The 144,179-nt window shown below is 41.1% G+C and overlaps 3 protein-coding genes across 4 annotated transcripts in view; 2 read left to right on the forward strand and 1 right to left on the reverse strand.

Moving 5' to 3' along the window:
- The first annotated feature begins 7,156 nt into the window (after positions 1 to 7,156).
- TRIM71 (tripartite motif containing 71) lies at positions 7,157 to 60,754 on the forward strand. The gene is made up of 4 exons (XM_061997308.1): positions 7,157 to 8,029; positions 47,141 to 47,308; positions 56,634 to 56,768; positions 59,303 to 60,754. The coding sequence occupies exons 1-4, from the start codon at positions 7,157 to 7,159 to the stop codon at positions 60,752 to 60,754; spliced, it is 2,628 nt and encodes an 875-aa protein (XP_061853292.1).
- Positions 60,755 to 70,736: 9,982 nt separating this feature from the next.
- Positions 70,737 to 104,175, reverse strand: CNOT10 (CCR4-NOT transcription complex subunit 10). 2 transcript variants are annotated; one of them, XM_061996732.1, is made up of 20 exons: positions 103,957 to 104,175; positions 102,691 to 102,744; positions 97,144 to 97,235; positions 94,909 to 95,070; positions 94,258 to 94,408; positions 93,170 to 93,315; positions 92,239 to 92,325; positions 91,642 to 91,725; positions 90,539 to 90,656; positions 88,718 to 88,867; positions 87,544 to 87,746; positions 84,532 to 84,653; positions 83,739 to 83,915; positions 81,032 to 81,112; positions 76,325 to 76,438; positions 74,511 to 74,641; positions 73,698 to 73,733; positions 73,469 to 73,596; positions 72,323 to 72,398; positions 70,737 to 71,018 (listed from the first exon to the last, which is right to left on the reverse strand). In XM_061996732.1, exons 1-20 carry the CDS (start codon positions 103,976 to 103,978, stop codon positions 70,864 to 70,866), a joined length of 2,289 nt encoding a protein of 762 aa, XP_061852716.1. In that variant the 5' UTR covers positions 103,979 to 104,175; the 3' UTR covers positions 70,737 to 70,863. The 2 variants fall into 2 exon arrangements, with proteins under 2 accessions (XP_061852716.1, XP_061852717.1); XM_061996733.1 differs by lacking the exon at positions 102,691 to 102,744.
- A 23,694-nt stretch (positions 104,176 to 127,869) lies between these two features.
- Positions 127,870 to 144,179, forward strand: part of DYNC1LI1 (dynein cytoplasmic 1 light intermediate chain 1) — a 26,280-nt gene continuing 9,970 nt past the window's right edge. The window contains exons 1-5 of the mRNA XM_061997004.1: positions 127,870 to 128,096; positions 128,407 to 128,480; positions 138,914 to 139,030; positions 140,614 to 140,844; positions 144,079 to 144,179. The exon at positions 144,079 to 144,179 is cut by the window's right edge and continues 69 nt beyond it. Of these exons, the coding sequence (XP_061852988.1) occupies positions 127,936 to 128,096; positions 128,407 to 128,480; positions 138,914 to 139,030; positions 140,614 to 140,844; positions 144,079 to 144,179 (684 nt within the window). The 5' untranslated portion in view covers positions 127,870 to 127,935. The remainder of the gene's footprint in view (positions 128,097 to 128,406; positions 128,481 to 138,913; positions 139,031 to 140,613; positions 140,845 to 144,078) is intronic.

Here is a 144,179-nt window from a genome sequence, read left to right on the forward strand (position 1 = left end):
ACATGTCTATCCTGACAAGCTTTTCCTGAAGGGCAAAGTGTCCTGATGGGACATTTAGTTGAAGGTGAGTTCGAGAGTACTACTCCAGCATCGGTTTTTGCATAAGTCCAACACCCAGACGGTGAAGGTGCTCCCTATGGGCCAAAGTCTGGATTTAGACCATTCCTAATGTTAGGCATCACATTTGAAAGCTGTGACAGGATAAGGGGGGGAAGAACAGACATTTGCATCTTCTGGCCTTGAGCCCATCCTGGAGGGCAATAGCCTCACTGTCACCATTGGAGATTAAAGCTAACACGGGTCCTCAGTCTAACAAGAAATCTGATTGAAGAGATGGTGACTGGAGAAAGGTTTGAGAAGTCTGGAAGAGGAAATTGGGTTTAGAGATGCAGTCATTTTGAGGCAAAGGTACTAGAAGTCCTTGTGATGCTACAACCCACTATGTGGTTAGAAATAGATAATTTTCAGCCCCAGTTTCTGAAAGGAAGAAGGAAGGAATCGGAATGCACAAGGAAAAAAATGAAAGAAAGGTCATTTAGTTTTTTCTCAGATGCATGCCAAGTAGTGGGAGAGCTTCAATAAGGCTTAAGCATAAAGGTGCTCTGGAATACTACCAACAGAAATGAAAAAGCCTTTCTTTAGCACGTCTGAAAATGACGCCTCTACATCAGTTGCATTCAGGGCTAAGTACTGTTAAGGCAAGACAGTAGGGGTTTACTTCTCTCTGGGAATGGAGAGTGGAGGATTGATCCCTAAATCTGATAATGTCTCTGGGTTAAGAGCAACATCAGCAGTTTGAATGCAAGACCCAGCTTCACAAAGCCAGTCCCTGAAGGCTGTAGAGACATGAAGGTGCACACTAACACAATCTATAGGTTTCACTTGCTCATGTGTATAGGGGAGGCTGTCTGTCTTCCCCCCTGGATCCCATCACATCCTAAAAAGCACATCTTTAAACTCAAGGTGACCCTGCAGTAGTGGAGACAGATGGGTGGAGGAAGGGGTGTCAAAAGCTGGAATTAATATGCTGAGCAAGCCATTTCCCAATGATTTATACCATGGGGACCACACTTACTGCTTTGCTCCTCAACCCTCTACCCTGCTCTAGATCCAGCGTACCATATGGGAAGCTCAGCAACACATGCAGAAAGTTGAACTTAACTACTGTACTTACTAATGGATCCAATGACAGATATACGGTTGAGCAGGAGTCAGTATGCAGGAGTAGGCATGGCAAATTTGGAATCTGAGGCAAATTTAGAAGTTTGTGTTCACAGGAGGAAAAATGAGCAAAGAGGAGGAAAGAATTAAAAAAAAAAGGAGGCACAAATCAGGGCTAAAGTGGTTGGGCTTAAGTGGCACAGTTGTCCATGGAGAGCAGTTGTGGTGAAAGCCAAAATAAAGATGGCTATTCCTCTGAGTGTAACGAATAATTTGCTAACAGTGAGCTGAAAAACAACAGTAAAACCTTCCTCTTTCATTTGCCTGGCACTGTTTGACAAATGTGATATCTGCAATGATACACCGGCATCCCAGGTCCTGCTGAAGCTTTTTCCTGTGGACGGACCCGTTGGAAGTGCTCCCTTCATGCATTGATTTACTAGTTGAATTCTGGAGTGTGGGAGGCAGAGATCCAAGCAGGGTGCAGTGCTGTATCTCTCGCCTCTGTTCACAAATAGAGAAGGAAGGCGATTCTCAGGTGCATCAGAGCAAAGGGAGAATTTTAGGTCTTTATAATCCCCCAGAAAATAGCCTGCAGAACTTGAAGTGACGAACCATCGAACCATCGTCTTGGCTTTTTATGTCTGTGGACCTCTTTGGTACAGCACCACTTGGGACAGAAATGTTTTCTGGGTCTCTAGGTGCAAAACAGTAGCAATGACAGGAGAAGGTCAGTCCTACATGTTTATTATTACCTGTGCATGTTCAAGCACTTGCAGCAGCTACTCAGCAACTTCCGTTCACAAGCCCCGCCAGGCTTTGAGCTTGCACACTGCCTCAGTGCTCAACGTAGGAGGGCAAACAGCATCTCACTGCTGGATGATTTCACACAGGTGGTATAGGGGAGAGCTCCTTATGTGAATGTTTGCCTCTAAAATTACAGTAAAATATCCCCAAACCCACAATTACTGTACCTGGTTCTATTTAACAAAGCTTTTAACCTTGAGACCCCTGGCTTTTCCAGCTGTATTGCTTTTGGCAGGAACACCGTTGTGTTTGTCCTGTAGTGCTGCTGGCAGAAAGCAGATGCTTTCCTTCAAGCAAACGAAATTCCCAAGTACGGACAGTGGAAAGCACATCCCAACATTGGAAGCAGATGCTAGAGAAAGACTCAGGTGCAGTCTTCTGCACCAATGTCCTATTTTCCACTGAAATATAAGGGGAAAATGGGGGGGGGGGGGGGAAAGGGAGAAGTATTTTTAATGCACACTTTAGCTGCAGTGGCTGGGCAGTTAGTCAAGGGCAGACTAATGTTGCCAAATAGAGATTTTCCAACTAGGTAGAAGTTGGCCCATATCTTCAAAGCTATTTTGATGCCTGTTAGGTGTCTCTGAAGAGCTGGTGGGTCATGCCCAGATTGTAGCATTGTTAGAATGTTTTAACGGTTAACATTTTAACACGCGGTTCGGATGTGATCTTGACACAGTGATGACTTCAACACAGTTTAAATGCTGGGTTTGCCTTTAGTGCAAAATACACTGTTTCAAATTCAGACCAGCAACAGCATATGAATGGAGGTCAAAAGAAAGATGAGAGAAACGGGTGTGAAAAACACCTGGGGAGAAGGGGATAAATGCGAGAAACCTCGGCAGAGTGACACAAAGGAGAACCAGCAGAATGCAGAGAAATGCCTCAGACACTCACGTAAGCAAGTGAGATTTCATTTATTTGGCACAGGGAGACAATAGCTCCGCTAACCAGGATAGCTATTGTTCTTTTGTTTTTAAGAAACAAAAAGGGTAAATGCTAAGCACTAGCTTCCCGGGGAAAAATCATAAAAATAAGTTCTCATCCTGCTGTCTACCAAAGAACCAGAAGCCTTTCGTACTTCACCTATCGCCCTCATGCTGTTATTCACCCACATCTCTGTCAGCTTAGAAAACAAATGAAATATATTGAGGCCATGCTCTATCTGAAGAGAGCTGAGGGTTGGGGTGTTTTTAATAGCAGAATAAGTTAATTGGATCGAAACCCACCAAGTCCACGTACCAAGCAGAAAAACACACTGTGTTGTCTGCTGTGTAGAGGAGCACACAAGTGCTCCAGCAGCTAATGTTTCAGAATGGAGTATAATATTCAGCTTTATTTCAGCATTCTTCACAACAAAGATGGAAAGCCATCCATAATCAGAGGAAGCCTCAAAATGCTGCATTCCTTCGACAGTGGTGGAGGGAGAAGAAAAAGAGGACTTTGACTCAGAACGACAGAGGAGTTCAAATACGAGGATGACAGCTGGGGAATAAGGACCCACTGTTCAGGGACAGGGAATTGCTTATAGCCTTTTACAAGCTCGGGGAGGGTGTAAGTCGTAAACGAGGTTTGGGAGCTTTGGCACTAGCACAGTGGATCCTGTCAGCGAAAAGGACCTTCAGTAGCATATAGGTAGCCTTGGGAACCCATTAGAACCATTTGAAGCATGGCCGCGTAGAATTTCCCTCTTCAGCTGGTTAGCTGGAGAGCAACCAGCTGTCACCGAGGAAGGCAGGGGTGTCAGATATGCCTGGAGACACGCATCTGGGAATTTCTGCTCAATTAAAATATTTCTGAACGCAAAAGATGACGGTTCCTACAGAAGGAGCTAGTGGAAAGTGTTAGCTGGGAGACCTAAACAGATCAACGGCGCGTTTGTTGTTCGGAGAGTTACCGTTCTTCACAACTGGCTTCATCGGGAAAAGGACAAGCTCTGCAGCATCATAACCCTCTGCGGTACCACGGGACAAGCAAACGGAGCTGACGAGCAAAGCTCAATGCTTTTTTTAACCTTTGCTAGTCAAAGTTGTGGTGGGTTTCACCTGCGTGCTCAAATGTGAACATATGGATACGTAATATAAAGAACGCAGCCCCCGAGCCAAATCCTTTAGTGATACATAAGGCAAGTTCCCAGATGAATATACTACTCAGGGGCATAATAAATATTCATGCTTGTTTACAACTTAATGCGTGTTAGCTTCCCCGTGGACTTCATCAGCAATTCTCACTGCTTGGTCTTCAATGAGGACATTAGTGTGCCCAAGTTCTCCGTTCTCTGAAGGGCTTTGGGTGAGAGATCTTCACAGGCATGGCTCCTTGCTGCATTTAGTACTTGTCAGCAAAAGACAAAAGACATTTGAATTTTGAAGTAGACAAACTAGGTTAGCGTTATTTGTGTTTAGTCTAAGGCCTAAATAGTTATTCACATCTAAGGCCTAAAGAAAGGAGGAACACCATACAATCTACTGCAATAGCCAGTTTTCCTTTTCCCTGGTGTTTTCGAAAATGTATTATCATTACTTAACACTAATTTGGTTTGAGCTTATTTTGCCTATTTATAGATCCTTTCGTTCACAAATCTGTCTCCAAATTTTATTCCTTTTCCTAATTTTTTTTTTTTTGGCTTTCCCCTCTTGAAGGCAGCTTCACGTTTTGAAACTTTTCATCGTTTCCAGTCTCCTTGGTAAGGGTGAAATGCCATGTGTCCTCCCTCGCTAATACCAACCCCATTGAAACAGGAGGGCGGTCGCTGCCCGCCGAAAATTGCCTTTCGGCAGTTGCTGGTTGCGAGGCGCTTCTTTGAAACAAAGTAATGTTTGCGGTCTTATTGAGTCTCGCAGCAGCACAAATAGCATCGCCGTTCGTTTTTTGCTAACTTCATCGCGGCAGTTTAAAGGGGAGGAAACGTCTGCCTGCCCTAGGCAAGATGCAAACCTCGGGCTAGCCCTGCCGGGCACGACAGACCCGGCAGCAACCGCCACGGCGCGGAAAGGGGCCGGAGATCACCCCTGAAAACAATTAATCGAGCGACTTAATGTTTAAAGCTGCATTAACGCCCCGACGCTTTCAAAGAACGGCCTCGAAGCCCCGCTCGCATCTCAAACCGAAAAAGGGCGAGGAGGGCTGAGCCGCGGCCGAAGGGCATCAAACCAAAAAGGGGTGTGTGTGGAGCGTCCTCGGCGCCAAAAACAGCGATATTAAAAAATCGCGGGGGTTGGGGGGGCGGTGGGGCTGGATGTGGGCGGATGGGGGCAGGTCGGGCAGGAGGAGGGCGAATGTTTCCTGCCCGCCGCCACCGCCCCCCGGCCGCCCCCCGCAGCCGGGCGGAAGTCAGCCCGCGCCGTCGGAGCTTAAAAGGCTCCCGCACGCCGCGCCGCCCCAGTGCCGGCGGCCGCAGCGGGGCCGGAGCCGGAGCCGCCGCCAGCCCTGCGGGCCACGCCGAGGCGGGCCATGCGCTGCCCCGTTCGTTGAGCTTCTTCCACCCTTCCCCGAGGGCCAGGCCGTCCGGCTTTGCCCCTCCATCCCCCGCCCCCCCGCCAAGCAGGGGAGGAAAGGCGCCCGGCGCGATGGCTCTCCCCGGATCCCACACCGCCCGGGACGGTGCTGCAGCATCAGTGAGTAATTCCTGCTAATTGACCCCCCGGGGCCGGTGGGCTCCGGCTCGGCAGATCGCGGGGGAGGCGGGCGTTTTGCATTTGGTTGCTTTTTTGCCCTCCTCCCTTCCCCTCTTCGGGTTTTATATTATTTTTGTTTTCTCAATAAAACACCACGCGAAGAGGCGAGATGACAAAGGAAATGTGATCCTAGGCGCTGCAGGGGCTCAGAGCGAGCGAGAACCGGAGAGAAGGAGGAGGGGGCGAGCGCAGGGCTCTCGGATAGCATTGCACAGCGGCTCCAATTTGTGCAAGCGAATATAATACACCCCCCATGAATAATTCAGGGCGGCCGGCGGGGACCTGCCGCTGCTCCGCTGCCCGGCCGCTGCAGCGTGTGCGAGCCGCGCCGAGCCCGTGGCGCTGAGCGGCACCGGCGCCCTCCGGGAAAGCCGCCTGGGCCGCCGGCCACCGCGTGTGGCGGGGGGGCGGGCCGCTGCGGGAAGCCCCGCTGAAAGGAAGGCGTCCGGCGGGACCCGGGACTCTGGAGAGGGGTCTGCCCTTGGCCGTTCCCGGAGCCTGTTTCTCCTTCCCACCTCCTTCTTCTCCCCTGTGTCCCGCCAGTGTGAGTCTTTGCCGGTGGGGTGGGCACCAACGCCGCCTTCCATCCCCCCCCCCCCCGTCATGCGGTGGTGGAGCAGGCGTCGGCGGGGGAGGACTAGAGCCGGAGAAGTCTGCCTGGCCACTGTGTTTCAGTGCCTCTCTCTCTCCTAGAGCTGCTCTGGATTGCAAAAGTGGAGGGGGGAACTGAAACGAAATTTCCCCTTCCCCCCCGACAAGCACAGGTTTAAAGGAAAAGAGGAAAAACCCCAACGCCCCAAGAAAGAGCGAAACTGGAGTTAAACCCCTGCTGCCCCTCACCCGCGTCCTCCCCGCCCGGCTAAGAGGGACTTGCACTGCCGCCTCGGCGCCCCGACCCTATCCTGCGGCCGTGGGAACCGGAGCCGAGCCCGGGCAGAGAGAGGTCCGGTCCCTGCTGGATGCAGCGGGGAGCGGGCGATTGGCGCCCATGCACTTTCTGTTTAGGGAGACGACAAGTAACTAAACCACGTTGTCAAACTGCTGACCCAAAGGGGAAATGAGAAGACTGTGTGAGGTATTGACCAATCTGGGAATCGATACAATTTGTCTAATGCAACGGAGGATCGCGGGTTAAGTACATGTGAGGGAAGAGAGAGGATCCATTTGCTGAGAGAGAACGGGACAGCTACACCTTAATACCAAAAATATCCCCCGCAGCAGCAAGCCCGGTAGCGGCAGCAAGTGAGGTACGAGGCGAGGATCCAGCTCCCTGCAAACCGCCGGATCGATGACACCGTATTTGCAAAACCGGCCAATCGATCTCACTTGGCAAAACGACTGATCGATGCCAGCTTGCTCATAAGCCGCTTGCAGAACTACCTTCTCCCCACGCCTCTCTCCAAGCACCCCCCGCCTCCTTTTTTTTTTCTTGGCCACTTTTGTGTGTGTGTGTGAGAGGAAGGGGAAGATTCGTTTTTACCCCCCCCATCGGGGAGCCAGGCCCGTCGCAAATGGCTTCGTTTCCCGAGTCCGACTTCCAGATCTGCCCGCTGTGCAAGGAGATGTGCGGCTCGCCGGCTCCCCTCTCCTCCAACTCCTCCACCTCCTCGTCCTCCTCGCAGACCTCCAGCTCCTCCGGGGGCGGCGGCGGCTCCTCCTGCGGGGGCCCGCCGCGGCGGCTCCACGTCCTGCCCTGCCTGCACGCCTTCTGCCGCCAGTGCCTGGAGGCGCAGCGGCACCCCGGCGCGGGGGACTCGCTCAAACTGCGCTGCCCCATCTGCGACCAGAAGGTGGTGATCTCGGAGCCCTCGGGCATGGACGCGCTGCCCTCCTCCAACTTCCTCCTCAGCAACCTGCTGGACGTCGTCGTCGTGGCCGCCGCCGCCGACGAGCAGAAGAACGGCCGCGCAGCCGGGGCCGGCCCCGCCGCGGGCTCGGGAGGGGGCGGCGGCGGCAGCAACAACCGCCACCACGGCCGCCCGCCGCCGCCGCACCGCGCCGCCGGCAACTCGCCCGCCGCCGCCGCCTCGGCTGCGCCCTCCTCGACGTCCTCCTCCTCCTCGGGCGGCGGCTCGGCGGCGCTCCTGCTGCGGCGGCCCCACAGCCGGCAGGGCGAGCCCCGCTGCAGCTCCTGCGACGAGGGCAACGCCGCCAGCTCTCGCTGCCTCGACTGCCAGGAGCACCTGTGCGACAACTGCGTGCGGGCGCACCAGCGCGTCCGCCTCACCAAGGACCACTTCATCGAACGCTTCGCCGCCGCTACCGGCCCCGCCGCTGGCCCCACCGCGCCGCTCGCCCTCAGCCCGCCCTACCCTGCCTCGCCCTACAACATCCTCTCCGTCTTTCCCGACCGGGCCAGCTACTGCCAGCACCACGACGACGAGGTGAGCGGGTGCGCGGCGCGGGAGGGAGGGATGGAGGGGGCGGCCGTGCTCCCGCCCCTCGCCGGCGCCAGAGGGCTCTCGGCACCCTCGTGGCGGCCGGGCCGGCCCTCGGGGGCGGGCGGTGTCGGGCATCGGCCGCGGCTACTCCGCCCGCTGGGGCGCGCGGGTCTTGCCGGGCGGCCGGGGGTGGGCTCGGGCGGCCGCCCTGCCAGCGACTGGTGCGGGACAGGAGCCGCTAACAGGCCGGGGGAAGGGAGGGAGTGCGGGAGGCGACCCCGGGCACCTTACTCCGGCCGGGCGCTCCGCTCCGACGCCCGGGAGGAGGCAGTGGGAGCCGAAGGGGCCCGTCGCGAGGCGTGGGAGCTACTGTCCCGGGACGTGGGTGGCGGGAAACCGCGGCCGGGGCACCGGGCTACTGCGGGCGCTGCTGCCTTTCTGAGGGAGCTTATCAGCGCAGCAAAAGCGCAGAGATGCCAGCGCGAAAAGTGCGGTCTCCCCCAAGCCCCGATGTTCCTAGTGCAAAGTTAAAGTTCCTTCGTGGAGTCAGCTCTGTGTCGTGTTTAGCGTATGACCCAGCCAAGAAAGGAAACAAACCAAATACATAGGGAGGGAAGATAACTGTAACAAAGAAAAGACGCTAGTTGGTTGTTTGGTAGTTTTTTTTCTTTTATTTCAATGTAGTCAGCAAAGTTTTTCACCCTTTGCTATGGCAGATACATATCTTGCTCTTGGATAATATTTTAGCCTTCTCTTTAGTGCAAACGAAAACACTACTGATAGGAAAATGAGAACTTGCTTTACCTGCTCTTAATTTGAAGTGCTTTGCTCACAAATTTTGTTTGACAGTCCAAAGTATTGTTTCATAGCTTGAGAAGAGGCTGCAGCTTCAAAATGTACTGAAAGTGTCGTAAGTTTCATTGAGCATAGTTTCTTGCTGTGATAGTTTGAAACTTAGATTTTTCATCTGCAATGGGAAAATGGACGTTTGCTGTCGCCCTGCCACTCCCAACCCGTTCTGCTCTGGGGGTCAATGGGAGGGATTTTACTGGAATTTTCCAGTAACTTGAGTGTTGGAGGTAGTTCCCTCCCAGTATTAAACTGGACAGCACAACAAGCTGCTTCAGGGGACAAACCTGCCTTGAGGACAGGGTTCTACAAGAGTTTTCTGTGATGCTTAGTGCTGTGATGCCTTTGTCTTTTGTGATGCCTTTTTTGTTTGAAAGGACACTTTTCCTATCAACTTTAATGCCACTATATCTCTGAAACAGCTTTATAGAATGCTCTTCCGGAGCTTTTCTTGTTTCTTAAAGTTACTAGTGTCAGAGAATAAGGTACAAATTTTGGTGGAAAAAGAAAAACCTTTGAGTGGTGTTGGTGGGGTGTGCTTGAGGGGCAAGGAAATAGAAAATAAACAAAAAACACAAAACAGCTGCCTGGTGGCATTGGACTTCTTACAGCTTTTTGTTGTATCTAAGTATCTCCTTGTAGTGGGCTTCCTGAAGAACATGAGTAATACTGAATGTCAGAATGAAATTGTGGTGGTTGTTATTAATAAGCTGATAAAGAAGTATTTCTGCATTTGTTTCAGAGTATAACTTTGGACTTGAGATGTGGACTAAAAGGCTTCTAGTTTTTGTGTTCTCAGTGTGACAAAACCTCTTGTTCAAGTATGTAAAACTAAATGATGGGCTGTTGGCTGTAGTGTAGCATATCCAGCTTCTAAAGTGGTTATATTCTCTGCTGCTTGATGAAGAGTAGCTGGGACAGGAGCTCCAAGGTATTCTGTGGACTTTAAAGCTTAAATTGCAAAGAAAAAAATATATTTTAGCTTTGCTTTAAACTCTACAGCTTTTCTACAAGTATCTTCTAAAATAACGTTAGTTCATTTGATGTAACTAATTTTGTTTTAAACAGTACACTTTGAAAAGACTGTCTCTTAAGGACTGATTTTGGGTGTCCTTGTGTCCTGTAGACCTAAAAATTGTTTTAAAACAAGTGAGTGTTTTCAAGCCCTTAGCTCCTGTTGAGAAAGTCTTATTTTGGGAATTAATGATCTACTACTGGTCTTGATTAGTGAGGTGTGGTGGTTCCTTAATGTGGCTGTGCCTGATGAGTATTTGCAAGTATTTATTATTCACTCTAGGGGAAACTTTTGGGAGAGACTAAACTGTTTTGCCCTAGTCACACCCTGTAAATCTTTGTCACTTTCACTAAAAATGTGGGTGAAGTGTACTCTTTTTGAGAAAGGGTGACTGCAAAACTGTGAGGGTTATTGCTTGGTTAATTCTAAGAATGCTATTTAGAGCCTCATAAAAGGAACAATAATAGAAAGGAAGCTTTCCAAGAGAGTACTTAAGTGATGCCCTAAATACTTTGTTTGGCTGTCTAATAGTGAAAAATAATCCTAAAATGCAAGACTGGAATGGAAGCTTGAAACCTTAATATTAGTAGTTGTAAACTCTGATTAAGTATATAAGTGGGAAAAGCTGATGACAGAGCAGGATATTCCCTCAGGCTGGTGTCATCTGGGTAAGTTTGAGCACAGAAAGATCTCATCTGCAAGCTGTTAGAAGGTAGTTCTCTTGAATGTGAAGTTCTCCTTCCCTGGGATGTATCTTCCTTGTCCTGTTTGAGATTGGTTATGAGGCATTTGACTATGACCCTGTCTCTGAGGCTTTTCTGAGCCAAAGCAGCCGACTACCTTATTTTCTACCTCCTTGCCTAGAATATACTCTAATCCTTCCAACATTTTTGCTTGTTACCTTTAGTTCTGTTCTTACCTTTCCTCTTCTGGGAAGTACTGACTCTTCTCCTTAATTTTTCCTCCTTGCCCCCATTTTGAGACTCCCTCAAGTGAGGAGGGAAATGGCACTATGGGTGTTTTCTTGCTGGATGTCCCAGGTCTCAAAACAAGACTACATATATAAATTTGCAAGATAAGATCAAGGTAGTTGTTCTTTCAATGCAGAGAAATGGAGGCTTCCCCTCTTTACTGGGATGTGTGGAGCAGTCTCTCTTTAGTTGAGTTGGTTCTAGTCTCAATTGAGCTGTTGACTCATGCAAACTATAGTAATCTGTGTGCCACCAGTACATAAAGTCACTGACAGCAGAAAACGTTTACTGTTATTGTAGTGGCAAACATTAAAAGTAAACTTCTGAACAGTTTTCAGGGTGGCTAGTGCCTGGAAGTACTGCAACAGTGCATGGAAGGAAAGTAAACTTTCTGTGGGCATGGGGGTGGGGGAAGGCAAAAGCTATTCTTTTGTTGCTGTTGAAACTCATTCGAGTTGCTTGCCATTTGGAATATTGCTGTCTTGAGGTAAAATGCTGTCAGGCTAGCAAGGGAAGTGCTTAATCTTAAGTCAAATGCTTCCAAGCATTTACAAATGTAGTAATATGTCCAACACCGTTTGTTGAGTTTTTTTCCTGTGTGACTGTGTGTGTTGTATGGATAAACTTACCAATGTTACACTAGTAAGTAGATGTTTTCATCATAGACCTGGACTTCAGGTGTGGAAAAGGTTTTACTTTTGGTCTTATCCATAATGAATTCAGATATGCTAACTAGTGTGTTAAAGTGTACTTGATTGTCTCACCTCTGACTGAAGGAGCACCTTTTTTTTCCATAGAATTCTCAATAACAGGTTGCAAACTAAGCCAGATGCTAAGAAAATGTTAGAACAGCTGTAGGATACTTGGCTTGCATAGATAAACTACCTAGATTCAAGTGGGTCTATTGCAGAAAGTGAAAAGGGCTATAAGTCTGAAGTTAAATAATGTGGGGTTTCCTCTATGCCAGCTCCCAGCTTTAGTATCACTTGGTGATTCAATAGCAGACTTCTAACACTTTCTGGGGAAAGTGTGGAGTTGCTAGATTCAGTCAACTTAATGGTCTGTGACCCCCTAGTTCTCATATTGCTTTACAGATTCCATTTTAGAAATGACTCACAGATTACAAGGCAAAACCCTGTAGCACTACAGTTCCCACCCTCCCCCCAGGGCAAGAAAGGACATTAAAGTTCTTTCTCCCTTTGCCCTTAGCCACACTGTTCCTTCCTTTTGTTTGCATCAGTTCTGGCTTTGGTCAGGTTCTTTAGTGATTAATTCACAAACTCAAAAGTTTGTTGCTGCATCAGTGAGTCGAAATGTCTCATGGGAATGTTGGTGCATGTGGACAAGACTGGCTAAAATTAAGTTGCTACATTGAATTCTGGAGTTGCATATATCCCTGAATTTATGATCTTTTCAGACTGAAAAAAATTATACTCCTCTGTCTTGTCGTACAGTATAGAAGTATACTGTATACATTATAAAAGATGCAACTTTTGAAGGCTTGTGTCTGTATTGGGGAGGGCATTCAAACTGTCAGCTGAACTGGGAGCTACTTACCTGGTACTTTGGCTAAATTTGCTGATTGAATTTATACCTAAGCTCCTCTAATGAAAGGTGAAGCCCTCATTTCACAGTAGGAAGCAAGCTGTCTCAGACTACTCAAATAATGGTATCTCCCTTTTTCCTCTGTTCTGACTGGGCTTGGTTATGTGAACTTGGGAGGTACTTCTGTGAACTAATCTAACTTGTTTAATGTGACAGCTTCCTTAATTTATTTTAAAATGGGTGTAAATTTGCTCAGATTGCAGAGGAATGTGACCCAAACCAAACTGATATGAGGGAAAAGGGGGAATAGCGTGACTAGGAAGGAAGAGTAGGTTAGATATAGTCCCTTTTGTGTAATGGCTTGCCATCACTGCCAAATGCTTGAGCTTTACTCCATGGTGCTTTTAATGCTGTCCATCCCTGTGTCCTAAAACAGCTGGCTGATACAAAGGGAATATGCCCATGTCCCCACTTCTGTGTCTCTTGCTCAAGGGCTATTTATGTGAAACTGCAGTATGTGATACAAATGTGATGCAGGCACTTGCTGTTCCTCTTACTAAATGTTTTTTCTAATGGTTAGGGGTTTTAATAATTTCATTTAGAGGCCAAAACTTCTAGGAGTGCATGTTTTGCCTTATTGTGTTTGGCTTGCTGTTGTGGCTGTTGTAGTTTCAGCTTTAGAGGAGAATGTGTGTATGAACTCTTATGTATATACTGGAAGTATTAATTTATCTGTAAGAAACTGCATCTACTTGTTTATACTAATTCTTCCTTATCATACTGTCTTTTGTCATCTGATACCAAATGCACATGCAGGTGCCCAATCTGAAGGTAATACTTAAATTATGACACTTTTGGGACTTTAATTGGCGAAGAAAGCAGGATGGTGAATTTTGTCTGTATGTGGACTGAACATCTTTAGAATGAAGGGGTTTAATATCTAATTTCACACTTAAAGTACTAACATTCAGGTATCTGGTGCTAAATAGGGGACCTCTTAGATTATTCTGCCTTACTTTCCTTTTATCTGCCCCTTCCCCAGCATGGCTTTAGCTCCTGGTTCTTCCATGTATATAAAAATATTTTGTTCAACTGCTTCTCTTGTGAGAGAAAGCTTTGGGTTTAAAACATACTGGACAGAATCAACATCACCTACTCTCTCCTGCTTTGCTGTGGCTAATGATAAAAAGCTCTTAACATTTTAGAATACATACAACAATTGTGTTGCTTTTTTTCTTCCTGGTGATAATGTGATGTCATTACACTACTGGCCTAATTAAATGTGACTTCAGATAGTTTCCAGTGGGTAAAATTGGAAGAAACAGAAATGCCATGTCTGTTCAGGCAACTTTTACGGACTGTGTTTCACTTTAAAGACCATCTTTTGAAAAAGCACCAGTATCAATACAGTAGAAACTTGCCGGCTGCAGCATAGACCTGCGAGATCTCTGAAAACTGGGCTGGAGATACATATACAATAAGTAGACATGAAACTAGTCTACTGTTACCAAGAACTTTCTTTAACTTCAGTTTGCAAGAACTATTGTCATGAAGCACCTCTCGTAACTTGAATAGAAGATCTGACTGAATCTTTGCTTCAATGTAGTGATGAAATCTTGCATCGTGAAGGGAGTTTCTCCCTTCAGCTATATCTCCAGAGCATGTAAACATGCTTACTAGACCATGCTTCCTTAGAGGAAAACTACCTAGTTCCTCTCTTTTTAAAGTTAAGAAGGTATCATTCCTCTTTCAATACTGTCTTGACCCCATCTCTTCCTAGTTCTCCTCCCATACTCCCTTCCTTCCTGCAAAGTTGCTGGTGTCTTTGCATCAGACAAAGAATTGTGATGTGTTGAGAGCACAGATCTTGAGCTGCATGAACAATGCTCTGAATGCAAGACTGACTTACCACAGATAAGATTTCATCAGAGGGGTTTTTATTGTCTCTTGCTATAAATCCACTTTCAATAGAGCAGTTACAAATATAATCTTGGATCATAACTATGTAGTACATAATTTTTAATAATGCTTTTACCCTGTCATTCTGAGTCTTAATTGAAGTGCAGAAATACTGGATGGGAAGGGGACGACTACGTGGCAATGCAAGTATTGGTTAATATAATGAATGGATGTCCCTCATCCTAAAAATATATTAGCCATATGTCCATGTTGTAACTGGCTCAGTTGCAGTTCCTTCCATGAGTTGTTTTCTGTTTTCCCTGCTTGTGCTTGTTGAAGGACTATGTGGGTGGCATGGGTTTGGTATTCTGACAAATTGTGCTTATGCATTCAAATCGGTTTTGAAAGTCACGGGAATAGAACAAAACCATGTTAAAGAATGGGAGCTATGCTACCTGCTGTTTTCTGACTTGGTTCAAAAGCTTCTTTAATATGTGATATCACTTTAGATAACTTCCTCTCTTCCTCTTTCACACCTTAAAGAGGAGAAACAGTATGTGGCAAATCATAGAATGGTAGGGCTTGGAAGGGACTTTTTAGAGATCATCTAGTCCAACTCCCCTGCTAAAACCAGGTCCACCTAGATCAAGTCACACAGAAATACAGAAGTAGAACTTAAATCCTGAAGTTCTTTTGACTCTTGGGCTATTCTTCCTCTTTATCAGCCTTCAACAAAGTAGCATTTTCAACTACGGAGTCCATACATAGTAACATTACTTAAAGACTAAAAATGCTCACCAGCTTTGAATGCTCTAGCTATTCATTATGAAAAGGAGTAAAAAAATCTTTACCCACATATGAGGATCATGAATCACAGAATCTTAAAGGTTGGAAGGGACCTGTGCTGTCCTACTCTGCTGTGCTGTGGATGTGTGCCATACTGATGCTCCAAAAGAATTCAGTTACATGTTCAGCTGTAAGAAATAAGACCTCCATACCTGTTATTTCACTTGAGTGTATAACATGCATTTCTAAAGCCTCAGATGGTGAGTTTGTTGGATAGGATGATGTTTAGTCAGCATTTTTCCTACATACATAGGTGAAATACTTTTTTTCAAGTGACTAAGACTTGAACTGGAAGCTTAAAATGAGAAGCATATTGTTTTATGATTCTGCATACTTTGTCCTAAATGCTTCTGCGCTGGTGCTGACTTGGAGAAAACGATTCACCTTCCAGCAGTGGGTAAGGAATTTGAGGTAATCTCTAAACTTGTCTTGCCTAGCCTTGGGTGGAAGTAATTTTTCAGAGTTGACTGTTCAAAATTGAGGACCAAGAGGTAGGTCTCCAGCACTATAGTGGAAATGTGAAAGATTTTTAAACTTGCTTCTGGAATGTACAGATTAATCCAACCAAAGGCTACTGTTGTCCTGTTGTTACTTCAGTAGTTCTAGAGCTCACTCTTGTTTGTGACTCTGATATCTTTAAAAATATCACACAAGTAATCACTAAGGGATGCTCTCGGTACCAGTACTTTCCAGGACTACCTGCCCTTGAATCTTGGTTTTTCGGGGCAGGGGATGGAAGGGTTCTTTGAGCTGAAGGTAATAAGCTAAACTTGTGTTGCATCATTTTCCCTTAATGTAGGTCTCTGCATAACCAAAATATTTGAAGGTATTTTGTCCAGTTTGCTAAACCTTATATTTTCTAGAAGTTTGTATTATGGGCCCATTCCGTGCATTTTGTGGATAGCCAATGTTTTTTATAAACTGCCAGCTACTGTAAATGTTGCCTTTCCCTAGCTAAGCTATTGTAGAGGACCCCCAAATGCTGTTTGGCTAGATTAAATAGCTGCTAGGGATCTGACATTCAGAAATTGAGCTTCAAGGGGATTCTCAAATGATAACATTAGAGCTTGTTGCTTTCTTTGCCATGTCCTGTTGTGTTTTGGTTTTTGTGGGTTTTATTTGAATGTTTAGGTACTTGCTGTCTAGAGTGGCAGACTATGCTAGAACACTAATTTTTATACAGCCTTTTGTTCAGTTGCTCTTGGTTAACAAAAGACAAACTACTATTTAGAGGGAAATGTCAGCTATCAAACTTCAAATCCTCCCCTTTTCCCTCCCCCTTGACTTCAGTGGTTCTTATTATTCATGCCATTCATACTGTCAAGCCAGTTAAGTGCACAGTATAAAAATCTTTAGCCTTAAATCTTTGGTGCAAGCAAAGCTTGAAAACTGTCTACATTATGAATGCCTTGAAGCTTTGTAATCCAACCTAGTGCTACATCAAGGTCCTAGAGAACACCTCTGTGTCTGTGAAGGTTTGGTGGTGTGGTCTGTGAATTGCTGGTCCCTGTTCCGTTTCAGGTGTAAGAGATCAGGTAGCTTTGAGGGGCTTGCTGTTGCTATGTCTTTCTGTGGTTTAGAAGTCACCTACATAATTCTACAGTGTTTTAGTAAGTTCAAGTGTGAGGCAAATTAAGTTTATTACTTGGAAGAAAAACTCAAGACAATGGCAAGAATCATCATGCCTCCAAGCCTTCTTTTTTTCCCTTTAAAAGCAATGCTGGCAAAGAGTTAAATTTCACCCCCTGCAGCACACCCCGCCTCCACAGCTATATATGGTGTGCCCAAAGGCACTGGAGACTTAATACATTGAAGTTGGAGCGTGAAGGGGGTCTGCAGGCTGCTAGACAAAGTCACTCAAATTTCAAGAATACTTGATCCATACAAGGATGTTACTTGAGAAAGGCATGACTTCTCTGTAAGAAACTAGTTGCCAAATGAGCCAGCTGAATGTGTCCTAGGCACATATTTTTGTGACTGGATGAGCAAACTGGAAACCATTTTTCTTTAATTGATGGCAGATAAGCAAGCCAGCTCAAGTTTTTGAGAGCCACCTCCTTTCAGAGAACAATGCTAATTTATAGGGAAAACGAAAAGTGTGATTTTTCCCACTGAAATGCTTCCAAGTTCTAGAAACTATTGTACAGATAACTAAATTATCTATTGTATCATATTGACTTGACTGAACATTAGACAGAATGAGTGAAAAACTTAATTTTTCCACTATGTAGTTACTGTAGAACTAGCTGTAATGTCACAACAGTGTTCCAACAGAATGTATTTGGTGTCAACTTCTGTTAAAGGCATTAAAATGGATGGGCAAATATTTTGGGAGGAGGAGGGATAGGTTATGAAAAAAATAACAGCAACAACAAAACTTATATTCAGAACTGGAAATGTCAGGCAGTGCTCTGAAGCAAATTCTACCCTGAAAGAAATGAAACCAAACTAAAGAACAACAAAACTTTAGGGAATTAAAAAGATGAAATACAAGAGAATTACAGGAACAATGAGGTCTCAGTTTTCCCACTGCAGCTCTTATACTTGATAAAATGCTAACAGTGGGAAGATGTAATGCTCTTCCTGCTTCTTTCCCTTTTGTACTTAGTACAGTTAAGTGAGGAGGTTGATGTAAACCCTCCTCACACACCCTCCGATATCATGGAAGCATTGATAAGGTTAGAATTAGGAATTGTTAGGTTGTTATTAAAATGAAGGTGTGGTCTGCTTTTCCCCATTCTAGACATGTATTTCATCTGACAGTGTTGTTTCATTTTAGCTCTTGCTGCCTTCTAACATTGCTTATTTTTTTCAAGGACTCAGATAGATTGCATACAAATGCATACAATTTTGCCATACTTGATAGGATAAGTTTTAGATAACTGTGACTTGTCAAAACAAACATGATTTTATCTTTGTGTAACTGCCTTTCTGGCAAAGGTGATGTTATTCCATCTTTGCAGCTTGTCAAAAAGTAGTTCAGTAAGTACCTCTGAATCTGAACTGTTACTCTCTAAACAGTAGCAGCCTAACTTCTTTGTACCAAAGACAAGTGGAAAACTTTGAAGGCAATATTCACATGAGCCTGAAGGAGTAGTGAGGGCTTCCACTCAGAGTGACTTACTGTCAAAGTAATATTTTTCAGAGAGCAAATGTATGTGGTGGCTGCATGTGATGCTGCTAGCTACAACTAAAACTTCTTCATGATCTCGGAAGATGAGCCTTCCAGAGAACTACTTAGAGGTTCTGCTGGAAGTTCTGAAGCAGTGCAATTAAAATAAACATAGTGTGTATATTCATCTCCCTTTGCACAAGCCTTTGGTGTTGACTGGATATAGGTAAGGTCTGCATCTCTTTACAAAGCCTGGAATAGTTGGGTCCTCTGGCCGCTTAAGCTTGTAGTGGCATACACTTGGACTTGGATTACATCCAAAGGCTCTACTATTGCCTGAATGCTTCCTTGTCAGTTCTTTTATTACTTTTCCTATGCTTCTTAGTCAGTAAAGTGAGTTCAAGTAGTATGTGATTACTGAGAGTATTTACTAGTGTTTCTATTGTGGTCTCTTGGCCACAGTGCCAACAAACTTTCTACATTGAGAGTAGAAATGGAGAACCTTAATTTAAAAGTATTGGTTTTAATGTTAAGTCTACAGACTGGAATAAAGAAAAATCGCCTTGAACCATTCTTTCGGTTGTTTTAATTTTGCATCTCAGTACTTAAGTACTGCAAGCAATTGAGTTTATCTAAGAAAGGACCACAAACACCCTAAATGACTTCTATAATGACTCACTAGCTTTACTTTAATTGGTTTCCAATTTGCTTGACTATCCACAAAAACTTTGTGTGGAGGACTTACTCAGCTGGCTCATTTGGCCACCAGTTTTTTACCAAGAAGTCATGACAGCATTTTCAAGTAACATCCTTGTACATACAATTCAAGGTTGGCATTTTCATTCTGTCTGATGTCACTTCTGAAGTCTATTCTTAATGCCAGTCTACAGTGTTCAGCAGAGAACAGGGCTGCTAAGGAGCTCAAGCTGATGAGAAACCTCAATGGTGTGGACTCCAAGCAGTGTCCAGGTACAGAAAGTAGCATTTATTATGAGAGTAGTGGCATAGTGTTTGATACACTGGCAAAGCAAGGTGGCATACACAGTTCAGCTGTTTAGTTCACTAGACTTGGCACAGGTATCTGGCAGTCATCTGAATTTGCACGTCCTTTCTGCTTTAACCACCTTCAGACAGTCTGTTCTGTATCTTCTCCTTTCATGCATTGATTATCAACAAATGACAGGATGAAATAGCTCAAATCTAAGATGAAGGAAGTCAATACAAGTCTGATTAGACAATGGAGGCAGCAAAAGATATTGTAGAGAAAGTACTGAAGTTCCCTTTCTCCCATATAAACCTATTCTTCTTCCCCGATCTACCTTTAACAGCCCAAACTTTGAAAGAGAATAGCTTGGATGCTTTGAATTTTAAAGCTGTCGTTCTACTTTTCCTTATGAAGTGTTCTTGTGACTAAAAATGTCATTTGTAAATTAAATCTTCTTAGTTGTTCAGTAATATGTTTTCTGTTGTTGTTTGTCTTCATTATTGCCAGATTTTATATAGCATTTATGAGGGTTTGACTAGCATAGTAAGATTTTTTTTTTCCTAAATGAAAGAGAAATCTTGACAGTGAATCAATCTAGGAATAATGTAGTGAACAAGTATCCTGTCAGAATGGTTGTTTTGTCTTTGCCAATGTTCAATACAACAGTTTCAGAAAAAATATAGAAAGAGTATATAGTTTTAGAATAATTGGTCTACAAGGTGTCCTTCCATTTCAATTATCACAGGAGAACCTTGAAGGTGTCTTGTCTTCTACTCTTTAACATTAGTTTTCTACTGTGAGCAACAGAAAAAAAAATCTCAACTGAAAATACCATATAATATGTGAAACTTAATATCATCTTTACTAGAGGAGAAGATAGTGTTTTTATGATTTGACATGTAAACTTATTTTAATGCTATCCAAGGAGGAGATGTAAAAGAAAACACTTCTCATAAGCTAGGAGATAGATGGGAAGGGAAAAGTGTTGCATGTTAAATGGAACACCGAAATAGAAAAATAGCACAGTGATAGCTCCTAGCTGAGATTACTGTGTGGTATCCAAATGTGCTGTCAGCAGGTGAGAGTCTCTCTGAAATGACATGCTCTCTTGGAAATATTATCTTTCCAAGTATTCTTCAGCTTATGAGAATGATGTTATCTTCTTACAGGATTCAAGGGCACTTGTATGATGGCTTACCTTGGGATGGAAATCTGACATGCTCACAATATTGAGTATATTCTCATAACTATTCTAGTTGTGTGTTCTTGAACTGACAGAATTTGTTTTATGTCTTGCTTTGGAAACAATTATCTGATTCCATGTTGTGATTTTACTACAAAGCTTGCTTGGTATGAATTTTTTAAGGGATGTATGTGTAAAGAAGTAGTTGCCACCTGTATTAGTGGAGCCTTATTTTGGAAATAGCTTGGCAGTTTTCCATTTGGCTACTGTAGCAGAGATAGTTGACAGCTAAACAGTCTCTTGTCATAAGGAGGGAAATAAGGGGAAATAATCAAGGCAACTTCCACAGCTGTAAATCTTGTAATTTGTTTTGGATGCATATAGACTAATGAAGTATTTTTGAAGCAGCATAATGTGAAAAGATATAAAATACTAGTGATCCAAGAAAAACTCAGAAGAGACCCCTGTCTGACCCAGGCAAGCTGCTGCCAGCAGTTTACTGGAAGCAAATGGCTGTTTGTGAAAGATACTCTCCTAAATCAGTGAGAGTCAGAATATCGTGGTGTGTGGGTTGTTTTTCCCCATTTCATGTATCTGTTTTTCTCCAAGCAGGGGAGACATTCTTGCCAAATGCATATGCCATGATACTTTATTTTTTTGCTACAATTAGGTAGTAATGCTTTCAGAATGAAATACCTTGATAAATTGAAGTTTAAACAAACAAAAAGAAACAAAACCAGCCAAACAAATTCTCAAAACATTGAGCTCTCATGTGGTCAAAGAAGCCACTTCTTGGAGTAAGCTGACTTGTTTTATGTTTGATCCCATATGGAGTTACGGAGAGAAACCATTCCTTGAGTGCTTTTGTTAAATAAAGCTGTTGCCATGAATTAAGCAACACTGCCCTGGAATGTTTCTGATCATGGTCTTGCAGAGCTTGTGACCTTTGCACTGAACATGTGAACTGAAACTTCATCTTCCAGTGTTCAATAACCATGTTAAAAATTCAGAGGTGAGGCAGTCTTGGGATTTCCTTAGGCTAGCTTAAATGCCAAGTGAAATTTAAGTGCTGATTTATACAGTTAGATTTATTTAAAAAAAAGTAAGTTGAATTGAAAAAGCTGAAATCTTTATTCTGAGGCTGAGAATTCTTTTTCAAGTTAAAAACAGCTGCATAGACAACCTCTTGTAATGCCTTCTTTTATCGGAGCCTACTAAACTAAAATATCACCACCTTCTTGTCTAGAAGCATCCAATTACTATTAATCTGCATATTAGAAGTTGTATACTACTACTGCTACTTAAAACAATTGCTTTAACCAAGAACTGGTTGTAGTGCCTGAAGAGGTTATTCAGTTTAACTGGGCTACAGCTGAAAGGAGGAGAGGAGCAGTTTAAAAATCTGTGCCTCTCAGAATGTCTCTGATGCCACCATACTTCTTACCCTACTAGAGTGCTGTAAACAATTTGTTTTTCTTGTTTACAGGATAGAAACACTGCCACCTCTTGGCTATTCATCACCCTCACCTCTTTAAAGAAACGGTTTCTAGTTTCTTGATGTTTCCTGGGGCTGTTTCTGAGTAGTTGGGTGGTTGTATGGTGAAAGTCTTACTATTCTGTGCTGTAGACTGAGATTCTGTATGCAAATCTTAGTGATTCTAATCACTAATAAGGGGTACTACTTCAGTGACTGTCAGCTCTTTCTGACCTATCTCAGTGTATTACCTCCCTTAAATGTACTAGGCTAAGGTGGGCTTCTGTCATTGCTACATTAGCTGACCAGAAAACTTGGTAACAGGATTGGAATCTGAAAGTAACATCTGGCATAAGGAGATTCAGCCTTTATGCCCTAAAAAGGGATTTACTAAGTATTTCCTACTCATCTTAGTTTTGAGCAAATTAAATAGTGTTGATCAGTTATTGAATTCTGCCTAGTTGGGGAAAGTTTTGACTATGTTTTAGGTAGTAGTTTTATTGAAGCTGCCTTGGAGCTGTTTAAAATATTACAGCATCAGTATTGCCTATGTGTGGGGTTAATTTAACCCTTAATTCTAGAAGACTTGCCAATTGTGAGGGAAGCTATGCTTCTCCCAAAATACCTCTTCTTAACTGTAAGCATTCTTGTCTCTGTATAATTACCCAGCACTGTGCTGGCCAGGTGCTTATCTGGTCACTCAGTGAACTTTATTCCTGAGAATGTAGAGAGAAGGATGACTTCTTCAGCCCAGTCAATCTGCCTTGAGGAACACCCCTGATGCTGACTCTTATTCTAACAAGTCAATCCAAGGGGGCTGCTGGGAAGACACCCTGTTTAAAACCTACCCAAAGAGAAAAGTCTCACTTTCCACCTCTCAGAGGACTTTTCCCATAGAACAACTTTGGTGCAAAGCAGTAATGCCTGTATCCCAAAGGGCTTGTAATACCAGTTAGTGCAATCTCCACCCCAAGCATCAAGCTTTAGTGGAATGCAGAAACTTGAGACAGCAACAAGGTGCCTGTATTACATGAGAGGACTTCAGTGGTTGAGTGGGATTGTCAGGATGCTAACAATATCCTGACTTCTATATTATCAAATGGAATTAATTTCTTGATGTGTAACTTGATCTCTGGGATGAGGATAGAGGATCTGGGTTTCCAGCATCTGTTCATAAGTTGCAGCTCAAAACCCTTTCCCCAAGGTGGTCTCCTTCTCCCTTTAAGGGTGAAGGTGGGAGGTCATGGTGGGGAAGTGACTTTCCTCTGTATCCCTATTGTATGCACCTCTCAAAGATGAGGCAGGTACAAATCCAATTTCCTGTGAACTAACTTTTAAAAATCTTCTGGAATGGTGGTTTAGAGTCTCTTGTGGGTACCATTCAACTTCATAAAGCAAAACCTGAGTGACTGGCCCAAGAGAGAGCAAGGATGAGCCTGGCTTCCTTCTCAGCAGGAGAGGATGGATGAGGGGTTTGCAGTACCAATCTGTGTTCCACTGGCTTATACTTAATATCACTGAATTCTTTACCCAGAATATAAATGAATGAGTCAAGCCCTTGTATTACTGCAGTACAAACTAGGAAATAAACTGAAGTTGCTTAAAGATGTACTGTAGCCTTAGCAAATAAGGTTTCAGTGGGCAAGCTATATGCCTTTTTGCAGGTTAGAGAATAAGGCAATAAAAAAGGGTGAAAGATCATGTCTTGATACTTTTTTTTGTATAAGTGCCATTAGTTGTCTAGCTTTGAGGAGCTTTTCTTAGATGTAAATGACAAGAAATATGACAGTCTGAGGTTCCTAAAATAATTTTATTTAACAGCAAAAAACACCCTGTGTTGTGTTTAATTTTGACATACAGATTAAAGGTATATTGTGTGGATGCTGTCATTAATAAACCCCCTATTTAGCATTTATTTTCTGTCATTCTTACCACAGTCAATCATACTGCATAAACAGTAGTGACTGGTTTTTAAAATGGAGGCTTGCTGGGGGGAGGAAGGACTGGAAAATGCAGTGCCTCTGGAAACTACAGAAGTGTTTTTGTAGTGGCAGATTCATCAGGATAAAATAATTCTGGTTAATTCACAATAAAAGTGAACAGATAATGGGTATTTCAGAATTGCTTGCAGCTATTAATGATGGCTAAGTATTTTGAATGGAAGAACAAAAACCTACTTTAAGGTTTTTTTCAGGCTTTTCGAGAAAGCTTAAGAGTTTTTAACATCTCAAAACATGTTTGACCTCCCCACCCTTAAGCCATTTTGACACTCTTTACCATTGCATTTCAACAGGAAAGAAAGATCCTTTTTATAGCCAAATGGCTTCCTCCTTCTCTTCTCCCTCTTTTCCCTTCCATCCCCCACCCCAGAGTGCCTTTCTAGTGCTCAGGCTTCAGCTGCTGCCTGGATACCGGCTACATCTGTCTTGTTTAGATGGTCCTAAGGAAAAACAGCACAGAATGTGACCGGAGGGCCAACAACAAGATATGTTTCTTTTCAAATTTGAAAGGAAGCCCTGCACTTGCTTCTGCCTGTTTTCCTAAACTGGTTTTAAATCAATCATGGGCTGGTAAATGCCTTCTCTTTCCCTCCTCTCCCTGAAATGGTCAAAATCCAAAACATTCAAAAAGTCTTAACGAGTTAAATATGGTGGTGTTCACAGAACTGTTTCCCCTAGTACAACTTCCAGTTTGAAATAAACTCTTTTTATGGGCTCTTGCTTTGAGATGGCCACTGGGAAAAGTTTCAAAGAGGATAGTGTTGCTCTGTGTGGAATTTGGAGGTTTGCAACTCCATAAAATGCTTGCACTGACAGCAGACTGGGCTTTTGTACTGGCATTAAAAGGGACAGCATTAAAAACTGATCTTGGGTCTGAGCAGTGCTTGATGTTTTGTGGGGATTGTGATGTAAAAGATGGTGACTGTCAGGAAAGAGTAATTATGTAGGGTGGATAGAGGACATTGTAGTCTCTATTTTGGGGGGAATTTTCTGTGGGTGTTTTAAGTGCTGGATGGTGACTGGAACAATGACAATCTGTGCAAGTCGAGAATGGTGTTACAAACTTGTGGGATGGTGGTGGCTGCATATTAACAGTTAATCAGCTTGCAGGGGTGGGGGGGGGGGGGGGAATGACTGATAGGACTTGATCCTGCTCATAAAGCTCAGCTCTAGTTGAAATGGATTTGCTCTTGTCACAGTATCTTGTTACACACAGAATAGGAGGAGACTCTTAAAACATCAGCATGTTCTCATGTATTTACATCACAACCTGTGTGTGTCTGACTGTTCTGAGGTGCTAGCTTTTGATTAGCTGTCCCTTTACCACTCTCTCCACCCTGGATGTGTATTATAATGAACTACAGGGAATTGAGGAAAAACAATTATCTGGAGGAGAAATAGCTCTTGTAAGAACCAGTGTTACTTTTTGGTTTAATAATAATTACTACTACTTTTATGTGTTCAAGAACTTATTGGCCTTTTCACTTACTTTAAATAGGCTTATACTGCAGTAAATGGCTTTAGATGTATGAGCTCTGTTGTTCATTATTATGTTCTTAAGTCATCATGGAATAAGGATAAAATAAGTATGTGGGCTTAGGAGATGCGGTCTAAATAGTTCACATGTTAGTGATGTGATAGAAGTGTCCAAGAACTTGGTCCTTTTGTGGAAACATTGCTAGAGTTGAGACTGACTTTCATTGTGGTTTCCTCTGTATTAACAGTGCTTGAACTTTGGAATCTACTTTCCTGGCTTTTGTGTGGGAAGGCAGAGCAAAATGGATGTTTGCACTGAACTCAGCACGTACAGTAAGCCGCAGATAACAATTATTTGGCTTTTTAACATCACTGTATGTGATGTTGAACCAGCCACACAGGGTTGCCCTATATATTCACATAGGAAGTGCATAAAGTAACTTGGTCAGCTTGCAGGAGCTTTGGCTTTTATTAACCATGTGTTGCTGAAAAGTGGCTTGTGATTCTACGTGGAGATGTACAACCTAACCCAGCTCTGAGGGTGCTTCAGCTTGTGTTGGGGAACAAAGATTCTGAAGCATGTTTCCAGGACGTGTTATGAGGACAGTCTCAACTTCAAGGCAGTCTCTCTTAATAAACGTTGCAGAATTTGTTGTAGAATGTGGGTAGCTCAGGCCTAAAACTGAAGGAATGCTTTCAAAGAGTTTCCCCTGTGAAAAATGTGGACTAAATAGAATGAGATAGTTATTAATTTTTTTGCAAATCTAACTTCTGCTGGACTTGAAGGTATATATTTCAATCTCACTCACAGATTTAGTGAAAATGAGTGACCTAATATCTGTTGATTCTCAGCAGACCTGAAAGGGGTCACAAACTGGAATAACTTGTGCCTGCTTAGCTCTGCCTATCCTGGTGGGATTTAAGTGCTGGCATAAACTAACGTGAACACTAGCTGGACTTTTGTCTTAACCAGAAGAGCTGTGGAGTCTGCGGAGTTCAAAGGAACGTGTAAATAAACTTGTCTTTGGACTGCTCTTCTGAGGTGTGGATTTCCCTGGCTGAAGTGACCTGCTAATGCCAAAGACCCTCCCTATTTTGCAACCTGTGTATTGTTTTACAGTGCCATTCCCTTGCAGAAAAGTGGAGTATGGAGGAGAGGAATGCAGATTACCAGAGTAAAATGATTAGGCTTTCTTTCATTTGAATTTAGTGGGAGCTGAGATATTGAGTTTGATGCTGTGAGGATTGGACTAGCTGTTAAAATCCTGCACTTGGCCCACAGCACAGCATATGTGCAGTCCTCTTCTCTTCGTCTTCTAGCATGTGGTAGGAGAGGACTCCATGCCTAGGTTACAGGGAAGGTGGTCTGGAGGGTAAATATTCACTATACGCAGAAGTAGCTTATGACAAGAGTAACAGTACAAGCTTTAATGATAGCTGTGTTGGAAAGTTAGGAGGAGCCTGCCATTTTTATTTCCAGTTGTTGGAAGCTGATATTTGGCCTCTGTGGACTGCCCTGAATGCTTCCAGTTGCTCAAAATGGAGGCAGTTTGCTACAGAGGCACTGGGCAGTGCTGGCAGAGGGCATTCCCTCCACACGGCCTGGCTCCTGGTTCTGTGGTGACCTCAGCCAGCCAAGGGCATGCTGCTGCTGGGAGGAGGGGTAGGATGGCCCTGCTGACACTTAGGCTGCCTCTTCCCAACACCTGAACATTGGCATTGGCTTGTACACCTGTAGTGGCTTCCCTGACATCAGAACAAGCAGCTGTATTAAGGACCTAAGCTGACTTGTGGGCAACTTTGTTCGTGATAGACAATGGACAAATTAAGGGTAGTCTTGATCTAAATCCATTCTCTGATGGCACTACAAAGTGTTAATGCTTGCATGTGGGAGTTGACTGAACTGGGGGGGATGCTGCTTGGGTCACACTTGGGGCAGTTGTATGCCTCCCCCGCTCATATCTACAAATGCAAATCTGTGAGGTCATATTGAATGCTGCATCATGGAACTGAGAAAAGCTTTTTAAGCGGAAGCCTTGTTGGAAGGAGAACTGATTTCTCCTGTCTCCTTCCATGGTGCAGCCCCCTGGGGTTGTGTATTGTTGACTTCAACACTTATTTTGCCCCTTTAGTTTGATTTGAATAATTATATGAAGCTAAGAATCTCAGAATTGCATTGCTTCTTTCTGCCACCATGAAACTACAATACTAAACAACTCTCTCACAGTAAACCTTGAGCCACACGTGCTTCAAGTCCAAAGTGTTGCCTGTGGTGAGTTAGCTTGCTCTTTTTGCTTCAGCGTGTTAAACCACACTGCTGACTGAAGAGCAGTCTTTAACAAGAAGAGGCATTGGTCTACAGCATGAGATGAACACAGAGTTACAACTGGCATCTGTAATAGTGGGCTCTGCCCTCCTTCCTTGATTTATCGAAGCCTTCTGCAACATCGTCTTAGAATGGGAGCTCTTAACGCTTTCAGAGTTGTTATCCCTCATTTCCCAGATTTGCTGCTTGTCTGGCACCACAACTTTTCACCTGTCTTCCAATTCAACGCTTCTTTTTTCTTTTAAATCTGGCTTTAATGAACAAATGTAACTTTGGGTTAAGGGAAGAATATTAATGTACAGTGTAACTGAGGGTTCTGTTCACTGTAAGGGTCTTTTGACCTGTGTGTTAGTGAGGGCATTGTTCTGGTAAGCCGTTCCAGGACCCATCCTGCCAGTCTTCTGTACAGGATTAATCATTTCCTCTTGACCTCCTGCTCTCTTTTCCTAACATGTTGCATTGATCAGAATCCTTAACTTGCAAGTTCGCTCCTGTTTTTTAAAAATGGGAGGAAAAGGAGGGGGGAAGGAATGCAAAGAAATTATATCTAATGTCTGCTGTTAACATTCTTAGTGGGCTTTTTCCCCGTTTTTTCCTTCTTGGCTCCTCCCTTCTCCCAAGAAAAGAAATCCTTTCCTGGTATGTATTAGCTCCAGATCTCAAGCATCTTGATTGCTTCTGTTTCACTGGAATTACTTTTTTGAGCATGCAACTTCCTGCAAGATCAGTTTTGCTTGTAAAGCTTTACCTAGCTGGGGCTTTCAGCTACTGATCTACCAGCTTAGACCACTATATTAATCTTCTATCTGCAGTATTTTCATGTTAGGTAATGCATTGTCAACAGTACTGCATGTGACTCTCAACTTCCCTCTTTTTTTAATGCCAGCAGAGGAAGGTATTTGAGATCACACAGGGTAACTACCTAATAGAGAGCTTCATGTTTGTCTTTACTGACATCATCTTTGTTATGCCTTTAAGGGAGCTGTTGATTTTTAAGGTACAAGGCTCTGCTGCCACCCAGTCCCAGATTGTATCAGTAGCAGAAAGGAATACTTGTTCTGTTCAAATCACCCACCAGTTCTTGTATTCACCTACTTGACTGAGGCTGGAAGCTAAACCAAACTTCCCAGGAGCAGATCTCTAGACTTCAAATTTCACTTCTGCCTGAGGTAGTTGTTTTTGACTCAATGCATTCAAGCATGATCTGGCTTTTGGGGAGGCTGTTGCAGCTTGTGCTTCCTCTTCTAAGGTGTTAATGGCAGCTCCAAGGGAGATAGTCAAGATGAAGAAAGTCAATAGGATAAAAGCAAAGGCCTGTTTCCTCATAGAATATCTTTCTGGTGAAGCTGCATGTCAGAGGTAGTCTTCCACTCTTGGCCCTTGCTTTTCTCCCAACTGGAAAATTAAAACTGGATGTGACTCTCCTATCAAAAGCAAACAGATTGGAAGCTCTGCCTCTACTGAAACTTGTAGTCCCATGAAGTGAGAGCAGACTAGAAAGGCCATCCACTCAGCTTGTGGAGTGAGATTGCGTTGTAGTAGCCCTTTGTTCTTGACACTGGGGGGTTTATTGGCTTTTGTTAACTGCTAGTTTCGGAGGAATTTGTTTCCCTGCCCTGAAAAAGGGTTACTATGGGTAAGTAAGGAACTTACATGGCTAATGTCTTTTTACTTCCCAGAGCAGCACATTGGGGCCAAGGAAAAAAAAGCAGCACCACACAAAAAAATCTTGGTGTTTTTTTTTTTGTGTGTGTGTGTGTGCATCACAAAGGATTTGGTAGCAGGAAGGCCCTACACAAGAATACCTCTGGAGAGGGAAGTGGACTTGTTGCCTTGTGAACCAGTCTTCACTGAAGGAAGGTTCAGGATGATGGTTTTGGCACTATGCATGGGAGGTCTGGGGCAAGACAAAGTGAGATATATGGGTTTCCTGGTTCTCCTCTCAAAATACCTGAGGGGTGGAGGTGCTTTCAGTCATGCCTGGGGCTTTGCATTAAGTAGTTATTTTTTAGCTACTGTTGGCCACCACACCCACACATCCAGGCTCTTGTCCCTGCCTTCTGCTGCTGGCTGTTGTGCTCTCCACCAGCTCCCCTCCCATGTGGCTCTAGTGATAAGAGGCACAGAAGCAAAGATGAGAGGAAACATGCAGTCACAGAATGGGGGGCCTCTTGGTTGCCACCAGCCAAACTCCTGAAGGTCTGTCTTCTCTCTAACCTTCATTGTAGAAGGCTACAAAATCCCATCTCCTAATAGGTGCTATCAAATGGGCTGCTTCAGTCTGAGTGTGGAGGAGGTGGATAGTTGCACAACACGCTGCCCTTTTATCTTGGACTATTGGCAGTTGTTGACCTATTCAATAAAAAAATGGCCTATTGACTTAATTCTAAAAACTCTGGCTGTGTGGGCATATGTAGGATAGTTTTCATCATTGAGACTGGAAGCTTGCAAAAACCATTGCAGTAGTGGTTCTTTAGGGGTTTCTTGTGAATTTCAACTTTGAGAGTGTTTTTCTTCTACTGTAAAGTCCTGTCTCTAAATTCATTTATAGACATGAGAATAGAAATTTAATGGGATTTTTTTTCTAATGTTAAGCAGAGAAGATATTTTTCAGTTTCACATGGCAGCTAGGATAAGGTTGAGGCACAGAGGGCTAGTCAAGTCACTTGGATGATTCTCATCTTGTTTTCTCCCATGCTGTGTTCTGTTGAAGAGCAAATTACTACATATAATGCTAGTTCAGCATTTTGCTGCTCTTGATGGTTCAGAGAGCATGCTTGAAGCCCTGAAGAACTCTAGGGTGTAGTCTTGTCCTAGTTCTAGTTCAACAAATAATCAGCACCATCTTTTGGGGAAAGAAAATATCAAAGTAGCAGGATGTCATAATTAATTTTTGTCAGTATAGGATCCAATTCCAGAGTATCAATTCCAGAAATGGCCTTTTTCTCCAATCTGAAACCAAAGTCAATTAGTGACTGGCCTGCCTATGAACTTTTTTAAAACTAGAAATGTGAGGAATAGCTATTTTTAGCAAGACCTCTGGTTTTAGCTTTGTACATTTTAAACCTCTCTCAGGAACCTGGAAGATAGTGCAGCAACAGCCATTAAGAGTTAAACTGTAGCTCACAGACCTTATGTGAGCTTTGATCTTTTTCTCTTGGAAGGATATTTGCAGTGATAGAACCTCTCTATCTAGGAAACTATGTGCACATTCGGGATGCATAAAGTGGGAAACACTGTCTCAATACGGAATTTGTGCTTGTTTTAATGTGTGTAAACCAGAATTCTAAGCAAGAAAAAAAAACAGTTGTGTTTTGACGGAAAGATCTTGGAGCATGTATCTTTCAAGTGTCTGTAATTAGAAAGCTTCTAAGTTACTTGTTTTACTTCTTCAATACTACCTGAATTGGATACCTGCAGGGAATATCAGCTTCCCACCTGTACCTCTGAATTTGCCAACTAGATGAACTTTGAAGTTGCTTCTAAGAAGTTGCTGGTGCAGTTTGTTAATGTTCTGGTTTGGTGGTACTAGTTGTTAAAACAGACTTAAATCTTTCATTGGTTGGAATATTGCAACATTAGACTCTTTGGAGAGAGAAGTCTTATTTCCTGTGGTTAGCTCTGACCTGTATCTAACAGTGTGTATGTTCAAAATGTGCTACTTGTTGTCTGGGTGAACCTTTCCTGGGAAGAAAGGGTGTGGGAAGAGAGGTTGATCTGCTCATCCTTATTCACTTAAGATATTTGTTAAGGGTGGTGTGCCTTTTCACCTCGCCAGTGAAAATACTGGTTATGTTTTAAACAACCCCTGACACATCTGGGTGGCTTGCAGCACAGAGATGTATTTTTGCTCAAGTAATTAATGCCTAACTTTCGGTTTTCTGAAAATCTTCCTCCTTCCCTTCCACCCCCCATTAGGGGTTGTGAATGTGACTCAGTCCATACCTAAAGTCACTGCTGTGACTTTCACATATGAAGAACTAGTACTGGCTAATCCTGGAATACTGGTGCATAGAATGGGGGGGAGGGTTTTGTATTGTTTGGACAAATTGCTGCTCTCTAAAACACAAAAAGTAATAGCTTTTATTTTAACTGTCCTTACAGTAAAGTGTGGGCTTAGTGACCCTTTTAGACTAAGGAAGTGGCTTGAAATTGCTTTAAAAATATGCACAGAAGTATCTTTAAATGCACACAGAAATCTTTTTAACAGCAGATTGCATGCAGACTGTTTCAGCATGTGTGTGCATGTGCTTGGCAGCTAATGGAGGATCAAACATGCTCTTTGAATGTACCTTGGTCATGTTGGCAACTGTTTTGATCCCTGTGTTGCTCTTTGCCAAGCAGTAGTAAAACCAACCCCTTTCTAGGAACTCTGAAACAGCCAGACCAGAATGTGGCACGTACAACATGTCATTCAGCAGGGCATTTTATAAGGAGTGGTTGGGAACTATTACAGAGGACAGGGGCAGATGAAATTCAAGGTTGTGGAGGCTAGAGAAAGGGAAAATAAGAAACTGGCCTTTGACTTCTGTCTTTGCAGCCTCAACTATGTTTTTCAAAAAAAGTGATAGTTATTTAGTTATTTGGGATAGAAATATTCTAGATGCAGGGTTCTGGTCCTTCTCAGTTGGGAGAAGCAAGATCTCAATCTTAGATGTATTGTTTTAAAACATGCAACTAGGTAAAACTGCATTCAACTGTAATTTCTGAACACTTAAATAATTCCAGGAGAGGCATACAATACTCTAGGAAAATGCATTCATTGTATTCTTAATTCTACTTGCTCTCCCTGCTAGATAAATAAATGCTACTTGAATGATTCAAATGCTTGAGTGTGTTTGTTTCAAAGTTTGAGGATTCTGTATTCATTGTTTGCATTTACAGCTTCACAGTGCAAATTTGGTCTGGAGAGATTAAAGAGTTAGTTTAAGGTCTTGCAGGCAAAGACTAAACTCCTCCTTCCTTCCCACCCACCCCTTTCAAGGATAATATTCCACTGTGCCAGATTGCCCATATTGCCACCAGAAAATTGCTTGGACCACTTCTTACAAAATCAAAGGTCAACTCCATGCCTTCGTGGCAGCTGGGAAACTAATGATTTAATGCTGCTTTGACCTTTGGCTTCCTAGTCCGTTTGAGTCTGACCCAATGTTTTAATTTTCCAATACTGCTGGGCAGTTGGCTTTTGTCTGTTTCCAGATGTAACTTGCATATTGAGGCCTGTTACTGAAGTGAGAACAAAACAACAAAACATCTCAGCCTGCAAGGGGAAGGAAAAATAACAGCACCTAATGTTTTTTATGCTACAAAAGCTAGAAAATACATCTGTCCAGTGAAACTGACTCATCCACAGCTAATAAGGTTAGGTTCGAAACAACAAAACGTGAATATTTGTCAAGTGTTTACATTTAGTTTTCAAGTATTTTAATGGCAGTCTTGCTTTTCAGCTTTTTTTTTTTTACAGGTTTATGTAGAAATGGCAGAATAAAACCAGTAGCTTTTTTCCCCCTTCTGCCTGCAATCTTTCCAAAAGAAAAGTCAACGTTTGACCCAATTGGAAAACATCACAAAAAATAACCAGTTGGTTTTTGAAAATGCATGTGCTGGCTATGGGAATGGAAGTGTAAAGTGAGATGGAAAGCAGTGGTGGCTTACACTGAAGTGTGATTAGGAAGTTACACGTTTAAAGCTGCAACATTTAATCAGTACTTTGTAGGGGGTTTTCCTGTGTATGTACTAGGTGAATATTACATTAGGTTTTTGCCATACCGGTAATTTTGCAACCATTGCCAGTACAGTTTGAATATGCTATTAATGGTGTGTTAATGGGTGAGGAAAGCACCCTGAGGTGGCTAGCATTTTCTTAATGAAAGGCTACTGATTGTTTGGAAAGATCCCCCTGGAGTACTGATGCATATGTAAATTCCCCTTGGAGTACTGATGCATATGGAAACTCCTCTTCCCCTGAAGGTGCAAATCTCCTGGCTTTATCTGGTCTATCTGCCCATCACAAGTACCGATAGGACTTGATTCCTGCCTAAACTACTCTGTAGCTCTAAAAGGTCAGCTCATACCCAGGCTTGTGTGTGAGAGGTTAGTTTTGCAGAGCAGATGGGCTCCTAAAACTTTTATGGTCTCAAGTCAAATCACCTCAAGCTGTAATCTCATTAAATCTTAAGTGAATCAGTGGGTCTGGTTATTACTTGAAAGCAGTGTTACAGGAAGCGATGTTCCTTATGCAGTAGGTCTGTCTTGGTAGTAAGCTACCAGAGGTACTTGCCTGTGTGTGTGGCTCTTGAAGCTGCTCCCTTATTTTGATAGCAAAGGTGGTATGTGGGGTGCAGCAAGTTAACCTTTCAGTAGAGGACAAAGGTCCTGAAATCCACCTTATGTTAACTAAAGGAGTTATAATTTTCCCTTGCACTGTTGATCACACACACCCATTACACTGTCCCATCATTTGTGCCTTTAGAATAAATTAACCTAATGACTTACTTGGAAAACCAAGCAGGGTGCTGAAAAGTGGGTGACAACACTGTCCAAAAGTCTGGCCTGCCTTTGTAAATTCAAAATCATTGTCTCTGTAACTTCCTGTGCTGGAAAGCCGTATATACAAGAATATTCTAAAGGTAGGCAGGTAGCTTCCTTTGAAAGGCTTTTACCAAGCAGCCCTGACTCAATAGGTTAATTGTCTTGTTCTTGGAAATCTGGTTAAGCATGTTTTGTTCTTTTACCTGGATTGCAGAGTTTTGGTTTGCTTTTTGAGAGAAACTAAATCTAATCTATGACCTCCTCAAACTTTCTTCTTAGCACTTAAGGGACATGTAGGACTAGTTTGGCAATACATAAAAATTAATGATCACAGCTTAACGTGCAGGATGTGTGTACACAAGAGTGTTCATAAAACTTCCCGCTGATTATGTAGAGATAATAAAATTTCTTCTGCTTTGTGTGCCTGCTTCCTTCCATGGATGGGTGGAAACCAGACCCTGCAAAAACCCAGCATTTTGGTGAACTGGTGTACCTAAGCTGTAAACTCCTGCCGGTGCTGGTCAGAAATCGCATGTTTCTAGTTAAGGTGCACCATAAATATCTACACCTGCTTCCATAGTAAGAATAATATCTGTTAAAATTTCTTATATGTAACAAGACAGCATGTGTTTTAGCATAAAATAGCTTTTTTTGGTAATAAGACTAGTACTTTGTTTTTCTTCAAGAACTGGGCAAGGAACTAACTAACTTTTGTAACCACCCTCTGTCTCTCCTCTTTCTTTGGTTGAGTTGCATTTAACTCCTCTTCCCCTCTAGTTCAGCCTGAATAGTTTTTCTTCCCTTCACTGATAATTGAGCAAGCCTTCTATATTAAGCGTTTGTCCTGACTTTAAATGTGGCCTTGCTTGAGCTTTAAATTTAGGATAAGGCTAACTTACCTGCACCATACAAAACAATCTAAAGTGAGTACTACGTAGAAGAGTTGATGCCTTCACTGAAGGATTCTAAGTATTTGAATTAAAACTGTTTTCATATTCATAAAAGGTCCTGAAAATATGTCTCTGAGCCAGATAGGATGGCACCAAATCTCTGTAGTTTAGTTAGACCAAAGTTGTAATGCTGTTCAACAGAACATACTTGGTGGCTGTACACAGTCACACAGTGTATTTGACCAATGGGATGGAGCCCCTGTAGTAGTGTGTGTATCAATTATAACTTAAGTCTTGGCTGAGCGGGAATAGTGTCCTTGGTCTCCCAAAACAACCTACTGCTCAATGATGTCTGTGGCATAATGGCAAAGTGCTGTCATTGCTGTTTCTTACCCTTGTCTGTAAGCACTTCAGATCTGCCCTATGGTTTGAAGGAGAGGTATTTCTACTCCAGGGTTGTTTTTTTTCCCCCACTCAAGCATTCCAGGATGAATATTCACTTATCTCCCCACCTATCCCAAATTCAAAAGGAAAGCAATCTTTCTTTATGAAAGAAGGTAGGACACTGCAGCACGTAAATCTAGGCAGAAAATATGGGAGAGGCCACAACAATAACAACCAAACAAAAAAACCCCAACACAAAATGTCCCAAAAAAGAACACTTTTAGTGTGTGTAGGACATCTGGGACATAGTTTGCTTGTACCTGTATTTCACTCATTTTGAAATAAGTGTGAGGTTTAAGTGGTTTATTTTAAGTTTTGAAGCTTAGGAGATCTTGCTGCTTTCTGTTGCCAGAGGGGCAAGCAGGTAGAGGTATATGAAGATATATTGTCTCTCAGAGCCTGTCTTAAATGTTCAGATTTAATGTCTCTCATTTAGTATTAATGGTTTGTAAACAGACTTATCTGTTGTTCTTACTGTTCTATAGAGATGGAGAAAAAAATTTTTCTGAGTAAACACTTCTGACCTCCTGGAACAGATCTTCTTATTCTTAGATGTTTTTCTTTCATGGTTTACAGTACTTTTTTGGCAGTAACTGCAGAGCTGTGTCATTATATGATAGATGGACAAGAATTTACTCATTCACTCGCAAGGGATTAAAGAGTAACCTGCAGTGGTGTTTGTTATATGATTATTGAAATGCCCTGTGGCTGTTAAGACAGCTAGGTCTTCCAAGACAAACAAAAAATACTAGAGTTCATTTGGCAGTAGTACACAAGCACTCACAGGATAACACTTTCATGAAGAGTCTTCTGTAATCCTCCATAAAATGAAGAGGAATTGTAACAAGTATATTAGTCTGACAAATTTAGTCTGGCATTCTGCTAGAAGCAGCAAAGATTTGATCCTCAAGGACAGTGTTGTTTCTCTGAGTAAGATTCTCTGGTATATGTCCTATGCTGAGAGCAGATAGTCATTGTTTTCAACATAGATGGTATAATTTGATCAGGTTAGCTGAGGAACAGTGGCACAGTATGTATATAGTGTGCTTTTAGAAAGTACTGCCTGGATCTGGAGCAAACAATTTTTTTTTCTCCCCTTTCAATGCAGTCCAAATTTGGTTTTGCTTAATTAAGATTCCTGATTTATGAGGAATCCCAACCAAAACCTCAACATGTCATAATTTTTCTTTCTGCTCCAAAACATGTGTACTTAAGCTAGTAAAAATTTTACACTTGCATATTTTTATTGTGTGAGCATTTGAGTGGATGATGGTATGGAGGGAAAGCTTGAATGCCTTTTGAGGATACCTTCCAAATGTTCATGTTAGCTGTTTTTGTGTTTCACTGAAGTTGCTTCAAAGGCCTTATAGAAGAAGGACTTGGTATGTTCATGTGTAGTGTTTGTAAAAACAGTGCTTGGGACAGCGTAAGGCAAGGGAAGCAGGGAAGGCAAAAGAACAGTGGGGGCCAGTTCAGTGCTGCCTTTGTCCTTTCCACAAAACCTGTTCCACATAAGCATTAACTGAAAACATTGCAGTATAAAACACTTGGAATGGCTTTATATGTCAGTTTTCCCAGACGACAGTCTTGCCTGTATTTCCTAATAAAAGGCTATAGTTGGTCATATTCACTTTGACTGCAGTTTGATGTGCATATGGCACTGGTGGTAACCGGACTTGTTTAATAGGCATGGATTGTTTCACAATTAAAGGAGGAAAAAAAAGTTAACAACTCCTGCTGTGGGGGTTCAGTATCGCAGTTGTTCTCGTTATAGCTTTTCTCTGAGGACATGAGGTGCAAGGCAGAAGTGGGAGGAGTGGCAAGACTGGGCTGTTCCCATAAGACACCCAGGCTGCAATAGTAGCCAATGCTCAATGTTGGGGTGGTGGGGGAAGGAGGACAGAAGAGAAGGATGACATTTCCTTCCCTCTCCCCTGGCTGTATTAATGCTTGGCTAACTGGGCACTTCTCACTGAGAAAATGAGGGAGGAATTCTTTCCTATAGTATTCCAGGTGAATATTCAGCTTATGCCCTAAGGCATACATTTCTGTTACTGTTATTTATCTTTACTCCACATGAACTGCCATAGGATCAGTATGGTTCTATTAAAAAAAAACCCAAACCACCCTAATTTTTAAGTATCTTATGCCTTACCACAAGGAGTCATTGCAAGCAGCACAATTCTCAAGTAATTGCTCTCTCTATAGTGATATTAGCCTGTTTAGGTAATATTCTCTGTTCAAGAGCTACCTAGTACTAGAAGTAGACTGAGGGACAGTGTCTTGTATGAGTGTGTGGACTGATCTTGCCTACCAGGCTGTTACTCAGACTGGAATTACCAGAGTCTAGTAGTAGTGGTGTTAGGTATCTCAATTGCTTCACATATGTTAACCACCCTCTTTGTTAAAAGGCCTTTGAGATGCGCTAGTCTAAGTTTATATTTTTCCCTTCATCCTTACATGAATAATCCTTTTAAAAAAAAGATATAGATACACTTTTGAGAAATCCTGTAGAGACAATGTAATATTGTTAAAATGATTTAAAATGAACAGTCAGTACAGAGACAAAGCTCCCCCCCAAGTAGAGTATGCACTTGAAGAGAGAAATTACAGATGTTAAGCTACCTCACACTTCTGATTTTATATTGGTTGTATTCCCATGTAAAAATGGCTTTATCTGAAAACTGCTAATTTTTGGCACTATTGTCTCAGTTATTTTGTACTATGGGTTCTTGTGTTCTTCCCTATTGTTGGCAGTGAGGTTACCCAAGTAAGGGGGAGCTACTAAACAATAAAACTACAAAGTGGGACAATTTGTAATTGCTTAGTTTTCTAGTACTCTCTACTGCACTTGGAATTACTGCCTAAATTCATGTGGTGGTGCAACTGTGAGAGTTTTCAAATGTGCACTTTCAGTCTTGTCGTCTTGTATCAAATAAATACTAGATAATGTAGTTGAAGCATTACATTGTGTGAAAGAATAAACACAAACTCATGTTCTAAAGGTTGCTTTCCTGAACCAAGAGGAACCTACTTAAAACAAGAATTTCTGAAAACTCAGCAGTGCAAAAAAACTCCATGTGAAATAAAAATATTGGCCTATCTATCACAAAGTTAAAATAGGTAAAGCCACAGTCTTTTTGGATAAATCTGTGTTTTATTCTCACACCCAGTTTTTCTCTTACTTTAAATTTGTAATGCTCAATTGTTGTCTAGCCTAATAGGCAAAAATCTCTGGTAAACTGCATGCAGTCCATCTGCTTAAGATGTTTTGCAATCGACTTGTCTTTGGCTTGAGGACTAGCTGGTCCTTGAGTGAAATCCAGGAACTTTAATGTTGTTTTCTCTTCCCACTCCCTTCCTCATCAAATGAAACAGAATAATGTTTGTCTCTAGTATATTAAGAGAGAAACAATTTTCTAGCTATTTGTTTTCAGGGCATATAATAGCATCCTTGCCATCAGCTTTCCATATGAAGGTCAACAGTTGCCAAGGACCTGAATGGAAGTAGTGTTCTCTGCAGTGGTATAGGAACAGCATAGAGTTGAATATAGATTTCTAAGAGCTGAGGCCTGTACTGATGTTAGGCGTCAGAGCAGGATGCAGCAGCTTCAAGTGTACCCTGACTCCTAGACTTACCCTTCCCATGCCTAGGACAAAACTCAGAAGAATCTAATGCTTGGCCTGTGCAGAAAAAGGGGGAGATGTTAATATTAGGAGTTTGTGAATATGTTTGTTGCTTCTCTCAAAAAAGGCCAAACCACAACAAAATTCCACGTGCAACAGCAAAGCATTTGACAGCTCATTGTGATTTACAGCATCACTGGAATCATGGCCAAGCTTTGGCTGAGATCTTTAAGACACTCTAGCTTTCAGAGTGCTGGAGAGTTAGAGAGGTTCAGTGACGGATTTAAAGGGACTTACAGCTGTGACTTGGACAGATGGGCTTGAAGTGGAACTGGGGCCTGACCCACTCTAATGACTGCTTCCACAGCAGACTATTAGATTGCTAGCTTGAACTGTTGAATATTTAGATCCACCCACTGTCCCCTGTGCCAAGACCACCCTGCTGCTACTCGTGTCATGTAGATTTGGCACAGAAGCTGCATTTAAACAGCTAATGAGTTGCATGTTGAAGCACAGGCTGGTCTCCCCTATTGAAATCTGTAAAAGAGCTGGCTGAGTCACTTGCTAGCTACTGATACTATTGCATCTTGCCATAGAATAGCTACTTTACCTGCTTTAGTGATGAAGCAGATGCTGTGACTTCTTTAAAGCAGAAGAAATACAGATTTTTCCTAGTACCAACTATTTCTTTAAAAGAAAATTGCAGAATGTACTTACCACTGTGGTAAAGAAATTGATTATCACTTTGTGATAATTATACTTCTGCTATCTCAGTGTTTACATTAGAATATTAAGCCTTGCTTATAGGAAGAATTGGAGTGACAAGGTGGATGTGAGAATGTCTTTTCAGTCCATCGGTAACCGGAATCTCTGAGGTAGTGCATTAGATCAGCTGGACAAGTTACTTTGCACCCAAGAACTTTTAAAAAGCTAGCTGACGAGGTGTTCTTCAAACACTAGGCAAAGTCCAGCTGAGTGGTGTAGCAGTCACTCCATATTTAAAGTGAATGAACAGGGAGGTGCTACAACTGACAGAAGTGCTGCTGAGAAGTGCTTGGGATGCTGCATTTCCAGATAGGTGGCTATAAGCAGAAGCTACAGTCATCACGGTTTTATTTTTAAGACTCTAAACACAGAGGATGCAGTTTTTATTGTATACTGGAGCTAGATGATCCTTAAACCAGCTTTGTCCAAGATGTGACTTGCTGTCTCCTTGCCCCAGTTTGCAGCCTGTCATTGCACTATTACAGCATGATGTGGCCTTCAGAATGAAGTAGATCTTGATTGTCCTTCTAACCTGAGACCTTTTGAATTTGCAAATACTGCTTATATTGGTAAAGAAAACCTAAATGGTCTTTATTCTACTCCCAGCTGACCGTTATTACTGACTGGGTTTTCTAAACTTGATTAAAGAAACTGTGCCTTCTGAAGAAACTTTACTTTTAACTTAGATGATTTGCCTGGCCCAGTGTTGTCACTACTCTCTAAAATATGCATCTGTTTTTACTGGCTTTGATAGCACAGCAGGATCAAAGAAGGTAAACATCAAGGATTTTAAGAGTATGTTAGTCTTTTGGTTTAACAGCCTTTTTAGCTTATCAGACTTAATTTGCCTTAGATAATGTTCTTCAAGTTAGAACTTGAAATGAATGCTATAAATAAGATCTACACTAACTTCCAGCTCTGAGGTTGGAGAAGTACCAGCACTGCAACTCAGCTGATATTTAAGATGGTTGTCACCAGATGTCTCCATGTCTGTAGTTGAGGGTGGTGGTTCTTCACTTGTTCTGGCCCTACTGCTGTTCTGATCCCTGGATCAAATGAGCAGCTAAACTGTTTTCTAAAATTGATTTTTTTCTACTGTTTGGAAAGACCTCACATCTCTTAACTAGGGCTGGAGGAACAGTAAAGAGTCCAGTGAAGGAAGAGGGCAGGGAGATACAGTCTTTCCTCTTAGAGTAACTATCAGTTTAATTGTCAAGTGAAATGACAACCTAGAGCTGTGTGAGGTTTCATGTTGGGAGCAGTGCTGGTTAGATTGGAGGTTTTGTAGATGAGCTTCCTTCCTCCTTATGTGCTAGGCTGAGAGAGAGCCTGTGTGTCTGAGAACCCAGAGCAAGAAACAGAACCCACTGAAGTGTCTGGAGAAGGAAGGTTCACACTAGTGCTGGAAAAAATGCATATGGAATTACAATTTTATTTCTTCTGAGCAGATTTGTGAAAGTCTTAAAATCATCTGTTAGCTAGGCTTTTATTAATCCCAGTGGAGAAAGGAAATCAAGCTGAATTTAACAGAAGGGCTGAATGGTCCTCTTGCACTTGATGAACTTATAAATGATCAAACTCATCTCTGTTCATCCAAGTGGCAAAGAAAAGAAATAGCAAACTGTTTTCACTAATCCCACTTGATACAACTTTCTGAGTATGCTGAATGCCTTATGTAGTATAGGGCTGTAATGCTTCAAAGTGCCTGTAATCTTGAAGAGATTTCATTATTCAACTGTTGACCTGAATTTGGGAATGCATTCTTGTCTGCTGTGGAGACCCTTCTGATGTTGGTGTACCACCTCCCATTACCACTAGATGCAGTGAGGAAGATTGGTGTTAAGCCAGTCTCTTCTAACACCAAAGCATTAAATCAAAATACAGATTTTAATATTAATTTGATTATTAATTAACTTGAGATTTTCCAAAGTGTCTCTTCAAGTGAAGCGCTGCAGGTGTTCTGGGAAATAGTCTGTAGTCCTGATGTGTTTCACATGGGTTGCTCTTAACTCCAGTCTTAATAGTATTTAAATTCCAAGAGTTATACCAGTGTAGAAGTTGAGGTTCTCAAAATGCTGCTCTGATCATGGTGTAATGCAAGTTAATTGTCACAAATTGCTATTAAATGGGAATCTAGGGACCAGCTGCCAACAGAAAAAAAATTCTCTTACTTCTTTCCATTTAAATTTACAACAATTATCTACCAAAATCTGAGCTGCATCCTAACTGTTGTATTTATATGCTGCTTTAAAAAGAAGAAAAAAATGCTGCATGTGTGATGCAGGGAAACACAGTCCTGAAGGAGGAAGACCAAAATTCATTGGAAAAGTAGTTTATAGTAAATTCGTAGTCATCTAAGCCTTACACACTACCTAACAAAGCCACCGGTGTTTGGGTTATTGTCAAGGGAGCTAGATAATAAAACACCTTTAGTAATGGAAAACTTAAGACTGGCCATAGTAAGTATGATTTTTATGTGGGGGGGGGTCGTAAACTCAAACTGAGTTGAGTTACAAATGCCATACTGAGACTTTTCCAAAAGCAGAAACCAAGAGGCTGCTGGTTTTTTTCTGTAGATTTTTTTATTGTTTAAGATTACAGAGTAGCTCTTAGAGGCAGACTGATGTTTTAAAATCATGTGACCTTATGTGTTGCTGCCTTGTACAAATTCTTAAACACTGTAGGCTCAAATAAAGTCATTGCAAGTCACTGAAATGCTATGACAGAAAATAAATGGTTAAACATTGCTAGATTCCATGTGCTGTATTGACAACTGCGTGCATATATGCTCTTAAATGTGCTCTGAAATGAGAGAAATCAAATGTTTGCAAGCTGGGAGGAGAAGGGCACTGTGAACCCTGCTGAAAGAACATTTATTTAAGCACAGGTTAAGGATAAGCCTCCTCAGATGCTGTTTCTGTTGAATTCTTCTGTCATGGTGCCTACTACATTCCATTGCTTTTGTCTGGCCTTGGTATTTGGGAAATTTTGGTGAGGGCTGGAAGGTGGGAGGGGGAGGGGGCGGGTGGGCAGGGGCACTGCTAGAAGCCGGTCAGCAGTAAGGAGAGGAGGGCTGGTGTGGGAATTGTGGAGTGGGGTCAGGGTTTAACTTTAGTGGCCATTCATCAGATGATGATTGATTGCTGTGCAGTCCCAGGGGACGTTTAACAACATCTCCGCCCATCCCCCTGCCCCCTTTGAAAGCAGATGGACCAAAAAATGGGGAGAGCGACACCCAGGAATTCCTGCTGTTGTAAAATGTTTTTACGGTGCACTGTACAGCCTTTCCTGAAGCAATCACATTTATGGCCTTGCTGTTGTATTTCTTGGGCTGCTGTGGCTGTAAAAGATGAATAGCCCTGTAATATGGTTCACTGATTCTGTTTAAATTGAAGTAGACTCCCTTTATTGTTTTGTGTCTAAAATTGTATGCCACCAATTCAGGAAATATTTCCTGTTTGGGAAATAATCAACCCATAGCTGATTTATTTTAAAATAAATCACTTTTAACTATCTCTGAAACTATTCCACTCTTGCTTCTGACTACTCCCCATTTAATATGGGTTGAAATTCTAAAATACTAATTAATGTAGGGAAGCAGCTTTTTTTTTCCTTAAAAAAAAAAAAACTACTTGTGCATGAGGGTCTTCCCCTCAATAGATAGCTACTAAAAAGGGTATTGGAAATGCACCACTTCTTAATTGTATTTTTACTAAAGCAATTTATTTACTGCAGAAAGAAACAATTGATTACATGCAATTTTTACACAATTCCAAATTCATTTGAAAAGAGAAGTCTGTCTCTGCTTATTTCTCTTTCCTTGGTGCTTATCGGTATTTGTGTGGATTTTTGCTTATAAACCATTTTTTCATACGCTTGTGAAAATGGTGAAATTAACAGGACAGTATTTAATTTACAGCTTGGTGGTTCTTTTGACTGATCTCCCTCTGCTTTTTCACAGAAGGTGGAGGAGGGGAGGCTTTAGGACTCGATACTGTGTTTTGTGGGTGTTCCTTTGTGAGTGTGTTTTGGGGTTTTTTGTGGTGGAGTTTTTTTTTGGGGGGGGGGGTTGGTTGAGTTTTTTCTTAACAGTTTGAGACTCGAAGTTACGAAAGACATAGTAGTACTTTTGTTCCCACTAACCCTGCCTAGCTGTGTTTCAGGACCAGTCTTATTATTTGTCCTCTAATGAGCATAGAAGGAGCAGTATGTTGTTATATTGACAGCACAACTGAAATGTGGTGTGGCCTTTTCATATTGCTGAAATTGGAAGAAGGCAGGGCTCTGCAAGCCTTTTAGGTATGCAAGTGCATCAGTTCTGAATTGAGAATACACTTAGTGTATTGTTCGACTTATATTTTTATAGGAGGTTGCTGGGAGTGGGGTGGTGGGATTTGGCTTATTTTTCTCCCCCTTCTATTTAGAAGCAGGCATAGAAACTTAATCTAGCAGTATGTGATCTTTGTGACCGTGACCTAGGGACTGGGATGTGAGGAGGCTTGAGCTTAACAGTAAATGCCTGGCTGTGGTTGAGTGCAGGATGAGCCTGGGTTAGCCCAACTGGTGTAGCACACCCTGGATGCTTTATGTGGTCCTACTGCTGGTGTTCTTGCAGTCTGTTGGCTGCTCCTGACTGTGAGCATGACCACAGGGAGAGAATTGCCCTTCTTGTACGTCTGCCAAGTTTGAGGGTCTTGGTGTAGCCTTTGTGTCCAGAGAGGAGTTTCTGGGAGGTTCCTCATTCATCTTAAAGCTGTCTGACTCTTTCTTCTGCCTTCCTTCTCCACTGAGATCAGTAGGGGCTCTGCATTTGTACTTTCTCCTGTATGTATTTAAGGTACCTATTTTAAATAAGTGTCACAGTGAGGCTCAGTCCATCACTCTCCACTTCTTTATGCCCAAGCCTGTTTAACTCTTTTGCTCTCACATTTAAATCTAGATGGTTTTCACTGAGGAGCAAATATGAGGCATTATCAAGTAGTATTTGCTCAAGATTTTCCCCTGTCATGTAATTTTGGATCTTTCATAAATTATTTTTATGGCTCTTTTTTCTCCTAGCTCTAAATCCAGGAGTGATATTTTCCACCACACTTCGGATGGCAATAGGCAAGCAAACGCCTTAAACTTACACTTGAAAGCTTCTCTTTGGTTTGAAAGGCTGTGTCACCTTGCCACTGGATGGTGTTCTCTTGCAGAGCAAGAGTGCTTGCCACAAGACTGATCTGTGGTGTCTTACCGAGCTTTTGCTTCTGGTGTTGACTGTTTTGAAGGACTAACAACAGATTTAACTTGCTTCTGGACTTCTGTTCATATGGTCACCATTTTCCTTTCAGCTGCTCTGCTTGATTGAGGCCCCAAATCCCTGATGTATGTTTTTAAAGTATATAGGATTCATATGACCTAACTTGATACCCTGTCTTGGTTTTCATTCTCTCTCAACTTCTCAGTTGTTTAAGTGGAGTCATTCAGCAACATGTAATAAACATTCTCTGTAATTTCAACAGCAAAATTACAGAACTGCCTGAGCAAGTGAACATTGCGTACAGATTTAGACAGTCTCAATGTGAAGATAAGGAACCCTCTAGTTGTGGAAGATGATCCATTTGAATAATGCATTTTGGAGCCAAGGCAGCTTTTTACTTGTAAAAGGCATAGGATCCGAGACACTGCTTGAAAGTTTAGGATTTGAGCAAAACATAAATGTCTATCCCAGTTCCCCAAGACAAAACTAACTTTCCAAAAAAGGAGGGGAGGAGAGTATGAGAGTGTGTTAGTAAAATCTGACATGTGTGCACAAACACACACATACCCCTTTGAGACATTAATCCATATACTACTTCAGCTGTTGCGCTTATAGGAGCTTAAAATGTCACTTTATGCAGCACAGGCAATCTGAGGGAATCACCTGTCCTGTCCTCCCCCTTCCTTTTGAGGGAGAAGGCAAAGAGGGATGTTATATACCGTATCACGAACCATTAGCTGTGGAACCACGAGTGGCTGGATGACAGCTGTGAGAAGGCAGGCATATCAAACACTTGTCCAATCTTTGTTGTTCTCCTTTCAGTGAGGTAGATTTCAAATAGCTGGCAATGAAAAAAAACTGTGGTACAAAACTCTGTTTGCTATTGTATAGTGGATTTTTACCACTTCCATGATAATTTAGATTTTCTTTAGCATTATGCTTTTAAAACTAGTGAAGAGGGGAACTCTTGTGGAAATGGTGTTGGACTCCTTCACGCACATCTTTGAAAAAAAACCCCAGCTGATTTCTGCTTGCCTGTAAGAACCTACACTTCCCTGGCAGATGCTATTTCTGTGTGTTGCTTCCCTCTGCTGGGCAGAATGGGAACAGTTACGGCTGATGGACAGATTCAACTTCCTAGGCTAACATCTTGGAGTGAGACTTTGACTGTGACTCGAATATAGGGTTTTAAAGTGCTTTGTGAATAGAATGGGGTTTTAGTGGTTACCTGCAGTTTGCTGTAGCATTCAAAAGCTCTGGTGAGCGTGACAGTGTTCCAGTCTTGTTTTCCAACTGGAGCATCTTAGGTATACCAGCATAGAAACACAATATCATAGCAAAGGGTTTTTTTGCTTTACTGTAGAGAGTGGCAGGAGGGGAGTCTTGCCTAATACTGCCACTGCCCTGAGCTCTCTATGAAGAGATTTGTATATTTTGAAAACATAAAGGATAGTTTCTCAGCACACTTCCCCCCCCCCCCCCCCCCCCCTTTTTTTTTTGGAGAGGGATGTGGTGTGAGTGTGCTGGTGCTGCAGTTCTCCAAAACATTGATTATTAAATGACCCACTTGAGAGTGGTGCTTGTCTGTGCAGGAAAAGTCTTCACCTGAAACTTGCCATAGATGACATCTCCAGTCTGCAAGTGTTGGCAGATGGCTTCCGCTCTTAAGAGGAGCTGATCGGGACACTCTTCCTAGTATTGTATTGCAAAGAAAACAGTGACACTTCCATCAAACTGTTGGAGTATGATTTGGAACTTACTGGGAAGGATAGCTCTTCCTTTGTGGAGAAACTATTGTGAAGTCTTTGCCTGTTGCTACTGCATCTAACCATCTTTTTACAGTTGAGCTGTTGGATTTTTTTACATCCTGCTTGTTTTCTTTCTCTTTAATTCTTTGGTAGATGGTGATACAGACTTTATTTTTTGCCCTCTAGGTACTGCATTTCTACTGTGATACCTGTTCTGTCCCCATATGTCGGGAATGTACCATGGGACGACATGTGGGTCACAGCTTTATCTACCTCCAAGATGCCCTACAAGATTCCAGGACTCTCACCATTCAGCTCCTGGCAGATGCTCAGCAAGGACGACAGGCAATTCAAGTAAGATACTCACAACTTGAGTACTTAATTTCCCCCCCCCCTTCTTCCCACCTCCACTCCCACCCCTCTCCCCAGCTTGTCTGTTACAGGGCAAGGTGTCAAGGCAAAAAGCTCTCTGCTTCTGCTGTCAGTCTTCTCACCCCTTCTGTTCTCTCAGATCTCTGACAAGTGACTGTGGAGCTGAAAACAAAAGTGCTGTTTTGAGTTTTGCATTCTCGCAGCATAATCCTGCCGTGTAAATCACAATATATATGAAGCTCTGTACAAATGCACTTGAGCGTGGAGCATTTTGAAGAAAGTTCTAATCTTGTATAGCAGTGCCAAGTCTGGTTTTGTTTTTACAACTGAGACTTATTTTCAGCTGTCTTTCATGCCTATAGAGCATCTAGCACTGTAGCTACTATTCCTCTGGTTGTATCTTCAGTGTTGTCACTGAATATGAAATACTAATCTGTTGTGGGATTAGCGTGAAACTTCTGACCTGCCTATGCAGAGGATCTGAAGCTATCTCCATGCAAGGATTACTCTGCACATGTAAATACATACTATAACTGCCTTTTCTACCTCAGCTATGTTTTATAGTGCAAATATCAATACCTGGCAAGGACTGGGAGGAAAGAAGTACTGTGCTTCAAACTATGGAACTTATGTAGGAAATTGTCCTACAGGGATTTGTAGATAGTTACTTTTGCCAGGTAATACCTAACAGTAACTATTATGTGGTGTCAGCAGTAGTTTTGCTTGTGCAAAGAGACTTTGAACGGGGAAGGCATAGTGGGGAAACTTCACTCCACACCTTTTAGTTTTGTTAGCCTCAAATGCTTTAGATGAGGATATCTGGAAACTCAACACTTCTATGGGATTTAAGTACCAAGGTTTCTTTTTAGAGTAAACATCAGTGGAATACTTTCTGAATTGGGGCTACTTTCCTGGCACATGCATGGTACAAATGATAATAACCAACAAACCTCATGTCCACCCATTATTGCTTCTTTCTTAGCAGATGAGGAAGTAAATTTGTTCAGTGGGAGAGGAGCAGCTAACTTTCCTCTCTGTTTGCACCTGAATGTGCAACTGGAATTTCATTCCACTTGTGGAATATGAAATAATAATGATGGTATAAATAATAAACCTTTGATGTCTCTCTAACTTGTGATGTTAACTTGTTACAACAGAACAGCAAGCACCAAGTTTTTGGAGCTGGATAGCTCTTCAGAGAATCCTGCAAACCTTATCTTCTTCCAAGATTTAAGTTGGATCGTAAGATTCTTCAACAGTATCAATATGGAAACATTTAATGTGTCCCCAGAATGAGCAAGAAGGAAAAAAATTCACTAGCTTAAAAACCTCACTGGTGCAGTGTCCTGAATTTCTCTAGGCTGTCCTAGACAAGTGCTTGTCAGTTAGTAATTACTGCTCTTGACCTTGAGGGCTCGTAGTCATCTAACTGGTGTGGATAAATCTTCTAAGAAGGGACTATCGCTTGGAGTCGAAACTAGCAGAATATCCTTGAGTCATCACTCTGCTACTATTGCATGAACGCTTTTATGTCTGCTTCCTACTGAGTTTACTCTGCTCATTACTCCCCCATTTTCTTCTGACCTTTGTTGGAGGCTCCTGCCGTTGTGGTGAGCTGCGTACTTTATGATGGTAAAGATAAAAGCTGGGTGATGGTGACTATAGTCAGGTAACTTGAAGCAGCTCAACAGAACTTAGTTTGTGTAGTTTTGTCCTAGCTACAGTGTGTTCAGGATAAGAGGCTGTCTTGGAAGTGTTAACTGGGCAGCTTGTGTAAAGATTATGTAAAATAAACCATGCTTTTCAAGTACTGAGTTCTTTTATTACTTCAATGGGCTTTTAAATCAGGGCTGCTGTACAGAAAAAGGGTAGTGAACAAGCAGATCACCAATCTGTGTGTGCATATGCAGCAATGGGAAGACTGTAGAACTCTAGACAGCTACTACAGAAGCAAGATCAGCAACAAGAGCATGTGAGTTAAAAGGAGAAAGTGACTGACTCAAGGTTGGTGCAGTGAGCCTGCTGCATAAAGTTTTTGTGGAGCGGAACTTTCCTTGTTCTTGGGATGAGAGAGCTGTGAAACTGTGTGTTTATCCTAAAGAGGAGATAGCACCTCAGTGTGAATTTAAAACAAACTCTGAAGTAACTAGGTTCTAAAATAAAAGCAATTAGCTTGAGTGATTTTCTTAAAGTTTAGAAACAGTCAACAGAGAATTAAATGCCAGTACAAGCTGCAATCTGAGGAACATAGACTGGCACTCTAAGCCTTGAAAATTAATACTGTGTATTAACACTTCTTAATGGGGCCAATTCTTACTACTGTACTAGTAACTCTTAATAGGCTCTGAAAGTGATAGCTCACTACCATGAGATGTTCAGGATAGATGAGGAGGGGTAGTAGTAAAGGGAAAATGGAATTTGAAGGATAATGCAGGAAAGAGGAAATCAAACCATGAGTCAACTGGCTGGAGAGTATCTGGTTAACCAAAGTTGAAGGCTTTTAGGAAGAAATGTTTATTTAAACTCTTCCTGCAGCTTTGGAGAAAAGATTTCCCCTCCCCCCTTCCCCCACCCCAGAACTTAAAAAAAGTTGAGTTGGGATACATTTCAGCCTTTTGATTAACTGAAGCCTGAAAAAATCTGTCAGTACTCACCTGGATGAGTTCCTGTGTGACCTACTCTAGGAGATCCCGCTGTGGCAGGGGAGTTGGTCTAGATGATCTTTTGAGATCCCTTCCAACCCTTCAGATTCTGTAATTATGTGAAAAGTTCAAACCTCACTATTCACAGGAGTTGAGATCCTCAGTAAGAAATACTAAGCCTGGCAGCAAGAGGCTTGCTTTTTTTGCTCAGTGAGATCCTGCAGCAATGAGAAGCTTCCCCTGCTTCCTTGTGCTGTGCTGATCCTGTCCTGGTTAATGCATTTATCGTGCTTGTGTGCCTTAGTGGTGAAGTGATCCAGCTGAAGGGAGAGTGACTTTGTTGTGGGATTACTTTTTGGCTGGCTCAGCCCCCTGACTGGTTCATAGTAGCACTACAAGGACTGTTGGTGGTGCCAAGGAATGGAGCACACTCATCTCTGTTGCTGGTGGGACTTGTCTCAGTGGAAAGCTATCCTCCTTCCTGGTATACTTTTCTAGCTTTTTCAGAGACTAGATTCACAGGATGATATGAAAGCCAAAGCTGACACAGGATTAATGGGTTGAGGAAAAGCAGGACTGCTGCCTTTCTATACAGGGAACTTGTCCTGCTGCCATGTTTTACCCCATGAAAGTTCATGCTTAGCTGTCTTCCTTCAGATTTTTTTCCAAGGACTGGGCCACAAACTGAACGTAAATCTGTTATGATGAAAGATAGATGGCTTCTTCAAAATGTCATGTTCTCAAAATACATCTATATGTGTGTAACTGTATATATGTATGTGTGTGTGTAATCTAATGCACTTGCGTAACCACAAAGTATTGAGTCCTCATTCCCATTTAAGGTCAATTTCCAGGTGAACATGTTAAAGTACAATTTCATCTGTTCATGTCAGTTGTCTTAGAAGTGGATTTATTGGAAAGCAAATTCTTTCCTTGCTGAGCCTATAGTTGTTTTTGCTGGCATGTTTGACAATGCAGATTTCCACATGTAAATTCAGTAAGACTGGTCATGCACAGAACATAGGGACACTCTTACCTACCAGCGTGAAAGGCTCAGGAGCTGGTGGTGAGGCAAGTCAACCTTAAGGCTCTTCCATCTCCAAAAATGTGGAGGAGGTGGTATGAAATAGATTAACACCTTTATTCTAGGGAAGGGGGAGAGGGATATACTGTAAGAAACTCAGCTAGTCAGAAGAGGAGGAAGCTGATCTGTTGCCTTGAGCCTCTGCCCTTCTGTTGAAGCTTCCCTGTGGGTTGCCATATGGATCTGTGCTGCCGGGAGGTCGATACCTGAGAGGGATGGCACAGCACGGCTGTGCTGCAAGAGATTGTTCTGTGGCTGTCACATTGAGTTAGCTAAGGCACCCTTCTGTGAGGCTTTGAAGTCAGGCTTGAGGATCTGAAATGAGGCTTTGCAAACAAAATGGGAGTCAATTGGTGCTTTTCTATGTCTTGAATTTGTATCAAGCAGAGAGAGGCTGAATTTCTTCTAGTTTTTGTTTCTGTGGTATTTTAGTGAGTTCCTTAGTGGAACATACAAGCAGATGGTTATTGGGAAAGATGGATTTGACATGTGTCACTGTCCAAACTACTGTTCTGCCTAAAACTGTAGGCAAAAAGTCTGTTTATACAGTACAAACCAAAATGATCGTTTGTCAGTTTCTGACATGAGTTAACCTGGTCTCATTCTCTCCAACAAAACTTCTTTTAAAATTCTCTTTAGGGAGAATTGCTCTAAGTGAGGATTGTTTCAGCATTTCACAGCTGTTAGGCTGAAATCTTTAAATTGGTCTAGCTACTGTGATTTGTGCTATAACTGCACCAATATTAAGACAAAGAGACTGCAACTGTACTTCCATATATTTTTTTTCTATTAAGAACACTGGGAAGCTTTTATCAGGTACTTGATGCTGGAGAAAGCTGGTTATGTCCTGGCGGTTTTATTCTGCTCTGAAGTGATAAGTAACTAGGAAAATTCTGTGAAATAATCTTAGTTACCTTTTTGAACTGAAAACAAACTAGGGGTGAAACACCTTCCATTTGGTGGAAGAGGGCTAATTTGAGATATGCATGAAGGTTTCCCTTTTTTATTTAAAGTGCTTTTAAAAGCAAGAGAGGGGATTGCTAGAGAATAAGAATCTGAAAGCTTTCTTTCCTCCAAGTAGGATTAACTTCCTCTTAAATTCCTTAGTGTTTAGAGTCTAAATCTTCCATACTGAAGTAGGGAAGTATGTATGTATGTAAGGCTCTTTAGCAGTTACCTGTGGTCCTTTCACCCCAAAATACTGAAGGATTCCTCTAAAGAAACATCAAAGTTCACTTTCAAGTTTGAATTCCAAGTTCAAATTTTCTTTCCAGAGGTTTGTGCTGTCATTAAAAAACTTCCACTAGCAAGCTTAAATATTTGAGTTAATGCCTGGAAAATTATACCTCTCTCCCATCTTTGGAGGGAGAGAATTAAAAATCCTAAGGACCTTTCCAAAAGAGCTGATGCAAGCTAGCATTGAGTTGCGATACAGTTACCAACCATAAGCAGCCTTTATGTATCTCATGTTGTTGCCACAGTGGTGTGTTGGGCTTTAGTTTGTTCAAATGAACCCAAGTGATAAGAGTCTACTCAGCATCTGGACTAACAGACTCTGCTCTTTCAGAGACCCAAGTCAGCGTCTTTAACTGTGCTGTGAGGACATAACTGTCGACGTGATGATTCAATTTGGATATTGGATGGGGGAAACCATGCAGTGAGGGCATCAGTAGCTCTGCAATTCTTGCTTCTAGTGTGCCCCAACACATGCTTTCCAGTGTTTCTGCTTCCTCTTGGTATGTTGTATGCTTCTGATCATAACTTTTCATTTTAAAAAGTTATGCTAGGGAGAACTTGAAATAGTGATATTTCTAGAACATTACATTTAAATATTCCATAAGAATATTAAAGATGAAACTGTAGAAAGCTTTTTAACTCGAGGCTCCAGTTCTTAATGTCTAATAGAAGACAGGACATGGAAAAAAAAGCCTGAAAACTGCCATTCTACAAAATGTAGTCGACCCAGATACACGGTTGTGCACTATGATACAGCTCTGCTACTTCTGGCTCTCAAAGACTGTTTGTTCATAGCTTTGTGTTGAAGCATCAGTTGCCATGTCAGAGACAATGTGACAAGCTCACTATTAGTTTTTTCTCCTAAAAGGGGACTTGCAAAGGACAAATGGGGTCCAGTATGACTTGTACTCGAAACTGACTGGAATTTGTAGGAAGTTCCTAACCCAGTTCCTAAGGTGGGGAACTGGGTGGGGAAGTGCCCACCCAGTTCCTAAGTCTGATGTCTTGTACTTGGAAAGGAGGCTTTGCTTAGGGTGCTGTATATAGGCACAGACACCCAGAGACACTTTACATTGAGGTGTGTTTATGCAGAGCTAGCTCTAGTAAGATATAAAATACTATATAAATTATAGAATAGCTACCCTAAATATTAAAGTAGCCTTTTCTGTTTGTACAGAATGTCCAGAGAATAAAACCTGAGACCTGCACTCATGTGATACTTTGAAAGTACAGGAAATATTGTATGTCACAGTCTTGTGTGGCTAAAGTGTGTGTTTTGAATGTGGTTGGGTAGGTCTAGAGAGAAGAGCAAGAAATTCTGAAATGTGCAGGTAGCAGTAGCCTACTGATGGATATCTGCATTGATTTCCTTCATGAAAACATGCTCATCTGCCCCACTGAAAGCTCTATGTGCAAGATTTCCTTTTATTGTGGCCCTCTGGAATATATTACCCTCACAAACACTGTTGTTACTTAAATTTAACACTGAAGGCCTGGAAGCACCAGTTTTGGCCCTTAAATTTACAAAGATGTGTTGTAAACTCCTTGTTTTAAGCACAAGGCACTGGTGACATCTAATAGAATGGGCAGTAGCATTGGCCATCTTCGGGCCTCTGAGAAGTCAAATAGGTAGGTGCAGCTGCAAATAGGCTGGTTTCCTGCTATAAACAAAACAGTTGTTCTCCTTCAGTAACACAGTGCAATTCGCCTTGCCTTCTGTTTCTCAACCATGTGAGCTGGCTGGTGGTCTCATTCACTAGCACTGGAATAACTATGACATACCATGAGGAGGGTGCATCATAAAAACTGACTTTTTTAAGAGGATTTGTTGTTAAAAATATTGTATAGTGTCTGATCTGAACAAGAACTGCTGCTGTTTAACGGGTTTCCTAAAATCTGACCTCTGAGGCAAGTTCTGCACAGGAAATGCCTGCAGAACAGCAGGAGAGAGTTATCATGGCAGAGCTGTGGTATCTTACAGTAATCAAAGCGAACAAGAGATTTCCGTGTAAAGAAGGCTTCCAAAAGTTGTACTTAAAGCTCTTGGCTTTTGCTCCAGATAGATAACTTGCCTATTGCTGTTCCGCTACCCCCCACCACTGCCCACTGCTGTGTTTTATGTTGGTCAGCCACCCTAGGATGCTTTGGCCTATTTGGCATAGTGCAGGATCACGTGAATCTTACTTTTAACAACTTCCTGGATGATATTAGAGCTTTAGTGTTTTGAGCATTCTTCACTGATCTGAGCGATTCAGACTCAGACAAGTAAAAGTAAATCCAGATGATGACACAATCTGTTGGTAGACAACCATGAGCTATTGTATGTAATTACTTGCCCTACCACAAGTGGTTCCTACAGATTAAGATCACAGCATCCACGGGGAATTAATACCTCTCCTGCTGTGATGGAGTTCTCAAAAGGTGAACTCCTGATTTAATCAAGAATTGTGAGGGAAGTTGAGATTGCTCTTAGCTATAAAGGTATGAGGAAAGCACACATACAGATCATGGTCCTAATGGGTACTGTTGCACAAAAAGCTCAAATGAGTAAACCAAGATTTTCCTGCTTTCACAAACATGCCTGCTAGAATTGGAATATGAGTGGATAGCATAGTTTCCTAACACTTCTCAAGGAGATAGCTGTTTCTTTTTGAGAGCAGGAGAGTGTTTTCACAGAATGGTAGTGATTGGAAGGGACCTTTTGGAGATCATCTAGTCCAACCTCCTGCTAAAGCAGGTCCACCTAGATTGGGTCATGCAGGAATGTGTCCAGGCAGCTCTTGAAAAATCAGAGGAGGAGACTCCACACCCTCCCTGGGCAGCCTGTGCCAGGGCTCCCTCACCTGACCAGTGAAATGGTTTTCCCTATTGGTAGGTGTTTAGATATCTTATAGATGTTGCTTACTTTAATATTAAAGTTCTAGAAATAGAATACTGTAGTGTGCCAAACTTATAAAAAGATTTAAAAGTCACATGACCACAGAATGGTTGAGATTGAGAGAGAAAGCTCTGGAGATCTTGTCTAATACCCCAGCACAAGCAGGGCCACCCAGAGCCGGTTGACCTAGGTCCACATCCAGACAGCTTTTGAGTATCTCCAAACATGGAGACTCCACAACCTAGAGTTTTTTAACTAATGAACTGTATCTTTTTAACCTCTTGGAGGTTCTCAACCTCATCTGCATGTTAATATGCTGGTTCACTGTGTCAAAGATGAAGAGATTCGGTTAACTGATGCTATTGAACCTTTTTCTTTGGGAACTGATCCCTTGAGATTTACCAGCTCTTTGGTTTTATGCACTTTTCTGTAATATTTTGTGAACCTGGGGGCAGTTTGGGAAGGACTTACTAAGGAAATAATGTTTTCCTTTGGGGGGAGAAGAGAGATATTCCTTCAAAATTCTTTCAGCGTGTTTGCAGGATGCTGCTGCAGAATGGTTTTTTAAAAAAATACTAGTATTAAAAGGAACTTGATCTTGATCTAAGGTGTGAATAACTATATGAATGCTTTCTAATCACAACCAGCTGATATTGTTTTTTCTTCTAAAATTTCTTAACTTCATGTTCTGTGAGGGGTACTTGTGTGCAGCTTAGCTGCATGGATAAAACAGTCTATTCCCTACAGTGTCATTCCTCACTAAAAGCAGAACCATTGCACAAGAGTATGAACCATTTTGAGGGACAAGACAAACCAGGTCCTCTGTGTAGGAAAGTAGGGGTATGAACTCTTGTTTTAATTCATTCTAGCTGCTTTGCTGGAATTGCATAAGGAATTTAGTCCCGTGGTGCTGGTACATAGAGATGGTAGGGGTTGGAAGAGATCATCTAGTCCAACTCCCCCTGCAGAAATAGGTCCACCTAGATCAGGTTGCATAGGAACGTGTCCAGGTGGGTCTTGAAGGAAGGAGACTCCACACCCCACCCCGGGCAGCCTGTGCCAGGGCTCCATCACTCTCACAGTAAAATAGTTTTTTTCCTTATGTTTAAATGGAACTTTTCTTGTTCCAGCTTCATCCCATTACCCCTTGTCCTGCTGCTAGATACAGTAGAAAAAAGAGATGACCCAACCTCCTGACATCCACTATTTAGATGATACAATGAAGGTGTAAACTCCATGTAATAGATTTATTGGAAAAAAAGTATGTCAGTTCTCAGGCCAGTTCCACCCATGTGTGGGACAAGTGAAGGCCTAGTAAAAAACCTAAATGCTATCACTTTATGCCTTGCCCTGAAAGCTTAATGAAACATAAGCAGCAGTCCTCTAATGGGGGAGGACTGCTGATGAGTCCCTTTCTGATGAGTTTGGCTGAGCCTTAAGTGTGGTGTCTCTTTGTTTCCTTCCCAGCTGAGTATTGAACAGGCCCAGGCTGTGGCAGAGCAGGTTGAGATGAAGGCAAAGGTGGTACAGTCTGAAGTCAAAGCCGTGACTACCAGACATAAGAAGGCCTTGGAAGAGCGGGAGTGTGAGCTGCTGTGGAAGGTAAGACTCCGGCGGTCTAAGCAGCTGCTGAGGGCTTCCCCAATCCGGAAACAGGCGGGTTTAAACCCCCTGTCTGTGGCGTAGGCGCTGTTGTGTGGCCAGCGGGGCGCTGCCGCTGTCCGGGGCTGTGCGCGGGGTCTGGCCGCTGCCTTCGGGCCGCCAGCGGTGCCTTGGCGCGGCGCGGGCGCGCCCCCTGCTGGCCGCCGACGCGCACTCGCCGCAGCGCGGGCAGAGCTCCGGCCCCTGTAACACACCCATTCGCTCATTGATTCATTGCAAACCTCCTTAACGCGTGCGGCGAGTTAGGAGTGCAGGACGTGGGGCTTCTCGCCTAATGAAAAGCAAAGCCCCTCTTAGTCCTGACAAGTTTCTACCAGACTAGCTTTCAATCAAGGTGGTGTCCGTCTCTGGGACTGTGCAGATACTCTTGGTGGAGAGCGTTCTTCATTTCTACTCGTTTGAAAAAAACACCTCAACTCCTGCACTCACTTCAGCCACTGTGGATGTGTGGTGTTTTGAGAAGAGGAAAGGCAGGAACAGCAAAGTTTCTTGTTCTGGAAAGGTGACCTGGTGGTCATGATTCTTCACGGATTAGTTTAGCATAGATGGGTTTGGATTGGCCCTTTGGGGTTGCCACTTGTAGAACTGAACAGAAATCCACTCTCTGCTCTCAGGTTAGGTCTTTCAGATCAACAAGTTAAACTGACTTATCCTATGACCACGTGATCACTAGTACTGGTCTAGAGGAGCAAAAATGTGCAGTCAAGATGGGAAAAGTTTAGGAATACGTGGAGAATGTTCATATAAAGTGTCAGGAAACAAATGCTTGTTCTAGCAGAGACAGGCAGGATGGTATGTACCTGTGCCTGCTGAGGCACAGGCTGCTGAAGCAGGACTATCCTGATAAAGTACTTCTCCTTGTCTCTTCTCCATCAACACTGATTGGGTCAGTAATTTTCTGGGTTAATATCTGTTGCCAGCAAAATGACCACTCTGGTAAGTTTGTTGTGTGGAACAACTCTAGCTACAGTGAGATAAATCCCCTAAAAGAGAGTAGCTACTGTACTTCTAGTGCTGCTTTTACTGAGCTATTTGGATTGAGTGAGACAAGTTTACTTTCCACTGTCTGCCTTCCCCAAGAAGCTTGGCAGCCTTCTCTTTTAGGGTATTCTTAGAACAGCAGAGATAAGAGCTGTCCCTAAACCATCTTTGTCCCAAGAGGCTGCACATATGCACTTTGCTGGAATATCTATGCTGAGAACAAGTTATCTTCAGGTTATAAAATCTCTTTTTAAGAAGGCAACTTGGTGGTAAATCATTCTGGCAAAAAAAAAGCTCAGTGTATTAAGCCCTCATATGCAGTGTGCTTAGTGAATAATTTTGTCTACCAAGGCTGAGGCCAAGGATTAAGATAAGACTTAAGATTAGTAATCTCTTTTGGAAATATATTGAAGCATATCTGACTCTTTTAAGTCTGGTAAAACCCGCATGCCTTAACTTTAAATGAAGTAGTTTGTAGATCTGTTATCGAGTCAATGTATAGCCAAGGAGTCTTCAGACAGTGAGCTGTCCCTCACTGGGACACATTGCTGGCATTGTTGTGCAGCCGAGCAGGTATTCGGACATAAGGAAATGGATTTTTGAAACAATAAAGCAATTACATGTTTCATTAGTTTTACCAGATGGATGTCTTTGCCAGATGGTCAAAAGTGATTTTTTCATGAATAGAGATAAACACAGCCTTATATTAAAATAGTTGCAAACAGACCATTTTTGCTGGAGCCCACTTCCCCAAGCAGGGACTGGCAGCAACCTTCCGTGTCACCTGAAGTGACATTATAAAGCATCCTGTTGTAAAGCACTGGTTTGCCACAACTGCTAGTATTTGCAAGAAAATATTAAAATAATTGGGCCGTAAGAGTCCCTGGAGATAGATGTCTGATATTATCCAGTCAAATGAAAACAGTTCTGGCAGGCTGGGGGATGACACGAGCCCACGTGCACTAGCTGATGCTGACTCCTAGCCTCAGCTTTGTGTGATAACATCCTGCCTTCAGAAATTGATCTCAATTCTGATTAGAAAAGCCTCAGCTTCTGCTCTCTCTTGAGAGCCCGCAGTAACCTCTGTCCTCCCTGGAGTCTAAACAAGACCTAGTGTCAGATGATCTGTCAGGTACCTTGCAACTAGGAAACAATAGCATTTGAGGAAGCAAATTGTTATTGGTAAGCAAGTGACTCTGTCTCTCTGTAAGAGAGTGGCAGAGAATTCCATGGAAGAGAGTTGCACTCTGATGCAGCAGAGTGGTCTTTTGGCTGGAGGATGGGAGAGAAGAGTAAGCCTGGATTTGAATAAATTACTTTTCCTCACTTCTCTCCATCACGGCTTTTAGAGACTTGTTGTGCAGTTCCGTGTCTACATGCCGCCAGAGCTGAATGCCTGTTTTTTAGGTAGAAGAATGATGTTAGGAAACGTTTCTGTGTTACGGGATGTCTTTCCTGATGTAAGAGTGCTTTTCCCTATCTCCCCCCTCAAGGTGGAAAAAATTCGTCAAGTCAAGGCTAAGTCGCTGTACTTGCAAGTCGAAAAGTTACGTCAGAACCTGAATAAGCTGGACAACACCATCAGTGCTGTTCAGCAGGTCCTGGAGGAGGGTCGTACCATGGATATTCTCCTGGCTCGGGACCGCATGCTGGCTCAGGTGCAGGAGCTGAAGAATGTGAGGGGCCTCCTCCAGCCGCAGGAAGACGACAGGATCATGTTCACTCCCCCTGACCAGGCGTTGTATATGGCCATTAAATCAATGGGCTTTGTCAGCAGCGGGGCTTTTGCTCCTCTGACCAAAGCCACTGGGGAAGGCCTCAAGCGTGCGCTGCAGGGCAAAGTGGCCTCTTTCACAGTGATAGGCTACGACCACGATGGCGAGCCTCGCCTCTCGGGAGGGGACATGATCTCTGCTGTGGTGATGGGCCCGGATGGAAACCTTTTTGGGGCAGATGTCAGCGATCAGCAGAATGGGACCTACCTGGTCAGCTACCGTCCCCAGCTAGAGGGAGAGCACCTGGTGTCTGTGATGATGTGCAACCAACACATCGAGAACAGCCCCTTCAAGGTTGTGGTGAAATCCGGGCGCAGCTACATTGGCATCGGGCTGCCAGGGTTGTCCTTTGGCAGCGAGGGAGACAGCGACGGCAAGCTCTGCCGCCCCTGGGGCGTCAGCGTGGACAAAGAGGGCTACATCATCGTCGCCGATCGCAGTAACAACCGCATCCAGGTGTTCAAGCCGTGCGGGACCTTCCATCACAAGTTTGGCACGCTGGGCTCCCGGCCGGGCCAGTTCGATCGCCCAGCCGGCGTGGCCTGCGACATCTCGCGCAGGATCGTCGTGGCTGACAAGGACAATCATCGCATCCAGATCTTCACGTTCGAGGGGCAGTTCATTCTGAAGTTTGGCGAGAAAGGAACAAAGAATGGGCAATTCAATTACCCATGGGATGTGGCCGTCAACACGGAGGGCAAGATCCTGGTCTCTGACACCCGGAACCATCGCGTTCAGTTGTTTGGGCCCGACGGCGTGTTTCTCAACAAATACGGCTTTGAAGGGGCACTCTGGAAGCACTTTGATTCCCCCAGGGGTGTGACTTTCAATCACGAGGGCCACTTGGTCGTGACGGACTTCAACAACCACCGTCTCCTGGTCATCCACCCGGATTGCCAGTCGGCGCGCTTTCTGGGCTCGGAGGGCACGGGGAACGGGCAGTTCCTGCGCCCGCAGGGGGTGGCGGTGGATCAGGAGGGACGCATCATCGTGGCCGATTCCAGGAACCACCGGGTGCAGATATTCGAGTCAAACGGCAGCTTTTTGTGCAAGTTTGGCACTCAGGGAAGCGGCTTCGGTCAGATGGACCGTCCTTCAGGTATCGCCGTCACCCCTGATGGCATGATTGTCGTCGTCGACTTTGGAAACAATCGAATTCTCGTCTTCTAATCCGTGTTTGAATTAGGAAGAGACTGTCTCAGGGAAATTCTTCTAAGAGAAAAAGAAAAAAATACAACGTTAATTCAAACCTACCTCATCTTTAATTTTTTTACAGATGAATGTACTTATCTTTTCTGCAGGGAGTGAGCCTGTAAAGTTAGATTCTATCTACCTCATCGTCTTCCCTTTTCCTCCCCGGTTTCTCACCCCCTCCCCATCCCCACACACTCACAGTTCAGAACATTTTACCTCTGCCCCCCTCGATGGGGTTTCATGCACAAACAAGTGTTGCTGTGCACATTAGGTGGTTTGTGTGGCGAGTTCTGTAGACTTAAGCCAAAAAACAAAAAAGGCTCTATGTAACTTTTTTAATGGAGAAAATGGTAGTAGGTGTTTGTAGAGAATTTGTCCTCCTGACCGTACTGCAGTTCTGTGGGTGGGGACAGGGGAGGGGGGACTTTTTGTTGTTTTGAATTGCTGCTGCAGCAGAGAACTTTTTCCTGTTCTCCTTTTTTATACCTCATGTGTTTGATTTACTGGTGAGCACAGCGTCTTGTTCCCAGGTGACTTTGAACGTCTCGTGGAAGTGAGTGGGATTCACTCGCCGGGAAGAGCAAGTTTGCATCTTTTTGGCATTTCTGTGTGTTTTTTTTCTGAAACACAGTAATCCAACAGCACAAAGTGAAGCTGATGAAAATGCACAAAAATAATCTTAAAGTTTAAACCAAATTGTTCATTGTAGTGGCTAGGTGTGGTTGTTGTAAAGTTTAGATAAAAAGCAAGGCTTCCTTTAATGTATCCTATCGTTGAATATTGCTTTTTTACCCTTTTCACCCAAAAGCTTAATTAGTTTTTAAGAAGTTACTGTTTGTTCTATCAGTGCCCTCTATCTGATTAACAAGAAGAGGTTACAAAGAGCATTGTAATGGGGAGAATTGAACCCTTTTGATTTACTTTCTTGTGAAATGACTATCTCTTTTTTTTTCCCCCACTCCCCATAGTGAGACTTTAAGGGATGGAATATTTTTGTTTTGGAGCAGAAGTGGTACCTTTTTCCAAAAGTAAGAAATAAGCACAGCTTTGGAGATTCAGGGTGTGTTTTGGAGAAGTCATCAGGTTTTTTTGGGTGTTGAAAGAGGATTGCAATAACTATCAGTGACAAGAATGCTTTTGTTTTGTTTAATCTTCTGGTTTCCCCAAAGAGCTGGGCTGAAATTCAGGAAGGTCTACTGTAGTTTTTTGAGCCGAGTGGGCCTGTGGTTGTGTGTATCTCTCGCTACAGATCCCAAGTGAAAAGTTACCAGTACCAGAGTAAGGCAGACTTCATCAAGATGAAATTTTGCTGCTTTTTTTCATTTTCCAGGACAGTACCAAAGAATTCTCTGTAAAAAATAAATATATATGATCCTTAAAAGCTTGGAGGCAAGGGGAAGTTAGACCTTTCAGGGATGTAAAACCAGCTTTTCTGAGAAGCATAAATGTTTGGGGTTTTTTTTTTTTTTGGAGAATAGAAGTCTCATTAAGAAAATGTGGCTTTGAGTCGCTGGAAGTATTTGGGTGTTACCTTTCAATTTCTCGCATCATGGGTTAGCTGCTAATGTAGATATGGTTGCTACAGAGCTGTTGCTTCACCCCTTGGATAAGGCCTTTGGTGACCAACAAGATAATGAAAGTAAGGACCAGAGGGCTCTTCTGTCTCTCTGCAGTAGAAAAAACCCAATGTGTCAGTACTTTTAGGCTCAGAAATGCCATGGGATTTGCCTTATTGTTTGTGATAGAAGATCTCTGAAACAAATGTGGTCACTGTCAAAAGGTCTGAAGAGCCGTAACAATCCTCCAAGGAAAAGGTTCATCTCTCTGCTGGCCACCATGCATGGAAGTGACCTGAGACTGAAAGGCTCTTTACAAGTTTGTGAGAAATCACAAGGTGCACTTTCCTTCTTGCTGCTTTTTCCCTCCAAGGAGTGTTAACTTTCTGGGTTTTGTAGAAATCCTGATGTGTGCAGAGAGATAGCTGCCACTTTAGAGGAGGTTTAACTTAAGGACCAGAAAGAGATGGACAGAATCATCAGATGGCAAAACCTCTTTTGAAAGAAGGGTGAGGAAAAACACCTAAATTAAATAGTGTGAAATAACTGTGCTGCCTTTCAGCCAAAGCCTCAAGGAAGCAAACTCTTCAAAGCAGTGTGTTTCAGTTGGGCTTAATCTTAGGATAGCGTGGTTTAAAAAATAATCTTTAAAGGATAATCTTTTATACAGATGTCTGTCATTAAATTTCTGTGGCCACTTGAAACATGGATGTGAGACAAAGCAAGTTTACCTTCAACAGTTTCAAGTTCTGCTTGTGTACTTGCCTCCCTTCTTGGGGCTGGCCTACAGCTGTGACAGATGTCCATGCTTGTCTTGTATTATTCAGTCCAGGAATTGTTTGCAACTTGGGCTGTGCAAACTGATAGCTTGCAAGATCTAGATACCAAAGAAAACTGGTTTTAAAAGCTTTAATGTTTTGTTTGCAGTGTCCTTGCATTTATCCTATCATGTCTTAATAAAAAATGCTAGGTCTCGTAATACCTTGACCAGAGTGGCTGACAGTGGTTGGAGCATGTTAGAAATGCTCTTGTGCTTTAATGCTTGCTGAGTTCCCCGCTTCTCTGGGACTAGAAGGGAGTTGGTTTTCAAGCATTAAAAAAAAAAAGTTAAATATGCATTCAGGGTTGTATTGAACTGCAGAAGCCTTTTAGCCCCTCTCCAGCCTGCACCTCATAGAAGGTGACAGATGCTGTAGTTGCCTATTGCTGTTTTGGATGGAGCCATTGCACAAACCCCCAGTCCAGCTCTGTCAGGAAGAGGAATGATGACTACCCCATTCTGAGTTGCTCTCTACTTAATCCAGTGGGATTTGCTTACAGACCAAACCTCAAGTGTTTGACCTCTCATGTGTTGGGGAGCTTTTTTTGTTTTAAAAACACTACTTTTTAGCTACCCAGAATAATTCCTTACCTGTGTCACAGATGGTGCTAAGCACATCTGGTCTCATTTGAGAAGTGATAGTGTAGCTTATAAAATGGAGTGGTTTATATGCAATGAAAACAAGTAATGATGATATGTTGTGCCAACATCAGACACTCCCAGAGGGGCTTTTAAAAAATAATACCTAAATGAGTTCCAAAGCTTGCTCTGGCTTTTTTTCCCATGTGTGTTTTCAGATTAGTGGCCCAGCATCCTAACACAGATGCGTGCAAAGAGAAAAAGCAGGGCTTGGAAACTGAAGTGCAAACTGCAGAAGCATTGAGAGCAACCTTCCTAAAGTAGTGGGAATGGCCCCAAGAAGGGGGAGGTTGAGTGTGGGCCTCTTTCTTGTAGCTCTAACCTTGGGGAACAACAGCTGTGAGCAACTTGTCTGCCAGAAGTCCCAGAGGGATTTTACTGTGCTAGGTTAAACCAGTGGCACTCAGGAAACTTTCTGCTTGACAAAATGTTATCGACAGTCAGTGTGGCTGGTTTGGGGTCAGCCAAGGAACCAATCCTGTCTTTCCTTGGAACTAGTTTAGCAGAAACTTCAGTAGCAAACTGAAGCAGACTTAGTACTTGATAATGCAAGTCCTTCAGATAATTCACTCCTTTTTATTTAGGATCTTTTAAATATGGCTTATGTAAGGAAGCCCATAAACCTTAAATTTTGTGAAGGAAGAAGCAAGGGAAGGATGGCAACACCTGAAAACTAATGCATATTGAGGCCAGATGCAACCAAGTAGGGAGAAGGAAGAACCAGGGCATTTGGATGTGGCATTCCCTTGGAATCGGAGGGAAATGGGCCCAAAATAAGTTTCTGAAGAGAGCAGGTTTATAGGTTTATCTTGCCATAGCTTTGATCGTAAGGTCTCTTTGTTCAGTTCTGGTTTTAAAAAGGAAAATACTGTGCCAAAGTGTTGTTTGTTTTTGCCTTTTTTTTTTTTAAAGGAGTGTAAGCCAAATGGTGCCAAAAGGTAATGGGGTATTTAAAGATAGAGATATTTAGACAAACAGTTTGGAGCTGTATAAAAAATGAACACTGGTACTTGCGTTAGACAAATATTGTACCTTTGGTCTTTGAGTCCTTGGGAGTTTGAAACCCAGTTTGCTGTGGTACAAAATGCACAACTAGAGATGCCACTATCTTTTTTTCTTGAAGTTCTACCTCACTTTGCAGAAGGAAATCATCTACCTCAATTTAGCATCAGACAGGTTTGAGAAAAGGTTGAGAATCTGCCTGGGGAAAGGATTCATCCTGCCTGTTGGACAAGCGTTTTAATTGAAATGGAGATACATGTGGTGACTTCTTGCTTTTGTTTGCATTTGTTTTTGCTGCCTGCCCATGGAAATATTAAGCTGCCCGTGATAGAGAATCTGTAAATAAAACCAAATGTCGGTGTGTTCAGGCAAACTGGACCGAGATCCTTGGAACACTTTTGAGTTTTTCCTGTCTTCACTATGAAGTACAGAAATGTAAACTTCTTTCAGTATTATGACACTACTAGCTGACATGACATGCTTCATTTGCAGTGTTCAGAAGTCTGTAAGACCTTTAGGTCTCCTCTCTACAAGAGAAAAACGTTTCTGCATGCCTACAAATGTGTCCCGTTTGGAAAGCCTGATGTTAAGGATTGCTGTAAACACGATGCTTTACCAAATGCTTGAAGGGAATAAGATCCTGATCTTTTTTTTTTTTTTTTTGACTTGGTGATTGTATTGGTAGCTTTCTTGACTCAATGGGATTTTTTCCACCATGACAAACCACCAAGTTCCTATTCCTGGAGGGCAGTCGAGGTTCAGATATTGTCAGGAGGGGCAGTTAAAAACCAGTACTTTGGGGTTTTATGCAACTTTAATGGTGACACGCAACATGCCCCTTGCTTTACCTGTGGAGTAAAATTGCAGAAGCACATTGTCATATTACTATGTTGAAATCTTTTTCTTCCTCCCCTGCTTGAGTTAGGGGGTGACAGAAGTGGGTACAGGAGACCCCTAGTAACAATAGGCTGTGTTGGGTTTGGTAAATGTTATGGTGGAAAAATGTACATTGATGTCTCTAAGTGATCTTACGGGTTAACGAGCCAGACTGGCATCTTTTCCATCATTGTTTAACCAATAATGGTTCTAAAAATGCTTTGTGTACCTACATGGTCTTAGACCTATAATGATTGTATCAACTTACAAACTCAGGTAGATAATTGTTTAAGCTCTTTTCGTAGAGCCTTACTGACTGAATGTTAAGTGTCTGTGTAGTGATGTAGTAAAGTAACTTCCTTTGGAACTACCAGACTAGTTTAAAAAGAAGTCCTTTTATAGGTTTGTAGAGTACTTTTGAGACAATGTTAGTAGTTTTTCCTTCAGAGGGAGAGATGTCTGTTTCTGCATTTTGTTTTTAGTTTCTTTTCTAAAATGACTAAAGTTTTTTTAACTAGTTTGTAAGGTGTGTTTAGTCACCGGAGTTGGTGGGGGTTTCTTACTGTACGTGACTCTTGTTTGTACTGTGCATTACCTGTCATGCGCTGCTCGGGCCCTGCACAACCCTTACAGTAGTGAGGGTGTTGAACACAGGCCTGCAATTTCAACTGAAGAGAAACCAGAACCCTTGGACAAAAAGGTCACCCACAGGCAACCAGTGTCACAAATGTGCATTTTTCTCCACTCATCTAATTGATTGCAGCTGTGTGGCCCCATCTCAGAACACATCACTCCTGGTGTGTAAGCAGCGATGCCTCGGTGTGGATTGGCAATGAGATCCACACTGATTCTCACAGTCCTTGGACGTGGGGCATCTTGAGTCGATTTGGTTTTGTAATCTCCTCTTCTCTTGCAGTTGGGGTTTTTTTCCCCACTTTAGTGATTAATCATGCTGCTCTCCTAATAATAATACAAATAAATGTCTCAGCAGGACAGACAGTGCTGTGCTTTTAATGAGCTGCTCAGAGCTTTTATATCTAATTGATGATGAGACAGGCTGTGACAAGAACTTCCATGTTCCAGAAAGGGCATCACATTTCCACTTGGACAAAAAGTGACATAATTTTTAGCTGTCAGATATTGAGTACCATGGAGAAGAAAGCATGACAGGTTATGTGCAAACCTTTACATAGAATAAGTGAGCAAAATGTTAGAACCCTTGTGTTAATGGAGGCTTCTGAATGTATCTTTGTGGTCCATAGGGAAGGCTGAAGGATGTAGCAAGGAGACGATGTATCAGCTACTGCCAGCCTTAAAACAAAGTCAGTGTCTCTCTGGACTTTAAAATGTTCCTATGCAGTTTATTTTATTTTTGTTTAATCAAATAAATGTGAGTTTTTTTCATGGCAAACCTGTGTGAATGTGTGTTTGTGTTATCCAGCCAAAGCCTTCTCTTCTGTCAGGATGCAGAAAAGCAGCAGCACTTGCCTAAATACAAACCTGGCTCCTCTCAGGTGATGACTACTGAAAACTTTAACCAGAGGCACCTGCTGGGGGAGGAGAGAAGCAACATCAGTGTGCTATGCAAAGAAGTGCTTGGGGTTTGTAAAAAAAAAGAGGGGAGATGTGGGGTGTGTGTGTGATGTGGTGTCAAACTCTATCAGTCTGCTCTATCAGAAAAGCAGCCTGCCTCTCAGGAGTGGAGGAAATGCCTTTCGTCTGGGACTCACCACCTCTACCCCATGCAGTTTTGCCAGTGAATAGGAGAGGGCTTCTGTTCTTCCTTAATACTTCAGAAAAGGTTTGAAATGAAATGGGGAACACAGGAAGATGTTATTCATGTAAAGCTTGAGAATTAAGGCCACTGCTGAAATTCCCAGCAGGGGAAGTGGAGTCTAGGCTCTGCACCAAAGCCAAGATGGCTCTGGGCAGGGCCAGGTACAGCCTTAGGAGTGCTCAGAACCGTGCTCTGCTCTGTCTGTCAGCATAAACCTTGACCAGACCATGGTTTACTTCTGCTGGAGCAGCTCTTGCTGTGGCACCACAGCAGCAATGCAGATTGCTTCAAGGGGAAAAGAGGGAGGCTGCTCCGGTGCGTTCCAGGCTTACCAACTTGGCAGCTCTGCGTGGCACTTGACTCCCTTGGCTTCTCTGTGCTCTTTACTTGAGGACAACCAGAGCCTGGAAGCTGAGCGTGTACCATGGCACAGCTCTGGCTACTGCTCAACCTGTGCTGCACTGCTGCCCCATGGTGCCCAAGCTCACAGTTGCCCACGTTCTTGCCAGACATTTAGGGTTTGAGCCCCCATCAGAATGTGGACAAGGAGGCTGAGATAGCAACAGGAGTTATGGGGGGAAAGGGAGTGCAACCCCTTTGTGAGGATGTGAGCCAGTGCATGACTGCAAGGGTGAGGTCCTGGAGGGCAGGAGCAGAGAGGGACAGAGAGGGCCTTTCCTTCAGAAAGTTCAACTGCCTTTAACTTACCTGTGCGCTGTCTGCCGTCTCCAAGCAGCAGTTCTCCTGGCTGGAGAAAGGAATCCCGCTGCTGCTGGAGGCTGAGCAGCCGTAGGGCAGAAGAAGGGGGAGAGGGACTGAAGGCTCCTACTCACATGCAAATGCAGTGATAAGATTTGGGATCTGGGGAACAACTGGTGCCTCCAGCCCGCCTCGGGAGCGTGGGGAGGGGCGGGGGGGAGGTGCCTCCGGGCCGCCGGGCACCAGCGTCTTTGCATGTGAATGACCCGAATTCCTGGGGGGGTGGGGAAGGGCAGAGCAGAATCTTCTCTCCATTCAGGGCCCGGGACCACACAGCGAGCATCTCCCTTAACCTTTTTGTATTTAATCAGTCAATCTACTCTGACGTGGGGGATGTAGCAGCCCATTCTCTCCCTTTTTTCAGAAAGCTGAGCTCCTCACAGCCTTCTTGATTTTTAAATTATTCCTAACACTTGTAAAGTGCTTGCCCTGGCCCGAGGGCAGTGCCACCTCCTCCAGCCGCTGAGAAGTTACTGGAAAAGTCAGCTAGGTGGTCGTTCCTCTGAGGAGATACACACTTACCTAAGGACTTACCAGAAGGACTGCAGCAGAGCTTGAGCTTTCTGGTGTACTCCTTCCTGAGGGCTCGCTTCCTGCTTGATGGAGGCAGGGAGGGGGAGACACACTTCTACTCCTTTGATACTTTGCACAGTATTTAATAAGTTTATTCTTTTCTGTCAGGGGTGGCAGAAGACCAGGCCTGTCCTGCTGGCTCCTCTCCTGCACCACAGTCCTGTTCAGGTCACCCAGAGCAGAACTTGCAGGACCTGCGTCCCCAGTGCTCACAGGGAGTAGGGGGCACTTTCGTGGTGCTGGGTGGTGGCAAAGTGCAATGGCAGCAGCACAGGAAGCGGAGGTAATACCTGCCCTGAGATGACATGAGCAAAGGCTCAGAATAGCTGAAGTGATACAAAACAGCCACGGAAAAGAAAAGGAGAGATGCTGCACTCATCGCTGGTCTCTGGTTACATTATGCCTGCATTAAGTCCCAAGGCAGGAACTCTCATCCCCGCTGTGTGCATAGTATGTAACTAGAGGTTCCTTGCGTATGCTGCTATTTTGCAGCCTCTTCTGTAGAACAAAAGGCAGGCTTCTTGGTTGGTTTGGGTTTTTTTGAAAGGAAGAGGCATTGCTCGAAGGCAGTGGAAACTGCATTAAAAACAAAACAAAAAAAAACAACAAACCCAACAAAACTACCCCACCAAACCTTTTTCTTACAGCCAGCCACTCTTCCACTCTACCTGCACCATTACACCTTCCTTTGGGACAAAGGAAAACCTGGGAGAAGAAAAAAGAACCATCCAAAACCCTGAACACCAACACCTCCCATCCACCTGAAGTGAGTGTGGTCCCACCCCAGTCTCTGCTGATGCTCTTCCCTCACCCTGGCTTGTGCTGCAGTGACAGGGCCTGGAGGGGCTTTTGCCAGGATGGCTTGCACTCACCATATACAAACAAAGGACACAGGAGTCGCAGTTGCACCTGCAGTGCAAGGTTGAGACCTGTTAGTGCCTTGCTGTGTCCATGTCCCACAACCTCTTGCCTCCTGGGACCTGCCAGCCCTTTGGGATCAGCAGCACAGCTGCCAGTCACGAGGAGAGGAAGATTATTTGAAAGGCATTGAGGCACTGCACTGTTAACACTAGAGCTGTAGCATTTGCACTTAAAGTTTAAGGGAAACACAGGAAGCTGTATGAGGGCTAGAACCTGCAGAAGGAAAGCTCCTTTCCTTGCACCTGTGGCCACTTAGATGCATGTTGCCCATCCTCACCTGTCCCCACACCTGAAGAGGCAGCTCCAACTGCAGAAGACTCACCTCTCTGACTCTACAGCACACTGCCTGTAGCTATATCAACATAGTAAAGTTGGGCAAAAGCCTCATCTTTGGGGAACACAAACCCATAGCACATGCGTGTCAAAAGGCAGCACCCAACACACCAGCTGAGCTGCTGTTCCAGCAGGACTTCAGCTCACATAACTGCTGCTCCTCTTTACACTCAGATATGCTATTAAAAAAAAAGAGCAGAATTACACAATTAACCATTTCTTTTCAGTAAGTAAACTGCCATCCCCCCCCAAACAGCTGCCACAGATTCATAGAATGGTAGAGTTGGAAGTGACCTTTAGAGATCATCTGGTTCAACTCCTCTGCAGAAGCAGGTCAACCTAGATCAGGTCACACAGGAACGTGTCCAGATAGGTTTGGAAACTTCCAGAGAAGGAGCCTCCACCCCTTCCCTGGGCAGCCTGTGCCAGGGCTCCCTCACCTGAACAGTGAAATAGTTTTTCCTTAAGTGGAACTTTCTGTGTTCCAGCTTTTGTCCATTTCCCCTTGTCCAGTCACTGGACACTACAGAAAAAAAGTGCTGCCCCATCCTCTTGCCATCCACCTTTTAAATACTTGTGTTAATGAGGTCCTCCCTCAGTCTTCTCCAGGCTGAACTGCCCCAGATCCCACAGCCTTTCCCCATAAGCTACTGCCCTCTCTTCCTTTCAGAAGCAGCCTTAACAAACCCCTCCACACGTGCCTTTTGGTTTACTTGTTTTATTAAAAATGTACATGACTGCAGCAGTTGGGGTATGCAGGTGTCCTAGGTTAAAAAAACATTTACAAAAGGCTGCTGGCTGCAGGGCAGGGCAGCAGCAGGCACAGCCCTCACTTCCTTTGAACAGTGGTGAAAGTTGGCACCTGGATGGGCTGCAGCGAGTGCACGGGCTGGAACACGGGCTTCTTCCGCAGCTCCGAGAGCGTTTTCACTGAAGGGAGGAGTTGGTTTCTCTTGATGATCTGCAGTGCCAGCTGCGTGTTACCTGCAAGACAGCCTTCCATTAAATACAGTGCCTTTGCCTGCTGCTGAAGTGCTGTCCCTGGGACACACAGCAGCTCTTCCTCTTCAGTGAAGCGCTGATATGAACATGAAAAGCATTAGACATCTGTGACAATGGCGCTGCTTGATTCCACCCATTCTCAGCTGAAGACATCAAGCTTTAACCTCAGAGCCTGCAGCTGCCAGAGCACCTGAAGGGCTCCCCTTCTCCTGTCAGCATAGGGAGACTAGACTTGCACCCTGCCCTCACCATGTGACATCATGGATAAGGGTGTATGTAAAACACATATTTAAAATAAGACATCAGCTTTTCAATTGTCTGCATGGCCCAGCAAATAAACACCAATATGCATGGCAAAATCTTCTTTGTTAAAAATCAAACTTATCAAGTTGCAGGTGAAAACATGCTGAGTTCTGAAAAGTTCTCCCTCTTATTAAATAAAATACTTCCCTTTCATTACAGTCTTTGTTTCAGAAGAGTTGCACAATTTTGTTGTCATTTAGAGGGAAAAAAGAAGTCTTTGGCTCCTTTTGGTTATACACATCGAAGGCAGTGAAAGATGAATATCCCACTTTCTACCCTCTTCTGCTTTGTACTACTTTGTTGCAGAAAGAAAGCTTTCCAGAATTCCAACTTTGAAATATCCTTATGAGGAAAGCTTTCTGAATAGCAACGCTGGAGTCCTCTGCCTGCCTACACTGTGAGAGGAAGGCCAGGGAGAGAGCCCACACAACATTTCCCAACACAAGGCTGTTAACCCCTGAGGGACACAGGTCTGCAGCCATGACAGCTTCAATGGTGCAGCTGCACCAGTCTGCTCCCTACAGAATTCAACTGCAATCTTTCCAGTGTCCCACTGTGGAGAGGTTTTGCATGCATGCAAACACTGGGAACCTTCAAAAAGGAGGACTAGGGAAGAAAGAGTTATGAACATTACCAGCTTTGTGGCAGTACTTGCTACAGAGGTCTTGACATGGCTTCTTTATGGCGTAAATCTCATTAAGGGTCTTAGTGAACCTATCCAAGACTGCTGATTTCTGCATAAGGTGGAAGATTCCAGCTCAGGATGAATGCTTAGGAAGGCAGGCATGGGTAAGAACAGGGTGGCAATAAACTATGGAAATGAAGGTGTGGAATCATAGATCCCCAGCAGTGTAAAATGGAGACAGGACCTAAGGGGCATCCCTCAGAATACTGGCACAATTCCATAAAGGCTGGGAATAAGGAAGCCCACCCTCCACCCCTTGCATCCCAAACCCAGGTCAACAGAACATCTCAAAACGTACCGTTCTGTAGCTCAAGATACACAGCCAGCAAAATAGCCTCTGGAGGGATTTCTTTGGGGTGGATCAACGAAGCAGCCTGATTGAAAAAGAAGAGGGTGGAAGAAAAAAGTGCTTAGGAAAACATCCAGCTCCAAGAACATGCCCTTTTACAAGGCTGTTACCACTGTCTTAGTGAACCAAACCAAATAGCAATTCATAAACTAAGATTTTTTTTCAACTGAATCCACCCCATCAGGCTCACGTGTGCAAGAAGAGACTGAGAGATTATCTGCATTGCAAGACTGTTTCACACTAATTAACAGGACCATCTGCTGTATGCTAATGTTAATGGGAATCTGTAATTCTTGGGCCAATCTTCTGTGGTTTCCTGGTGAGATGACAGGTGAAGAAGGGAACCTCCACCGCCCCAAAGTTCACAATACAAAGGTAGAGAAGATTGTTCATTAGCTTTGCGTATACAAATATTTTTCAGCTATGAAGTCAATTAATTTGTTGCAGATGCACAGACTTGCTATGCTTCACATCCACAGATGGCCTTACACTCCTTTGGGCTTTACACTTTGCTACAGAGCCCAAGCACAGACACCTGCCAAATCCTCGGGAGGAAGAACAAGACAAGACAATTGCCTTAGGCAGGCGGAGTTTCAAAAGCAGTACTTGGGCATTCTTGGGCCAAGAAGTAGGCAAGGAACATACTTACTTGCAGAAGTGCAGTTTGTTTTCAGAGCCCTAAAGCTAATAGCTTAGACACCGAGTTACTAACTGATTAGAAAGAAGTAAACTCAAGGCCCTCTAGAACTTTCTCCTCTGAAATATAACAATTCCTATTGGATGACTGAAAAAAAACAAACCCAAACCAAGCCAGCTTGGAAAAAGTGAAAAGGCTTCCTAGTCACATTCCACTGTTTTGATACAGTGTAGAAAAACAAATGCTTCCCTCAGTGGTATTGAACTATTCACACACAGAAGAAATTGGGAGTCCTTCATTTTCCATTGCTAATAGGGATTGTTTCATAAAGACAGAAGAGAACCACCATCTCAGCAAAGTCTGCAAATAAAGCTGGGCTCGGGCGTGATCCGAGCAGCACTTTGAAGAAAGCATGTTTAGGAAGTCCCTCAAGCTGTCCTGAGACTGGTTTTCCACACCTGGTGAAGACACTTGCGTGCTTTGTCGTACTCGCTCCTCAGGCAGTAGGCGCTTCCCAGGTTAAACAGCATCATGGTCCGCGCAGACGTCACCGAGCTGGGGTAGCACTGCGGGGTCTGCTTCCCAGCTGCAACCAAACACAAATCAGTCTCGGTTGTTCTTACCTTCCTATTCCAAACTGGCCAAGTTAGTTCCTGTACTCTGCTGAATACAGTGGCTGGTACTTACAAGATTCCATTGCCTCATTTTCTCCTTTGTCAGACCCTGCAAAGGAAGAAAAAACAAACAAAACAAACAGACCGTCATGTTCCGTGAGCTTTTGAAAGCTTATTAAAAATTAACACAAAAATGCAGCTTTGCTTCTTTCTTCCTAGTCTGACATTCAAGAGGGATAACATTATCAGTTTGCTCAAGAGCTTAGGTCACTTACAACCTCCCACCTTTACCATTTTGCTTGTGTATTTGCAGATAAGTGCAGCGAAGTTTAAACTGCAGCTGTGTCACTGAAATCAGAGCTGCTGTAGACTTAACTGTACAGTTGAGCCTCTGAAGGACCTTTCTGTTAAAGAATACACACTCCCAACTGGAAGCACTGAGAGATGAAGATACAGATTAAGTAAATTCTCCCCAGTCCTATCTCTCACTAAATGCACTAAGTAGGCTCCACTGGTGCTCCAAAGCCTGGTTTAAGAGACTAAAAAGCAGAAAGAGAAGTTAGGAAGCCCAGACTCAACCATAATTGTACACTTCACAAAAGCAGCCTTCAAAAGTTACTTTCGAACAAACCAGAATGCTACAGAGCTATTCATGTTACAGAATCAGTCTTTTCAAAAGAACAACAAACGTGCAAAAGACAAACCAAACACTAAACTGGAACTAAAGCTAGGGCAACAAAAACAACAACAAAAACACAAAACACCCCCAAACCACCTACAGTCTTAAAACAAGATCTCTTAATCATCACTCTATTTGTTAGACAAAGCTAGAGCAGGAAGGCAGCTGCAAGCACAAGCAGTTCTAATGAAGTGTGGCTTCATTAACCTTGATCCTGCTCATTTGAAGAGATCCCGAGGGAAACATCAGTGACGTTCTCAGGGTTCAAGTGAGTGATGGCATCAGATATTCTGTCTAGAGAGATGAGAGCTTCTGCTGCATACAAATGCCCAAGAAACCTACAACAGCAAAGGGTTTGGTACAAAGGTCAGTGTATCAACCCCCATAATCTGTCACACAAGTCAAACTGAAGGCAGTTTTTAACAGGAGCACATGAAAGCCACAGCTTGAAACACTTGCAGGGAAGGTAGCTTCCTTATAAAGTATTGTCCTAATACCCAGTTCTGCTGTTTAGTGCTTCTATGCACTAATGGTGTGAAAAAAACCTGCACCTGAGTAGTGACAATTCATTCACGCAGGGGAACTGCCATTCCAGAGGGACAGCACCTCAGTGTGCTTTGTCAGAGAATTCAAAATGGAATCTTTACAAAACACCTCAGGATATGGATACATCCATAATTTGAGGTGTTAAGTGACTTTACATTCAATACAAATCAAACTAATCCTGCAGGATAGCTGCATTTCTCAGGACAGCAGCTATACAGGCCTGTCCATGGGGCACAAACACCAAAAGAATTAAGCAAGCCTGATGCTTGTAGTTGAGCTCAGCTAATCAGCAGCTTTCTCTTTCAACTTTGGAACAGGAGGAATCCTGTTGCTCAAGAGCCTAGTTAGTTTGCGCATATTTCATCTGAAATGAAAGTTGAGCAAAGAAGTTCATGCTTGTTCTGTGCAGCTGTATACAGTATTCTTTAAACTGACAGTACAGTTGGTTGTAATGAATTAGAAGACATCAGATGAAGTATCAGTCAATCATCCATAACCTCTGCAATTTAGATCTGATAAAGCAAATGTAACTTTCTACACACCATTTATTTCACTTAAGAAAACAGGAGCAATCTGCCCAGAAGTCTGGTTTCCTGGGGCTCAGATAGATGGCTTCTTGTCTTTGCAAGAAACTGCCATTTAGTATTTCTTGCCTTACATAACCATAGCCCTGCCTTCACAAAAACTGTGTGTTACCTCACAAACTCCACTCAAATCTTGCTTATGCAATGACTGTGCAAACAGATGAGCTTCTGCAGTAGTCTGAAGCATAGGAACCAAAGAATTTAATTGGCATGGACCATTTTAGACCATGCTGCCAGCATATAAAAATAAGCACAAGTTAGTTTGCTTTCTGCAAGTACAGCACCAGTTTTCAAAACTGTTACTGCTGTAAAAACCTCTGCTGTATTTTATCCTGTGTGTGATGTAGGAATTCAATGCACAAACCAGGTCAGAAGGACAAGGGTTAAAGCTGCCCCTTTTGAATTTGCAGAGATGTATGAGAACTGATGGACAGAAACAGAACGAGCTTTGAATGTCCTTACAAATAGTACCAGATGAGAACTAAATAAGAGAAACCGGAGAATGGAACCTCTACAGGCAACAGTGACAGGGGAAGGGACAGTCCTTCATTCCTTCTGCCGTGCCAACACGAGCATATGCAGCCCCATGGTGAAGCAGGAGAGACTTGACAGTCCTGCCACTGCATGGGTCCATGCTGGAGATGAACAAATTGCAACAAAAGCAGACAGAGATTATGAATGACATGGAATTCATACACAAACGAGGGGACTCATGTTCCCACGTGTCAATGAACATTTACTCAGGTCTTCAGTAAGAACAGGAGCGGGCCAAGCAATTCTCTGCATCAGCTACAGAACTGGCAAGCAGCTACAGACATTAGAAGCTCAGACTCAGAACTCTCCAGTGAAAGGCAAGGGCTGAGAGTGAAGAAATGACCACATCAGACTTACTTAAGAGACCCTGACAGCTTTGGTTGCTGAAGAAGTTTATCTGCATGATTCAGAGCCATCAGGTTATCCCCCAAAGCGAGAGCCACGTAAGCGCTACAGGCAAGTATTGAGCACCTGGGGGGGAAAAGAAAACAGGGGGAAAAACAATTTGTTAAATGGAGAACTCTGATTCCAAATGCAGCTGTTAAACTGTTGAAGAAAGAAGTCAAAAGCTTTCAACTTTGCAAAACTCTTTGCATCCAGCTGTGATGTTTCATTATCTATGGCCTCAGTCACAGTCTCTGAATTAGGAGATACATACATTGTGTTGTACAAGGACCACCATGGTGTCATCTGGAAGATTTTGCCATTTTGACCACAAATAACAGATTTTTAAAAAGATAGGTCTCAGCACGTGTCATTTCTCATGGGCACTTCCTCACCCTCTTTTTGTCTATTTCACTTAGGACTCACTTGTGCTTCCCTGCCCACCCCTCCTGCTAAGCAAAGGGTAGCACTTTTACAGGTTGCTATAAAGGTATAATCTACAGACACACGGTAGCAATCAACTAAGTTGTATCATGTTTCACTGTCATATCGCACACAATGTTTGCACACAGGGAGACAATAAACACTGGAGAGGGTGCCATTTCCAGTTTTGTCTTCAACTGAGAGCCACAACCCACTGCCAAGGCTCTGGCTGATGTGTGACATTTTGTTGCTATCACAGACTTTATCTTCACAAACCCACAAAATCTCTGACAGTTCCTGGAATGAAATCTGAACTACTCCATTTTCTGTACCCTATTTTCCATCTTCAAACAACAACCCCACCTCAGGGTGTCATCATTAGGCCGAGCTTCATACTTTCTAATAACTCTCTCCCTCCCCAAACATAACATGGGGACATTTTCCTCTTCGCAAGGCTCAGTGCTGCTGTGAACTCTGTGCAGGAGACTCTGCCTGCGCTGCCTTGCTGGGAGCACGGGCTCTGTCCTCCTCTGGGGAGGAGGAGTGGGCCCTCAGCAGGCCCTCGCCCTGGGAGCAGTGGCGGGAGAGCCTCGGGTCCTGCCGACAGCAGGTGGGCCGACCTTCTGGCAACTGTCAAGCCCACTTTTGGTCCAGCAGTAAGTCATGTAATTCGTGGCAGGACCTGGGGTGCCTTTCTTCCCCCTTCCCAGAAGGCATGCTCCTTAATTATGTGCTAGCAGGATAAGAAACCTCTCCAGTGTTTCTCCCTACCCCCCGCTTCCTCTTCACCGTGCCCAGATGTCACATCAAATCTGAACACATACAAAAGCTCGAGGGAGGGAAGGGAAAGCTTCCCCAGCTGAAGTCCCAAACCTAAAATATTTCTGAAAGGCTGTGACTGGGGAGGGGGGAGGGAACAGGGTACTGGAATCTCTGCAGTAACAGCCTGCTTCCAACTAGCCTCTTTTTGTCTCTGCCTTGAGGACGCACAGCTTGTAAACCAGCAGTGATGCCAAGCGTCACCAGCCAAACACCCACAGACACAAGTCAAGGCCTGCAGAGTTGGTTGTCACTGCCCTTTAGGTACCTTCTGTTTCCCACGACCTTTTTAAAGCCTATTTTTTATTTCTGAAAGTGTAAATTCAAAACACATGGCACACTGACCACACAATAGGTAAATCCAGAGACACTGAAACCGACTCCTCTGCTCTAAGGACCCTGTGCTGTTTAAGCCGTGCAAGAACTGGCAAGACTTTTTAGCACCAGCCATCTTAAGGAGAAGGAAAATACTCCTGTTTTCTTCCCTGCAGTACCATTCTCGTGCACTTGGATCCATTATTGAGTGGGCTAAAATCAAATGCTCAGGAGACCTGACAGCTAACCGGAGCAGAAGAATTGCACCACAAGGGAAAAGACAAACTAGTTTTTCACCCCAGTCAGGACTCTGACAAAACTCCACAGGTCGCCTTTGAGCACGGCAGACTTCCAGCATCACCGAGCCTCCGCGTGCCCTAAATAAAACTGCCTCTGCACTAGGACAAAGAAAAATGCTGCTTTCTTTTTTTTAACTGCCAGATTATGTCAAATAGCCTCTTGTGTAGGTCTAGGCAACAGGATTTGTCAGCCCACACCAATTGCAAGGTTACAGAACCTGAACTCCATCGCTGACTTGGCTTATTTCTCAGGCAAAGGGTGAGCCAGAAGAAATCCAGTTCTTCAAGACTCACTTCTAAACCATTTAGAGAACACTACTCGTCTGAAACAATTTCAAATAGCAAACTGTGCAATAGGGGATAGAAACCATCTACTCTTTACATTTCAATGCAGCCAAAGGAATCCCAACTACTGAGAAATACAGAATGCAGATAGTGCTTACTGAATATGGCAATTCATCACCAGCCAAGGGGAATGGGATTGAATTACACAAAGCAAGGGTGAAGACAGTGAAACAGCTACAGGTGAGAATCCTTGTAAGTTTCAAATACTGTGACAGGGCCAAACAGATCACTGCAACCTTTAAGTGGATAAATGAGACAAAACTGGGTAGATGTGGAGAAGAGATAAAGTATATTGATGGGCAATGGTGGTCCTACAATATTACCTGTTATAATGTCAGTGATGCTCCTGGAAACACTAGGATAGGCAAGCTTCAAAACAATGTAGGTAAATACAATAAACAAAGCATAATGAAGGACTAGAGAGGGCCAATGGCAGAGCCAAAAGAAAAGAAAATTAAAAAAGTAAAATTGGATCACATGGCTTACAGCAAGGGCTTGCAGTTCAAATGTATTCAGGACAAAGCAGCCAATCAAACTATCCCCTTATCTCTAGGGGAAGGGGAAATCAATATTTTCACAGAAATTTGTTCAATCTAGGGAGAAAAAGGCTACAGCAAGGTCTGGTGCAACCCATCTCATCTTTCACAGTAAAATCCACAACATTTTCCAAATGGAGCACTGTGGTCTACCAGAACTCTTTTGCTGTATCCTAACAGTGTTGGGTCACTCTGGCACGGTGGAACATACCACAGGCTGAGCAGGAGAATCGGCTTCTCAGGGGACGAGAAGCAGCAAGATGCAGAATGCTTCAGAAGCAACTCTGAAGAAAAATTTGAGGTTTCTACTTCCTATGTATAAATTCTTACACAATATTTGGTGTCCTCTGACTTCTGCTTTTAAAACCTTGCAGCTGAAGTACTGCTTATTACAAGAATAGCCTGCTCAACATATTTGAGCACAAGTACCAAACACCACATACGATGCATTTGCCTTCTCTAGATGGTGTTTTGAGTTTTTAAGAACTATTTTATTGTGAACTAGTTTTTATGAACCACTAAGCCAGTTATTTTAAACTATTATTAGGATGTGCAACTGTATAAAAATCTAGAAACAGTTTTAGCAGATTCACTCTTGAGGGATGTCTAGTCCTCTGCATTCAACCACCAAAGCAAGTATTGCAGAAGAAATCAATGTTTTTCCTTTCCTTATATGATGCTCTTTAGCAGAAGGAGTGTAATTATTGCTAAACCGATGAGGATTTCCTGACACATTGTCAGGTTTCATCGATAGATAGTAACAGCTGATAGTGAAAGAAAAGACTAGGTATTAAAAAAAACCCACCAACCACCCATAATGTGACACCATGTAATTTTGACACATGGCAACCAAATTTTCAACACCCAGGAGGAAAAAAAAACCTCACAACCAACCAGCATCACTTCTTTTAACCCGGTGCTTTCTATTTCGATTCACACACTCTTGTAACACTTCAGAATAAGTAATCAAGGTCTCAGTAATGTCTCCTCACAAAACACAAGTAGATTTGCTACACATAGTGGAGCAAAGTTAAAGGTTAAGATGGTCATTACAAAACAAAGGTTACCTGGAGTTAGGCTGGAACAGGGCATTTACCCAAGAGTCTGAGTGGGAAATTACTTTATACTTTATCTATATTGGAAACTTGAAACAGATTTCTTTTTTCTAAACAGGTGCAAGAGAGATTTTCAACAGGCTGGCAGCCACCTGAAATAATTACCATTGTCGGCAAATGACAACCTTGCTGGGGAATAAAGAGGTTCCAGATAACATGATACTTATTTAGACACATGAGAGTTATTCTGTTTGGAGAGCACTCAGACTTCTGAGCAAGTAGTTTAAGGATCTTTGAGAACATGAAAAATTCTAGTCAGATTTTATATACGTTCTTCCAAGGTGAGGAAGCCAAATGCCTAGACAGAGGCATCTTTTCTTTGTATTTGATGCAAACTATGGATTTACTCCTGCCAAAAGGAACAGTGTTCTCATTTGAAAGCAGCATAGTTGCTTTAACTACTTTCATCACTAAAGGGGTTGAAAGTAGTACCACTAAAGGTAATCTTTTATTGCTAAAGATACCACACAGTAATTTGCACCCCTTCCACCAATCACAACAGCCACTGTCAGCTTTTTAGCTTTGTCATTTTTGAGATTTGAATTTTTTTCCCCAGTTTTGTCTAATATATAATGCCAAGCCTGTAAGAGTGGAGCAAAAGGACAGATCTCTCACATGAACTGAAATTCTGGATGGTTTCTATTTGTTCAGACCAAAAGCCCACAAAAAAGGAAGCACGTATATTTGAATAGAGGCATCCTTAGGTTAACAACTACAATTCAACACTGCAAGTGCCTAAAAGATAAAAAGCTAAGGATGACTCCAGAATCATAGCACAGTTTAAGTGGGGCCTCATTTAGTGGTGAACCCTTTATATTATTTACTTGCCTTAAATTTTCCAATTCCTGTTTCTTCAACGGAGAAGAAGGTGGAGCTGCAATGAATTTGTCCCCTTCATGACTTTTATTGCTAGAATAAAAACAGTGTGTTAATTGTAAGAATTGGCTGTAAATAATTATTTTTAAAAAAAAAATCTCAGCATAAGCATTGAGATTTATTCACTTCACTTGAAAGGACAGCAGAAGTTCTAGAGCCTTAACAAACAAACAGGGAAATAAAGCCACGCAGAAATTGAGACACATGCTCTTATCTTAACCATTCTATTTGAGAAGGAAGAAGAGGAGTACTTGACTGGCAGACCAAACAACCCACACTATTCTCTAGAGCCTTGAGCTATTTTAGAAGTTCAGTGTAGGACAAGAACTTTAAACTGGAGAGATGCAGAAGTTGCTTCATTTGTAGCCTCTCCTCCTTTAACCTGTAAGAAAAGCAGTGGAGTAGTTCTCTGCCTAGGTATCTCAAAAGCTATCTACATAAATATTCTAAACAGATAACCCACTAAGTGCTACAGCTTCCTTTAGACTTCTAGCTGCTCTTAATGTTTATTATTATTTCAAAATGTCTTTAGAAAAATGTTAAATCCCAGTTTGTTCAAATGACACTTGGCTTTTTTGAGGAACAAGTATTTGCTCTATTGAAAAAGTACACAACTTTGCTCTCTGATACTCTGAAAGAGCCTCCTTCTGGAATGAGAACTGAAGAAAAGCTAACAGCTGCGCCCTGGCAGAAACACACTCTAAGGTTTAGAAACAGATTTAAAAACAAACCAAAACAAACCGAATTGAAACTGAGACCGTTTAAGAAGAACTTTTCCACTGATGTAGTTTCATATCTGTTTATTACAAAGAGGTAAGATAACTTGGACTTAAGACTTTCAAAACTGATAGCAACAGACTCCAAGGAAACCTGTACTCAATATTGGTTGTAATGTACATACTTTGTGTCTTTGTAAAAAATGTGATTAACAAAAATACATCTAACCACTGAAAGTATTCACTGTTTTCTTGTAAATAAGGGAAGAATCTGCCTCAGAGTCAGCCTGCTCAATTAGTGTGATTTGCTTCAAAACCATCCCGTTCAATTAGTGTGATTTTCTTCAAATGCCTTATACATTGTGCTGTTCCCTCACAGAGGGTCCCTTGTCAGAAGGAACAAATCCTTAGAGAATCTTTCAGAACGTGACACACAAAGTCAAGAACAGCCTGCTTTGTTGCTGGATATTTTCAAATTGGCAATGACCACTGGGAGATGAGGTAGTCTTTTTAATTTTATTTTTTTTTCTTTAAAGCTGAAGAAGCATCTGGTTTTGAAAGCACAATGTAGTAAAGGATCTTCCCACACAGGGCATATTTTCCTTTCCTCACTCCAACAAAAACAAACTGTACCCCACCTCTCCAAAAAAAAAAACTCAAAACAAAAAGGAAGTCATGTCTGAGTAAGAGCCACTATTTTGTTTTCATCACTTCTCCTTAGTGGGCCCCATAAACTTAATATTGAGGTCTCATTTAGACCAGAGAAGCTTCATCTCAATGAGCTGCATACAGCTTAGCAGGGGAAGTGAATTTCACAACCTCCAACCTTGGTAAGCAAAAAGAAAAAAAGAAAACAAAAAACCAAAAATGAAAAAAAAACCCAGACTTTTATGAAGGATTTGGTTACTGGACAGGAAAAATTGTCATTGGAAAAAAAAAAAGTTACAGCCTTCAAATACTGTCATATTAGTAACAGCCACAGACTCCTGGCCCTGTCTTCAGGCAACCTCAGAATATATGAGGATGCATCTTGCTTCTACACAATGCTGCATATGTGCAGTAGATCCTGCCATGTGACAAAGGGATCTTGTCTTAAAATTAATCTGTACTGGGGTCTGATGAAAACATTGTGTTTTAATACAGCCACTTTTTCCAGACTAGTTACTGTAATTCTTACCTTCTCAAAATAGTCATTAATGAATGTACAGGCTACAGCCAACAAAGTTACTCTTCCAAACAAAGTTCAAAAATGTATCAGGATCAATGCAAAAAATTAAATCACCTTCCTGTTATTTAACACTTGACATACATTGTCTACAAGTTACTTTTTTTCTCCTTAAAGCTTCAGAAAAATATTTTTCTTGAACTCTTTTTTTTGCAAAGTGCAATTTGTGAAGCAATAGCTCCATGCTGCTTTCCTATTTATCTTCTAAATCTGGTTTCCTACTTCTACTTTAAAACAAACACAACAAAACACACTAGGGCTGATGAATGTCATGTGGAAATTTTTACAACTGAGTTGTTAGACATTTATATATTGAACTAAGCACACCATGCATGTGCACACACACACACAAAATCACTGTAACGTGAAACTTCATTTACAATTAGAGAAATACCAATATGCACGGCAGGAGGGTGTGGGAAAACATAACATTTGCAGCAGATGAAAAAAGATGGCCAGTTGAAAAAAGCCCAAAGAATTCATTGTCTAATTTATTCAAGTTGTTAGGAATGGTAGGCATCAACTTAGTATTTTATCTTTAAATTAGTATACCAGCAATGAGCAGACAAATAATTTCCTTGGATATCTCAACACTGCTAAGAGAATTTAAAAATATGATACTTTTTCCTGCTGGCGAAACAGGACAGGCAGCAGACACAGACTGTCAGCTCAGAGTTACTTTGGAGAACAAGAAAGGTTTATGTGCAATTCTGTTTACCTGCACGCTTCGCTGCTTTCACTGTTTTCTGTGTTTCCTCCCAGCTGATTACTAGTTTTAGATCCATTTTCCTGCTTTGGCTCCTGCTGATCTTCTGGCAGTAGCAGCAAGGCATTTCTTAGACAAATTGCTGCAAATTCCATACTGGCTACAGGTATTGCCGAGGACTGCCCATCGCTTAAAGAGACACAGAAGTTAGCCAGTGAGCAGCAACCCAGCTACACAAGAAAAAATAAAAGCAGAGCTCCAGAAAGATCTAGAATACAGAGAAAACTTTGTCCTAAAAAGTTAACTCCATGTTTTAATTGATCACATTTAATTTCTTATATATGAGAAGTATAAAATAATGCCTAAATGAAGCAAAGAGATTCAATTCTGTAATTACAATAAATCCTTCTGTTTTTCTTGACTTCACTTCCTAAAGCTTTACAGTAGAGCAACTAGATTCTTCCTGCACTTTCCTAAAGTGAACTACTGATAAAACACATTTTTAAGTGAGGAAAAGGAGGACAGATGTAGCTAACTCGCTATACACATTTCAGAAATCACTTTTAAGCTCTCATGCCCTTCTTGGTTACACTGGATCCACAGTTCAGCCCTCTGCTGGCCGTCACAAAGAAGGCATCGAAATGATGTTTAAGTAGGACTCCCCAAGTATTTCAGCATTTCACTACATTCATAATTCCAAAATGACAGTTTTACCATGACATCTTTTAAAGCTCTCAGTAAACAGATGTGTATCTTTAACAAAGCTACGATACCAAAATAATTAGCTGATGGAAAACATACTTACTTATAAACAATATTCTGTATTGACTGGGATGCCAGTACTATCTTACGGTGGTAGCCTTGACCTACTATAGATTGCACAATTCCCTTTTTGCTTGGAAGGCCTTTAGTCTCTTGTTCTGATGTCTAAAAGGGAAAAAGAAAGAAAAAAGTGACTAAAGTGTCACAGTTGTTGAATGAAAGTTTGACAAAATAAGTGAAAGCTGGAAGAAGGCTTTGAATCCTGCTAAAATGTAAGAATTAATAGCTTATACGGGTACAGTTTTAAATCTTAAATACTACGAAGGATTGGGCACCTTCTATCGTCTTTGTGTTACAGAGGGATTTTACTGCACAGAGAGTAACCACAGATTAGTTCTGACAGCTTGTCTGATAGCCTACTGACCTATTTTCTCCACTGTTTTGAAAGCAAAAGAACAATAAACCAAGTGGTATTAAAAGAATTGCTAGGATATCTAAAAAGAAACCATATCCTCAGCCAAATAATACTCAGAACTGTAACACTCACCATCATCTCTCCCTGCTTAGATAACATTCAAAATGCTCTCTGAAAAAGCTGCTCCAAAACCATTCCATGGGGAGCACGAAACCAAACAACAACATATGCAAAGTGATGTTAAATAAACTACTTAGCAGATTTTTGAGTACGCAGATCTTCTGGGGGTCAAATGAATTTAAAGCACACTAACTGTCAGTCTTAAGCATTATCTCTACACAGTATTTACTGGAATGTGCTGGTTTGGGCTGGGATTTTCATTTTTGAAAATTAGCTAATTTTCTTCACAGTAGCTACTATGGGGGAGTGAGTGAGTGGCTGTGTGAGGCTGAGTTGCCATCTGGGGTTAAACCACAACACTATCACATGTAACCAGTAGGACAACATAGAAAACTGCAAAAAGAGTTTGAAGAAAATCACTATACTTTATAAAACTAAGTACTCCAAAATACCTGGCACAAAGTCAGCAAATCTCTCCTACAAAGCTGTAAGTATCTATCTAAAACATTCTGAAACAGAGAGGCTAAAATAATGGGCACCACTGAAATTCCCAGGGGAAGAAAGGGAAATTTTTCATTTGGAAGGATTTGGATAGTGTGTGGTACATAAAGGCACAGAGGCCACCCAGACAGGGAAAACAGAGAGAATTCAGAGCTGGGGGGGAAATAGAGTGAATATAGCCATTTGTTCAATTAATTCCACCCATTCCGTGCACAAAGTGAAATAACTGCACGGGATCACGCAATTCCAGGTTACATCAACACACCCACACAAGAGGGATAAATTATACTTTCACAGGGAATCAAGTGTCTCAATTTCACAGACATACTGTTTTGGTGAAGTTTTTCAGTCTAAGAATGAATGACCCTGTCCCCATCCCTTTGCACTTTAACATGCAGACTTTGCCTAAACAGACATGGATCAACAAGCCGAAAACAAGATAAAGATCACATGCAAAGATTTCAGTGGAAATTGGAGCACATCCTCTTATCTTAACCCAGTTTGGTCCTATAAAATGAAGCCACATCTGAATTTGGATAGCAGACTTACAGTAAACAGAAATAAAAATGAAGTTTAAGGAGTTTATATCACTTTTACATCAAGAAAAGTGTACATAATGAATTAAAAACATCACAGGAAGGAAGCTTTAACCAAATATTTTCGGTAGTCCTCTATAACAGTCTTTGCATCTTCCAATAAAGTTCTAGTACTAGCAATATAGTGCTGTATCTTGTTTTTACACAAGATTACTTCACAGTCTCATCTAATAACCACACTAATTAAAATATCAAAGAAAACCCCTAACCTTACTGTCTGTCAAAAGCATAGCAACATTAAAGATTTCTACTGGACAAATGTATGTTTCCTCTACTACTCCAGCTAAAATTTAAGGTAGAACCTTATGATTTCAGAAGTGATTATGCAATTCCTAGAATCTAAACATAAAAATCCAAGATGTCTCAGTAAAAAAAATAAAGGTTAAAAAAACTCACAAAAGAGAAAAATAACCCTTCCACCTCAAAGTATCATCAGCAACAAAAGTTATTGAAGTTATTTTTGCGCATCAAGCCTCAAATTGAATATCAAACCACCAAGTACAGCCACAAATATTTTCCTTCCTTGGTAATACAAATGCTCACTGACTCCAAATTCAACTTGTTATTTCTGCAATCCAGAAAGAGAAATCCATGGAAGTACAGAGAAAAGATTGTGAGCAAGTTTCATTATTCCAGTCACACAAAAAAGACTGAATTACTTGTGAGGTTGTTTCATTGTTGTTTTATTTTATATGGCTTTCATGTATACACAAAACCCACAATACTTTGTAATCAATATGAAATAAGTGTGGAAAGTTGAAGCATTATAAAATATTCATAAATAGTAAATCAAACTATTCATGTTATTATCTACATTTTAAGTGGAGAGCATTCACTAGAGAAGAAACACATTGCTTCCTGTTATAAAGTGATGCTTTGTTAGAGAATTCTTTCCAAATAACATATTTGTGGGCTTTTTCTAATATTACTTCAGGACAAAGTGAGGTTACCCATTAGATGACTTGAAGAAACCTAATATGCTTCATGCCAGTGCAGGAGTACTCATTCAAATTGAGCTGGAATTACAAAGGAGTGTGATGATAAATTGCCAAAACAAATTCATGCCTAACCAGTCTCTCCAGCAAAAAAAACTTGTGTCTTCATAGAGAAGTAGCTCTAATAGCCACTTATGTGCTTTTGTTTCATCTGATGCCAACCTTTCAAACAGCCTTCTCAATTTTTTCTGATCTTCACAACATCAATGAAACCCTGAGTCTCAAAACACTATTTCTATGCTGGTTTTCCTGCACTTGTTTCAGCTTCAGATTAAACACGTAAACACACTCTACACAAAAATAATTAATCTGGACATACTTTAGGCCTTTAAAATGCAAAGTTCAACTCAATGTATTCCTTCTTCCTTTCAGTGACCATGTGTATTTCATAACTACAATGAAAATGAGGAATTTGCAAATCTACTTACCCCTTTATTGGCAGCGATGCAGCACTCTGCTATTCGCAGCCAAAGGCGAGGGTTTGAGTGATAAACCTGGACTGCCTCAATCAAGCATTCAAAGGCAGCTAAGGGCCTCCCAATATGCAAGAGCTGAATGCCACAATTGTAGAGCAACTCGTACCGTTTGTTAGTCAGTAGTGTACACATAGGTCTTCCTGAAAATTTTTTACCTGCAGAAAAAGACCACATTGTGTTAGATGTGCAGCTCAGGAGAGCAAAAAATGTAATACTGGGAAGAAGAGGGAAGTTGTAGGTAACACACAAAAACTACAAAAAAAAAAACCTCACAGAAATTCACTAGTTTACCTCTGTAAATACATTCCTTCACATGAAAGCTGATACCAGAGAGAAATTAACTGTATTCTAAAAAAAGCAAAAAACCCAAAGACCAAACAAAGCCTACTTTGCTCTTAACAAGCCTAAACCATTTTCTGTCTTCATGCTGGTACCTTAGACTGCACTTAGGTACAGGGCTAGAGAAGGAATAGGAAAAACAACAAAATGCATGACAGGAACTAGATTTTAAAGAAAACAAGAATGAAAAAATTCTCTCTTCATCATGACATTGCTTACTTGGAAGAGAAAAAGCCCTCTAAGCAAAAAACTTATAATGTTATTTTCTTGTCTTTTATATACTAATAAACAAAAGTAGATGCATAAAACTAACCATAAAAGAAACAAAAAGTATAATAATAATTTTTTTAAAAATCCTAATGACCATTTCTCCTACTGATCTGAGCATTGTTCAGTAAGAAAGTTTGAGAAATACACCACCTTCCAAATGTTAATTCTACCTACTGCCAGCAGGACTCTAACACTTCAGTGATGCATAATAGGTCACAGAAACACTGTCATATGTCCCCAATGGATGGTCAAAGAACATAAACGAGAGAGAATAAATTCCCCCACCCCCATGGCACAAAGTAAACAGCAACAAAATCCCATATTCCATCATCACCTTTTTCTGGCAGTAGCAACTATACTCTGAAACCAAGTTATAAGCAAAATTCCTGTCCTCCTTATCTTGTCCTCTGCAAGGAGACTGAAGAGGAATTTTGCTGATAATTATTGAAAACTTCTGTATTTTCCCTACTCATCCACTCCTTTTCCATCATCTGTTTTCACCTCTTAAAAGTCTTACCTGGATCTGAGCTGCCTGTTCCTAGCTGGGCACAGGCATTATCATTTTCTTGCAAGGCTTTTTTAAAGTAAAAAATTCCTAAATTGTGCTTTCCCATTGCAAAGTGGATGCAGCCAAGATTGTTCCAGAACATACACCTCAAGCATTCACCTGAGAGAACAGCAAAAGACCATTTTTGTAAGCTGAAAAATGTCACTGAGCCCATAAGATGCTCCCACCATTCTCTCATGGGTCAGAACATCACAGTAGCATATCAAACACATTCTTCAGCAAGATGCTAATGTATTACAGAGTTACAACCCTGCCTTACAAGCATTTTAATAACCTACATTTCTGTATACCATTCTCGTTCTCAGGACAGCTGACCTGAAATAACCTACATATTAGCAGCCACAGATTTCAAGACTTTTGCACCATATTCTAGGAGAACCAGGTCTAAAGCCAATTTGATGGATTGCAAGTTGAAGTAAGTGCACCAGGAGGTTTTCATAGAATTTTGCATGTAAGCGCTTGGAGTTTTCCAATAGATGGCTCTTGTAAAATGGAATTCTGGAATGATTTTATCTGCCTAATGTTTATAAAATAAACAAATATGTTAACCTAACCATACAAGTAGGAAATGCACTCTAAATATATCATGTTCAGGTAATATGATAAGAAGTTCCTTCTAAATAATAAAGGACAGAAAACTAACTTTTGAACTTATCTGCTGGTAACTGAAGCTTTACAGAGTTACCATTGATAAAAGTGAAAAAACCCACCCACCCTAAAAATCCAAACAGCAAAGAAACAAGCCATTAACAAAATAACAAGACATAATTTTAATTGTAACCTAGGAAGGTTATTAAGTAACCATTCTACTGTGCAAAAAAAGCCATACAAAAGTAAACTCATCCATAAAATTTTAAGTTATAAAAGAAAACTTTAAATATAAAAACTGTCAGAAAGATAAGTTACAGTAAATTCTAAAAGAAGTGTCAAAATATGCCAGAATAGGCACTATGGCAAATATTTCTAATGTTTTCTATGAAACTTCTCTGTAAATACAGAGGTTTAAAAAACCTGCAGCAGTATCTACTAGATAAGGAGATCTTACAGCACAAGAAATTAAGACTAGCATCACAAAACACAGCATTGAACAAGGACTAGAGAAATTCAGTAGGTTTAAAAATCCTAACTCCACTGACAAGACACAGCTTTCTATATTTTTCAACTGATGCTTTAAATTCAACTAAAATCTGAATAAATTTAAATAACAGTATACCGTGAGTGTATATATACAGAGCATGTATATTTAGAGTACATAAATAACTTTTATATATAAAAATTATACATATTTTATGTGCTGTTATATTTCTGTGCATATCTACACATATATACTTTCTAGATATAAAACTCCAATGGCATACAACAGAAGTTGAACCTTTACACTTCAAATATTTGTATTTCCTCCACAATCCTCATTACAACTGCTATAGTCTCCTCTGAGTACAACCTGAAATCTCATTTCTAGGTCTGGTACGTTGCGTTTTGTTTCCTTTTGATTTAGAGGCCCAAATATGAGCCTTACAAAACAGTACATTCACAGCTTCATAAATCCACTGTCATAGGCAACTGCTGGGTTGTTTAGGAAAACATTCAGTGAAAACCAGAGTGTTACATGAAGGAGTCCAAAAAGAAAGATGAAAACATATCCAGCATATAATCGACATTCAGGGTCTAAGTCCTTAAAGTAATCATTAATATGCTTAAAATGAATATCAAGTAGTCCTATTCTACTACACATTTAAGTACTTGCAGGATGAAGGTTTTCCATTTTACCTGTTTTCATGAAGCCTGGGTGTTCAGCAATGTTTGCACTGTTTAAAAGTTTGACTGCTTTACGATAATTGCCCCTTAAATATTCAAAATTGCTCTTAAGAAAGAGAGAAGGAGCTGACTGTGAAGGAGAAAACAATAGTTAATTATCTCTTGGTTTACAATTTCTATTGCTAATGTTAAATCCCTGCTGTCATTTAAAAAAAAAATACATAACCTTTGGCCTAATACTTTCAAAAAGCAGCAATTCTTTGTTGAGCACGAGTAACACTCACCTCTGAACTACAAAACTACGCATACTCTGTCACTGCTCTAAAACCCAACATTATTCCAGAGAACTTTGTCACGGCAAGGGCTAAGTGCAGAGGACTTCCTTTTTGTTTAAAAGGATCTTTCTCCAGCCTGTCTTCTAGTACACTCCTCCCCATGCTTCCCTCCCTGCAGAGTTCAACAACTTCCTCCTGGGCTGTGATCTTCCTGGTCTGCCAACAGAGACCTCATGATCCAGACGATTTCTGTCAAACCAGCAGCTGTTGAGGCTGGCAACAAAAGGGAAGTGCTCTCCTCCCATTTCCTGCTCCTCAGTTAACGTAGAATTTATCTGGGATGATGGATGCAATTCTGAGTTGAGAACTGCTATATAAAAAAGAGAAACTGCTTTCTAGCTAGAGGTAAGCTTCCAAAACATTTCAACAAAAATAAAAATATAAATCCCCAAAAATGTGTATCCCAGAATTAGTATTTTATGAACTGGTTTAAAACGTCAATGACATCACAAGTTTGTAATACCTGTAGCATTTATAGTAAACTAAAATTTGGTTTGTGCTGCTTACATTATAAAGCAAACTGAACGTGTAATAGAGAGTTATCTTGGTATCATTAACAATAAAGTGCATTTTTTCTGAGCAACAGAAAGCACAAATCAGAAAAGTCTACATTAATTACACTGGCAGAAAAGAGATTACAAACCCTTGTGACTACATAGTGCTCTATCTGAGACATCCACCCCTCAATTAGACCTGCCGTTGTAAAGAAAGTTAGCACATTCAGTTTCAAAGCAGAGAACAGATCTAGATTAGAAAAATAATAGTACTAAGATGACTTACATTCCCAGCTGTATTCATAACAGACTTGATCTCCCTTTTGCACGCTTTTAGTGACTTCATCTGGATGTAGGCTCTTACCTTATACTGTTTAAAAAATCAATTTGTTAAATAAAAAACATTAATGTGTGCAGGTTTGCAAGATTAACAGTAGCTAGAGGTTTACTAAGGAACAGTTTATATACATCTTAAAAATAGGCAGTAAAAAGCTGTTCAAAAGCTTTCCTAAAAAAGAAACTCTATTTAGACTTTCAACAGTAAATGTACAGGCTTCATATTTACAGTAAGCTGATGCACATTTGTTCAGCAGTCAACCGCAACTCTATATTCAAATGCAATAGTAGCATTTAAAATAATCTAACCTCTTCACCTCAGACATTTACCTACTAAACTGAAAACACCAATAAATGAATGCTGATAGAGAAGCATTTTTTTCTTCATATATTTTTACATGGAACAGTAAAGTGAAATAAAACCTCTGACTTTATATCTGTTAGACCTCCAACAATCTAAGTCAGCGCAGTTAATTGCAGTTAATGAATATTATGATAAGCTGTAGGAACTGAAATGGGATGGGATTAATAATGTGCAGACACTTACCTGATGTATCTTAGATTTAGCAACTTCTATTAAAGCTCCACTTTCAGCTTTTTGATTCGATGAATCTTTATTTGTATTATTACCTGACTGTCAAACAAACAAAAAAGTATTACTATTAGTCACCTTTTAAGTTCAGTTTACAGATTAGTTCATAAGCTATTTTTATCATTATCACTTATATATTACACCAAATACTCTAACTCAGGCTTAACAATCAAAACCCACAACCAACCACAACAGCTTAAGAAAAGTAGAATTTTATACTATCATGAATGTTATGCTATGCTGCTCTGCAGTTGAGGTATTTCAAGAATTGTCTTACTCAGAAGGATGACAGGCACGTTCTAGAATCAGTCTAATATCTTCCTCAGTGAAATTATTATATACTTAATACTTAAGAGAAAACGTTTTCTCTTAAGTGTGACATTCCTTCAATGGGAAAACACTTTTCACTTCCAAGCGACTATACATTTTACTAATTTTTCCAAAGGACACAGACAAAACATTTAATTTGAAAGTACACCTCATATTTTCAGATACTATATAGAAGAGATTTTCCATACTATGGTACACAACTGCAATTCCTCTCTGACACCAACATCCCTTTCAAACTTGGATTATGACCATATGAGAACCTAAGACAAACAAGGAAAACCATGTATATTTAACAGGGAAGACAACTGTCTTTCCAGTGTAAATCTCTGACTTAAGATACACTTAGCTCCCAAAGAGTAAGAGAAAAAGGTGAAAGAGAGGGAATAAACAGCTGCTCTACACAACTCAGTTACTAACATGCATAACTCACTGTCCAAAGTTATGGATGATCTAACATAGTTTTATAAGCTAAAATATTTTAAAAGAGTAATTTTGGATTGAGTTAAAGTATACTTTTGGGAGAGACTTAGTGGCTTTCATACTATTGTAAACTTACCTCACTTTTTCCATTCTTGCTGTTATTGTTGCCCTGTGAAATCATTTTTTCCAGAACAGCAAGCAGATGCAAGGCTTTCTCAGCTTGGTAAGTTAGCAAGTATAAATCTACAAGCAAGAAGCAAACAGCCTGGGCAAACTTCTCTTCTGTATAAAGCAAATAAGTAAAAGTGATTTTACAGCTCCAATACCAATCCTTCTAAACATAACTAAAGAAGAAAAGTTACTTCAAAGTGTATCTATGCAACATCATGAGAAAAATCAAAATATCCCATAAAAAAAAAATGCAGACACCTACTCAATGCAGATAAGTACATACACTGAAAAGGGGTAAAATAATGCAACTAACATCAGCATACAAGCTTAAAGACAGCTTAGCATGTATTCCATGTCTACAGATTTTCAGAATTGGTTTAAGTAGATCAGCACCAAAGATCCAGCATCTAAATAGGCAGATGGAGCCATATGCATAGGGACAATTCCATAGAACTCAAAAGGATTCCATTTAAACACATCTCTGCTTGGCTGACTGCACAAAGTCCCAAACAGGTATACTGAAAATTGGAAGGAATTGAAGGAGAAACATTGAAAGATTTACATAATTTACTGACACACATGCACATACATCCTTCAGTTTTGTCATCTCTAAATTCAACAAGGATTATCCAAATATGGCAATTTCACTACAAAGGCTGACATATCTCACAAAGGCTGGAGACTTCACATTCAGATATGAGTATATAGAATCCTCCATGAACTAATGCAGGTATTTTTAAATGTGTGTGCCCTGACAAATACACACTACTCATGAAGTTGTATGATGACTCAAAATACTACATTTAAAATACTTTAGTTGTCTTGTACATAAATATCTTTTAAAGTTGTCAAAATACATTTCAGTTTCATATCCCTTCCCTCAAATTCAAGTGTTGTCCTTCATACAAGTAAAATATAATCTTCATTCTGAAGCCTACCCCCTTTTTTAGAATCATATTAGGCAAATTACAAATCACTTGTCCCGACAGTGAGAAAGGTCAAACCATCTTTGTCATTATTGCATGAACAAAACTCTTCCTTCTGTATACATACCAAAAGGTTCTATAAACTGGTACAGCTTCTCCCCAACAGATATAGCTTCAGTATACTGACGCAGATGATACAAAATAACAGCTTGATTGTAGTACAGCATACTATTTTCAACATCATCTAAACCATCCATTTCTTCAACAACAGAGTGAACCTGAAAGCAACCCCACTCGTTTCTTTAAACTTTAAAGAAAATGATATTGAAAGTGTCAAATATTAAAAAATAAATAAAATCCAAGGGTATTATTTGTCAAAAGATAGGTCAGTAAGTCATAAGCTAATAAATTTTAATGTTGCTTCACATAAATCCAGAAAAAAGTTAGAAGGAAACTGAAAGCTATCCATTGAGTAGTCAAGTAACATGTTCACTTTATTACTTCACAAGTTATTTCAGGTTAAGGAACTTTCTATTAGAAGAGCATAGCAGGTTTTAAACTCTGAACTGTTTCAGCTTCAGATTAATTTCAACAACAACTAAAAGCATAACCATAAAAAGTGTCCTAAACAGACTCAGAGATTTAAAAGTACTGTTACTTTCTTATTCCTTTATTAAACCTAGAGGACAAAGGGCAGAACTTTTATTCCTATTTCACTGGAAGATCTCACCATTAATAGTACTCAAAATCAAGTACCATGTCCGTACGTTTGCATTACCTGGTTCTTCAGCTGGTTAAGGGTCTGTCTCAAATTGTCTGTTGTAGTCTGGTTACTTTTACAGAACTCTGCAACAGCAGTATTCAAAGTTATTTTGTAGTCATCTTTGTTTATGTCCTGAAGGGTATTCAGGTGTTGTAAACAAGTATCATAGTTTCCAGCCTGGAAATTGTACACATACCAGAAAAACTCATTAGAAGATACAAAATTTAAACTAGTAGGCTACTGAGTTTTAATGAAAGTATACTCTGTAAACTTAGACAGCAGAACAGTATTGCCTGTATCAACAGCAAGTGAAGCAAACTAAAGGTCTACACACATACTGCATTATTTATGCATATTAATATGTATGAGAAGTCAAAAAGTTGAGATTATACCCAAACTTCAAAAAGAAGGTTGTGGAGGAAGGACAAATGGAGTAGTCAACTATTATTATGAACACATGTTTCCATGAGAAGTGTTATTCTGATTTCTTCTCATCATATGGTTTTGAGTTTCAAGATTCTGTATTTCCTTTGTTTTCCCATCACACGTACACTGAGCACTGCAGATCCTAACACATGCACCAGCCCATCATTTTATGTTCACTCTTCACTTCATCTGGAGAGAATGTGAGTTCCAATTCAGTCTGTGGAAGTCAGCTTAACGTCAGGCTGGAAAAAGAGGGTGCCACTTTCCCAGTACAGGTTTAAGTAACTTTTTTGCAAGTTTTAGCTGTTGAATGAAGTATTCCATATCTAGGCATGCCTAAGCAGTAAGTAGGATTCGAGTATGATGCTCCTTTGCCATGTGATTTAATTGAGAAATCCTTTTCTTTGACCTCAGACTTCATAACAGTTCATCTCTTTCTGCTTTCAGGTTCAAACTTGTCTGTGTCAGTGCAGGTGGAATTTAGTGGCTCCAAAAGAGGCCCCTAGATCTCCTAATAATCACCTCCACCTCTTCTGGATCAGTGCTACTTCCAATCTGGTCAATCAGATAAACAAATTCATTTCCATCTCTGTCAACACTTCACAATCAAAAGCTATGCTCTCGAGTACAACAATCACTCTCCACTTCCTCTTCCTTTTTAAGTGCTGTCCATAGACCTTCTCCTGGTCTCCTGCCTAACTTCCTCTCTTAAAAGAAGAATTACAACAAAGAAAAGCTCTGAGCTCCTTCTATGCTTCCTGAACAAGTTGCCATTCTTCAGCTACTCTCAATAGAACCATCCCAGTTCCTTCAGTCTCCTGTGAAAGCACAGTAAGGCAGTTCACAGAGGTGTAACAGGCATGTACATCTATGGGTAAGGTGGGAAATGGACAACCCTTCCACATGCCTTCAGTTCTCAGGATCAAATGCCAATGAGGAAGAAGTTATTGAAGAGTAACTGAGATAGAAAGCACCCAAGATGACCTCACTTAACAACATCACCTGTAGTCATCTTGAGGACCAACTACATGCACTTCACGTAATGAGCGAAACATCCAAGCAGAGATCTCAAAAGATGGTATTTAAATTCTTCCCCCGATCTATTTAACACACTCAAAGGGGAATTATGTAAGGCATTGTGGAGAAAGAGAAATAACAACTCGAAGGAAAAGTATTTATACTTCCTATCACTTTCTACATTAAATAAAATCAGGTGACAAAGAAAATAATACACCAGAAGACCTGCTATCTGAATTTTACACAGAAAAAAACATCTTCCAAGAAACAAAAATCAGGTGGTAAATACTGCCTATGGGTGCTATGTATTGAAGAACCTGTTTAATGTGAAGCAATACATCTGTAAGGAACATCTTTTGTGACTGAATATAGCAAGATGCTGAAACAAAAAAAAAAGGGTTGTTTGGTTTCTGTTTGTAAATATATGTGGTTCCTTTAAATCCTTTAACACAACATTTTTAGCCTGAAGTGACAGTTGTCCGAGAGGTTGTGCATTTCCAACGCTTATACAGAACAACAGCCTGCTTCATCTCATTAACTCATGATACAGCTTTCAAGGTTACTAAGTTTTGAGAATCAATATTAAATATGCTCTTGTGCACTTCATTACAGTATCCACTTCAGTCTTCCTACATCACAATAAACAGAAAATGTACATGCTGGCTTTGTAACAACTGATGCTGTTTTTGACAGAATATTCTGTGAACACATTTGCAACCTTGCTAAGAAAACAGGAAGAATAATTATACAAATCCATGTAGCAGTTATGTGGTAAGTTAGAATTCTTGGAGTTTGGCTTTGTCTTACCAGAAAAGCTTGTAATGCACTGCTTGACAATTCCTTTTCCTGATCAGTAATGCCAGAAGCACCTGCTCCTTCATGTTTTTCAGTACCTTGGTCTGCAAAGTGGACAGAAGATTACAAGGAAGTTTGCAAATGCAATAAAAGTCAACTTAAAAACCTTTGTTTCTTCCAGTTCAAGATCCTTCTGACAGTACAAGTAACTTTCCAGACAACTATAGCCCTGTCTCCCTACTACACTAAAATCTCTTAAGTTATTCTATACCCCTAGTGAATTCCTCTCCATAAAATGTAAATGTAGTAATCCTAAATTACTGTGCTCAATATATAACCAAAGTCCTGCAAATTAACTGACATTGCACACATTTTAGATTGCTTATTAAAGTTGCAACCAATTTTGTCTACTACAAAAATTTCCAGCTTTCGGTCTACAACTAAATTGTCTCTTTGTATAAAAATTAGCAGTGAAGGCCACACATCATAAAATAAGTCCCATACTGGGTTAGATGAAAACCCAATGCATCCCATGTGCTGCTTCCTAAACAGCTGGCAAGGGATGCTTTAGGGAACATGTTGAGATTTAACCCCAGCCAGCAACCGAGCACCACACAGGCTCTCATTCACTCCTTCCCCCACAGGGAGATAGAGAGGAGAACCAGGAAAAAAATCCAGCACTCATGAGTTAAGAGCAGTGTAATAACTAAAATAAAATATAACAATAACATTAATGTAAACTAATGTAACAAAAAGAGAGAGAAACAAAGCCCAGGAAACCCCAAGTGCTGCCCAGTGCAATTGCTCCCTGCCCTCTGACTGATGCCCAGCAGTGATTTGCCCTTCCCACCAGCTCCCCCCAGTTTCTATACTGGACATGGCATTCTGTGCTAAGGAATAGCCCTTTGGCTCGTTGGGGTCAGCTGTTCTAGCCATGCTCCCTCCCAACTGAAATGGACATGGAAAAGTCCTTCATTTAGGACAAGTAACTACTTAGCAACAACTAAAACATCAGTGTATCATCAACATTATTCTCACACTAAACCCAAAACATGGTCCTGTACCAGCCACTAGGGAGAAAATTAACTCTGTCCCAGCCAAAACCAGGACAGAATAACCTGAAAAACGGCAAAACACTGCAACTTCCACCCAGTTCCATGCTTTGGAAGAGTTAAGTCTCCCAAAACAAAAGGCTACAATTGATCCATTATTAAGAATCAGATGGACCTGATACACCTTTTTAAAACTTTCTATACCTTGATAGTCTTCAATATATTCCAGCATGTGCTATCTTGTGATTACACTGCAAGGTACAAGTAAATGCTGCCTATCCATTTTTTTTAGCCCCACTCCTGATCTTACAGATCTTTCGTTGAATCATTTGTCTTTCAAGGTAGCAGGCGCAGTTTATTCTGCATCTTTCTCACATGTTTCTTCCCAGAAACTTCTCCAGTTCTACTATGGCTGAATATGAGGCTGCAGTGGTCAAGAAGGCCAATGGCATCCCAGCTTATGTCAGAAATAGTGTGGCCAATGAGACCAGGGAGGTGATTGTCCTCCTGCACTCGGCACTGATGAGGCTGTATCTTGAATATTGTGTTCAGTTCTGGGCCTCTCACTACAAGAAGGACATTGAGGTGCTAGAGCATGTCCAGAGATGGGCAACGAGGCTGGTGCAGGGTCTGGAGAACAAGTCTTATGAAGAATGGCTGAGGGAGCTGGAGATGTTTAGTCTGGAAAAATAGAAGGCTGAGACTTCATTGGTCTTTACAGCTACTTGAAAGGAAGTTATGGTGAGGTGGAGGTTGCTCTCCTCTCCCAAGCTACAAGGAACAAGACAAGAGGAAATGGCCTCAAGTTGCACCAGGGGAGATTTAGATTAAATATTAGGAAAAATTTCTTCACTGAAAGGGTTGTCAAGCATTGGCTTGCACTGACACAGGCTGCCCAGGGAAATGTTTGAGTCATCATCCCTGTAGGTACTTAAAAGGTGCATATATGTGGTACTTAAGGACATGGTTTTGTAGTGGATATGCAAGTGCTGGGTTAACTCATTAATCTTAAAGGTCTTCTGGTCTTTTCCAACTGAAACGATTCTGTGATTTTGTGAATCTATATCCTTTTCCAGATTAAGAACAGCACATAGCAATCATGATGGCCCCTTAGAACATTAATATAGGAATATAAGAAGGTTTTAATTGTCTTAAATTTCCTTTACATAGAACTAACATTTTGCCTTTCAGACATTACTGAATATATTTGTCAGAAAGGAGTCTACTAAACCCTTTCATCATCATGCAACTAAGAATTCAGTGAAATTGCATTAAAAAACACAGTACAGAAACTCCATGACAAAGAAGTTGAAAAACCTCCACCAAATCCTTTCTTGTATTGAACACAAACTACCCAAGGGGGAAAAAAAAAAGTCACCCCAAACCACCACACAACCAGTACACCAGGCAGATTATCAGGGGACTGGAACATTTTTCATATGAGGAAAGGCTGCGGGAACTGAGGCTGTTTAGTCTGGAGAAGAGGAGACTGACGGGAGATCTTATTAACATTTATAAATATCTAAAGGGTGGATGTCAGGAGGTTGGGACATCCCTTTTTTCTATGGCAGATAGTAACAGGACAAGGGGTAATGGGATGAAGCTGGAACACAAAAAGTTCCACTTAAACATAAGAAAAAACTATTTCACTGTTCAGGTGAGGGAGCCCTGGCACAGGCTGCCCAGAGGGGTTGTGGAGTCTCCTTCCTTGGAGGTCTTCACAACCCGCCTGGACATGTTCCTATGTGACCTGATCTAGGTGAACCTGCTTCTGCAGGGGGTTGGACTAGATGATCTCTAAAGGTCCCTTCCAACCCCTACCATTCTATGATTCTATGATTATTTCTAGAAGCATTAAGTCATGTGCTAGAATCTACAAGAACCATTTAACACCTTTGAAACAAAGACTCTCTAAGCCAGCAACAGTTTCTACTTTTGCAGAAAATTATTTCTTGAAGTTCCTAGTGAAAGCTTTGTTCTAACTTACTTTTTGCTATCTTACTGGGCTACATAGAGTTTGTAAATTCAATGTCTTATTTGTCCTCCCTAGAATTGACAGATGTAATGTTAACTTTGTTTTCACTTTGAACAAATGAAAACACTTCTCTGTAGCTCCACTGCAATATCCATTCCCCATCACCACCAACATATCTGGATCCTCTATTACTGACTATGAAAACTTCCAAATATGAGACAACCAAAAGTAGAAGGGGGCAATCAAACCTCTGAAGATTCATCAATTAACATCCACAGCAAGAAAATAGTATACTTAGTATTCTATTCCTATTTTGAGCTTGCTGCTGGGAAGACAGTAACATCCCTTCCATTCCCCTATGCAATAATACATTTGAGCAAGAATTGTTAATACTTTGTTGTGACTTCCATCCTGCATCAAGATGCCAGCCAAGCTGAGATTTTAAAATCTCAACAGTCTTACATCTACAAGGTACAATGCCCCTGTGACTTGGGCAAAATTCTGGATTCAGCAATACCAGTACTCTGGAGGGATGGATCCTCAGGCTGAATACACCTGCCATAAAATCTGACTGTGCATAAAGCATCGACCAACACCACTCACACTGCCCTTTCCTTAAAAGGGAAAGGCAGCAGAGAAAATGCAAATACAAGAAAGCTCAGAGAATTTTTGATGCACCAAGGTTTTCCAAGCAAAAGAGGAAACTAAGAAGTACCCCTCCGTCAAGCTAAACATACATTGGATTCCTGCTCTAAATCTTGTGGTTTTATAGCTGAACAGAAAGCTATCATCCTCCAAGGGTCTCTAGAACAGCAGCAAATAAGCAAACGCATCTTCCCTCAAACTAATACTCACATTATCTGTTTCACTTGCTCAGCATGCCTTTCAGATTATGCTAGTAAAAGTATCCACAGTGCAGACTTGGGACTTCAAAACTTCTGAAGGTGATAATGCTGGGTTTGGTAAAGAGGTTCTTTCCATGCAGCTCTACCTGAGTACCACCAGATACCAAATGCACTACTCACTGCTGCTGTTGTATGCAAGTTCATTATGAAGCATCTCAAATTAAAGTGGGCTTATGGAAGTCAGAATCCTGAAGTAAAATGTCTTCAGTGAAGATAACCAAATAGACTGCTATCTGAGTTGTATAATAAAAGCATCACTTATACAGTTGTTTCATGTATTTTCTAGGGAAAAAGTAGGACAGGTCTCCAAATTTCACTGTGTCTCTAAATATACCGGTATGTTAAAAAAAACCCAATCCAAGTAAAATGAAACTGAGGACTACTTCATGCAAAAGGAGAGCTGTCCCTTCTCCTGTAAAGTAAGTTTTATGGCTGAAATCTCATCAAGTGCATCTACTACAGCTCAGTAAACAAAGTAGGTTTGTTAAACCCAAACTGGAAACTTATCAAGAAGGAATAAAACTGAAGTCTGGCTGACGTAGTTCACAGCACAGCTCTCTCCCTTGAAAAAAAACCCACTTTGGTTACTCTGCCCTTTTTGCCCAAACACACTCAAAACCTGTTAAAGAGCTAAAGGTCTTTCTAATCTACTGTAATCCTGCCACTCTTGTTTAGGCCAGGATCTACTGTTTCAGTTGACCTTTACGGTGGAGAGATCTCACAGACAGGAGTTGCCTAAATCCTGGCTGTCATGAGATACTGAAAAGAACCCTCCAATCCCATTTCAGTGAGGGGAGGAGAAAAAAACAGAACTCTCACTCTCTTGGCTGCAAATGGCCATTGTGCTTGTAAATAAAACTATTATTTCCGTATTTCTCAAGGCACTTGAAAATGAAACAGGTAGGTGCATAATTCTCTGGCAAAACATACAGCATGCCACTTGCTCACTCATATCTAGGGATCCTCAGCATTCTTGCAGAAGCATGTTGTGTGGTTAACACACAGCACACCAGTCACTGCCAACATGCTCCTATCTGTAGAGTAGATACAATTATCTGATATATCTAAATAGTGCAAATTCTCTGCTTTAAGAATGCCAGGACTCAAATTATCTCTGAACATTTTATTTACATGTGGATCTGTTTGGTTGGCTTTTCATTTTGTCTGACTTTCACAAGTACAGAGCAACTCTAATACTTGTGAGGCTAGTAATGGGGGGTAAAAATCCAGAAAAGGATGCAAAAATCAACTGCTCAGATTTTGATCTGGAGGAAGCTGCTGCACTGATTTTGATGTTAAAGAAGAAAGCTTGGAAATTATCTTCCCAGTCAGCAATTCTGAAGCTGAGCAGCAAAAACAGTACATTGGAAAAGCTTGTTTGCTTTCCACAAGAAAGCAGTTATTCCTACTGGAGAAGTTATATCATGGTGGAAAGCAAAACTTTGGAAGCGAACCCTGGCTCTATGAGAGGAGAACAAGAAAAAGCATGAGACTGCCATCTGAAAAGGGAGATTGCTCTCCTCATCGTCTTGCTACCAGAACATCAAATAAGCAGTAAGAAGCCACCTCTCCCACATACACATACCCAAAGATACTTGGAGAGTGACTGCAAGCATTATGCTCATACCTGTTCTCCGTGTCTCCAAGGACTGCTGTTCCTGAGCTCTCTTGTTCCTAGGCCCTGTAAATTACATCTTGCATGAACTGTGCTGTTGAATACCAGAGTATGTCTGGAATTATTTTTTTTTTCATTTCCAAATTCTACAGGCAAAGGGATAATCTGTTCCTCAGAAGATGAGGAATCCATCACCTGAATCTTGCTCCAAAAGTATTTTGAATTGCAGTATTATCACAGCCTTTATAACAACAGTCTGTAGTGTCAAGACTACATTTTCCTACAAAGTACTACACTATTAGTATAAACATAATAAACTTCTTCAATGCTGTACAATAAAAAGCAAATACCTTTCAGTAGAAAGCTGTTTCTAACTCACTGCTACGAACAAGTGCATTATGTAGAATATCTTGTGACTCATTTGAGTATATACTTTTAAGAAAATACAACTGAAAAGTTCCTTCAACACATCCAAGAACAAAAAGACCCACCCAAAAACTTGATGCCAATTTTTCTTCCTGGAGTTTAGGAAATGCTGACAGTGCTTATAAACAAACATGGGCTAGTTTAGTAGACATCACCCAGTACAGTACACTGTTTTTTTTCTCCAATCTTTACCAGATAGTGAGAAGTTTCATATTTAACATTCAGAGAAAAAATGCTTAAGGTACTTAAAATAATGCTCTCAGAGCAAAGAGGAAAAAGCAAAGGCTTCCATAAGCAGATCCCTTTGGCTTTCCTTCACACCACTCTGCCACAGAGCTGCCAGCTGAGAGGACCGTTTGCATCAGAAGTCGGGAGTCTTGTGGGAGACAGACGAGCTCATCAGTGCTAGTAAGTTACACAGCAACTGCACTCGGTATTTTATTTCAGGTGTTTACTATGATCTATTTTTTCCCCTTGTTATTTTCTCTCTACAGTGTCTTTTCAGGCCCGAGTTTCGGAAAGGCCCACTCGTCCCCTGAAACCAATGAGGCAACTCAGAGGGAATCAGACCGAACTCCGGGAATGAAGTACCACCAGGAAGCGCTTACATGTCCCCCGAACCCCCGGTTAACTACGGGCGGCGGACCTCGCCGGCACCCCGCACCAGCCACCCCGGAGGCACTACTTCCTCGGCGGAAGGAAACAGCACCGTGCAGGCCAGATACGCGTTCCTCCTTCCGCCCGGCACGTACCGACACCCACCGCCCCTCGCGCGGGAGCGTATCCCTCCGCACCAGGCGGCCCAGGCCCGAGGCGGACGAGGCGGTCCGCGGCGGCTCCTCCCGTACTTACCCGCAGCCTTGTCCGCCGCCATCTCCCCTTCCGTGCGGTGCAGCCACACAGTCCGAGCACGCCGTTAGGACCGAGGCTCCCCGCGCCGCGCCGAGCGTCTGCACACAACCTCCAACGGCCGCTGCCCCCCGGGACTACTTTACCGCCGCCGCCCTCCGCGCGCCGAGCCCGCCCCGCTGACTGCGCCACTCTCTCCGATTCGCCCGCCGCTTCCGGGTTCCCGGTGGCCTCGCGACGTCCGGCCGTTGCCGGGGGAGCGCGCCCGTGACGTCAGGACGCGCGGCGGGGCGCATGCGCGGCGCCGCCGTGCCGCTGCTGCCGTGCCGCCGCCGCTGCCGTCTTGCCGCCGCCGAGGGCCGGGCGCGGGCCGCTGTCCTGCAGCTGCTTTGCGTTTCTGCCGCTGCACCGAAGCGAGCGGCGAGTGTCGGCCGCCGTCCCTAACGTGTTCTGTGTTTTGTGCCCGGTTCAGCGCTGCGGGATCCCGTCCGGAGCAGCTAGTGCCGCTAGCGGTCTAGGTGCTCGTCAGCATTGCAACGAATGCTGTAACGGGGGGGCCTCCTGCCTGCACCTCCGGTGAAACTTTCCCCATGGATACCTGAGGGCCGGGTCAGACCCCCCGGCCCCCCGAGGAAGCCCATTTTACACCATGGGTTTGGTGTCCTCGGAATTCAGTGCGCAGGAGCGGCAAGGTAACCCTCACCAGGCTCCAAACTCCAACTAGCATTTGTTACCCACATCACTACCTTGTCATGCCAAATACCAGACATGCAATAAATGACACGGGCAGCATCAGAAATATTAAAGATTCTTAAGTGTTGATAATGACTTGTATGTCCTACATATAGTATTTAAGGGTTCACCTTAAAATACCTTTGTAGGCTCAGCAGCCATGCAGTTCTGGCTCTCAGGCAGGGACTCTGGATGAGCCTAGAGAAGCCACTTTCGCTTTTGAACCCCCATCATTCTACACAAGGAGAGGCGGGATGAGGTTAGGAGAAAGGGCCCTGAGGTGTCCATCTCAGCACCAAAGGCTCCCTGTGTATCTGTCCCTTGGAGTTAAGCTGCTGAGACGCAAAGACAGTTGCCCTTCACTGCTGTTCTGGGAATGCAAGCGTTCATCATGGTGCTCTGTGTGCCTCCTCTGTGCCAGTGGCATTCCTGCCAGCCACTGCTTCTGCAGTTTTGTCATCTGTTAATAAGGGAACGCTTTCTTGAATTATTTCTCCAGGTGCAGTTCTCCTCTTCCTCATTTATTCCTGTTAAACATCGACTTGTTTTTCTACTTGTTTCTAAGTGTGGATACCCCCAATTCTGTTGAACAGTCTGCATTACATTGTTATTGACCTTGTTGCCATGTGAATGACATTTGTCAAGAAAGACCAGATCTGAGGATGAAATCAATAGCAAAAGTGATTGAGTGGAAGCAGCATTTCTTCTTGCTAGTCTTCCTGCAGTAGGCCTTCAGCTCTAATGCTTTCCTCAACTCTACTGTCAGGCACCTCAGAAAAGAAAGGTTTGTGAGGAAGAAAGATACTTTGTTTAACAGAGTGATACAGTTGGAAAGAAAGAAACACACTTGTAGTCAATCACTCCAGCTCGGAACACCTTCTAACCATCACAGCTTTTAATGAGCTCTGTAAAATGAAAGATCAAAAAAAAAAAAAGAGGAATTTCAAGAGCAAGATAATTCTTTTTAATTTGTAATTGACATTCTGAATATTCCAAATTGTGTTTAATGACTGCTACTAATCACCACTTCTCTAATCCCTCCTCACTAAACTCTGATCTTCAGACTTTCTTTAGACATATACATACATACATATATATATATATATATAAAACAGAATCCTGCCATCGTTAGTCATATTTTGTTCCAACTCTCTGAATTTGTTGTATCTTCTTTTGTAAGAAATAGCTGCTGGCCCAGACCATTAGGCCAGTTCTGTATTAGAGAATATCTCCCAATAACGTTGTAATAGCAAGTCCTCCTAATGTGTGTATATTTACTACTGTAATTATTTCTTTATGGTGGAATTTTATTTATTTAAGTGTTTATATACCTACACATGCACATATATATATATGTAGAAAAATACACTGTTTTGATGAGCAATAAAACCTATAACAGAACCTGGCACAGAAACAAATTGGAGGCCTGTGGCCAACAGAGTTCCACAGGGATCGGTTCTGGGGCCAGTCTTGTTCAACATCTTCATCAAGGACCTGGATGAGGGGACAGAGTGTACCCTCAGCAAGTTCTCTGATGACACCAAACTGGGAGGACTGGCTGATTCCCCAGAGGCTGTGCTGCCGCTCAGTGGGATCTCGACTGGCTTGAGAGCTGGGCAGAGAGGAACCTCATGAGGTTCAACAAGGGCAAGTGCAGAGTCCTGCATCTGGGAAGGAACAACCCCATGCACCAAGACAGGCTGGGGATTGACCTGTTGGAGAGCAGCTCTGCAGAGAGATACCTAGGAGTCCTGGTTGATAGTAAACTAAACATGAGCCATCAATGTGTCCTCATGGCCAAGAAGGCCAATGGCATCCTGGGATGCATCAAGAAGAGTGTGGGCAGCAGGTCCAGGGAGGTCCTTCTCCCTCTCTACTCTGCCCTGGTGAGGCCTCATCTGGAGTCCTGTGTCCAGTTCTGGGCTCCTCAGCTCAAGAGGGACAGGGAACTGCTGGAGAGAGTCCAGCACAGGGCCACCAAGATGATCAGGGAACTGGAGCATCTTCCTTTCGAGGAAGGGCTGTGGGAACTGGGGCTGTTTAGTCTGGAGGAGGCTGAGGAGAGATCTTATTAACATTTATAAATATCTAAAGGGTGGATGTCAGGAGGCTGGGACATCCCTTTTTTCTATGGCAGATAGTAACAGGACAAGAGGTAATGGGATGAAGCTGGAACACAAAAAGTTCCACTTAAACATAAGAAAAAACTATTTCACTGTTCAGGTGAGGGAGCCCTGGCACAGGCTGCCCAGAGGGGTTGTGGAGTCTCCTTCCTTGGAGGTCTTCACAACCCACCTGGACATGTTCCTATGCAACCTGATCTAGGTGAACCTGCTTCTGCAGGGGGAGTTGGACTAGATGATCTCTAATGGTCCCTTCCAACCCTACCATTCTACGATTCTATAAAGGCAAAAGCACCGTACTCCTAGTGTAACTTTTATCAAAACAAGAAAGTCACCAAAAATCCACCCTGTGTGACAAAGCAAGAGTGTCTGATGTGGACCTAAGGTGAATATGGGTGTCCCTATCTCTCATTCTTGGTACTGTGTTTCTCACCAGTAATAAACAGTGGCCTGCTTGCTCTGGAGCATGCCCCACCAAGATGGGCACCACAGTGAACTGACTATTCCCTGCTGTAGCTTGTCTTGTCAAGGCTCATTCAGCTTCAAGAATGGCAGCCCTGGATCAAGCTTCTCTTCTCTTCTACATCATGATATCTAGGGGACAGTTATGAGAGCTTGCTTTATCTGTCATGCTATGATTTTATACACAGGGCTTGTTTACCTGCAGGGTACTTACACCAATCTTTAGTGTACCTTCCAGCAATGTTTGGTGTATCTTCCAGCATCATTTTGCCACATTTATGGCTGGTAGTTCCAAAGTAATTTATTTTTTCCATTTCTAGTGGACAGACAAAACAATTTTTCTCAGCTGTCTTTTTTGCTTTTTTCAGTATGGATTACTTTAACAAGGAACTTAAAGAAAATAAGATCTTTCTCCCTCCTTCTTAATAATCAAATCTTAATTGCATATGTCTGTGGAGGGTACTAAAGAAAGGGAAGAGACACTTTCCCTTTATTACAGTTCAAGCATACAACCGTGCAATCAAAAATATTCACATTTTGCCTTCAAAAAACATTATTATAGCGTCACTGCCTTCCTCTAAGGACAAGAGAAGGAGTTTCTTGACTACATGTATGTATCATTTGCATTCTGCCTGAGGTAGAGCAGGTCTTGCCAAGTGAGCAGATCACAGAAAGTCTCTGGCCTCGGTGAGGCAGGTACACCATCTGCTGCAGATGATACAGAATGAAATCCAATACCATTTGAGAGACTAAAATGTATCTAAAAAGCCCACTCCTCCTAAAACATTACCTCTCCTGGAGTTTTAGATTTGCATGAAAGAAATGATCACAAACCAGGCTTTTAGCTCAAAACTCAGTTTGAAGAAACAAATAGAGATGGGTACAGAGATTAGCAATTTTTTCTAAGTTTCTTTTGCCCATTTCTAGGCTAAATCAAACAGAGCCAGCTGTAATTTGAGTGTGCAAGAGGAGGGAGGGAAGTTTCAGAAGGAAACATGCATATCTGCTCATAGTCCCTGCATCTCATTCCTGCTTTGAACATTATCTTCCTTTAGTAGATTACATTAAGTAGAAGTGGGCCAGGGTTTCCTCTCTGATTTTGGCCTCACAAAACCAACTTTTCAAAGCTCTATTTTAACTTCTTGAAGACTCAATATCAGCAAGAGAGTAAACTCTTACCTGGCCTTGCAGCAGCAGATGTAGATAACCTTTCCACTGGTCATATAAGCAAAACCTGGCCAGTAGAGGAGAAAATCAGAATGTGTGACATCTCCAGTCACTGCCAGACTATGGAAGAGAGAGAAGAGCCTGACCAGCTCAGATGGAACTATGGAAATTACTATTCTTTTGCCAAGTACAACAGGATAGAAATTCCACCAGCACTTTGTTTGCCTAGTGGATTCCAAACTACAAATGATTTAATGTAAGAAATACTTAGCTATGGGTAGGGCTTGCTGACCTTTGTCACTGCCGTTTAAAAGCGTTTTTGCCCTAGGTGGCACTACACAATCAAGTACAGCCTGTTTAAGGGCGACTTTCCCCCTACAGATGGAGTTTTTATTTAAAATGTAAACTAGTGTAAATTAGAGTACGTGGAATGCAGCTATTAGTCTCAGCTTGGTAATCTGCTTTTTCTGAAACTTTCCAAGTCAATAAAATATATTGCCGTGAATCTCATTTAAATATAGTAATTTAGTTTCAGAGTGCTATGGAATACATTTTCCAGGAAAATTATTGTGTATCACAAACTATTACAGTTTTTGTTCTGCCTGTGAGCAGTGAATAAAGCAACATAGGCTGTGTTTACTTTAGCAATTCACTTGGAGCAGCAGGAGAAGGTTTGCAACCATAACCAGCTGGAGCTGGGGTTCCTCCCATCTCCAGTATATTTTCACACAGAAGTAATTTTGCATCAGGTGAGAAGTGGCACACTACCATACATCTCCATCACACATTTTGAAACCTCCTTGAAGAACAGCTGTCTCATAAAACTTCCCCAACCACAGGACTTCAAGGAAGCAGCAAGTTCCCCTTTCACCTGTGTCATACAGATACCCTTCACACCAGCCTCCACTGTCTACATAAAATCTTCACAGGCAGAAGGAAGCCCTCCAATCTTTCTCACTCCTGCAGTTTCTGAGTGGCACTGACTTGTTTCAGATCCTGCTCTTCGCTGTGATGCTGGAACACACATCATTGGGGAAAAAAGGCACTGCAGCTTTCACCCTGCAGTCATAGTAGTAACGCCAGGAAAATACCTTGAATAAGGCCTTTATACACTTTGCTTGCAGACAAATAAGGTGAGGTAGAATATCTTTTTGCCAGTCCTTACCACTGTGACAGCTTTGCTCAAAATCAAATAGAGATGTTGAGACAGGGAGACAAGCTTCAACAGACAGGATCTCACTAGCTTTGGGATGTAGAAAGAAAAAATGTGTGCAAAACTCCCAAGAGCAAGGAGGTACCACTGAGAAATACAGAGAACAATGGAGCATAACTGATTTAGAGGAATGACACCACAAGATCCTCAATAAATTTCTATGATTCCCCTTTTAAAGAGGCACTCCTCTTTTCCTCCCACTACAGTACCTAATAACCCCTTCATGGCATTGCTTACCACCTCTTCCCTCATTCTAGATCTGCTGTGATTTTGCCTGCATATGGCATTGTTATATATTTTCCCTCCATTTGGCTCTCATAACAACACCGTTATATTCTTGTGTTAATGGGTTTAAGTTCAGAGATCACCCAAACTGTGCCACGTAAGACTTTCCTAGCATAAAAACCAAAAGTTAGTTTTATGTCATCTTTGCAATTTTACCCTTCTGGTGTCATCCAGAAGAACTTTGTGCACCCAATTACAATTACTCTGGAAATCAAGGTGGTTGTGGAAAGAAAACTCTACACATATCACCATACAGTTTGGGCTGTTTACTTTCCTACAGAGAAGGCTAGTCTCAAGCTTACAGAACTTTGAGCTACACTTTGGCAAACACTCACAATGACAGAAAAGCCATTATTTCCACAGAAGTATACTAAGTCTCAATCCTTAATTTGCAGAGGGGCAAAATTTCCAGTGTTACACCACTAAGAGCAAAAGGATCAAGTCTCTAAAACACTTTCTGATTACATGAGTGCCTTTTAGCACAAGCAGAAACTGATTTATTCATAACAGGATGTCCGCATGACATATGCGTCTGTGTCCAAGGTGTCAATGCCCTTCTACATTGCAGAGCCCTTTGACCCCTTCTGAAATGCAGAAACTGAAAGTGAATGTTACCTGTGTTGAATCAGAAGCTTTGAGTAAACGTTGGTTCCTTTTAGACTAGTCTTCAGAATTCTTCCTGTGCCAGCCTAAGCTGATACATGTGCTTTGTAGGGAAGTCTAATGCTTGATGTCCTTGGTATTGCAACAGTTAGGAAACTGGAGGTTATTGAGAAATTATGTCTCTAGGCAGGAATAATCTTAAAATTGGAAAAGAAAAGGAAATTCTTACTAACCACTTGTACATAGAAATTCTCAGCATTTCTCCAGACATTCAGAAAGAGATGGTTTCTCTCCTGAGATGTATAAAGCAATTATTTTTTTCACTAAAGATATAAATGATGTATTGAACTCATAGAGCCTAGATGAGACATTGCAAAAGTCAAAGAATGTGCTCAATACAGTTTTTCTACCTTCACTTAGTGCAGTAGAATTTTTAGGTATGTTCTCATTATGCTTCCTTTTTTTAAAACCAAAATTCTTACAGACATTTAAGTAAATTTAAAGTCTTTTTCCTGCAAAACTTGTAGGAATTTAAGAACATAAGCTTGAGTTTATTTCATGTGTCTCACAATTCAGACTGTTCTGATAGAGTTGGTCTTTTAAGAGCTAGGAGGTTTCTTTATTATTTACCTAAAATACTAGGCCTCTGTGAAACTTGTATCTAAATGCTTTGTTCTGCATCTGCAGATCATATGAAGAGATCCTTTTTTTTTCCCCCCTTTCTTTGTTATGAAATACCAATACCCTGCTGGCAGCTACCATTGTTCTCTGTGTGAGCCTAAGTTTCTGACTCAGGCAGTCTTCAGTTCAAGTCAAAACCTCAGTATTTCATGATACATTATTAAATACAAAGGTTTTCTCTTTTTTGGGATTAAGATTTAACTTGTTGTGTTATATACTAGGAAAAAAGTGCTCAATATGATCCCAGACAAAAATCTCAATCCATGTTAAGTTTTCTTCACTTACAAAGATCAATGTAGATTTTAGTTCGTTTCAATAGGTCATGTTGTCTCATGTCACTTGTCACATTCAAGTTCTAAATATATTTGACTGTAGTGGTAATCTCTGAAAGATATTTTATCTTCTATCAATCCTTTCTGTCTAGTTTAAGTCAGTTGTAAATAAATGTAGCTCCAAAGGAAGAAGAAAAAAAACATAATGAAAATAGTCACATGTTCCAAAATGTTAAGAAGATGGAAAGCTATTTAAAGAATGAAACACATCTTGGGAGCTAGAAAATCGCTGTGGACTGACATATGGTAATCGTATGTCAGCATATGCCTGTGCTGCATCTACAGCACGTACTCATTTGCCAAATGCTATTTGTGTCCAAAGTTGTAGCAAGAAGATCAAGTTTCAATGTGGTTAGAAAAATGTAGAAGCATGATGATATGTTTAATTTTTAATTTTCTGGAAATTGATCTTGCACACTATTTATTCTTTCCTTGCTCCTTTCCCTGACCTCAGAGCCCATCCTGACAGTTAACATAAATTTACCCATCTCATCCCATCAGATTCTCAGTGTCAGGAAAGATGGGGCCAAGAGTAAGATGAACTAGGAATCAGGCACTACAAATTTTCTGAAGTTTTTACTTTTTTGTGGCCTCTGTGTGAGAAAACATCTCCAGTATCTTCAAGTTTCAGGAAGAGAAGATTCAAAAGATGCAGTACATACAAACACGAGGAAACACATTCAGCTCCTTCCTTCAAATCTAATAGTTTAATAACCTAACCACCGAGTCATTGTGTGTATTTGTTCCTGGTTTCTAGACCAGAAGTTCTATTCTAAATCTGAGAAATCTCCCTTTGGAAAACTTTGCTGAAATCAGTATCATTTTAGTTTCTATGAAATGGAAATATTAGAAAAATGCAGGGAAATTTCCAGTCAGCTGCAAACTAACTGCAAGATTCTCACGTTGTTTCCTACAGAACCATTCCTACCACTATCCCAAAGTTAAAGACAGCTATTTGTTCCACTTTTGGGGCCCATGTTAGAGCAGATAAACTGTATGTTTGAATATTCTGGCAACTGGAAAAGTAGGCTATTATGAGCTGCAGATAACATGACAATTAACAGTATTAACAGTGAATATTGTGTAATACTTGATGGTAAAATGTCTTCCATTATGCAAGTGTAAATGGAAAGTGAACATTTTACCCGAGGGTACTGCATGATTGTAAAATAACAGTGCTGTTTCAGTTACATAGATAAAGTAGATGGAGTATATATTTCCTTTCTATGCAGAAACATAGAGTAAAGAATTTAGATTTCTAGTCAGAAGGTCAAGGAATGTTTTCTCCTCTCCAGGTAAATCCAAAATAATTTTGCCAAAGGAGTATCACTAGATTGACACTGCTATGCTCAAGGTGAGTAATTCACCAACATTTTGAGTTTCAGGCATGACTGAATGCAGCAGATCAGTGAACCAATCATTTAATCATCCAGTTTCATTAAACGGGACACAGGATAACTGCACATCTCAAGATATAGAAAAAGAAAAGCTACTTGTAACATGCATAGGTCTTGAGATTAGACAATCTCCAGTACTTCTGTCCCAAGGCTGTTGCATGAAATCTATTGGAGATTATTATCATAACCAAACACGATGACAGTGGCTGAGGAGAGGCTGTGGGATGTTAACTGTGATTTCTGCTTTGCTGCATTACCTTGTAACAACATTAGCATATATTTTTTATTCTGTGAGGAGAATGCGTTCCTCCTTCTCTCTGCTGCTTAGAAGCACTGAAGAGATGAGATCTGACACTTGAAAATGCTTTAGTGCTGTGACCTCGTCAGGGTATAAGATGATCTTAGTGGAGGCAGAAAAATCATCTGCCCAGAGTATTTTTGCTTTGTCCAGCTGGTGTCCTAACCATCTCCAGTACAATCTAAAATATAAAGCTGCTTCCAGACAGCACTGCTTTCTTATTCGCTTGACTTTACCAGCCTTCTCAAAGTTAATTGGATTTGTGACATGGTCAGATGTTTATTTCTTGATTCTGTTGTCCCTCGCCTTACAGGACACATGCGCCAGGGGAAACTAAAGTACATCTAGTAAATACTAAAAATACAAAGAGATGCTGTCAGAATTTTTCTGAACTAAAATTTCAGGAAATGTGTGCCTAAAACATGTATTAAAAAAATAATCTATGCCAATATTGTTATTTCACTCTCATCATGGTAATTAGAGCAGTTATAAGCTTTTTTATTTAAATACAGCCACAGCTCTCTAGACAATCTAACACCACACTCGTTAGTTTGGTCAGGCATAAATGCCAAACTGAATCTTACTGTAGATGAATGCTATGTTGGAGAAGAATGCATATAAATCACAGAAATTAGGTTACACTTCTGGTAAAGTCTCTTAGTTTATGAAGTGTTAGAAAAACCTGGACTGTTTGTTAAAGTCACTGCCTGCAGCCGTAATTTTATTATACTTTGTGTAATAACTTTCATGTTTTGTATACAAGATAACAGTCTCAGGCTATAAAATAGCTCTTGTGCAGTTCAGGTTCTCAATCTTTGCTACTATTATTAATGTAATGTTCTGCTGTAAATGTTTTTAAACACAAAGAAAAACAGGCACCAATAACTGTGACCAACATTAAGTAATTTAAATAAAAAAGCCACAGAAGAACAGGACTTCATTTACACCTACTGCAAAAAGCATGAGTTTGGGAGCAGATTCACTAGAAAGGATTTATTTCAAAATGCAGTATATCTGATTACAAAAGTATCTAACTGGAGCAGAAAGAAGTTCCTCTCCAACCATGCCTACAATGGTGGAATTTATTTATTTTTGGGAGTAGAGCTCTGTTAGGAAATGTAAGTTTTCTAACAAGCTATTCAAAATCCTTTGAACTATTACAGAATATTCAGAAAAAGAAAGCAAAATTGGTTTGTGTGCTTTTATTATTTATTAACCTGTTTGAGTAATGGTTAGCACTTACTTTTATACAAACATAAAGACTTAAAAGATTTTCCCAAGCATTGCTCTGTACTATTAAATTGTACTGTTCTCAGAACTAAAATGAAGGAGAAAAACTATTGAAGTCAACAACCATCAACATAGAGGTTATCACCTTTTATTTGTTATCAGTCCTTCCACAATACATTTTTAATACTGTGTATTAACTACCATGAACATCTGACTAAAAAATTGCATTTAAGTCCACAAGATATTAATGAGGTCTGTCTGAATTCAAAATAAGATCAGATATTTGTAGAAGAAACAAGAACATCTGTTAAAATAGAAAGAAAACCCAAAGCCCCAGCAAAACCTAATGCTCCGTCAGAAGCCAAATCCCAACTTAAAAAGCAACATTCCTCTAGACATGCTGTTACTTCTTGTGCCATTTCTGCATGTATCTTGCAAGCAAAACTGCTATAAAGTGATGTGTAAAACATGTATCAGATATCCTATTCCTGCCACTAAGGAATACAGTGTATCTACTTCTAAAATGATTTCTTAGAAAACTACTAAAAGCTGTCACAAGATAAAACATCTCCAGACCTGAGAGTTCCTTAGCCTACCACCCTACTGGGAGGTAGGGTCTGTACAGCACTTCACCTCACAACCTTTGGGTGGTACCTGAGAGGATGTCCATCTGGCCACCCACTCTGGAGCCTGCAGCTCTGGAAGTGCTGCCATGCTTGATGAAGAGGCAGCTGCAGCTTTTGGAAGGCTGGGCAATCTGCCAAGAGGATGGGTAGATGAGTTGGCAGGGAATCAGCAAGTCTCTGGCAAAAATCTGACAAGCTTAGGTTCCACAAGATTTCTTATTTAAAATGAAAGAATGCTATTTTCCATTCACCACAAAGTACTAAATATTTTATCTTAGGAAGTGCGTATTTTAAAAGTTCATTTTTCTCTCTCCAAAATACACATTGAGAAAAATTTAGCCTAACAGGGTTATTTTTTATGAAGGTCAGATAAAACCACACATTAAGTAATATATGCCTAATTTTAAAAGTAACATTGAAATAAGTAGAACCATATCAACTAGCTGGTAAAAGTCCACATCTTCTGTTGCCTGCACAGTGCAATACAGTGTAGTGTAGAAATTCTGCAAATAGTTCTAAGAGCCATTGCTGAAATATCACAATCATTGTGATTGTGCTTATTTATTTAGAAGAGCCAGAAAACCTACAGCCCTGTCATTGCCAAAGAGCATAATAATTAAGTAATTAAGTAACAACTACTTAGCTCTTAGAGTAGCTAAATTCTAAAACATTATTTTTGGACTGAAGGTTGAATCCATGCTGATGAACCTGATTTTCCTTCTGCACTTATGTCAATGCTTCACACCTTGGCCAGGTGGCTGGCACGCCATGACCCAAGTACATATTGCTGTACAGTCAGAAGCTCATTATAAGGAATGCTGACTGTTGCCCCCTGCAAGTGCCTACACCTCACTGCATCTGGTTTTTGATATTTCTCCTTCATCATCTCAGAACAAATGCAGGATCCATGCACTCACCTAAGTGGTAGGTAGCCTGGGGCCTGTCACTTGGGAACAAAGTAAGTTTATGCCATGTTATCTTTCTTCAGCTCTTAAAATTGCTAGAACCAATTTCAGCTGTTATTTACGCTCTGAATTCTGCTTTTTTTTGCAGGAACATGTTACAGAAGGTAGGAATCACTGTAGTAAAGAAGGATTCACATCAGGTATTGTCTTTTGCCAACAAGAAAATACCAGTATGTATGATACCCTTTTGCACCCTGGAATTTCTGTTGTACCAGTACAAGACTTCATGGAGAAAATATCTGGCAAAAGATAATGCAAGGTGAAAAGTCTTGTTTCCAAGTTTGCATTTCATGTATTCCACAGTAATTTTTTTGACCAAGGAAGAAGGTGAAGGTCAATTCTTCTTTTCTGATAACCAGTAGGAATAATAGAGCATAGAGGTATTAAACGCACATTTCAATGTACTGCTGTCTCATGCACTCCCTGGAGCATCAAGAGAAACCATATATATTCTTTTTAAAGCATCAACCCTCATTAATCTCACCTGTTTGCCCCCCTTCCTAATAAGATCTATCAGCATACACACTCATATTGTATTAGAATACAACCATAACTTTGTAAATGTGGAAAAGATCCACATCTTCTGAAGTCAATGACTGCAGCTAGAAAAAGCCGTATCACACATAAAAGACTGGACTGCAAGGAACTGGTCAGACCATCTTGTGTAAAGTCATGATCTTTTCTAAGAGAAGGATACTTTCACTTTGTGCATTGGTATTAAGCTGAATTTACTTTTCCACCTTATATCACAGAATCTTAAGGGCTGGAAGGGACCTTGAAAGATAGTCTAGTCCAACCCCCCTGCAGAGCAGGGCCACCTAGAGTAGGTCACACGGGAACTCGTTATTTTTCATGAGATGAAACAAGTGTTGACTCTACAGTCTGTATGGGAAAACAGTTGCTGGTTATAATCGGGGTTGTAAGAAAATTTGGTCAATCTAAATCTTCACGGGGTGTTTAAGTGCCTCCAGATTGTATTACATCTGTCAAAGCAGCAGCAAATACAACATAAAATGTAGAGTAGGTTCAATTTTTAGTATGTCAGTAGAATCAGCCTGCAGTTATTTTTAACTGCCTTGGAAAGCTTAGTAGGCAGATACAGTTAATCCTTTAAAGGATTTGCAGGTATTCATAGCTTAATAAGTAAGCATGGTGGATTAAGCCTATAGAAGGTTGTAGATAAAGACAACCTTTCCACGCTAACGTTCAAAAAAATAACAGAACAGTTTCTTATATAAACTTTTGCCTGACAGTCACTCTCAGTAGTTGGCATGTTCCATAATCACATACTCTCATGAAATAAATACGTTAATTAGAGCCATTAAACTCAACATGTGTGATAAATTATCAAATAGTGAATTTTTGTTGTCTTGTCTTCCCATTATCACAGGAATCCTTTGAAAAGCAGAACTACATCATAAAAATGACACAATAAATAAACAATAAAACTGAAACAGTAAAAAACCATTTTAGGAAGCAGAAAAGACTGAGTTGGCTTTATAGGTCAGATTTTATATTGCTTGTGTTCCTTTCTTCCTAAAGAAATGGTCACATCAGGAAAGTATCAGGATTCACTGACATAGGCTCAACTAAGAGAACTGGGTCCTTCAATATATTCAGAAATTATGTGGAAAAGTACACACATAAAAAGACAAAGGAAAAAAGAGATGACACAAACACATTAGGCTGAGGAAATCTAAAGCTAGCTACAAAAAGCCTCTGAGGATGGTTCAATACTGAATGGGTGATAAAATGACACTGGCCATTTGGTGTCAGTAACTGTAGTGCACATCAAGAGAGGAAGGGAAAATACACATATACATGGAAGTTTTGTCAGCATCATGAGCAAAGAAATCTGAAAATATATGGTGCTCAAAAATGCAAGCAGAAACCTGGGAATTATTATTAAATTAACAGAGAACAAATGCCAAAAGTCTGCCCTGTATACAATCAGGCCACAGAACCATTCTGAATACTACATGCAGTTTTAGTCCATTATCAAGGTTATGGTAGAATTAGAAAAATATCTCAAGAAGGATACAACAAAGATGTAGTAAGTCAAGGATTTTATGAAAAAGATGAGCTGGAAACAGTTACTCACTAGTTTTTATAATATAATTTCTGGAAGGAATGCACATTTTTGGGTAATAATAAACTAACGTCATTTTAATTACATATTGTGAAGCCCAAACTGCACATGGATCAACATAACACATGACTTAATTAATTCAGCAGTTCTGTTCAGCAGGTCAGCAGTAACTGTTAAACAAAAGAATCTCCCACCCAACAAAGGCTAGAAGTGCATGATAGAAAAGCCACGGTAAGCATGAGTGCCTCCATATAGTTTTTCCCTAAGTATCTACTTACTAAGACTGGACACAAGGTTGGGTGGACTTTTCATCTGAGTAAGTTCAGCATTTCAAGTCCTCATGACTAGAATGACTGACGTCATGATGTATATTGTTTGGCATATTTTTACAAGAAATTTGACTAGGATTTTCCTGGTTCTATCACTGTTTTTAAAAGAATCATGATGAAACAAAATTGCTTCATTAACTGTACAACTAAATAAGCCTAATTCCCCATACATTTTTAAGGTCATATACCCTGGCTATCAGAAAATCCACTCCTTTCATCCCCCAACTCTGTAAACTGAAATATAGACATATATATAGATATATACACACAATGGTTGAAATATGTGTTCAAAGGTAAGAGCAGATTATTACTCTACAAGGGTACTATTAGGACCCTGCTCATCCTAGACTCTTCAATAGTGGAACTTACTGTTGACTCTGCCACTTGAACTGAATTAAGAGACACTGGAACATAAGGCTAGAAGGCAACTCCTGAATCACTACAAATGATCCACTCATTTACTTGCACTCATATCACTTAATCCCTTTCAGAAACTGACCAAATCCCCTTTTACAACTACTTGATCAGATGGTAGTCTCAAAGTGCCCCCTGCCCTGGCAGAAAATTCTTTTTTATTTTTAGATTTAATGTCAATCAGTCAATTACTCTTCTACTAACACTATTCCTTAGTTTAAACAGATCTTTACCTCTCTGGTGATACATCCAGAAAAAGAAATACTGTCTTGTCTGGCTACTCCAGCTATTTTACAGAACATCTATCACACAACATGATATACAACGTGAAGAGGTTCAAGGTGACAGGGGCACCATGCCAGTCAGGGCAGCATATTGCAGACACTATACCTGCAGGATTCTGGTTCTAAGAGCTGTATGTTAGCACATATCCTCCTTTCAAGCCAATGTCTCCTGTCACCAAGACAGTCAGCCTTCCTCAACATGTACTCAGTGCCAAACTAATGTGACTGTACTAATTCAGTTCTGGAAGTAGTTTAGAGGTGGTTCAATCAATTATTTCTATACCATACTTCACTGTGTCGTGTAATTATGCTCCTAATCTCACACTGTACACTTCTAATCCAATGGATCGCCATACCCTCTCCTCACCAACTCTGTAATGATTTGCCTTTCTGGAATGCAGAATATCCATGGAACAGACTGATTTTTTTTCATACATGCCAAAGTCTATGATAATCTTAGACATGCAAATTGAAAAGATTTTCAGAATTTACACTGACAGCTTAGCTGGAATCCATAGCCCTATAAATCACCACAATGACTCTGAAGCTTAGTGATAACTCTATTATGAAAATGACACCACTTATCATTTTGGAATAAATATCTCAATACAATAGTGGCAGATAACTGGTATCATCATCACCAAGTTCCTAAGAGATGCTTGAGAAAGGAAGAAATGTAGTTAAACTGGTAGGACATGACAGAACACTTCACAATGGTTCTGCTTTGTTTTTTTTTTTTTTTAAATAGTCTGTCTTACTTTTTCACACATTCCAATCTTTCCCCTGTACAATCCAATTCACTTAGCTAGCCCAGACTTCTCTCATTCCCCATGGTTTCTTTGTTTCCACACTGCAGATTTGTTATTGCGGGTCACTCTTATTAACAGACACTGCACAGAGAATGCAGTTTCAGGAAAGCCTACCAGTCAAATGACAAAATGCTTCACCACTGTGTAGTTAGCACTTCTTCTGAATTGAGGTAGGGTGGGGTTCTAGAAGTGAGACTGAGAGTAGTTGCCTGAACAGTGGACTCTATCCTGACACAAGCAGGAAGGGAAGAACCAGCACAAAGATCAACATAAATCTTAAAAAAATATTAGAGGGCAGAAAAGGTCTCAATAAAACCATAAAGATGTGGGAAGAGCTTTATTACAAAGAAAAAAAACAACATGAGAAGCTCCAGGACCCTAATGGGCCAGAGAAACTTGGCAAATGAGAGGACGAGGGGATTTATGAGCTAGAAACGACAAGAGGAAAAGGGCAGTGAAAGTCACAGTGAATCAGAAGAAATGACACATCAAGAAATGCTTTAAATGAAGATTTAAAAAAAAAAAATGAGTGGCCATCTGCAAAACTTTAAGTTTAGTTACATAATAGAATTATATCACAATAACAGCTGTAGATGCATATTTTTTCTTTGCAAGCAAGGCAAAATCCTACTAAAATCCAACATGCAGACTATGTGTATTTGCCACAATACAAAACCACAAAATAGTCTTTTAAAAGTAACTTATCATCATTACAACTTACAGCCTTTAACATCTACTTTTTGGAAACCTGTAACAGGTATCCGAAATCAGACTCTGTAATTACAGAGATCTGTATGTGCTTAGCAGAGGAAGAAGAGCATTGTTACTGCCTCATTCCTTTCCTGCCACCATGACAGATGTCGTACTGGCTTCTGTGTTCTTCACATGTGGAAACAATGAATGAACAAGAGGAAACAGCCTGAAGAAAGTCCCTGTGCTTGACTAACCTTCCATGCTCATTTTAGTCGCTGCAATACCTCTGGCTTAAGAGAGGCTTCACTTGATTTAGTTCAAGTCAAGAGAAGAATCAGCCCCACAATGTACCTCACCACCACTGAATCCCTTTAGCTATGCAACAAACTCTTAACATTCCGGACTAGTGTTTTGGACATCTGTCCAAATGCAAAACAGAGCAATTGGAGATTTCAGATCAATGTCAACTGGATAAATTCTTTGAGTGAAGAATCACTGCTAATCTCTTTCTAAAACATGGAACATTGCATTAATAACATGAATACTCATTCCAAAGCCCTCTGAGTATCTAACTAAAATGCCTTTACTATATTGCTACAGTTAAGGGTCAGCAAGCTTCTGCCATAAATCTTCATCTTGAAGACAGATGCTAAATTTGCAGTCTGCAAAAATTTTGAATTAAAAAATTCCAACACCAGCAAAATGCCCAGTGAGACACATGGTGCTGGAAAACTATCAAAAACCACCTTTTGACAAAGATAGCACATTTTGTAAATTCAGGTATGTTGAACAAAACAAGAATCTGTCTTTCCTTTACTTTCTTCAATACTTCTACTCACTCAGGTATTATTGCTGTGAATCCATTTCAGAGCACTGTACTTTCCTGAAGTAAGATTTGATCCTTTTTCTTCACACTGGCAAGACTCTTACCACAGTAATGAGAAACTGTTTTTAGTAGCCATGAGATGCAAGATTTATACTTTCTTTGTGAGTAAAAAAAAAAAAAACAAAACTATAAAATATTGTGGTTTGGGTTTATTTATTTATTTGAATAGAAAAGCCTGAATCACATACTTTTAAATACTGATAAAATCAACATTATACTGTTGTTAATCCTCAGCTAAATCCATAGGCTTGCTCCCATCAAATAGGCACTAAGAATTAAACAGAGACTTTTCACTTGAGTGTAGCTTCACCAAGTGAAGGATGAGGATAAGAAGCTGGGAGAGTGCTGTGAAAGGGACAAGAGAGGAGCATCTGTTCCTGTATAGATTTTTCTATCCTCCCACACATTAAAGGGAGAGATGCCTATGAAGTGTGTACAGTGTTTATTTTTAGCCAGTCAGACAGAGGGCCACCACACAGCCCTGTCCCATTACTCTGCTTATCTCAAGGACAGCTGAAAATGCCTGATGCCAAGATCTCATTTTCTCCACTCATGATTTTTTTTTCCTCCCCTACTTTTTCAATGTTACCTTGTATGTCAAAAATATGTCTGGACAATACATCTTCTTGGAACTCTGGGTGCAGTACTGCTAACTGGTTTTGTCTGTCTCTTAATACAACATAAGGATAGATTTCTTCAGAGCTTAAACAAAAGCCAAAAAATACCCAACTCAAAAAACCACAACCAAGTCTCCTTCCACTCTAAAGAGCATTAATAATTGTATTTACTGAATTTGTTATCTTTTCAAGGTTTGTTTTCAGGTGAGAAATCACATTAATAACTTTTAAAAAACCAAACATTCCCCTCACCTCCATCCTAAAATCCAGTGAAGCTATCCTAAGGCAACTCTCCATACTGCCATTTAAAAACAAAATTCTGTTGAGGTTACATTTTTCTATCAATTCACAAGTAGAATATAAGTTAGTCTTATATTCACAACTTGCCTATAGTAACCAAAATCATCCATTTACACTATTTTGAGTATGAGAATGGCTTTAACAGGACATCATGCTTACCACAGATATCCACAATTCAGAGAAAGAGAAACATGGAAAAGAATATCTTCCTCCAACATAAGAAAAAAACATATCATTTGGTTTAAAATACTAATGTCTAACTCAGTGGTTTGAGGAAGTATGTGTGTATATATATATATAGAGTAGCTCTTCAATGACTAGACTTTTAAAGGGAAAATTGAAGGGAATTGCCTCAGTTCATGTAAATGGAAAAAACATACTATCCAAGTAGTCCTGCTACCTGACAACCAAAAAGCCAGTATAAAGCAAAATCCACTATTTGAGAAGCAGTCACACAGGTCTCCGAGGTAAGGAACTGAATAAAGGAGCAGAATTGTAAACAATGTGCAAGGAAGTGCCTGCTGCTGATTGTCTCTTCAGTAATCAGAAAAACTGTTCATTTGGGGGGGAGTATGTGAATAAACAGTACATCATTATTAGAAAATGAACTAAGACATTTCTCTCTTTGAAGAAATGATCCTGCTTAAACCAAAGGAACAATCATACTTCTACACCATGGCCCTGAAAGAGCTGAATGTTCCTTGAGAAGGAATATACCTGGTCTCTCAATGGAAAGCAATACCATTCAGCTCTTGGGTGATCAGATCCTGCATAATTATCACCTATAAATGCATAGCAAGCACATATTTTTAATCATCAGCCAGACACGTAAAGTGTATTTTAAACCCCATTGATTCCAAGCAAATTTAAGGGTGTTCTTAAACATATGTTTAAGGTACTCTGCTGCATCTGCTGCAGAATGGTAACAAATTTAAATTAAAGAAATAAAATGTTGTTTCTATGAAATAAAACAGTCTTTGTCTTCCTTACACCAAGCTATAATACTCTGCTCCATACAATTAGTTAGCCCTGCACATTCTTAAAAATTTATAGTGCAGTAAATAGGAAATAAATTCACAAGTGGCACTTTGCTGCATGGGGTGCAGAGCTTATTCTAACAATCAGCAAAACCATAACGGATAAATAACGAGATGTATACTTGAACAAATGAAAACCAGAAATATGATACACAAAACTGGCCATAGTCTAATATTTCTTATGGATTCATCTCACTAAGTCTCCTGAGATGTGGTTGTTAAGTATTATCCATACAGTTTACACTAATAAATTTCAGCATATAGATTGAAATATTGATTCTATGTTGAAGCATCCATTTGCAGTTTGTGCTATTGTCAACTATTCAGCTAAGTCATACGGTATTTTTTCATTCCCTGACAGAATAACTTGAGCCTTGTAAACATGAAAATAATGAGTAATTCACTTTCAAGTTGAAGTTTCAAATGACTAGCTGTTAACACTATAAAAAAGGCACTTTCAAAAATCATTACTGTCTTCATGAATGCTTCTTGAATATTAATTGCACACGAATTGAGATCAACAAACAATGACAGATCACCTGTCCTTTTTTTTGAGGCTTAGCTTTGTACCTTTTAGTAACCTACAGCCAAAAGCAACAAGAAATCTCATTGGAAAATTTATGCATTCAGCTTCTTCATTGCTGTCTTTTCAAAGAGATGCTTTCTACCCAGTGAACTACTAATATGTATTGAGCACTGTGACCTTTATGATTTTCATTTCAATGACAACAGTTTTGCCTTAAAGGCAAAAATCTCTCTAACAACCCAAAATGGATCTTTTAAATGTAATTGAACTCTAACAATTCATTTCCATAGGTCTATGGAAAAAAATACCCTCTAAATTTGCAACCAATTTTATAGTGTTTGGTCACTAACAATGCATGCAGATCAAGAAGCTGGACCATTACATTTTTTTAATTTCATACAGTGCAAACTCAGACAGTAGTTTTTATGTGGAGACGGTCAACAAGAAGCCCTACATTAAGAACAAGCAGAGAGATAAAGAACAAAAAAAGCCCATCAGAAACAAAAAGACACAATATGATGGAAACCAAGGTTCCATTCCCACAATAGCTACCCAGCTGTGTACAGGTGTCTTTCCCTTCTGGTCTCTCCTCAGTCAGCACAGCACAGCACAGCTAGCTCACAGCTACATAACTGACTCCCTCTCAGGGTCTGCTCTTCAGCACCACTCCAGTGTAACTCACAGAGGGATGTAGATCATTCCTGGACTAGGAAATGACATTAATTTGCCAATGAGATGATATTGCAGTCTGCCCTTATGTACATTGGCAAGGCTTTTCCAAGTGAAAATGGTTGCTAACAAACAACAGCTGAAACAATCATAGTGGATGGACCTGATTCTTGGTATGTATTGTACAGTCATACCTACCTCCGTGTGACAGTGACTGGGTATAAGATGCTATCAATTCAGAATAGGAATTTTATGTAAACTTATAACATTAAAACTTACAATTTGATAGTCATGGGAAACCTTATGTTTAACGTGTCTGGATAAATAGCTGTAGGTTGGGTGAGGTAGGAGAAAATGAGGCTTTTATGTTTGCTGGGCATCATTAAAATCAGTTCCTGTCTACAGTTACCCTTTGGCTGCAAGGAATGGCTGTTCCCATAGATTTACAAGACCATTTTGCCAGACAGAAACTTATTTTACATGGGAGAAAAGGAAATAATGTCTTATTGATTTTCCCCCACCTTTTCTATGACTGCCTCATCTTCATTTACAGGTTTTTTGAAAACTAATATGAGAGTATGATGACCAAGCATTTCCATTTTCACTTTCTCCTCTGCAGCTCCAGAGAAATAAAATGGAGAGGAAGCTGAATAGAAGGGAGGGATTGCTTTTGCTAAAGGTAGCAAGTATAACACACAACCACCATTGAATCTGTCAGGTGTGACAATCTGGTAAGTGAAACTTCAGATAAATTTAATTGTACACATCTCTTTCAAAGGTACACAGCAAAATCCTCAATTACAAGAGGATGAGACAGTAAAAAGACTCCAGAGTGAACGGATCTTAGAAGAAGGAGGAGGGAAGAAAGAAAAGAGGCGGTCTCTCTTTTACTGTGAATAATCTTTGCTGATTTACAATCACCAGGTTGTATTTTTTTTCCCCCAGCTAGTAACATTAGCCTCTATAAAAGCACAAAAGCAGGAAAACTGCATCATCTTTTCTCAACATCAGTCTGTTCCCTACTCAGCACAAAGCAATATGCTCTTATTATCATTCTTCCATGTAGCCTTTTATTTTCTACTGCTTTCACATATTTCAATATCACTTGCTGTCATACACCTGGTTTCAAAAAAGTCCTAGGGGAGTATCATTTACATACCTCAATTTAATACAGTTCACATGCATACCATATGACATGGAGTATATTTAAAATAATGAGCAACATGAAATAGCTTAAGACAGTGCCTTTTCAGTGCCTCTGTGAGCAAGGGATTAAAAGCTAATTCACTTAATTTTACAGATGTTCTGCTTCTTACTAAAGCTTCACAAAAATCTCAAGACCACATCCCCAGATAAATAGCAATCTAGTACAATTTAGTTAAAACCAATGTTATCCCTTTCAGTTGAAGTAAGTAACTAAAGCCAGACTATTGGAAGCTGTTTCAGTTAGAAAATGTCTTACAGAATCTGTTCAGGGGGAGTTGTTTGGGTTTTTTCCTTTCTTTTACAACTGCAACATGGCCTGCAGCTTAGCTGACCTAACTGTTCACTGTCACTGAAAAGGCATTCCCATCCCACTGCTTCACAAATCCAAACTCCTTCCTTCTTCTCTCTGTTCCCTACCATTTGTTCTGGCTCTGCCACTCATCAAAACCTTTCCACAAGCTGATTCAACTTACTAAACGGAAAGAGTTCTTCTATCATTCCAATAATCAGTTTTCTGCTATTCTAGTGATTTTAATTGGACGACCCAACAGCATTGAAAACCAAAGATAACAGAAGGGAATTCATAGCAGCCCACATTGAGAGAGAGGAAGAGGTAGGAGCAGAAACTCCCCCTTTCAGCTGTGGGAAGCTAATTTGATCTGCTGTCTTGGGAAAACTTATGCAAGCAGCAAGTGCGGGTTTTTTTGGTGGCTTTTCAGCAGTATTCCTGTATTTAATGTTCACCATTCACTGGATGACACATCTCAACCAAAACTTGGCCAGTTTTCTGCATCTGCATTCTGTCCACAACAAAATATTTCTGTTGAATAACTGCACCTTTTAAGACATATACCTGTAATTCAGTATATTGCTACTGCTGATTCAGCTACTTTATAGCTAAAGTACTTTGCTGAAATTTACTTTCATGAATGGTGACCTACCAGTTCTGACACCTGATTTCTACTAAAACAGCATATGAAAGGCATGTCCATAGTTTGGGTTGCAAAGTAACAGAAAGACTTTGAGAGAAACACATGGATTAAACAAAAATGTATTTCCCACCCTCCCCCCACTTTAATACTACTTAAGAAGTACTCTTTTCTGGGAAAAATAAAAATTAAACACAGGAGTAAGAAAAACCTTAGCTACAAGCTCCTGTCATAGGTAAGCTGTTCATACTAACACTACTTTTCTATATATCCCGAGGCTTTGGGAACATGCATCCTTTGAAAGTGGCACACAATGAAACATCCCATGTTTTTGCCTGAATCGAGTGAATAAAACTCATCCATCGAATTTTTACCAAATTTAAAGTCATTCACGTGTTACCCTAGCAAACACGTCACCTCTGTAAATTGAGGGAAGAGTCGACCTGCATGTTCGCTTCTTCTGGGACTTCCAGAGAGTTGAGTTGGGAAGAGTTTAGAGTTTAGTTTTCCAGCTCTAAAGCTGCAATCAGAAGAACAAGTAACAAGCGGGCCTCTTGGAGAAACAAGTCCCCCCAAAAGGCATGTCTCGCCCCTAGCCGCACTTACTTTTCTTGGATGCAAGGTTCTTCCTCCGGGGCTGGGGCTGCCGATGCAGCAAACGGCACTCGGCGCACAGCACCAGCTCCCTGCCCCGCAGCAACACCTCGCAACAGCAACCAGCACGAAGGCAGGCGGCGGCAGCTTCACCTCACTCACCGAGGTGGCCCTGCCTACGGGGCTGGGACCTACACGGCAGACGGCGCGACCGAAAAGCACTTGCTCCCCGACCCGCGGCCTCCCTCCCCTCTCCTGCCAGAGGCGTGAGGGGAGGGCGGCGGTACCGGCACCCCCAGGCCGCGGCTGACGGGAGGAGCGGCTGAGGGAGGTGCTCGCGCCCGGACCCCAGCGGCGGCCGCCGCGCGCCCCCGCCCCGCGCCCCGCCCCCCGACCTCCCAACATCCGGGTTCCTGTCAGCCGCCGCGCCGCCGCCGCCCGCTCCGTCTCTCAGGGAGGCGGCGGGGCAGGGAGGAGGCAGTGAAGATGGCGGCGGCGGTGGGAAGAGCCGGCTCCTTCGGCTCCTCTTCGTCTGGCCTCGCTTCGACTGCCGGTTTTTCTTCTTCTTCGTCTGCGACTACAGCCACGACCAACAACAACGCGGAGCTGCGGGCAGGCGGCAATGAGGATGATGGGCAGAACCTCTGGTAACCGCCCGCCCCGCCCCGCGGCCGGGGAGCCGGGCGCGCGTTGACTGTTACCGCCCTCGCAGCGGCTCCTTGCCCCGCGGGGGAGGCGGGGGGTGGCGTGGGGCAGAGGAGGGATGCCTAATCCCCCTTCCTAGCGCTCGGTCTCAGTCAGCGAGCCGGGAGGGGTATGGGGGGAGGGGCGCCTCCCCTTGGCGGCGGCAACTCCTGCCCTGCCTCCCCCGACTCCCGCGCCCTCGGTGTGGGAGAGGGTGGGGGGCCGGGGGAAAGCGAGACCCCCCTCCTGAGCGTCGCTGTCTCTCTGCGCCAGGTCCTGCATCCTCAGTGAGGTGTCCACGCGCTCCCGCTCTAAGCTACCTTCGGGGAAGAACGTCCTGCTGCTGGGTGAGAAAAGCATCCCGGCCCGCTCCCTTCCCCACCGGGCGTGATCCTTCACCTCTTCTTGGGCATCTGGAGCCTCGCTTGTTTAGTGGGGAGGGGAGTTTGATGTCAGGCTTAACCCTCTCTCTTCTTCCATTCCATCTTTTTGCTTCATTTTGGATAGCCAATATCCCGAGATGCTTTAGATATCCTTGTCATCGTGGGTACCTACGCCATAAGACCCTTGGTATCCTTCCCCCACCCTAGTTCCTTAGGTAAAGATGGCTTGGAAGGAAGGTTTTTTATTGTCTTCCTCCCACGATGAGTGTTGGCTTCGGGGTACGTGTGGGCCCTCCGACCTTTCCTGAAACCTCCCTCGACCGTGCAACGAGTGCTGCTTGCTGGTCCGTATGGTGTGTCATACAAGCAGAAAAATTGCTTCCGTGGCCTGAACAGTCTCAATGACGGCTGCTCCCACTTGGCCGGAGGGCGGGGAAGGCTGTATGGGCGTGTTGCTGTGTCCTGCCCACACGCACCCAGCTTGTCAGCAGCAATAGCATCAGCAAGTTGTGCAGCAGCGGCATGGTTTACTGCTGCTGGCTTTCATATCTCCACCCAGTGCATTAGTCTGACCTTGCGTTTGGCAAGTATTAGAAGTTACAGAATGAGACTTTGACAGGGTGATAACGAGAGACCTAGCTATTTTATTCAGTGTTGAGGGAAATATGGCATGTCAAGAAACATTTAAAACTTCATGGAGAAGAAATGGATGCTCTCAAATGTCCGTGTGTGTGTATATAGAATTGCTGTTATGAGTGAGAGTGCTGAAAGACTATTAAATGCCATTAACGGTAAGCAATTTAATGAATCCAAGTGGATGGATTGGTTAAGTAGCAGCATCTTCCCTCTTTTGCCAACCTCCCTGTCCCAAGAAAGACCTGTGGGTTAGTGTTTGGAAACACAGTTAAAACCCAGTGAAGATATTCATGTGGACTCTGTGTATATGAGGATTCTACATAGTTTGTATTCTTTTCAGGTTTTTCAAGTTAGACTTTTTCCTCTGGTATCCTAAAGTAATCACTTTTCTTCTATCTTGATAAGTGGTGACTTAAAACTTGACTGAAGGAAAAAACTCTGCAGGGATGATGGGATGATCTAGTGAACCTGTTACAAGGCTCACTACCCTTTTATGTTATGTCATTTAAGTAGGGTCTTCAGATTGGAAGTTCTAAAATGAAGGAAAGTTTTCATCGTGATTGACAGCTCTTTATGTGATACTTGGAAATTAAACTGGATGACTGTCCTTGTTGAATTTGGAAGATGCTTCTCCAAGCTGTGATCCTTGTCAAAAAGATTATAGTCTTGTTTTTCCTCTCTTGTTGTACTCAGGGAATCTTCAGCTTCCTTCAGAACTAGAGAGAGTGTGACAAAATGTTTCCAAAACCTCATTTAGGTTGTGATGTTTAAATCTGTTGTATAGAAATTTTCTTCCTACCCATTTATGTAGCTCATATAGAATGACTTAATGTAACACTATTATTTTCTTTTCTGACTGATGCTTTTTTCTTAACTATGCAGATTTGTTGAAGAAATTCTAGCTCTTTCTTGGGAATCATGTTTTCTAGAAGTTCAAGGAAAAAATAATCTGATGGGTATTTAGGGAAGAGAATGTCAGGGTCAGAGGACTGGACAATGAGGTCCATGTCCATGTTGTTTGTGAGAATACTTAATCCATGTATTACACTTTGCTGTTCACTTGCTGCTCCTGAAGCATGCTGGCCCTGGGAAAGAAGTCTTATGTACTCTGTATTACACAGATTCATTATGTGAAGTTCTATCTCTTCAGATTCTTGAGCTATGTGTTTGCAATTTCTCTGTTATCTCACATTTCCTCTATTTTTAAGCTTTGTTCCTTTAGATAGTTCCGTATTAACAACAAAAGCTAGTACAAATCACTTTTTGCTGTGACTATTTTAAGTTTCATTATTCTTTGAGCACTTTTAAGTAGGAGCTGTAAAGCTGACCACAGTCTTGGTGATTTTCACTCATTTTGTGGTAGGCAAATATTTGCGGCATAAAAGATTACAGAGGTCAAAACTTCCATGCTGAAACATAACATAAATGTATGCTTATTTTCAGCACAAACTGCATTAAAAAAGTAATCCTCTAAGCTTCCAACCCACCCTCCACCCTTAAAAACACCCACAGAAAAAAAAAACAGCTAGGAAACCCCACCACTTAGTGTTATTTTATTTGCTAGGACAAGTTTTCTAATTTGCTTACAGCATTTATATTTTTCAAACATTGGATATACTCGTATACCTCGTTGTTCTGGGAGCCTGGCTATGTCTGGCATGCTAATTCTGCTATTTCAGTATTTATTTTTAACTATGTTAACATCTCATTTTGAAGAACCTGGAAAGCAGTTCAAGACATCACAGAAATTACTGAAGGAAACCAGATTTTAATCTCTGGATGTAGCACATAGTTCTGTGACGTGAAGGTTAACATATAATACAGTAATTTTCAGCTCAAAATCAGCCAAAATAATGAATTAACTTGTAGCTTTACTTCTCAAAAATGGTTTCACTTGCAGAAATATTTTTCAGTAACTTTTTTTTCTTGGAGACTCTAAACTTTGTTGGGTACCACATGTCCCATAAAAGCATTTTTCTGTTCTTGTATGAGCAAATAATAAAAATGCAGTTTTTCCTAAACTTTTCTGTAAGGCAAGTATGCTTTGATTCCTAGTAGTTCTGTCACAGTGACCACAGGTACCTCACTTAGCAAACTGTATCAGCAGAAAATGTAAGATATCCCTGCTTGCTTGAGGAAATTGAGTGATCTCAATGACACTTAAGCTATTTTTTCCAGATAGCCAAAGGAGTGGGGGTTTTGTTGTTGCTGTTTTGGGGGGGGCCTTTTTTTCTCTTTTTTTTTCTCCTGGATTGTCTTTTCTGCTCACTTCTGTAATTAAGGTAGCTGATCAGAGGAAATGCTTTTTGTTGAGTGTTATGAGAAAACTAATGCTTGTAACTGGGACCTCTTTTGTTCATTCTCTGCCTGATATAGTTATATCTGAATTAGCTGTTCCCTCTATTCCCCTTGCAAAGAAGTTACCATTGCAGGTTACAGATGGAATCCATAGTGCTATAGGATGTATGAAGGTTTGGATTCAGAGACTCAAACTAATTATTTATTCAATAAACTTCAGCATGCATTCAAGCAGTATTGTTCAAAGTCATTTCAGGAGACTTAGGAAATCAGGAATCTAGCTTGCAAGTGAACTGAACAGTTTCTTTCTATCTGGTTTTGTATTTCATTCCTCTGTCTCTCAGGCACAGTAGATTCTTTGCCTGTGATTCTAATAGTGTCAAACCATCCAATGATACATGTACACCTGACTCTTAAGTGTCTATATTGCACACTTCTACTGAATCCCTAGCATTTTGGTTTTCTTTATGAGTTTTACCCCACTTGGTGATAAAGGCTTTGAGTTTAGTAGGCAGTGTGTGTTCAACTGCATTGTGTCCACATTTTCTCTTTACTCCAGATGTCTCACTTTTCAGGGCCAGGCCTGTTTGTTTGAATCTTTGAGCAATGCTTCTGTTCAGTGGCTGTCAGGATGCTTGAGAAGTTTCTGTAGCCTACAGCTAATTTCCAGGTACACATTTGTGTGTGCACACGTATTGGGAATGGCTGTTATTGTAGAAAATGGTACATCTTGAGGAGCAATTTTAGCTTGCTACTTTCTTTTAGTGGATGTATGGAATATAGTAAACTTCCAGATGAAGTTCTGATAGATCAAATTGTCATGAGAATATATAAAATCAATATAAAATCTGCTTACTTAAATTTGTACTCAACACTATAAAAATTAGTTTTCCACTTCATTTTTTCCTGTTCAAATACCTGAAAGTTTTGTTCTGATCATTTTGTCCTTATACCTGATGAAATACTGCTTGTTGCTACTGTCCATGTTGTTTATACCAAATGTTTCTTAATTCTCTAGTACTCCAGAAATTAAGTCAGTGTCTTTTCCTCTTGCAACTTCTTCACCTTCTACAGGTGATGGAAACCTTCCAAACAGCCAAGTTTAGTTTTGACCAGCAGAGTTGTACTTCTAACATGTCAATTGTTTTAATGGGACATTGACCTGTTCTAGTTCCTTGTTTTGCAGTGTTTTTCCCGCTATAAGCCAGAATTACATGGATGATGTGTAGTAAAACTTACTTAGAACAGTACAGGAAGTTCTGCATTTCTTGAGTTGCGTTTTTTTTGTCTCTGCTTTGCCAGAGGTGCTGCTGGTTACTGGATCTGTCTCCAAAAATAGATCTGAAGGTGAGGAACAGTGAAAGGAATTGTGCTTCTGGGCTCTCCAGGCAGGTTAGTGGCAGGAGTACCAATAAAGATGTCCCTTTGATAGTAACATGGGACTTAACTACTATGTCAAAGGAGAAGGCTTGCAACAGAGATGTATGCTGTTTGTATTCCCTATAGAGTTCTCTGCCATATTTGGCTCTGTCTGTGGGTTTCTCCAAGTGTAAGTAACACCACTGTACCTATTTCCAAATCAGGCTGTCTATTCTTCTGGTGTGGGACCTGACAAAAGGCATGCTGAAACCTCTGTCTAAAATCTCCTTTCCATCCCATTGTAAGGCAGAAGTGTATTTAAGGTGCTCCTCAGAAAAGTTATTTAATTTTTTTTTTGTTCCACAAAGATAGCAAATGAATCATGTGTGAGGGGAAAGACCTATCTGGTGGAGTAAAACAAACTTAGGGACGTTTTTTGTCCAATGAATACATCATTTTAGTGGCAAGTTATTTGAAGACTTAATATGACCCACTTATTGTGAACTTCCATGTTGTTTAGAGCGATTTTAGAGAAGGATCTCATCAGCATAGTTAATTTTCTTCTTCAGTTCTCCAAATGCAAAGTAAATTTGGCTTACTCCTAATTGTTTTGGTCTTGTTCTGTAAAAGCCATTCTTCAGTTAGTACAGTTCATGTAAACAAGTCTTTCACTAATGTGCAGCTGTGGAAAAGGCAGTTATTAGCCTGTGAGAAATATTTTGTCTTGAAAAATATCTGTAGCACACATGCACTTGGTTCTAGTAAGATGATGACTGTTATGCCTCCACTTAGAATCTTAGGATTCAGATATTCTATGATGTGCAACTTAGATGGCTTTATCATTCTGGAAAGGCATCTTTACCCTGTTTGATAATTCAGGTTTAGATTTGGTTACTTTATTCTATCAAAAATGAGGAATTTTTTTATCAATAAAGCTATTTGGTAATTTATGTTAGAAATAGTAGATGTTGTAAATTCTTCTACTCAAAAGCTGTCTTTTATTTTGTGAAAAGTGTAAAACTATAAATATATACTTTTGGGAGGAGACAGAAGGGAATAATTAGGACCAATATCTCTAGTTTTACTTGGCCTTGCTTGTATATATTTTTTTAGAGATTAGCTATATAACTCTCATATCAATTGTAATTGGTTTTTAAAAGCAAACAAAAAACTTTATCAAGGAACGGTAGGATTATAGATTACATGCAATTAAGTGAATCCAGGGCTTTTCAAAAGCTATTGAAAAAAAACCCGTCTGTTAGAGCAGATCAATAATACTGATGACACTAAAGAAATATTGACCTCTTGCTTATTTGCCTTGCCAGATTTTAAACATACTTGACACTTTACAGAGGAGGAACAATTTAAATTAAATCAAAAGTCATGTCTGTCCTGGAGCTAACACGTTGATTGCTCTCCATGTACAGAATTCTGTGAGAAGCAGGAAACGTCTTGTTTTAAGACAAGTGAAAATCTACTATAGATTTTCATTTTCTGAACTGAAAGAAATGTGTAAATAGTGTGAATATATAAATATTCTTAATTTTAAAATTTTTTTCTATCTACTATAGAAAAAAGGGATGCCCCAACCTCCTGACACACACCCTTTAGATATTTATAAAATATTAGTAAGATCACTCCTCAATCTCCTCCAGACTAAACAGACCCAGTTCCCGCAGCCTTTCCTCATATGAAAGATGTTCCATCTAAATTCTGTATTGTAGCAGAACATTTAGTGCACTCCGTTTTCTGCTCAGTAAGCACACTTTTTGCCGGGAGTGGTGAGAAGGGGAAACCCAGGGCAGGGTTTTGTATGATGGCTTCCTGTACATCTGAGGGCAGCCAGAAGGAGGCGGCCATCACCCTGTGTTTTGTAGCCGGAGCAGCACCTTGGACAGAGGCGCTGTGACAGCACAACCCCAAGATGCAGCTCGCTGGAGGAGTGAAGCGTAGCAGTGCTGGGATAACACGCAGCGGCTATTGGTTACTTAAGACTTTCCCGTTTGTTAATAAGATGGTGAAATACTGTGTGTAAGCAGTTTCGTTTGGCTTTATTTCAGCTGCTTCCTGGCCTGACTTTTCTGCAAAATTAAATCTCTTGTCCCTCTTTTGCTTGTGTACACCTTTGGTGTACAGGACTGCTTTCTAGAAGCATTGCTTTTGTTTCCTCCCTATACTACTAATGTGTAAGTATAGTTTGATGTAATGGAGAATTATAGTTATGAAGGATTTACTCTGGAAAGGGAAAACTTTTTTGTTACTTGCAAAAGAAGGACTCAATCTTAAATTTCCAACAATCTACTTGATTTTTATTCTACCTTAAAATTCTGTATCAAGAATTGTGCATCAAAAATGTACGTGCGGAAGCCTAATGTTAATTTGATGCTCATACATTTAGAAATAAAGAAGCTAAATGATTTTCCATCTCAAAACTTTGGAGGGAAGAAGAAGATGATGGTGACCCTTTTTGAAGGTGCATGAAGCTCTGTTTTATATATTGCTTCAGTAGCACTTATAAAAATATTCTGTTTCATATTATTAATATGCAATGCAGTTTGAGAAACAAGAGATTTGCCTTTTGTCTGAAACCAATCAGCATTACTTTTTCATATTCATTAGAGATGACCAGAGACAACAAAAAAGATAAATATGCTTAAATGTCTTGGGGTTTGTAATTCCAAAAGCCATTTGTGAATATCTTTGAAAGCATATATACTTTTATATATGTCCCTGGTAGTACTTTATATTTATTGTATTACGGTAGTATACATTATCCATCAGACCTAAAATAGCTAATAGACTTTAGTTCTCTCACAAATATTTTCCCTCTTCTCTCATGGAGAGAACTTTTATACATACCAAAGGCATTACAATAAAATGTTTGAGTTTCTAGAAGTCTTAAAAACTTGCATTGCATGCACTCAAAATGAATTTGTAATATCTATTCAGGAGGTTTAGATAAACATTACATTGGATTTGTATTTTGATATTCTTGCTGATGAGTAACTACAAAGCAAAATGATAGTGCTCCTCTCTCCCAGCATAACTTGATATATTTAAAGTGTGATGACTTCAGGTGTTTTATATTGAAGACTTTAGGCTGAAAAACATAGATAGATAGCAATGCTAGAAACACATTTGCAGCTGTCATAATTTAAAGGGTATATGCAACATACTAAAAGTAGAGGTAGATGGAACCTCAACTCTTAGCATATTCTCATGTCCAAGGCAGTCATCTTTTGCAAACTTTTTATCATAACTTGCATAAGCAAAAAGGAGAAGGTCCTTAAGTCATGTATAATGGTTTTGGCTTAAATCTATGGAGAACTCGGTATCTCCTGTGGAATAGTGCACACTCAGCTAGGCAGCTCTCTTGCACCCTTGCAGGTGTGTCTTTCTATTTGTAGACTAGATGGTTTATGCAGTGAAAATTTGGTTTGGACTACTTGTCAATATTGCTTCTAACCTTTTTCTGCCCAGATCTTTTGGTTTCTCTTATATACTCTGCAACCTGTACTAGTCTCTTCATTTACCTGGATAATTAATAAAAGTAGTATTAATCCCTTCAATCTTCAGTGATGTGTCATTCTGACTTTCTAGTGAATGATGAGTTCTGTTCTCTGCATGGAGTAACTTGTAGGATAGTCACGTGTGTCAGTGATCCACCTACCTGCTCCTGGTGTTTTGAAGTGGGTAGATACTTGCTAAGGAGAAGGCAGTCGAGAATGTTCTCCACAGAATAGATAAGGTAGTTCTGTGATGGAAGGCTGTGTGTCTACTGTATGTGCATGTGTGTCCAAAGGTCTAATGTCTTATGCAGTACTGATACAATTTCTTTCTGAGTAGAGTCTGAACTCTGGAGAACTTGAGGAGGGAAAATAAGATTCTGGCTCATATTTTGCCATAAGATGATAACTTAACATTATTGAACTTCACTTTACTTCAGGCATTTGAAAATACAAGGGTGGGGAGGAAATCACACAACACAGCCATGATAAGTAAGGGGCTTGTGGGATGTATACTTCAAGTTTACCTGTATTGTTACAGCATGAGCATTTTCAAGCAACAAAGTTGAATAGATAGGGGTATTTGTATATAAGTATGTTTTGGTTTAGACTGCTCAAGTATCTTTTATTATTCTTGAAACTTTTAATAACCACAGATGTTTCTTAGGCTTAGGTTTCAGCCACTTTTGTGAAGAGCTGGCAGATGGTGCTTTGCAGAAGATGCTAAACTTTCCCTGTGCATACACATTGTCATCTTTATCACCACCATCTTTGTTGCTGTTAAATGCAGCCCCTCTTTAAAAGAAGTAACAAGTTTTGTTTTGTCTTACCTTTTGAGCCTTCTGCTGTCACAAATTAATTGAACCTGTCTGTTTAAAAAAGTAAAATAACAAAATGAGTCATACAGAAATTGTTGGCAGAAGTAGTAGTAGTTTTAGCAGCATAACATGTCGGTGCAGCAGCTCTTAGTAAAATCTCCCCAGTTATTTGTAGACAGCAAATTTAAGAAACTTGGATAAGTACTTGAGCAAAAAGCAGAGGAGAATTTGGAATTCACCTCTGGTGACAAAGCTTGAACTTTGGGCTTGAACTTCTTGGGCAGAGTTTTTATTTAAAATAATAGTCTCACAAGACCAAAAGCTTGAGTTAATAATAGAAAACAGCTGTGCTTTCCAGTGGTTATTTAGAAGTAGCTATAATTGTTTTCTTAGGTGCATCTTGATGTAATATAGTTAAGGAATTAGCAATTTAACTTTTTCAGTATTTGAGTTTAACTGATAGGACTTTGCTTTTCACTTCTCTATATTTAACTAGATCTTTAACTTCAGTTCTGGTCATCTTTCATTCTCACTTTTTTTAAAGATACCTTTTCATTTAATTTTGTGAAATCTTCTGGGCTACATAAACAGTCTTAAGCTTTCTGGTAGCTTCTTGACTATTAGTGAAATCTGAAAATAAACCTGAACTCTAAATTGAAGAATTCATGCAGTAATCTTGGGAAGGATATGTTGAGTAAATTCAAAATCTGTCTCTGTCAAAGCATGATTTTTCTATTCTTTGCTGTGGTTACATCTGTAGTCTTTTTAAGATAGCCATAATATTGTCTATAAGATCAGGGTCAGTTCCCTTTAAAAGAAAAACTTCATTATACTCCCCTTGGATAGGACAGACTTGGGGAAAAAAAGAAGTTCTGTTTGGCTTAAAACTGCTAAGGTACTTCTTAGGAAACTTTACATGGTTTTAATCTTAATTTCATAACCTGTGAGTAGGTTCCAAGACTTTTCTAATGCCCAATTGTTATATACTCATTGTACTGCCAAATTCAAGTAGCAAAACCCTGCTTCAAGTCCAAATTCAACTTGGTTACTTTTTCAGACTGGAAACATAGCATGTAAAGTTTTCCAGCTCTGGGACATATAGTTAGAAATAGAACTTTTTCAAGGAAAGTCTCTGACGGTAGTTGAGATCTTCACACAGTGTCTGTGCTGTAAGGGTCACTGGTTATCCAGCTTCCTTAGGAGGGGAGAGAATGGGAGTGAACAGATCAGGATTGCAGGCTTGTCAGGGCATGTTCTTAACTGTTACCTCTTTTTTTAAGAGTTATTTAGACAGTAGCAGAGAAAAGATTCAAAGAAACCAACCCATAAAAGCAAAGGAAATAGATTTGCCTTTGCCTTCTCAGCCTGGTTTGGTGTGCTGTTTGATATGAGTTGTTCTATAGTGTATTTTCAGATTGTAAGATGAGCTTGCTCTGACTTAAACTCTAATTAAGATTTTGTTACCACTTGGGTTTCAGTTGAAAGACAAAATTGCTTGAGGTGTTTAACTACTTGTTAAGGTATCTTTTTAAAGATAGGTGTAAGAGCTTATTTTAGATGGCATAGTGGTGTAATTACATTTATCAATAATTAGAAAAAAGATTTGAAGCTGAGACATGCACTTGGGATAGACAGATGAGTTTGGAAAAGCTGTTTATATTTCAAAGCTTTTGATGAGCTCAGTCACCTTGTTAGTATATGGTTTCCTTCTTGCCGCAGGTGGTTTTTAATATGTAACTGTGATTAAAGATTAAGTGATATCTAACTTCTGTTTCTCCAGGTGAAGATGGAGCAGGTAAAACTAGCTTAATAGGAAAAATTCAAGGAATAGAGGAATACAAAAAAGGAAGAGGAATGGAATATTTGTATTTAAATGTGCATGATGAAGATCGAGAAGGTAAGTTTGCATTTCTAATAATTTCTTAAAGCAAGTTGAAAGCAATGGTTTAGTAGGTGTGATACTTGAAATGACAGTGGGATTCTTTTCTTTATAATTTACAGGAGTTAAGCTTAGGCCATGAGTGATTTGTAGAGTAAGGAAGTTTCTTAGGGTAATTCCTTTAGTAGCTAGCATGAATGATCCACTTAGGCGGTAGAGAAGGAGAGGAACCAGTCAAAAGAAATGGCTGAAAAAGCAGACCAAGGAAGCAGTCTTAGCTGCAACACTCTGAAGGGATGAACATTCCTCAGGCTTAGAGAAAAAGGCGCGTAAGCTCTTCTCTTGCCTCTCAATTATTGTAGCAGATATTTACCTTTTTGAACATACAGAGAAACCTTTAGCTTGGCACTATCAGAATAGGCAAAACTATGTATTGTATATTGATGGGTAGGAAAATGTGCACAGTGCTAAAGGAGATTTTACAAACAAACAACAACAAAAAATTGCCACCAAGCCAAAAATTTGGAGGAAGGAGAAATAAAGTAGAAGCTGTATTTCAACTGGCTTGAGTTGGCTTATGGCTGGAAGGTGAAAAAGATGTTTAAGATCCAGACCCCAAATACTACCAGTTATGGAATGGATAATTAATGCTTATATATGGGGAACAAGGGAAAGAGTGTGACCGGGCACTGAATGCAATGAATTACCTAGAGGCAGTTACCTAGATGAAGTTGAGTATGATTAAGGACATACTGGAAGCTGTGGGGAAAATGGGAACTCTTGTCTGCACTGTAAGAACAAATACAGATAGAAGGAGAACCAGAAGTTGCCTCTTCCTTTTTCTTTTTTTGTCTGAAATCACCCGCTTCTCTGACTCTGTGTCTGGCTATTGGTCTCAAAGATGACTTGACCAGGATTGGGAGTCTGCTCTAAATGTCTTCCCTGGAACTTCTGTAACAAGCAATAAAAACTTACCTGAAGGCAAAAAGCTATGAAATTTTGAATCGCCATCTCTTCATATACTGCAGAGGTGTTTCTGAATATTTGAGTATAGCATTTGGGAGGTAGAGAAGCTGTGGGATCGTCTGTGTGGAGATTGTCCTTTTGCAAATGCGAAGAATAACTTTCTTGTCTAAGTCCATCTAAATCATTACAAACTTGCAGTTCTGCTTCAGTTTTCTGAAAGGCCAAGGTACATTCTCTTATTGAAGAATATGACACTGGAGTTTTGAAGGGGAGATGGCAATCCTTGAGAGCTGAGAAGAGATGGCTCAATTCACCCAATTTCCCCCTTCTAACTTGCACTTGAAAACCTTTTCCCTCTCTAAAATGGTGAATTTTGATTTTGGAAATGTTGAGTGCTATCTGTGGATTCTCACTTTTAGGTTTCTTTGGTTATCAGACATTAAATATCAGAGTTTGGAAGAGGAAGGGTGTCTCCACAAGCTGCAGTTTGCTGGGTTATCCATGTTTAATTGACTGATAAAACATGTAATCTGCTTTCTCCCTTGTTTTTAACATGTCTAAAGAAGATTTAATAGCCATTGTGTAGTGAACTGTTTCAAGGGAGTCTCATAAATTGTTTTTGGTTTTTTTTGTAGACCAAACAAGATGCAATGTATGGATTTTGGATGGTGACCTGTATCACAAAGGTCTTCTTAAATTTGCAATGGAGGCAAACTCTCTAAAGGACACTCTAGTTATGTTGGCAGTAGATATGTCTAGGCCTTGGACTGCACTGGATTCTTTACAAAAATGGGCAAGTGTTGTAAGAGAACATATTGACAAGTTAAAAATTCCTCCTGAAGAAATGAAAGAAATGGAACAAAAGTGTGAGTATTCTGTAAATACGTAGGAATCCATCTAAATCAAATATGCTTAATGCTTTCTGCACCATTTAATCTCTCCATTGCAATCTTTCTCATTCTTTGTGAATGTAACTTAAAATTAGGAGTTATCAACTAAGTCAAACTTCAGATGAGTCTCAAGTAGCTATATGAGCAACACTAGTATTTCTTTCTAACTGAAGTACCTTAATATAGGGGAAAAACAAAAAAAAAAAAAAGATCTCAGAAAGAACACAGCCAAATTGACCATTTTGCTGCTTATGGATCTTTCTAGATAAGATTCCTCAAGCAAAAAAATATTTAGCTTTCAATTTTTAAAATATGTTTATTTTAAAGGCAAATCACTGCATCAGCTTCCTAATTAGTCAGTCTAGAGAATCTGGGAGCTGTTCTCTGCCTACCAAAAGTGTAAATGTTGAAGAGCTTTCTCAATTATAGCTGCATTACCATCAATAATATGTTTGTTTTGCCATGGATGGGATATAACTCTGTCACTGTCTAGTCCTGCAGAATTTTGCAGAACACAACAATTTTGCAGGATTCCTTAAATTATTTGACAGAACTCACTAACATCATAGCTCCATATTACTTTTGGGCAGCTGTTGTATTCCCCTTGGGTTACTAAAACATGAGTCTTCTCTGTTCATTTCTCAGTGAACTACTATAAGGAACAGTATTTGACAAAGCTGTGCTTTAAGATCAAATAACATGATTAAACTCTGTTTATAAGTCTGAAGTTGCTCTCTAGAACTGGTACGTTCTTAAGCAAGAATTAAGATGCCAGATTGCTAAATAGCTTTTTCAGAAGTGCAAGTTGTAGGTACGCTGTGATAAAGTATCCCATAAGGTGACAGTTATAGATACTCTGGAATTGGGGAGTGGCTGTTTTGCTTATTTTTTTTGAGAGATCCTTCTAAGGGAAGAATCATCCTTGAGAATCGTATCTTCAACAAGAAGAACACGTTTAGGAGAGGAGAGTTGAGCTCTTTTGAGTGTTTTTTGTGTTGGTTTGGTTTTCAGGGAAGGGTGTTAAGAATGTGCGTGTGTGTGTGTATATATATATATACACACACACTCTCCATACAGTTTCAAGATAGTTTTACATTATTACAAAGTAGTAATGACACAATATCTCTGTTATCAAAAATACATAGGCTGATTGCTACACATCTTTACTGACTGAGTCAACTGAATAGTGAAACTCTACAAAATCCAGAAAATTTAAGTGATGAAATGAGTCAAGAGAAACAGCTACTTGTTAAAAGTTGTATCTGTTCTCTTGCTCTGTTATCAGCTAGTCTTATTTGTACAGATATTAGTGGCCTGTGTGTTGAGTATAATAGAAGCTCTAGACACAATCCAGATATGACTAGAAGCTGTTTTTTGTTTTGAACCCCAATGCTTCATGCATTGCTAGGTGGGCTGTTTGGCACTTCCAAAAGGAGAGAGGACTCTTACTTGCCTTACGTCTATCTATGTGGCCTTACTTTATTTCTGTGTCAGGCTCAGTGCTCCTGAGAGGCTCCTGTAAGCTGATTTAACTTGCTAACAGGACTGAAATCTACTGAGGGTTTGTGTGTGTGGTTTACTGGAGGATGCCACAGTGCTTTTCTTCCAGTTCTAGCAACTTAACTCCACTCAAAGACAGACCCTGTGAGGAGTAGAGAAGGCATTAGGAGATAAGGATCAGCTGTGGGAACAGTTGGAATAGCTCTTCCTGTATTGAATTCATCTGTGTCTAATGAAGCCTTGTGGCCTGGTCACTGTAATTGTGTCTCTAAGACCTGAGATTGTATTCTAAGGTCTTTGTCCTTTTTTACTGATTTCTCTACAAAATGTTATGATCATAGAAACAGGAATTGTAGGAATCCACTCCAACCCTTAAGATTCTGTGAATCGTGTGATTTTTATGTTAGCATGGAGTTATCCCTGAACAGATGGGATACTGTGTAGGAAGACTCCCTTGAGTGGCTGGCATATCTTGGTGAGAGCTATGGGTTTAAAAGATGGTCAGTTTGGGAGGCTTTTAGACCAGACTGAAGTAGCAGCATTCCCTGAGTAAGAACCTGAATTGGCTGTTCAAGTAGAGATGATAATCTGTGCACGTGCTCTTTGTTATTGTCAACTCCAAGACCTGTAGAAAAGTTGAATAATCTTGGCCTTATTTCTGCAGAGTGATGAAATAAGTCTTGCTCTGTTAATTCAGCTAATGCTTTTCTAGGTATAAACTTGGAGAGCTTCAATCAGTTTAGTGAAGGTAGGGAAGTGGATTAACAGAAATCAGGACAAAGCAGTAAGAATGTGCTGCCATAGTTTGCTGCTAATGTACATGATTCAACTAAGTTCTCTTCCTGACAGATTTTTTTTTTCTGTCTGCATCAGGATGTGTTACTCATGGAAAAGGAATCAGCAGTGGGTTTTGGTAGAATCCTGTTTCTGCTATGCGAGACAGGACGCAAGATATGAAAAGTACAGACACTTTTAGTCTAATATTGCATCACTAACTGTAGGTTCAGTAAGTGACTATGCAATTACAGGCTTGGGTGTGTGCGCTGGAACTTGGCAAGAGAGTTACACTTGTAACTTTTTTTTCTAATTCTCCTTATATTCTGACTTACTCTCCCTGTTAAATTCTGAAGTAGTGTCTGATCTCTTTAGAGGCATACCAAATAGCTAATAGCATATTAACTATTTGTAAAGCTAGCTAATAACTAATGTTTGTGTATTCTATTATTTTTGCCTGTTACTTCTGTAGATTATTTGTACAGAGAAATGTGAATGAAGGGGTTGTAGGTAAAACCTGGTGTATGGTAGCTGCTATAGCAATATGTGTGAGGCTTAATTATTTTCATTCTAACAAACCATTTCATTAACCTTGCCAAGAAGAATGCAAGGAAACTTCTGTCCTTTCGGAAATGTATCAAGCAGCACTAGCCAATAGCAACTGCCTAGTGGTTGCAAAATGCTAAAGTAAAAAAGGGTTAATGCTGTCCTTGTGGACAGTTTCATCTGATCATGTTCTGGCTGTTGTTAAAGTAGATCTCAAATACTAGCTCTCTCTTGTGCTGCACAGGGCAAACAAGTAGTCAGCATTCTGTGCATGGTCAGTGTTTTCAACATAAAGCAGCAGTACAATCAATAGTGTTAGAGATCAATGGCAGTGGAAATCGTTGAAGTAATAAAGTAGCTGATTTTTAATATAACTTTTTTTACTTTCAGTGGTAAGAGACTTCCAGGAATATGTAGAACCAGGCGAGGATTTTCCAGCTTCTCCACAGAGAAGAAATACTTCATTACAGGAAGACAAAGATGACAGTGTG

Source organism: Colius striatus, chromosome 5 (assembly GCF_028858725.1).
Source record: "Colius striatus isolate bColStr4 chromosome 5, bColStr4.1.hap1, whole genome shotgun sequence".
Taxonomy (NCBI): domain Eukaryota; kingdom Metazoa; phylum Chordata; class Aves; order Coliiformes; family Coliidae; genus Colius; species Colius striatus.

Bases quoted from the DNA above. Each gene is read 5' to 3' on its own strand.
- TRIM71 (XM_061997308.1), top strand. From the start codon at position 7,157: ATGGCTTCGTTTCCCGAGTCCGACTTCCAGATCTGCCCGCTGTGCAAG. The intron at 8,030-47,140 runs GTGAGCGGGTGC...TTTGCCCTCTAG, and splicing joins GCCAGCACCACGACGACGAG to GTACTGCATTTCTACTGTGA. The intron at 47,309-56,633 runs GTAAGATACTCA...TTTCCTTCCCAG, and splicing joins AAGGACGACAGGCAATTCAA to CTGAGTATTGAACAGGCCCA.
- CNOT10 (XM_061996732.1), bottom strand. From the start codon at position 103,978: ATGGCGGCGGACAAGGCTGCGG. The intron at 93,316-94,257 runs GTATGTATACAG...TGCTTTATACAG, and splicing joins CCAGTTTATAGAACCTTTTG to AAGAGAAGTTTGCCCAGGCT. The intron at 87,747-88,717 runs GTAAGACTTTTA...CTTTTTCTGCAG, and splicing joins AACAGGCAGCTCAGATCCAG to GTAAAAAATTTTCAGGAAGA.